Consider the following 144,179-nt stretch of genomic DNA (forward strand, 5'->3'; position numbering starts at 1 on the left):
GCAGTCTCTGGCAAACTGGCCAGGTTCATGGCAGTTGAAGCATCGGAGTTTGCCTTTGTTGAAACCCACCTTCTTTTCAGCATTCATTCCCCAATTATTTTTGTCTGTCTTCTTGGAGAACTGTTTATCCCTGAACACCGCCATAGCAATTTTCCATGTGATGTCCATCTCCTCAACATCTTCGGGATGAATTTGATCCAAATCAGCGAAAGATAGTTGAGGAGGTAGCTCTCCAGCCACGAAGGCATTGTAGCAGTTGACAAGACCGGTAGCAAGAGCCAAGTTTTCTTCATTTTCTTTGGGTGCAGGAGCTAGAACTGATGCTTTTGAAGAGGAAGCAACTTGTGGATAAGATACTGAAGGTTGAACACTTTGCATGGATGGAGTGGTATATGATGATGGTTGAGGAGCAACAAAAGGTTGAACTTGTGGGGTAGCAAACATTTGACCTTGTGGTTGTGAAATAGTGAAAGCTTGACTTTGAGGAGTGGTAAAGGATGATAAAGTATTGTTTGTAGAAATTCTGAGATTTGTAGTTGAGTATGAATTCACATGATTTATCTCTCTCTGTCTGTCATCAAGATCACATGCTTTGATGATGGCCATGGTTTCAGCCAGACTAAGTCGGTTAAGATATTTTGTTTTCTTGATGACAACAACATTCATATCCCATGCCTTTGGAAGAGAATTAAATAGTTTCTTGTTGATTTCAAATCTTTGCACTGAGATCCCAGCCGAACTCATTTCTGTGGTCAATGTGATGAATCGTTGAAGTTGAGCTTCCAGGGTTTCTCCAAGAATGTGGTTGAACATATTGAACTTTTGTCTCAGCATATCCTGGCGACTTTGTTTCATGTCCTCATTGCCTTCATAAACCTCGATTAGTGCCTCCCATAGAGCTTTTGCATAAGTATACTCTCAGAAACCCTGATCAATCTTTGGTGAAAGAGCCATAGTGAGTGTGTCAAGTGCTTTCTCTTGTTGTTCAACTTTTTCAAAGTCTGCTTCAGTGTAATTATCAATATCTTTGTCAATGACATCTCCATTTTTGAGTGTTGTGGTGATCTGGACTGGTCCTTTCAGAATACTTCTCTAAATCTTGAAGTCCTTCATTTTGATATATTTTTCCATCCGATATTTCCATTCCGGGAAACCTTCAGTAGATAACAGACGAGGAATACGTGTGGTTGTTCCCATTATGGAATCCAGTTCATGATGAATTGTTGAGTTTTGTGAATCCATTTTTTTTAATTTTCTTGATTAAATGAAAGGAACTTGAAATCAAAGAGTTAGAGCAATATAAGTGTTTACGGCCGGAATCTGTTTACGGCTATACACTCAATTCACGGTCAACTGTTTACAGTCAAACAATACTTTATGGTCCAAGATGTGTTTACGGTCAACACTTGATGAATGGTTCACGGTCAAACAATCGATTACAGTCAAGAAAATGTTTACAGTTCTTGAATATGAATGGTTTACGGTTGAATCACGTGTTTACGGTCGTACTCCCTTCAATACAGCTAACCGTAAACTCCCTAAGTTTGATCAAAACGAGTTTTTTTGATCAGATTTCGATTTCATTAGCCTTGAAAACACGATCAGATGCAAAAACAGGCTTGAACATCGAAGAAAACAAAAACTCCTTCAACCGCAAACGTGACTTGAATTTGTTTTGACACTGGATCTGCTCTGATACCAATTGTAAAGTCCCAATCTAATGATCCAAACTAGTGATCAAAACAGTAAGCAATCAATAAGAACAAGAATGGAGTAGAAGAAGAAGATTATCAAGCAATGCACACGTCTATGACCGTAAACACCTCTAAATATGTCTACAGACTCTGACACACTCTGACACTATTTATAGGAACGGACTGGCCGTGAACAGGGTTCACGGCTGAACACGCGTTCACGGCCGTAAACCCGTTCACGACCGTGAATACCAACACAACCGTAAACAACACCAAAATATACAATACAAGACCAAGACTCTATTAAGACTTATACAAATAGTTGCCTAGCCCAAACCACTTAAGTTGTGACCTATCAATCTGGACCCCTCTAAAATCAAGGCAATTGAGAACTGGAAAGCGCCAAGGATACCGACGGAAATCCGCCAGTTCTTAGGCCTTGTTGGCTACTACAGGAGGTTAATACAAAAATTTTCCAAGATCGCAAAGCCACTCACTACCTTGACTCAGAAAGGAGTGACCTTCAACTGGGAAAATAAACAATAAACGTCCTTCCAAACACTAAAACATGCTTTATGTAGTGCCCCGATCTTGTCTCTTCCAGAAGGAACAGAGGACTTTGTGGTTTATTGCGATGCGTCCAAGAAAGGTCTAGGTTGTGTGCTCATGCAACGAGGAAAGGTTGTTGCTTACGCCTGAAGACAACTTAAGACCCACGAGGTCAACTACACCACATATGACCTCGAATTGGGAGCAATAGTGTTTTCCCTGAAGATCTGGAGACACTACCTTTATGGTACAAAGTGTACGATCTTCACTAACCATAAGAGTCTCCAGCACATTCTCAATCAGAAGGAACTCAACATGAGGCAACGACGATGGGTAGAACTACTAAATGACTACAAATGCGAAATTCGTTATCATTCGGGAAAAGCCAACGTAGTAGCGGATGCCCTAAGTCGAAAAGAATACACGGGTCGTCGAGTAAAATCTCTGACCATAACAATCTATTCGCACCTGTCCGCGCAGATCAATGTGGCGCATCTTAAGTCTTTGAGACCTGAGAATGTCGCCAGTGAAGCCTTGCGAGGAATGGATAAAAACCTTGAGGTCAAGAGTGACGGGGCTTATTATCTCCTGAATCGAATTTGGACACCGAAATTTGGTGGGCACAGAGACGTTATCATCAGCGAGGCTCACAAGACCAAACACTCCATTCATCCCGAGTCTGATAAGATGTATCTAGACCTCAAGAAACTCTATTGGTGGCCAAACATGAAGGCAGAAATCGCTACCTATGTGGGTAAGTGCTTGACTTGTGCCAAAGTTAATGTAGAATACAAGAAGCCCTCAGGTTTACTACAGCAACCGGATATACCCGAGTGGAAGTGGGAGCAGATAACCATGGACTTCATAACTAAATTTCCCATGACAACTGGTGGACTCGACACCATATGGGTGATTGTCAATAGGTTAACCAAATCCGCGCACTTCATGCCAATAAAAGAGACAGACAAGATAGAAAAACTAACAAGGACGTACATCAAGGAGATTGTACGAGTGCATGGTGTGCCAATATCCATTGTCTCGGATAGAGACAACAGGTTTGCCTTGCGATTCTGGAAAAGGCTACAAAAGTCTTTGGGAACCCGGATTGACATGCGTACAACCTGTCATCAACAAACCGATGGGCAGAGTGAAAGAAATATTCAAACATTAATAGATATGTTGAGAGCTTGTTTGATCGAATTCGATAAATCTTGGGATACCCACTTACCCCTCATCGAGTTCTCATACAACAATAGTTATCACACTAGCATTAAAGTTGCTCCATTTGAAGCCTTCTATGGGCGCAAGTGCAGATCACCTCTGTGCTGGGCTGAGGTGGGTGAGACTCAGATAGTAAGAGGGCAAGTACCTAACATCACTATCACCGGCCCAAAGATCATACAAGAAACAACGGAGAAGATCGTTCAAATTTGTGAACGACTAAAAACATCTCGGGACCGAAAAAAGTGTTATGCGGATAAAAGATGAAAACCCTTGGAGTTCCAGGTTGGTGACCACGTTCTATTGAAGGTCTCACCCTGGAAGGGAATGATACGTTTTGTAAAACATGGGAAACTGAATCCAAGGTATATCGGGCCAATCGAGATCCTCGCCAGGATCGGCCCGGTGGCTTACAGACTTCAACTACTACAGGAACTTAGTAACGTGCACCCCACCTTCCACGTGTCCAACTTGAAGATATGTATGTCCGATGAGACTCTTGTCATTCCACTTGGCGAAATTGAAGTGAACGAGAGTCTCTACTTCATCGAGAAACTTGTAGAAATCATGGACAGGGAAGTCAAGAGAAGAAAGCAAAGCCACATACCCATAGTGAAGGTCTGTTGGAATGCCAAGCGAGGACCTGAATTTACTTGGAAACGCGAGGATCGGATGAAACAAAAATACCCACATCTTTTCCCCAACCCTTGAGTACCCACTCAAAATACTAATTTCGGGACGATTCTAACAGGGGGATGATGTGACAACTTTCGATTTTGGGTCAACCAAAGTCAACAAAGTCAACGAGTCAACCAAGTCAACTCTACTTGTATTATGAATTTAGGGTAAATGTTGCGTTTCCTAATGTTCCTAAAGTACAACTTACAATTTTAATACAAAGTATCACTCGGGATTGCCAACTGTAAAATAAAAACCCTAATTTGGGTTAGTAACGTAACAACTTGATAATTCAGCTATATATTATTTGGGAATAAATAATATTCGTAAAACAAAGGTAGTGGAGTTCATAAACCTAACACTATGTGGTAAATTCATGACAAAGGCTACAAACAAAACTTTTTGGTGAATTCGTCACCAAATACGACGGAGTCTATACCCGTCTAAACGGCAAAGTTTAACGAAACAAACTTGAAAATACGACCTAACTATTCATATAGCGTATTATTAATTTATCACAATATTTGTTATAATAATTTATATTTTTCTAATTCAAATTAATTATTTATACATACTTAATACCTTACTTTCTATCAAAAACCCACCATTTTTTTTATAAAACCCCAACTTTTTATAAAAATGGCTAGTTTTTATATAAAAATGACTAGCTTTGACTTTTAGGGGTTATAGAACCCAAATATGACACCATGGTCCCCTCTTCCCCCAAGAAGTCCCATCCCCCACTCTTACCCATGCATGCCCACCATTACCATCCCTCATAACTCCCCCCACCCACCCCACCCACTCTCTTTGCCCTTTCCTTCAAATTCACAGCCAAAAAGGGTCTTTTCCCTTTCTCATTTTCTTCATTTCAAACTTCTTCTCCAAGTTTAAGCTCTCAACCTTCAACCCTAATTTCTTCTAAGTTGATTCTTGAACTTTTAGTAAGTACTTTCTTCATCTCCTAGTGATTCTACACACATCTATGCTAGTTTCAATCCATTTACATACATATCATGGGTTACTATTCATAGGATCTTCAAATCTTCAAAGTGTTCTTCAAGTGTTCTTGACTTGAATCTTTCCATCTACAACTTTCTTTCATCAAGAAAACACCCATAAGGTGAGTTCATACCCCTACATTTTTGAGTTTTCTTAGTTTTTGGGGGAGAATACAAGTAAAATACTAGTAAACAAGTATAATATAGAAGTTGTTATAAATACTTGCTTATATGTTGTGTAAAAGTGCTAAATACATGAAATAATGTTATTATCAAACTTTATGAAATTTTATATGCAAAAGTTTGTTTAGAATACAAAAATGTGAAAAACAAGTATAAACATGCTAGATGTTCTTATGAGAAAGTCATAAGCTCAAAACCATAAAAACTAGGGTTTTTATGAACACAATATGGATGATCTAGCAAAAATGGTTATAACCAAGTTATTACACCATTTTTGTGAGATCAAAACCAAAATGTGTTATTTTAGATACATGTCTTGAAACTAGTCAAAAATACCAAGTTTTTAGTTTTACAAAAAGAAAACTCCAAAAATCAATTATTTTATGTAAACATGGGTTTTCTAGCAAAAAAGGTCATAACTAGGTTATAGAACCATTTTTGCGGGTTTTGACCAAAAATATGTTTTTTAAAACATATAAAGTTAACTTGACCTAAAAATCACAAAAAGGTAAAAATAAGTTTTACGTAACAATATTTTCGTTATTTGCCATTTGTGACGTTAAAATTCAAAAACTACAAAAATGGACATTTTAGTACTAAAAACCCACTTATTTGTGTTAGATGTAAGATACTTGTTATTTAGGAATATCTAAGTATACTAACCCCTATATATATATATATATATATATATATATATATATATATATATATATATATATATATATATATATATATATATATATATATATATATATATAGGGGTATGAAAACCAAATATTATAATAACTATATAAGTATAGTTTATGAACCTTTAACACTTTTGTAACATGTTGAGCAAAGTGTAATATTATATAAAATACATATACAATTATTTTATACTATTTTATTATCATGGAAAAGTGATAATTACACATACAAAAGTTTTCATTTCAAAAAATTACGTAAACTCGTAGAATCAATTTTGTGAGACAAAGTCTTCACCGTACCTATCAGGGTACCTGCAAAAGTCTTGTATTATAACCAGAGTCTCACGTAAGAGAGCGTGATACTTGTGTATAGATCTATACGAGACTGACAATCCTGCACCCTAGCTGTTAGCTACAGTTAGAACGGCAGGTCTCGGGTGACAAATGTCATAAGATATTGACGCCTGAAGAACGTCGCGACAGACCATCTATGTCATTAGTATGGTTATAAAAACTCACATTGGGAAACAACGATACATTTAGTTTACGGGAAACATTCAAACGGTTTTATATAAATTAAAACTGCATATTACTCTTTTAAGTATGGAAAATACTTGTACATTTCGGTTTTAGGGTTCTAAGACTACAACTAGTTTTTAAGGAAAATATTGGATTTTTTCTGGAACGAACACTATCATTTTACAAGGAAAGGCTTACAATTCATCATATAAACTCTTATGAACTCACCAACTTAATTGTTGAAACTTTTTCAAACCACTTGTATTCTCAGTTAATCACTAAAACATGTAACAAAAGCCTTTAAGGATGGGACGCTAAGGCGTCAGACAAATCTTTTTACTATCATTTTGTAATTGATCTTGAAACATGTAACTCTTACAAGAATGTAACATTTTCAATTATATTTATGATGGTTGTGTTGCTTTGGTTACTATTATGCATTTTGTTATGATACAATACAAAAAAAGTCATCCACCCCCGGACGTTTCCGCCAACCTGGTTTGGGGGTGTGACATCTTGGAATCGATTTCATCATCTCGTATTTTAAGATTTGGTGTTGCAGGTGTGTTGTCTCCTTCTTCTCTAAATGTTGATGTTGGATTTAGTCGTAAAAAGGAGTTATGCTAGGTCTCGCTGGAAAGGAAGAGATGTTGGTTGTCGGGGTGGGTGAAAAAGAGGGAGAAAACTAGAGAAAGGGAAGGGGGGGGGTGTTGGAGATATTTTTTCTTCTTTTTAATTTAAAAGTGATAAACAAATAAAAAAATTTTAAAAAAATTGTTAAGGGCATAATAGTCTTTTTATGTCAGAAAGGACAGATTGTGCAATTTTAAACAAACGAGGAACACTCCAAGTTAATTTTGAAAATAATGAGTAAACGTGTTTTTTGGCACCTGCACGAGGGACAAATAGTGTAATTTACCCTATATAAGAAGGAGAATCACGCTAAAGACAATAATTTTGATGAAAAATTCGATTTTACCGTGTTAATTTTTCTTACAATTACGATATTATGTTTTCACAAAGTTTCAATTTTGACACTATATTTTCTAATTTGTTTCAATGTTAACCACTTGATCGGTCAACCCAATTACCAACTAACATAGTATGGTGGCATATCATTTTTTGATGATGAGGTGCTGGCATAACATTGATATGACAAATTTAAGTGGCATTATTTTCTAAGTGTCACAATTGAAAATAAAAATAAAACATAGTGTCTCGCTTCAGTCGTCCCTCTTTTTAGGTGTGACATATTTTCTTTTTACTAAATGTTTATTGACAATTGTAATAAACTGATATGATGATTGTTTAATATTTTCGGTTGTTGTTTGTTGGTTTCGACGGTTTAACAGATTCAAGCCTACAATATTGGTTGCGGCTATTTGGAATCGTGAAATCGATGCCATAGAATCCGAAATTAACGTAATTTGCTTTTCCCCTTTTCTTTTTCTTGATTGATCGAATTTTCTTTTTAATTTATTTAAATGGTTGCTTCATAGAAGTAATTTACTTATTTGGGGTAAACGAGTCTTCCCTCTTTTGCTTAGCTTATGACTTTCGTTTCAAATTATTAGTTGCGTTTAAGTATGTGTATATTTACAGGCCCTCATGAGGAAGAACAATGAGACAGTGGGCCTGAAAGATGAAGCCGTTTGATGATTCACAAGTATTAAAGTGTTTTTTAAAGTTTCTCTTATCCAAATCTAAATTGTTAGTAAATAGCCTAATGGTATTTTTTAAAAATCTAAATATCCATGGAACTGTTTGTTTTCAAAAATTATAGTAATTTGCTCAAGGGTTCAATGTTTCTCATGAGAAGTGACACTGGCTAAGTGTGTGGTTTGATTTGAAAGCATGCCTCTTCAACTTGTACTTTGTGATGATCATGGTAATTTGATTATCAATGAAGTGATTATTATAACACTAGCCGTTTACCCGCGCCAAGCGACGGGTGCGAATAATTTGTTTTAAAACTAATTTGTAGAAACAATTAATTATTTTACGCAAATAGTTAAAACATCTAAACAATTATCAATAAGAATCATGGTAGCATAAACGAAATCAATAATAATTAAAAATGAAAATTTGAGATTATTTATAAATGTTCATGAACATAAGATTGATTGTGTTTATACACCACATTTGATGTATAAACTTCTCTATCGTTGAATTGTTTGTCAGACTTCACTAATACTTTTGTATCGACACTCGCAAATCAACATACGACAATATTTTCGACCGGTGATTAATTCATTCCGGTAAATAGTTATTTGCGGCTATCAGATCAAACCATAAAAACCACTAAGTATTTAACCAAGTTCCAAAATATTGATAATTAAATAAATATAATTTATAAATCTTTTTTATTCTAATAAAAGTTTTTCATTAATTTTTAATATTTTATAAGGTTTGAAGATTTTTTAGTGACAAATATTACACATGTCATCATTTAATTTGGTAGGAGGATTTGTAGGAACAAAAGTAGGAGGATATTTAATTTCTCATAATTATATTACCATATCATTTTTATCTCGTCAACTGTTATTTATTTGCATTTAATTAGTATTGCTTGTGGATTAATAAACATTAGTTAAAAATTTTAATTTGGTTTTGTTTATTTAAATTTTAGATTTTGCTTTAGTCTTTAGGCTATGTGGATAAATTATGTAAAATAATTATTTTTTAATTATAAATTAAAGTTTACAATATAAACTTCGATTAAATTACCTTCTTTTTATATATTTCCATGAAATGTAAACAAAATTACTTTAGTTTTGGGTAATTAAAACCTCATAGTACCAATCCATATTATTTTAGAGTTTTATAAGGTTGCTATTAATTATGTTTCTTTTCATGAAATTAACTTATTCACCCTAATTCAATTTTAAAAGTCGGGTGTTTACTTAATCTCGTTGAAACTTTTAAACAAAAGTCACCACGTAGACTCTTTCATTATAAAACTCTTTAACTTGGTATGCAAAAATACATCAAACATAAATCCAAAGGTTACATACTCTCTTGGTAGAAATATTATATGATCCAAGCTTTACGGTGTTAATAATAATCATCTGAAAATTTTGAATAAAAAGTATTCAATAAGTGATCTAATATAAATCCTATTCCACAAAAAATAAGTTTACTTTCAAATCTTCCACAATTAAGCTCTAGCATCACATACATCGTGCTGTATTTTCCAGACAGCCAAAAATTCATCAATTTCACCTCTGATGTTAGGAACACTTTTAATTGTTTTTACAAAGGCTTGGCCAATCAAATTTTGCTCCACTTCATTTGCCCTCCCAATAATATATATTAATCCTAAAGTCAATACATTGTTTTTGTCAAAGTAATTAGTTGTTGGGTAAACACATCTCTATGGGAAGTACATAAAAAAAAGTAAATACAAACCATGCTTGTACACGAATCATATTATCACAATATGAAGAATCAAACAAATGAGGTTATAAAAACTCCACAACTGCAATTTCAAGGACCATTGGAAAAGCCATTGGTAGATTGTGACAGAAGTGCAGAAAAATAAACCTTATATAGCAAAATCAACAACTCGAGGATTCATCAAACATGTTGTGGCAGAAATCAAAAAAAGAAAAAGTGAGGACTCTAAAAAGCAATTTCAAGGGCTATTCGCAAAGTCATTGGTAGAGAGTGTGTATGTTGGGGGGTTGATGTTGTTTCCTTGATCTGTGTCTTTTTGGTAAGTTAAGTAGTTGCATGTGAGTTCATTAAGCTATATCTTGTAGATCCGCGACAACCAGAGTGTAGATTCAAAGTAGAATGTCCTAATTGGATAGATTTTATTCAATGTACAAAATATTAATAAGATAAATGATCACATACCTCATCAGATAAATGATTACATACCTCATCAGGTGTCTTAACTAATCACAATTTTCTAAAATTTTCATCGGGAAGATTTAAAAGACAATGATGCTTCATTATATATGTGGTTGTTGCAATGTATTTTGATTTATTTGTGTATTACACTGTACTTCCAATTTTTTTCTTAATAAGCCTTTGTACATCAATAATCTACCCAATATAAATATAGCATTGTACTTTCATTTTTCCTTGTATGTCATTTCTATAATTGGTAAATGTTTCAAGTACAAAGTTGTAATAGATATTACAGAATGTAGGATGGAACATTGAAAGCATATTGTTATTTCCAAAACGAAATGGAAGTACGATGCTATAGTACACATATAACGGAAAGTAAGATGTTATAAATGAAATACACATAAATGAAAAGTTAATTTCTTTTTTCGAGTAAATTACATTTTGGTCCTCGATTTTTACAATTTTGGTCCCAAAACGTTTTGTACAATTTTTCTAAGCTAATAGCCTAGTTGTTAAGACTTTTAAAACGACCATTTTGCCCTTGGATAGTGGGAAAAGTACACTACAAAAAGTAAATTTGTAAATAGCTCTTGTCCTTTGATTTTGTTATAAACTTTCAAAAAAGAAGAGCACATCTGTGATTTATAAATTTTTATTCAAGGACATGCAAAAATTACAAAGTTAGTCCTTGTCGTTATTGTTTTTTAGTTTTGGTCCAAGGGCAAACTGGTCATTATCAAATTTTGACAGCTAGACTATTAATTTCAACCCTTAATGTCAAACTAAATCAACACTTGAAAAATTATAAAGATAACTATGGTGGAATAGACAAATACCACCAACTATATCAGATGTGAGGGTTAATCAACTGTTAACCATGTCATTTTGATAGAGGTTCATCACCTGATCAGGTGTGCCAGATTTAACATTATTATAAATTAATACTCACGCTCACAAAAATTTGTTTCCCTACAAAACCAAGACACAAAATTAAGCTTTCAGTCGTTCCATTTATCCCTTGTTGTAAACATGTTTACTGGAATATTATTTTAGGAGACAAAGAGGAAGAGAAAGAGAGACAAATAGCAATACGTTTCTGGTATAACATTCTTGGAGTGCCTTGCCTTTTCACAAATTGCCTATATTACAGAGCACATAATAGTAAGAAATGAAATCCCTTTTATGATCAATTTTATACTTTTGATCAATCAATTGATTTCATGATTTTTACTCAAATGAGAGATCTGTCTGCAGCAAAAAAAACCCAAAAATACAAAATGCATTAACACTAAACTGCAAGGATTAAAATCTAATTGCATACAAACATATTTTGTATATTTAGCTAAAAAAGAAAATTTCGATCAACTGTAACAACTAAGAAGTTTCAATTTAGCCTAATCATGAAAACTATGTAAAGTGATAAGATAAGAAAATGAATATGTTGTTGAGTATTGTGTTACCTATATGAGGGAAAATTGGACTCGTGGGCTAGAATCTACGTGAAGTGGTCATGATTGCTCGTCATATATCACCTCGAATATTTAAGTTAATAAGCAATTATTGGTCAAAAGGATACAACTAAGTGGGATGATAGTAAGAAAAATCTTATAACTTGGTTCACGGGATATGTTTGGAGCATCTCATTAAACCCCAACAACCAAAAAATATGGAGATAATGAAATAAACACATTATTTGGTACCTCAAAGACAAAGTGAAAATCCTAATAGAAAAACACAACTTACCAGATCATCAAGATGACGCTTGTAGGGTTCGTGGTGGTGTGTGTATTCATCTGGAGAGAAACAAAATATATTTCTAGGGTTCCTGCTGTGTATTCATCAAGAGAAGGAAACATAAACATGCGTGTGCATAGATCGATGGATATTACAATTAAAAAGGATTCCTTTTTAAAGTGGTCAACTTATCCATCGATCCTAGGCACTAAACTGAAGCAGAAAATCAAAACGTGGGCATGAAATAAATTAAACCGAAAATCCAAAACGAAACAAACACTCAAAATTTGGTTTACCTGAAAAATAAAGCAATAGAACCTGTTATGTGACTTTCATCGATTCTATGGCGACGATAGACAGAGAAAGAAATGGTGAGTGATGGTGGTGGGTTTATCAGACGATGGAAGGTAGTCTGTTTGGCTGTTGGCAAAGCAGGAGGTACCCATCTAGACAAACAAAAAGTATAAAAGTATTGCATATTATTAAAAAAAGTTATGATTTTTATCCATAAAAAAAACAGAAAAAGTAATTAAAGATGATGTGTGTAGATGAATAACATATGTTACCTCCCACTACCAGTTATCATGATGAAAGGTTCAGTTCGCCACCTATGTAAAGTATCACCCTGCATTTGAGAAACCAAAAGTTACTCTTTCATTCAACATAATTTTTCTTTCAAATTCTAGAAACAAACATGGCACATGGCAAAACAAGTAATTAAGGAAAGTATGTGTACCTGAGCAAAGGAAAAGAGCCTCCAAACATACAAAATTTGAATTCGTCATTTGCTGGTCAACCCTGGAAGTCAAAATCGTAACATATTCCTTACCTGTGAAAGAATGAAATCGGGATTGATTTGAGCAGGTGTTCCTGCGAGTCAACCAGAAAAAAAGTCAAAATTGGTGTATTAGACCTGAATTGGTTTGATGGAAAAAAAATCAAAATTTTTAGTAATCTGGAATGGAATTGTTGCTTTGTTTGACCCCAATTTGAGTTTGTAGTTAACGAAGAACATGTGAAAGAAAGTAGAAGAAGAAATCAAGAAATAATCGAATCTGATAACCTCATATTTTGAGTGACGAATACAGTCAAACAAAAAAATTAAACACCAAAACCTAGCAATCGACCTTCGTTAACCAGAACCCGACAAAGAAACAGACAAAAAAAATTGGAAAAACCACTAACCGAAACCAAACTAAGACGAATTGCAGAAGAAATCGATGTAGGTTTCTGCCTGGGAGTGAGAAATCGATTACGATTCATGGTGTAGAGTCGGTGACTGTTGTGGTGACGCTTTCTTCTCGGTGAAGATGATGGCGGACGAAATATGCGATACGTAAAACTTTTCATGAAAGCAGGAAGAACAGATAGGTAGAAGATGTAATGGTGGTTGGGTGCGTTTAGGAAGAACTGATTTAGGGTTTTAGTGAGTAATTGGATCAGGTCTTCGGTGGGAGACGTTGGTGGAGATCTCTGCATCTTTGGTGGAGACAGTGAGAATTGGTTTGATGGCGGCTGTGTTTAGGAGATTAGGGTAAGGTCCTCGTGCAGTGAAATTTGTATCCCGTGTAATGTAATACGTATATGAGTTATTATATGTTTAATATTATTGTACCTGATGTAACACATGTTGTACCTCTTAATTTTCAAAAAATGGACAATATCTTTAATAATATAGTAAAGATAATGTGCTGTATGGCGCGAATGAAGGTAGTTTACCTTTTTAAAATTCTATTAAATTAACTTTCCATTGTTTTTGCTTTTCATGGTCACATGAAAATACTAAATATTAACTCTTTGGCAAACACTGTTTATGATTATGAGGATGATAGCCGTTTTTTTGGTTGATGAAAAATCATCATGGATCTATGTTATAGGATCAACAATAAAAAAGTATTTACAATTTATTAAAAAAAACATATGAATTATGTTTTCTAAAAGCAACTAATAATAAATCTATTGACTTTGAGGTCAAACTTTCACACTTCAAATGGGTAGTTTTAGTTATTAGAAAAGCAATATTCCTTTGTATTTGACATTGAATTCTAATACAACCACCATTGTTCATTTTTTTTCTCCATCTTATTGGAATTACATTTATTTGGTATTTAATAGGCCTGATAGTTTGTTACAAGTTTTTTGTAGGTACATATTTCAGTGTTTCAACACAATTACAGAAGACGACCCAAAACCATACGATCATCAAGGTAAAAGAAAGATCAAACAATGGAAGTTTTCTTTTTCCTTTTTTTATCGTTCATTCTTCTGTTTATATTCATTCCCAGATTTCAGATTTTGTAGATACCAAACGGATCAAATTCTTTTTGTTTGTACGCTTTTGTATACTAATGTAATTCAAATTCTTGATTACGGTCCTTGAACCAAACCAGTTTTCGTGAACTATTCCACCTAATTTAAGGACCTAGATCCGAATGTGTCACGGATACTGCTGAAAGACGTAATTTACCTTCATATGAAGATAATCAGGGGTCTTTAGATGAGGCTATTTCTCGAGATTCCAAATCAAACGTGATTCATATGAAAAGATTTGTTACAAATCTTTATTGTCTGGATCAATTTTTATTGGAATTTGGCTGGTCGCTTTGGGTTTTGTTTTGAGTGGTATTGCCGAGCAATTAATCTTGATGAACCTCAGGAAAATTCTTAGTATGCCAAATGTAATTGAAAAATAGCTCAACTACTCTTATTATCCTAATACCCTTACAATTCTTTGTCATTATATTTTTTTGATCAGGGTGATAGTAATAACAGCTGCAAGAAGAAAAAGTTGAGACAAATAATATTTACCCCCAAAATGAAATTGAACAACTATGTTGGCTTTTCTAAGAAGTGGACGGGGACGGTCAGCCGTGGCCACTAGGGGTGAGCAAAAACCGAACCGATAAAAGAAAAACCGTAAAAACCGCAATAAACCGCCATCGAAAATTGAAACCGACCCAAAAACCGATGGTGCGGATTTTATTTTTTTGAAAAATCGAATTTATTGGTGCGGTGCGTTTTTTATCTAAAAACCGGACCACGAAAACCGAGCCGCACCGCAAGCTTATTAACAATAAAATAAATCACTTATTTATATTATACAATTATACATATTATTTAAAAAACTAATAAATTATAATTTATACATATATTATATATTGAACTTGAAACTAATTAATAATTAGATATTAGGTTTAATATGTGAGTTTGTCACTTTGTGTTTGTGACTTACTGATTATGTGTAAAGTGTAAACACTATATGGGCTACAACTTGTAAGCTTGTAACTTCTAAGCACAAATTGAATAAAAAAATGAGCTTGTGAATATTAGTTGCATATGAAGTGATCAAGTAAACAACATAAAAAAACTCAAAATTACAGCTTCTAAATGTGAGAAACGAAATGACACCATGTCATACAATCATAAATCTTCACATGAACACTACGGTAAAAAAAAAAACATACCGGTGAGCATAAAAAACCGCACCATATGTTTGACTCGGTTTAAAACCGACACCGAACCGGTACAAACCGAAACCGCACTCAAAAACCGCAAAACTGAACCATTGAAAAACCGCACCCAACGGTTTCTAGAATTCAAAAACCACATCTTGCGGTTTGCGGTTCGGTTTGACCCTAAAACCGCACCAAACCGCACCATGCTCACCTCTAGTGGCCACTGGCCACTACTCAGTTATTTATTATTTGTTAATAAAATAACTTCAGCAATATAAATAAAAACTGTGATTATTTGTTAAATTACTTCACTTTAATTTTTATTTTTATTTATTTATTTATTTTTAAATCCAATGAAAGTTTTGGCCACATAATTAGTTTTATAAGTATTTTTATGGTAATATAAAAGGCTAGGAATCTGTATTTATTGTTATAACATACATATTGATTTATATAAAGGATATATTATATCATACAATATGAACCTGATTCTTCATTTCTTTTCACCTTTGGCTAGAAGATTGCTTATATATATCTTTCCGGAAGAATAATCTTTTTGCATAAATGCACATTCTTGATTTTTTTAATACATGAAGTGGGTTTAATCTCCTATTTTTGCAATTTTATTGAAGTTGTAGCAAGCACCAAGGGCATTATCGGGATTTGCCTTTCCTAAGGACGAACTCCATGATCTAATTTCTGAACTGTGGGAGGAGATGGGGTGGCAAGGGAAAGATCCTTCAATTGATTTTCGATAAATGATATTTCATGCCGTTCCTTGCGAGCTTCCATTGATAATATGTTTTTTTACGACCTGGAATTTTCGATAATATGTTTTTTTAAGACCTGGTGGATAGATCAGCATTGCTCCACGAGGTTAAGAGGATGTGCCATTCTATTTCTTTGTGGGTGAATTTCTTGTACGGGTAAGCAGCGAGACTTTATATCGGAGACCAACATACATGGTCTGCCACTGGGGTGCAGCAAGGTGACCCCTTGGGCCCTCTTCTTTTTGCCCTCGTTTTGCACCCGCTTGTGCACACGATTAGAGACAATTGTAAGCTCATTCTCCATGCTTGGTATCTAAATGATGAGACTGTCATTGGGGATTCAGAGCAGGTGGCCAAAGTGTTGAACATTATTCGGCTGAATGGTCCAGGCTTAGGTCTTGAGGTGAACATCAAGAAAAAAGAGATTTTTTGGCCCTCCTGTGATGGTAGGAAGCTTCATGCCGATTGATTCCCAACGGATATAGGGAGACCTTCTTTGGGGGTGAAGCTCCTTGGGTGGGCTGTTAGCAGAGATGCAGGGTTTATTAGCGGGCTGGCCATGAAGAGAGCGGTCAATGCTGTTGATTTGATGGGTCTTCTACGACAACTATGTGACCCGCAGAGTGAGCTCCTTTTGCTTCGATCATGTATGGGCATTGCAAAACTTTTCTTTGGTTTAAGGACATGCCAGCCGGTGCACATAGAAGAGGCAGCTTCGTTATTTGACAAAAGATTGTGCAACTCTATCGAGTATATGGTGGTAAGTGGAGGCCCCTTCTTTGGAGACATTCAGTGGTGTTTGGCATCCTTACCTATTTGTTTCGGTGGTTTGGGTTTGTACTCGGCATACGAGGTTTCCTCCTACGCATTTGTAGCCTCGAGGGCCCAATCTTGGGCATTACATGACCACATCTTACGTGATAGTGGCATATATGGTATGGACTCTGATTACCTATGTGCTATGACTCGTCTTCTCAATACGATTCCGGGATTCGACTGTAGCGGTTTCACTAATAAGGACACCGCCCCCCTAAATCCCAAAAAGCATTGGCGTGTGCCCTTTTAGGCAAAATCGTCAAAGATATGGAAGTCGACTTCGTCATGACTGTTAGATAGAAAGCATTTTTTGAGTGTCTTCGGGCACCTCATGCTCATGATTTTCTACTAACTATCCCTATTGAGGGCCTTGGCCAACATATGTCTCCTGTGGAGTACCGAACTATCATTCGTTACCGCCTCATGATTCCTTTATTCCCGATTGACGAGATATGCCCAGTTTGCCGTAAGGCATGTTTGGATACCTTTGGGGACATGCGGTTCATTGTAGAGAGCTCCCTGGTTTCAAGTACAGACATGATGTGGTTAGGGATGTTCTCTTTGATGCTTGTCGGTGTGCTGGTATTTCTGCGAAAAAAGAAGCGCAATGAACTTTTTCACGGACCTGCAGGATGGAAAATCCACACTTAGACCGGCTGACATTTTGGTCTTTGGATGGGTAGGAGGGAAGCACGCATGTGTGGATCTTAGTGTGGTCTCTCCTTTCTTCGGTTTGAGGAGCGGGGGTTTCATAGCAGGGCATGCCGCTTTGAAAGCCGCTACGTGCAAAGTGGCCAAGCACGAGAATGCATGTATAGAAAATCAACATGTGTTTGTAGCTTTTGCATTTGATATATTTGGTTTTCTCGCACCAGTGACGGTGGAGGTCCTCAACAGAGTCCAACGGGTCATGCATTCTAATGTTATATCTCCTAGATCCAAAAATGTTGTTTTTAAAAGAATTAGTTTTGCCATCCAGAAAGGGCAAGCGGTGCAGCTTGTTGCCCGTTTGCCTTCCATTGATATGTATTGACCTATATTACTCCATTTATGTTTAATGTTAACGAATATCATTTGTAGATGTAAATAAATATAAGGGTGGACTTTACATAAAGTGCTTACCTGTTTTTAGTTAGAAATTCAGGAAAAAAGGAATTTTGTTTATTATTATTTTGGTTTAAGTTCTTATGGCTAATTTTTCTGCAAGTTCTAACCTTCTAATAGACAATGAAGGAAATTTGAAGCTAGCAGATTTTGGCCTTGCCCGTTCATTTTCAAATGATCACAGTGGGAATCTTAAAAATCGTGTCATCACTTTATGGTATAGGTATCTATGTCATCACTCACTCTCTCTCTCTCTCTCTCTCTCTCTCTCTTACACTCACACACACCAAAATATTTTGGTTTCTAACTAGTTGGTTGTCCACTCACCCTTTGTTTTCTTATAGTGCAAAAAATAGCAACGTACTTAATCTCTATGCTCTAATGTTTACCGATAATAACAACTTAGTTAGAATTTTCAATCGGTTTGTTGATGGAAAACCTCACATATTGTATCTTCTATTTATGGCTTCAATAAACTATGTATTGGGACTTTTTTGTTGTAGGACACTCTAAATATTATGAAGATTCAAGTTTTCAAACCATTGGTTATGGACAACTTTTCTCACTGTAGGTTATCTGTTGAATAACGAATCAATCACAATTTCATATTGTGTGCAATTATTTTCTAATCGAACACCTTCCATCCCACGCAATGTGTGGGATACTTTTCTAGTTATTGTTAAAAAAAAAACTCTCCTCCAAAAGTTTCACCAATGCATTGTAATCCCATGGATACACCAAATAATGGTATATCAGGTCCAAGTTTCAATATTGTTTGTAATAATATTCCTGAATCTTGTGGTGCACCTTTAAAAACTTGAATTTATAATATTTAATATTATGAACTTAAATACTTTAAAAAATATACATAGTTGTGAGGTTACCTACTCCAGGAGATATAAGAATTCCTCTAGGAATTTTCCTATATAAAAAAATATTGCTTAAACAATAAAAAAAGTAAAATTAAAACAAAAAAATAAAATCAAATCGAATGAGAATAATCACTACTTTTTGAGTTCAGCAATAGTAAGTTCATCATTTCTGTAAATTTCAAAGTTGAATCCAAGTTCACCAATATACTATAAATTAATAAGAGACATTAACATAACAAATAAGGGAATTTTTCTATATATCTCTCGGATTCTCCAATGTACCCTTTTTTTTTTGTCTTTTTCCTTATATGTTTGTCTTTTCTTTGTTTTTTATATTTTTTGTTTATTTGTCTTTGTTTTTTGTTGTTTTTGTTATTATTACATAATATTAATCAAATTAAAATCTTTCTTTTTTTTTCTTTTTCCTTTTAAATTGTTTGGACACTACATTTTTTATCGAATTAAAAAAATGATTTTTTTAACGACATTAAATGAATGATCTTAATGCTACCTTTTTTTTATTTAGGAGTTTCATCATATGGATCAATGTCAACTACAAATTAAATTTATTTTGTAATTAATAGAGAATTAGAGATGATTACAAATATTAAAACAAAATTATGAATTTAAAATTTTACCCTTAAAAAATGAACAATTTCTAAAGATTATCACTACAACATTATTATTAAACATACAATGTCATTATTAAAAAAAGATTAAACTTTAAAAAAATTAAAATTTTACATTCGATTGAGCGTGATACAACGTAAGCATACAATGTTATTATTAAACAAATTAAAAATTACATTTACTAATTATTTGATACATTAACTCTTTCAGGACGATGATTATTGCATGGTCTATATGGTGGAACGTAAGCATTCAATTGAGCATGATACAATGTTTGCCATCCAGTAGAGCATGTTGATTTGTGCATATTCCATATCCAATAAACATTAGCCATTAGATGACCCTCTTGTAAATCAACCTTATCATAATGAAAACCGTTAAGGAGGGCGATATTTATAATTGGTTGATTTGGGGAATCTTGTGGACCACTCCAAAGTGGGAAAGACGTTGAAGATTCGAGCTTGTTTAAGAAATGAACAATAACACCATACTTATTAGCAATTAGAATACCACTGTCACGCATAATCATCCAATATTTTCGAATACCGGGTGTTCCATAGAAATTCAACGACTTACTAATGGTATTTATGGCATTTGCAAAAAACCACTTTGTAATCATCAATGTGAATCAATAACTCTCCTTATAAGTCCGTCCAAATTTGATGCCAATAGTCTTCACTATAACCAAGAGCAACATATACTGCCCGAAATCCACAATGTCCATTTCGTTCTATATTTTGTATGTTTGACACATATGTTTGAAATTCACTTGAAATATCATCCATAAGTGCATGGTCGAAGTATGGTCTTTGATATGTTGGTTCCTAGTTGAACATTGAAGATTCTCCAAATGAATGCATATTGTGCCTCTTCGGTTCCAGTTGTTGGTTTAAATCAAACATAATAGACCCAAAATAATGTAGTGCATACGTAGAAAAACTACGTCTACGAGGATCTTGACTTGGCAGAACTGGAGGTTTTTCTTGTGATGGTTTTGTACTCGCACGTGGACGTCCACATGTATTTGTACGAACAACAGGCTCAGAAGCCATAGTAGGTGATGACTTCCATATATTCATCACTTTTTAAAGATAATTAGACTTCACATTGTTTGACTGATTATTGTAGCTTTTCTTTAAAAGGTCCGCTTCACCATCAAAAGTCGATTCATCATATCGAGTGACTGGCACGACTTTCTCTACTTCAAGTCTCCTAAAAAAACCAATTGACTCCAAGGGTATTTTTTGTCTCATATTGTAATAAACTAAAATTTCATGGGCACAAGCAAACCCATAAGTACGACGTAGTTTACACCCACAGTTGGCATCAGTTATATTTTGAAAATTTGGTCGATCTAATCCGTGGAACAATTTTTTTGTAAAACATGTTGTGAAACTTTACATAATAAGCTTTTGAAAATGCCTATGGTGTGGAAATGCTTCTCTTGGATTCTGCTTTTTTCAAGGGTTCCTTTCTTGGCTGTGTATTGTGATTCAACTGTCTTGTCAATATACTCAAAAAATCTGTGCAACTTGGAGTGATTTGAATCCAAGTAGTTTTTAAATCTAGCATGTTGACTCTCGACTCTAGTATTCATGTGGTTGCCGAAGTGTAAAACTCTATTTGTTCATAAAGATACAATAATTTCCTTGTATTTATCCAACCAAGTTTGATTGAGATAATCGAAAGGAACTGGAAAATAAAAAAAATTAATCGATGAGGAAATATGGAATAATTCATAATGATATACAATGTAATTATTCATAATGATATAAACTTTGTTTGTCCATAATGATATAAACTTTAATTATTCATATAAATAACTAATAATTCATAAACTAAATATGTAACAAAGTAATTCATAAAGTAAGCATACAATTCATAAACCGAAAAAATAATTGAAAGCATCTCGTGTGATTGATATATATATATATATATATATATATATATATATATATATATATATATATATATATATATATATATATATATATATATATATATATATATATACTTGGACAGTCTTCCAATAATGATTGCAGTTGAGCATAGTTTTCTAAATATGATCTCGGTGTTGATGACTCAAGTAGATTCACCAATAATTTCTTATATGATCCCCAAATACCCTTAGACTTTAAAGTTTGTTTGTAGTGTTTCTTTATACATTTAAACATGTATCCCTTGCTAGAAAGGTAACAAAGGCTCGTCCCTTAAAGCGGTTCTTATCTCTAAAGATGGATTATATGTTTTTATTTTAAGGGCGTTGTCGTGAATTTCTGCCTAAGATGTTCATTCTTTTTCCTTTTTAGGATAGTTCATCCCAAGTTCATTTTAGTCTTGTCTTACTTGACAACAAGTAAGGTTCAAGCTTGGGGTGATTTGATAGCTTCATTTTATTACTTCTTTTCATAGTTTATTTTTAGTTAAAACTCTCCTATTTTAGTTAATCTTCATGCATATTTTCTCTTTTTGTTATTTTTCTTCTTTATCAGGTGCGTTCCTGTCTTTTGAGCTTAATTGCAGGATTTACCGAAGACTATTCGTCAATAGAGGTATGGAAGGAGTGCGGGACTTTTGGAGGCTTGCGATTTGCTTGTGGACTTGAAGTGGTGCGATTGGGCTTGGTGTCAACATAAACAAGAAATCGAGTTGGACTTAATTTTTGGACGAGAATGATGACGAGACGATGAGGATTCGAGCTATGGAAGATTAAAGGAGCATTGGAGCATCTTTGAAGGCTTTGGAAGGCATAATTGGGCTCTTAAGAATTTATGCATATGGGTTGAAACATTAATGAGAAGATTGGGTTGGTGTGCTAATTAAATGGACCAAGGGACCCATTCAGCGAGACCCACGCGGTCCGCGTGGATCCACAAACGGTCCGCGTGGATCGTGCTGTGAAGGATCCGAGTTTTTGACATGAATTTATACTTTAGGAAGGTTGGTGGGGTGCTTTTGGCCAGCTTTTGGATCCAAAAATTGGCCCCTTTCTACTTTAGGAACGTTGGTGGGGTGCTTTTGTCCAGATTTTGGATCCAGTAATTTTCTTTCATCTTTGCAAGTTGAATCATGTTTGGTACCTCTAAACTATCTTGTATTTCTTTTATTTTGGCCATGCTTGGCTAGACTTATATTTTGGTTGATTAGGGTTTAGCCCATGGATGATTGGTTGTTTTGAAGACTTATGTTATCTTGTGTTTGAAGTTTATGGAAATGTTTTCTAGTCAAACATCTTCTTGTGTTTATTTATCCTTGAACATGAGCTTCGATGAAGTTGACTAATTTCTTGGTTAAGTAATGGACCCTCAAATTAGTAAGCAACAAATGGTTTCTATGTTTGTTTTCATTTCATTTAAACCATGGAAATGTTTCCTCCATAATGATAATGTAAGCATTTGATTATCTTTTAGACTTGGTAACTCTTAGAACTTAAAGCTAAATGATTTTCACAAGATTATATGCTTCATTGATTTTGTGACTTTAATTAAGGGAATGTGTTAAGAGCTCCTCCAACCATTTTAATAACAATGAAGAGTTGAGGTAATTTGTGCTTATGAATTGCTATAGCCAAGATAAATTAATTCAGAAGTGTTGTTCCATTTAGTCTAATGATAAGTCAACTATGTCATCCATGTGGTGTACCCGAAAATCAACCAACTTTACTTCATTGAATTTGATCAAATCATCTACTTGTTTACTTGTCATATTTACATTCTACCTTAGTTTTAATTTTCTCAAGCAATCAAAAATATTTAATACCCCCCCCCCCCATTTTACTTTTACTCTTGTTTTATAAGTACTTGAACAAGTGATTTACATAGAGATTTAAATTCAACCAATCCCCATGGATACGATCCCTTTACCACTATACACTATTTTAGTGTGTAAAATTTAGTGTATTTATTTTGTTGACCTCGACAACCACCAAATTTTGGCGCCGTTGTCGGGGATTGGTTTATTTTTAATCAATTTGTTTCTCTATGCGCAGATCTCAACATACATGTGCTTTGATTTATAACCCGGAAATTGAAAAAGAAGCAAGGCGTTTAGCGAAGGAAAACGAACAGAACGTGGTCAAACTTCGAATCCTCACAGGGACCCAGAGGTTAAAACCGCTTCCTCTAGTGACACCGAACCCAATTCTAGCCCCGACCCTCACCAAAAAATTCCTGAAACACAACAAAATCTACCCATCATAGAACCAATTGCAATGGGGGACGGCGGAGAAGCTCCCGAAAGAACCTTGAGGCAAATGATGGAAACCGATGTTACCTAAACTCCAACCGGTGTCAATTACCCTGTTTTGGAAGGAGGTTCAGAATTGAAGTCAAGTTTAGTTCATCACCTTCCAACTTTTCATGGATTGGAGAATGAAGACCCTCATAAGCACTTGAAGATGTTCCATATTATTTGCACTAGTATGAAGCCACAAGGGTCAACCGATGACCAAATCAAATTAAGGGCATTCCCCTTTTCATTGGCCGATAGAGCAAAGGATTGGTTATTCTATCTTCCACCGGGGTCAATCAACTCATGGACCAACACGACAAGAGATTTTCTTGACAAGTTCTATCCCGCTTCAAGAGTCTCAAGTCTTAGAAATGAGATTTGTTGAATCCGCCAAAGTTAAAATGAGACTTTCCATGATTATTAGGAGAGGTTCAACAACTTATGCTATAGTTGTCCACAACATCAAATTCCAGAACAACTCCTCATTCAACACTTCTATGAGGGGTTATTACCAATGGAGAGAAGACTAGTTGATGCCTCAAGCAGTGGATATGTATTTAACAAAACTCCACAACAAACAACACAACTCTTCAACACCATAGCCGCAAATTCACAACACTTTGGCTCGCGCCAAGACATGAAGAGAGACACACAACACAAAGTCAATGAAGTGGGGACATCGAACCTAGAGTCTCAAATCAAAGATTTAACATCCATTGTTCAAAAGTTAGCCATGGGACAAACTCCACAAGTGATGGTTTGTGGCATATATGCAACAATGGGACATCCTATGGATATGTGCCCCATTCTCCAAGAAGATGCGGAACACGTGAATGCCCCAGGAGAATTCCAACATTACCACAACAAGCCATCTGGTAACCAAAATGCTTACAATTCAAGTTGGAAGCCAAATCCCAATATGAGGTACAACCCAAGACCATTGCCTTAAAATGCATTGGTTAGACCTTCCTACCCACCACAACAACCTCATTACCAACACCCACAACCTCACTATTAAGCCAAACCACACCCTCCACATCACCAACAACCTTCTAAATCCCAACCAAGTAGCTCTGGGATGTCTCTTGAAGACATTGTTAAATCTCTAGCCATGAGTACCCAACAATTCCAAAAAGAAACAAGGACAAGTATCTCCAACCTTAAAGCACAAATGGGAGATATATTTACATCTATAAGCAAGTTGGAGTCCCGTGGCGAACTACCTTCTGAAACCGAAAAGAACCCAAATGTCAATGTAGTGACTTTGAGAAGTGGTAAACAAACCAGAGAGAATAGTTCCAAGAAAAAGTCAAAGGGAGAGGAGGAAGAAATTGAGATCACTCCCATTAAGGATCTTATTGTCAAAACTTCCACACAAGCCGGAGTTCCAAAGAAGACTATTCCTCTAGTGACACCAATAGCCACTCAAACACCATTCCCCTCCGGACTCGCAACTTCAAAGAAGAATATGGAGGAGAAAGAGATTGTGACAACCGTCAAATTTCGGTCAAGTCAAAGTCAAACAAAGTCAACAAGTCAAACCGGTCAACTCCAATAACCCTTGTATGTTAGGGTTTACGTTATGTAATCACTATACAATTCGCTATTTTAATGAGAAATCATCATTTGGAAAGTTCATGTGTTTGATTTTCCTTAGCCTTAACAGTGCTAAACAACGAACCAAAACGATAAAACATTATTGCACACTCATTGGGAGTGTGTACGACACTAAAACACGGTTTAACGGGGTTTACGAACCTTGCGTTATGAAGCCGGACACTCAAATTAATCACAAACGAAACCTCTCTAAATCGTTTTCACTCTATCTCTTTCTATTTGAAATCTCTCCCAAATCTCTCTCAAAAGTTCCCATAACTTTTTGGAATCATTGGGTCATCCCGACCCTTAACCGGGTCAAAAACCACTTGAAACGGGGTAAAAACGGGTAAAATAGCCTTAAGGACCCAAAACGGAAACTTCAGGACCGAAGCCTCTCATCCGAGGCCTCGGATCCGAAGCCTCTCATCAGGACCGAAGCTGAAGCCTCTCAGGAGACCGAATCCGAAGCCATCAGACAGCAGCCTCGCATGCGAGGGTCCGAAGTCTCGGCCCCCATCCGAGAGGTCTCGCAGACGGCCCCTTTTTATCGGTTTTTCGACTACGACTTCGTTTTAACTCCGTTTTTCATTATTTTAACGTGGGATTTTCACCCAAAACTTTATTTTATAAACTAAGGCCCCAAAATATATAAATCTCCAGGGTTTTTATAAAAATATATTAAAAGAATTAGTGGTTGAACTAATTATTGAGGGAATATTTCCTTTTCCTTAATTTATGGCAAAAGCAAACCACCACCACCTCACTCTATGATTAGCCACTCTTTCCCACTACCCCTTGTCACCTTAGTGGACCTTTACACCCAATCTCCAGCTCTTCCCACGTTCTAAGAGCTGGAGAATTGGTCATCTCTCCTCATTCTCATTAACTTCTTTCATTCTACACTTAGCAACCAAAGAACACTCTCCAAAATTCTCTCATCTTTTCTCTCAACTTCAAGAACTTCAAGGCTTTCTCCAGGGATTTCTTTCTTCAATTAGTAAGTATCTTCATCATTCATATAATTATTACACTCCATTCTACTCAAATCATTGATATCTTACACAAATTCCATCTTATTTGGTGTTAGATTCTCGAATCATCAAGACATCTTCTTAGTGTTCTTGGGTTGAACACTTCCTCTCTCTTACTTTCATCTACTGAAACCACATAGGGTGAGTTCATACCCCTACATTTACATGTTTTTCTTAAGTTTTAAGGGGGGAATACAAGTAAAATCATCAAGAACACAATTAAACTTTTTCTATCAGATTACATCAGAAAAGATGAACTTCGATCACGGACTGTTTTGGTCAACTTAAATATTTTAGTTTTCAAAACTGTTCCAGGTGCAAGTAGTTCAAACTCTTAGCTTTAAAATGGCTACTTGCACATCTTCATATGATTTTTCTACAATTTATGGTGATTTTTACAAAACTGCCTATCATTTCAGAGGCAAACCCGGACCAGTCTGTGATTATGAACATTTTCACCTCTGTTAGAAATCACTAAAAATCATGATAAAATTTACGAACAAACTAGACTCATATTCCAAACTCTCAGAATTTGCGGATTTGGATTTGGAGCTTTGATGATTTTTCTATAAATTTTCTAAGAACAGTAACAGAAACTGTATTCAACAAAAAGCTGCTGTCAATTTCATTTCACCTTGTAACATGTTGAGCAAGGTGTATATCTTTTTGTGATTATATGTTATTTCAATATATGACATTTTATCTTAATATTTAGACACACATCAGTTTACAAATGGATTTGGACATATAAAATATAAAGAATAACAAGTGATTATAATCAAAGTACAACCGATACATTCAAACATTTAATAAACTATTTTGAATATAGTTTGCATACATTACAACGTACTACCCTTGGTTGATAAACTATAATAGGTATAGTTTATGATACATTACATAATACATACATTTAAAAAGGGTACATTTATACAAATGATATTTTCATTAAGCAAGGTACGGCCATACGGTACCAAGTTTTCATAACACGTAATTCCGTTAATGACTTTATGAAACATTACATAACACATACATTTAAAAAGGGTACATTTATACAAATGATATTTTCATTAAGCAAGGTACGGCCATACGGTACCAAGTTTTCATAACACGTAATTCCGTTAATGACTTTATGAAACATTACATAACACATACATTTAAAAAGGGTACATTTATACAAAGGATATTTTCATTAAGCAAGGTACGGCCATACGGTACCAAGTTTTCATTACACTACACGTAAATTCGTTAATGACTTTGTGAGACATTTACTTCAAATTACCATTAAGTCCTGTATTGTAACCAGAGTCTCCTTGAGGGAGAGCGTGATAGTTGTGTATAGATCTATATTGGGTTTGACAAACCCACACCTAAACTGCATGCAACAGTTAGACCGATAGGTCTGGGGTGACAAATGTCATAACATTTCCGACGCCTGAAGAACGTCGTTTCAGGCCAACTAGGTCATAGCATGGTTATAATAACTCACATGTGGTATTAACAAACATAGAATTTACGGGGATTTCACAAAAATCAAACGAGTTTATGTCGATTTAAACTTGCATTGTTTTACTATAAGGAACGAACACTACTTGTACATTTCGGTCTTTGGGTTTTAAGACTACATTTACACATTAAGGAAAATATTGGATTTTCTGGAACGAACACTACTTTTACAAGAAAAGGTTATAATAAACTCACACAAAGTATTAATGAATATTGGAATTTACGGGAACTTCATTAAAATTAAATGAGTTTACGTCGATTTAAACTTACATTATTTATTATAAGTAAGAAAAGTTACTTGTACATTTCGGTCTGTGGATTTAAGACTACATATACATTTTAAGGAAAATATTGGATTTTTCTAAAACAAATACCACTTTTACAAACGAAAGGCTTTTAATAATACCAAACAAAAGCTTATGAACTCACCAACCTTTGTGTTGACACTTTTTCAAACAACTTGTATTCTCAGGAAATCATTAAACAGGTAATCAAGTGCTTTTGAGGATGGGACGCTAAGGCGTCTACTATTTCATATTTTGTCAACATATTGTAATTGATTCGTAAACATGTAATTCATACAATGATGTAACTTTTTCAATTATATATATGTTGGTTGTGTTTGCTTCAATTACTATTACAATTGTTGTTATGATAATATACATGAAGTCCTCCACCCCCGGACATTTCCGCCATCCTTGGTTTGGGGGTGTGACAGATTAGTATCAGAGCACAGTTTATAGTGAATTAAGTATATCAAACCACATAAGATATACAAACTATAAACACAATTGGGACTAATAGTCTCTGATTTGTGCATTTTTCAAATAAATATACTTTTAGAAAATGAATGGTTTCTTATTAAAAGTATAAATACATGCATACATGCTCACATACTGTCATAACTAGAAGAACATAAAGTAAAAGAAGAGGAGTTGTACATTATGGGTATGCCTTGGTATATGTAAATCAAGTCTGGGAAGGATATAGCCTGATCAACTATATCTGTCCGAGGAGTGACTTGCATATACTGGGGGATAGTCATAATGGGCAACAAATCTAACAACCTAACTACACCCTACAGGGAATACTTTAAGAATCGAATCTAAACACCTAAAAATACTATAGGAGTATTTGGTGATACTATAACCAACTTATGTGAAAACTAAAGACCTCTATTAGTAGGCCTATGATAACTGAGTGCATACGCCAAGGTTATACATAATTAAAGATATTATAGACTCAAAATCTATGACTATTGCTCTACTTCCTGTTCCTTGTTTGGTTGTGGACTTAGAGTAGAGTCATTTATTCGAAAGTCTATTCTATCTCAAATTATGTATAACTGATATGCACTACGTGATTATAGACGTAATTAATAAGGATCACCCCTATAAGTAATTATAGTATTAGGCGTCTATTAATTATCTCTTCTATCCCTATTTTCGCACGAGCAACATGATGTGTAAAATTTTAACGCCCGTACAAAACCTACTTCTACCCACTACCATAACTCCGTCTCCAAGACGTTAACAGAAACACCAAGAATAGTTCACTAAAGTGCGAAATTATACATGTGTATATAAATGATAAGGATATTTACTAAAAGGTTTATCAATGAAATAGGCATGTATTTTATTTCATTGAATCTCACTACTTTGTATTACAAACAATTTACAACTGGTAACTCTAAGATTCTTTAGGTGTACCTCGAAGTTATGTGTAATTAAGAAATGATTGACCTAGAAATGGTGAGTCCGCCTTAGGACCTGTTCCTTGTTTGGTTGTGGACTTAGGGTAGACTCATTAGGATCAACAGTCTAATAAAATTTTAATTACACATAACTGGGGGCATGTCAAGTGAATCTTAGGAGTGGATCAGACATGGAACAAATCACAAGATTATAATCAAGTTATTCCTACTAAATTCATAAGTCTATTTATATAGACCTCTGGTATAGAGTCGTCGGTGTAGTCGTGTCGGCAATCTAGAATATGGCTAAATACATAATACAAACTATAATACCCAAATTATACAAAATTTTCTACATTAAAAATCAATAGACAAATACATAAAATGAAACTAAAAAGGGTATCAAACTATCAAGAGAAAAACACATACAATGTAGATTAAAATCCACTAATTATAACAAAATGGCTAAGGATTGTTAAGTCCTCTCTTCTTATAAATAGCTTTGAAGCAAGCTTGCCTAAGCTTCTTTGTTCTTTCTGTCAATTCCATACCTGGCAATTTCTCCATCATCTTCTTGTGCCCTTCTAACGTCTCCATCTCCTCCTTTAATCCCAACTCCTAAATTTTTTTTTAAGGTAGATGCAATATATTTTTCATGTGAGTTCACAAAATTTACAATGAGTTAAGTTTATATAAATATAAATCAGGAGATCGTAGTAAATCAATTGATTTGATGTGGCATATGCCTAGGACCTATGTTTAGTTATAAAGAAACTAACAATTAAAATTTTAGAAAATACCAAAAGCACTTTGGTTAACAAGTGCATGAGTAATGTATAGAAGGTTATTATCATAATTTACCTTGGCATTTTCAATGAGGGATTGAAGGCTCTTAAGTTTTCTATGAGGCCATCTGTTTATGTTTAGCTCCCTGCATCTTTTCTTCAACACTGTTAAACTTATCCCTAGTTCCTTTGCTGCCATGATTATCGGCATCTCAAAGTACTTCTCTATCTCTTCAAACTGCAGTGGTCTCAATCTCTTTGCCACCTTCCGGCCACCGTGATCAGTGGTGGCAGCACTAGAACTACATGTAGCCTCACCACCGGATTTACAGTCTTCACTGAAACTAACCAATGGTAAATTACCATCCTCCCAACAATCCCATAAGCTTATATCTTCAAGGGGATCAAGATCGTGAAACTCATTTCTAGAAATGATGTTTTGATCTTTGTTAAGTACTGTGGAAACGTTCTGATCGAGCACTTCATGCAATTTTTCCGACAACTCGTAATCATGATGGTTGAGCATGTCACCACTGCAAAAATCCAAAAAAACTCAAGATAATCAAATCCAACACGATGAAAGACTCTTTTTGATCACTACAAATCCAAACCATGTTTTGATCAATGTCGACAAAATCACTTTTCTGTGCGTAAGATGGTGTAATGAGTGACGTTTATATATACCTGAAAAGATCTTGATGATCAAAGTACTGAAACCAATTGAGGTCATCTATGGGGTTTTGATGATCTGCAGGTGGATCCATTTGTGAGGGAGAAGTTAAAAGTCGCGGTAAGAATGTGATGATTTATATAAGTAAAGTGGGAGAAGTAATTAATAGCAAATTGTTGGGAATGCAACAAAACAAGTTAAGCACTTCTGAAAAAATTGATAAATGATTTCGGTAACACTCGCAGAATATAAACTAATGAAAATTACAAATGAAATGGAATATATATAGTCTATGATGTTATGGTTATTGTGTATCTAACATGAAGAACTATGGATCATAAGCCCACATATATAAGAATGAATGATTTACACAATCAATCCCCATATATTTAATTAGTGTCTTTTGATCACAAAATTAATTACAAATTAATTCTTGATCAATACTAATTAAATAATATGATTTCATATTAATATATTAGAACTTATAATATATTAATAAATCATAAATATCCTTTTCTCACAAAAGTCTATCCAAATCGTTCCGATTCCATGAAACCCAAATGGACCATGCCAAGTCGGGTCGAATACATACCAATAATAGGTATGGGCTTAGACATCTAATCCAACAACTTGTTCAACCACCATAATTGGAATTGAAGGTACTACCTCAACGCTTGAAGTATGCGAACTTAGGAAAGAACGAGACTCTTCCGGTTATCATTTCAACTCACTTAACCGATTTTGAAGAAGAGCAACTCCTCAAGGTGTTTAAGGAACATAAAGAAGCAATAGGTTGGACGATTGCAAATATAAAAGGATTGAGTCCCTCCACTTGTATGATGGAGGATGAATGAAAGCCAAGCCGAGATGCACAAAGAAGTTTAAATCCGCCTATGATGGAAGTTGTGAAGAAAGAAATATTGAAGCTTCTTGATGCGGGAATGATTTATCCAATCTCGGATACTAAGTGGGTGATCCTGGTACAAGTGGTACCGAAGAAGAGGGGAATCACGGTGGTCGAGAACAACAAAGGTATGATGGTCCCCACCCGTGTGCAAAACGGGTGGAGAGTATGTATTGACTACCACAAACTCAATGCAAGCATAAGAAAAGATCATTTTCCATTAAATTTCATTGACCAAATGTTAGAAAGGTTGTCTGGGAAATCTTATTATTGTTTTCTAAACGGGTATTCCAGTTTTCACCAAATCCCGGTGGCACCGGAAGACGAAGAAAAGACAACCTTCACATGTCCATTTGGCACTTTTGCATATCGGAGAATGCCATTTGGATTGTGTAACGCCCTGACCACTTTCCAACGTTTTATGGTTAGTATCTTCTCGAAATATGTTGAAAACATAATTGAAGTTTTTATAGATGACTTTACGGTATATGGAAACTCGTTACAACAATGTTTGACCAATCTCATCATAATTTTGAAAAGATGCATTGAAACGAATTTGGTTCTAAATTTTGATAAATGTCATTTTATGGTGAGTCAAGGTCTTATTTTGGGTCACATTGTGTCAAAGAAAGGAATCGAGGTAGATAAGGCTAAAATTGATGTTATTCAAAGCTTACCTTACCCGACTTGTGTTCGGGAAGTTCGTTCTTTTTTAGTTCATGCAGGGTTCTACCGAAGATTCATCAAGGACTTTTCAAATATAACAAGACCAATGTGCCAACTCTTGCAAAAGGATGTTGATTTCGAGTTTAATGAGGCGTGCAAAGAAGGTTTTGACAAGCTCAAAGAGTTGCTTACATCCGCTCCTATCATGCAAGCACCAAATTGGGATCTCCCCTTTGAGATCATATGTGATGCAAGCAACTATGATATAGGCTCCGTTTTGGGTTAAAAGAATGTAAGATCCTCCAATGTGATCTACTATGCATCTAGGAAACTAGACAACGCTCAAAGAAACTACTCTACTATGGAGAAAGAGCTATTGGCCATAGTGCTCGCTTTTGAGAAGTTTAGGCAAAATCTACTTGGTACCAAAGTTAATGTGTATTCGGATCATGCAGCCCTAAAGTACTTGATGCCGGAGAAAGATGCAAAGCCAAGACTCATCCGTTGGATCCTACTATTGCAAGAATTTGATTTGGAAATTTGGGACAAGAGTGGATGCGAAAACATTGTTGCCGATCATCTAAGCCGAATCACTTCAAATAAGACTCCTTTCTCGTTGCGGGACGAGTTTCCAGATGAGCATCTCTTTTCCCTTACTCAATCTATTCCTTGGTATGCCGATATCGTTAACTTTTTGGTCACGAAAGGTATCTCGACACTTTTACACGTGCTGAAAAAGATAAATTAAAAAGTGATGCAAAATATTACGTGTGGGATGAACCTTATGTTGGATAAGGTGTCTAATTCCGTAACTATATTTGGTATGTACTTGATCCGACCCGACATGGTCCATTTGGGTTGCACTTCACCGAAACAATTTATATGGATAATCTTTTGAGGATAGTATATTTATGATTTATTAATATATTATAAGTTATAATATATTAATATGAAACCATATTATTTAATTAGTGTTTATCAAGAATTAATTTAGTGATCAAAAAGAACTAATTAAATATGGACTCATATATATATATATATATATATATATATATATATATATATATATATATATATATATATATATATATATATATATATATATATATATATATATATATATATATATATATATATATATATATATATATATATATATATATAATGGGCCAAGTTCATTTAGGTTGGGCTAAGCTTGCATGGATAGTCCATGGAGTTTTTAACCCATGGATCATAAAGAATTGAAAGGTCATGGGTATTAGGGTTTACATGGATGTAACCCTAATCCTCCATACTATATAAAGAGGTCTTTGGCACATGAAATGACACTAGTGTGTGAGTACAAAGGGTGGACCGATTTCTACTTGGTGCATACTATTATCTCAAGTCTTCCAAAGGTGTTTTGGTGATTTAGGACTCCACTTGAGGCATCCACGTTATTGGTGCTAGGCTCTCAAGACTCCAAGCAATCAACCACAAGAAAAATGTATGTTATTCTACTAAAGTTTTTATATTACAAGTACCCTATAACATGCTAGTTAGGTTGAGAACCTTGGAAATCAAATTTACATGTATAATAGAGAAAACATAGATCCAAGGTTTCTAGGGTTACATGTACACCATAGGAGTGTTAGAATGCTCAAAATCCATCAGTGGTATCAGAGCCTAGGCTTGTTTTCATTATACTTGATGCAAACTGCTTGAAAAATCGAAATTTCTGCTCACTGTTCAGTGAACTCGCCGACTCCATGGGGGGACTCGACGAGTCCATGTGTTAATTCATCCTACTCGTCGAGTAGGTTCTTGCACTCGACGAGTAAGAGACCCTGTGTGTATTTTTTCGAGTTTTGCTGCTGGAAATGGACTAGAATCATTACCCTAAACTGTTTTGGACTTATAAAACCTATTTTTGATGTGGTAATGATTATGCTAATCCATTTACAATGGTTATTATCAAAATTTCAAGTTTTATATGTGTTTATATGATTCTTTAAATTGTTGATATGAATGTTCATACTTATGAGTTTTAGTAGATCCTAGGAATTATTTGCAAATTGTTTGATGATGTAATTCTTGATCTAAATGTTATTGATGGAGTCCATAACTTGTCCTCAAGTTATGGATTACCAAAAGTCACTTATTTAAAGAGTCATTAAAGAACCATAGGTTACATAAAATGAAGAGTCTTCATTTTAATAGACCATTAAACTCATAAATTATGAAGTTGAAGAGTCTTGAATAGTTTCAAAACTTGCCCTCAAGTCTTGGAATTTGTAAAGTCTCACACACACTATAATTCCAAACCCTAGAGTTTTAAAAGTTAAAATTCAACCCTTATACTTTATAGTATTATAATTTAATATATATATATATATATATATATATATATATATATATATATATATATATAAGATCAAGTCAGTCTTACCGTTAGTAGGCCTCATTCACAAAGCCGGTCTATAAGGGGGGTATAAGGTTGTTTCCTATAAAATGGCAGCTTAATGGGTGTCCACTCTCACCCACCGCTTCCTTGACTGGTGGAGGGTCGTTAGCCAAAAGGGTAGGGCAAGGACTATAAATATCATTAAAAGTATAATGATAAATACAAAGTAACTAAACCTTTTATAAATTCCCAATTTTAGTTACTTTAGGAAAATGTGAAATTGGTGCTATCCCATGAAATTACACTTTGTACCTTACCAAGTCGTTGGTGGAGCGTGTGTGGGTAACTGGCACACTAACATGGACTAGTAAGAGTGGAAAAGGGTGACTTAATGTTTATCATAGATCGGTGGAGCGTGTGTGGGTAACCGGCACATCGATTAGGTGATAAAGATTAAGGGTACCAAGTTAATTTGCATGGTTATTCACACCTTGTTTGTGATCCTCGGCTTCCCAGTCACAAACTTGAGAGGGCACAATCGAGATTTAAACATGCCATTGAGAAGTTCAATGAATCTCAAAAGATCTAGGAGTTTCAATCCAATTAAAACCTAATAATTTATTTCATTTTTCATGGTGGAAATTGGTGAATCGTCATTCACCTACCTTCAAATATTTCATAGTTTAGATTACGACATCCCTTTTCCAAGTTATGAAGTATTGTGTTGGGTCCTAGCCTTAATATTACATTTGGGTGTCTTATTAAGGATTCTATATCTAATCTAAATTTGTTTTTCTTCTTTTCAGTTGTCTTCCAACAATGCTGCTTCTGGCTCAAACCCTACCGACTCCTTCTCTCTCATGAACCTTTGTGGGAGAGTCATATTTGATGGTTCAAACTTTAATGATTGGATCAAGAACATCAGGATGGTCATACGTTACGAGGACAAGGAATATGTCCTCGACAAGTAGCTGAAGGAAATTAATGAGTCTACTGCTACTCCACAGGAGATCGCTGACTTTAGGGAACATGAGAAAGATGCCACCAAGGTGGCATGTATCATGTTGGCCACAATGAAAGTTGAACTCCAGAAGTCCTATGAGGACTTTTACCCTTTTGAGATGCACATGGACCTGATGGACCGCTACCATTAGAGTGCTCGTCAAGAGTGGTACGAAATCATCTCTTCCATGATAACAACCCAAATGAAGGATGGTGAACCCATCACGGGCCACATGCAGAAAATGCAAAGGTTTGTGGACCGTTTGCTGAAGTTGAATGTGAACTTCCCCGAGGAGTTGGCTATTGATATCATATTGCACTCCTTACCTACTTCTTATGATCAATTCCAAATGACCTATCACATGAACAAGGAGGAGGTCACACTTAGCAAAATTCAAGGGCTTTTGAAGACCGCTGAAACTGGTCTTAAAGGCAAATCGGTTGTTACCACTCCTACTCTTACCGTTGCCCCTGTTCTGGCAATCGGGCGAAGTAGAGGGAAGGAGAGGAAGACCCCTTCGAAGGGTACCAAGGGAAAGTATCTTGATGGCTCCTCTTCAAGTGGACCCAAAGGTGGTTCTGTCACTCCTTCTTCCAACCTAAAGGAAGCTGAATGCTTCTATTGTTATGATAAGGGCACTGGAAACGAAACTACCCCAAGTACCAGCAAGATGTTAAGGATGGGAAGGTCAAACCTACCCATGCATGTATTTACACTATATTGTCTAAGAGATCAACACATACTACTTCTTGGGTTCTTGATATAGGTTGCGGTATTCATATATGTTCTGATTTGTAGGGCCTAAGAAGAAGTGAGGATGTGGAGCACGCGAAAATAAACTTGATCATGGGGAATAGGAAAGCTTCACCTGTCACCAAGATTGGAGTTTATTCTTTGTTGCTAAGTAGTGGGTTAGTTTTAGATTTGAATAAGTGTTGTTACTCATCTGAAATGGCGAGAAATATTATTTCTTTTCATGGTTTGTACAAACAAGGGTTTACTTTTTCATTTAATAATGAATGTGGTGGTATTAATGCTTTTTATAATAATGTTCTTTATTTTAAAGCATTACCTTGTGATGGTGTATATGAAACTGTGTCGGTTGTAGACAATTTAGGAAATAATGTGTTGTATATCGATTGTTCCACTAGTTTGGATAAGGCATCCTTGTGGCACTGTCGTATTAGACATGTCAAAAAGAAGCGCATAGGCCAACTCCAAAAGGCTGGAGTCTTGGAGTGATTTGACTTAAAGTCGGATGATAGTTGCGAGTCTTGTTTGCTTGGAAAAATGACAAAGTCACCCTTCACTGGTACTTGTGCTAGGGGTGAAGGTTTGTTGGACCTCATACACACAGATGTGTGTGGACCCTTCAGAACCGCCACAAGGGATGCTAACCGCTTCTATGTGACTTTTACTGATGATTACAGTAGATATGGTTATGTCTACTTAATTAAGCATAAGTCAGAAACCTTTAAAAAGTTCAAAGAGTTTAAACAGGAAGTGGAGAATCAACTGGGCAGGAACATTAAGATGCTCCGATCCGATCGAGGAAGAGAGTATCTTAGTACAGAGTTCCTTGACTATGTTAAGGAATGTGGATTTGTTTCACAATTGACACCTCCCAGAACACCACAGCTTAATGGTGTGGCTGAGAGGCGAAATCGAACCTTGTTGGACATGCTTCGTTCCATGATGAGTCGAGCTTCGTTACCAATATCATTTTGGGGTATGCCTTAGAGACTGCCGCCCATATCCTTAATCTAGTCCCTACCAAGAAGGTTGCCAAAAAACCTCACGAGATGTGGACTGGGAAAGTTCCCAATTTAGACCACATCAAGATTTGGGGTTGCGAAGCTTTCGTGAGACGAGAGACTTAGGACAAGCTCGAACCTCGTAGTGAGCAGTGTATTTTCATCGGTTACCCACAGAAATCCTTTGGTTACCTCTTCTACAGACCCAATGGAGAAAATTGGTGGAGGCCAAATTAGTGGATGGTGATAATTGCTAGTGGTGTGAAGACCCACTCATAAAATGGCAGACAAATTGGAGAAGGAGTGGCAATCAATACTTGTTGTTTTTTTTTTTAATTCTCCACCATTGCTTTTGTCCATTGGAATTATTTGAGTTCCTATAAATGCAGAAGGTATCGAGCAAACATAAAAACACAACATAGAGTGCAGAGTGTGTTCATCACAATTGTAATCTTCTCATAATACTAAAATCTCTAGTTGCAGCCCGTGGATGTAGGATTTGCACCGAATCCGAACCACGTAAAATCCTTGTGTTCTTCTTGCTTTATTTTGTGAGTTTGTGAGTGTGTATCAGAGTGTTTTTCCGCTGCGTGTACCCGGTCCGATTCCTAACAACTGGTATCAGAGACTGGTTAGCGAGGTTTTGGAGGGTACGATCGTTTTTCTGTCACACACGAGTGTACCTTATTTTTTTTGTTTGCTGTAATGGCTGAAGGCAAGGTTATAATCGAAAGGTTCAATGGTTCTGATTTTAGCTGGTGGAAAATGCAATTAGAAGCATTGCTATGTCAGAAAGACTTGGACGTGGTACTCGGAGACAAACCGGAGAAATTGGAAAAAGATGCTGAAGATGCGTGGAACTCAAAGGACAAGAAAGCCAAGGCGGTTATTACATTGTCGTTGACGAAGAGTGTTGCTTTCAACATCATGAATGAAACCACGACGCGTGGTATGATGGAGGCTCTGTCAAATATGTATCAGAAACCATCGGCGGCTAACAAGGTGTTCTTGATGAAGGAGCTGTTCACTACAAGGATGAATGAGGAAGGCTCAGTTACGGTTCACATTAACAATCTAAATTCAATTCTATCCAGATTATCATCTGTGGGAATTAAATTTGATAATGAGACTCAAGCTTCGCTGCTACTAGCTTCTCTACCTGATAGCTGGTCCGGAACAGTTACTGCTGTTACGAGTTCCGTGGGGACCAGTGGTATGACTTTTGAAGGGGTTAGAGATTTGGTTCTAGGCGAGGATATCAGACGCAAGAATCAAGGTGGATCTTCCTCTTCTGATTTATTAAATGTCGGAAGAGGTAGAGGGAATAGCAGGAATAGTGGGAGCGGTGGGAGTCGGTGAAAAAGTTCTTCTAGAACTTTGAAGAATGTGAAATGCTGGAACTGTCAAGAAGTGGGACATGTTAAGAGTCAATGTCCAAAGAAAGAATTGAACATTGCTGATGCTGAGAATTTTTCTGGGGATGATGCATTGTTACTCAGTATGGAAAGTTCTGTAGACTCTTGGGTCATGGATTCAGGGGCTTCGTTTCACGCCATGGACAACGGGGAAACGATGGTGAATCTAAAAGAAGGAGATTTTGGGAAGGTACGGTTGGCAAATAACGAGATGCTTCAAGTAACGGGCATAGGAGATATTGATCTGGTTACTTCATTGGGAACTACATGGAACCTGAAGAATGTCAGGGTGATTCCGGAGCTGAAAAAGAAATTGATTTCTGTTGGTCAGCTGGATAAACAAGGACTGGAAGTAAGGTTTGGTGGTGGTAAATAGAGGGTGGTCAATGGTAATTCGGTGATTGCTCATGGTATGAAGTGTGGGTCATTGTATATGGTTGAGGTACCTGCTGAGGGAAGTATGACCGTCCCGATTAAGCATGACAAAATCTGGTTCGCTAAATCTGGTGCTAAGAGAGTTCATTTTGCAAACATGAACTCTGGAGCCAAAGAGATGTTAGCTGAACGAGTTCGAAAGTCTAAACCATTCAGGGAATTTGGTGACAGTAGGAGCACGGGACGTGTTTCAGGTAAAGTTACAAAGAGCCGTTGGGTTTTGAAGACTAAGATTGAAAAATTCTCTCCTGTTGGATTTTTGCTATGTTTGGAGAGTGTTAGTGGTCCTCGGTGTATCTCTGGATCTGGTGGAGTGTCCAAACCGGTTGAGACAGAGGATGAGTCGGTGGTGGGATTAGCCACGACTGAGTTGGAGCTAGTGGGAACTTCAACTGGCCCTTCTAGATGATGATGAGGGGCGGCTGCAATTAGAGAAATTGGACTAAGTTTAGCTTGTTCTTGGGAACTGGAGGCTTGGAAGACTTGGTTGTTTTAAGATTACTGGAGAATTGTTGGGTTATTTTCTCCAAGTGGGAGATTGTTGGTTGGTGGAGAAAATTGGTGGAGGCCAAATTAGTGGATGGTGATAATTGCTAGTGGTGTGAAGACCCACTCATAAAATGGCAGACAAATTGGAGAAGGAGTGGCAATCAATACTTGTTGTTTTTTTTTTTTAATTCTCCACCATTGCTTTTGTCCATTGGAATTATTTGAGTTCCTATAAATGCAGAAGGTATCGAGCAAACAAAAAAACACAACATAGAGTGCAGAGTGTGTTCATCACAATTGTAATCTTCTCATAATACTAAAATCTCTAGTTGCAGCCCGTGGATGTAGGATTTGCACCGAATCCGAACCACGTAAAATCCTTGTGTTCTTCTTGCTTTATTTTGTGAGTTTGTGAGTGTGTATCAGAGTGTGTTTCCGCTGCGTGTACCCGGTCCGATTCCTAACAGCTCGAACCTCGTAGTGAGCGGTGTATTTTCATCGGTTACCCACATAAATCCTTTGGTTACCTCTTCTACAGACCCAATGAGAATGTGGTGTTTGTGGCAAGGAGAGGGGTCTTTCGAGAAAGAGAATTTATAAGCCAAGGAAACAGTGGGAGGCAAATTGACCTTGAAGAGCTTTAAGAGTCAAGTGGTGAAGGAGCCTCTAACCCTAGCAATCAACCTGAGGAGGAAACTCCTATTGAACCAAATGACGAGTCTGTACCTCTGAGACGTTCCACTAGAGTTAGGAATGCACCTGAGCATTATTATGGTTTCCATATTACTGCGGAAGGAGATACATATATATCAGTGATAGTACACAGGTAAATTTGGATGAACCTAACAACTATAGGGAAGCCATGGCAGGCCTCGAGTTTGCTAAATGGAAAGAGGCTATGGACAGCGAGATACAGTCCATGTATGACAATCAAGTTTGGAACTTGGTTGACAATGTACCGGGCCGTAAGACGGTCGGGTGCAAGTGGATCTTCAAGAAGAACACCGACATGGATGGAAAAGTGCACACCTATAAGGCGCGACTGGTTGCGAAGGGTTTCACTCAAACTCAGGGACTTGACTATGATGAAACCTTCTCACCAGTAGCAAAGAGTAAGTCTATTAGGATTATGCTAGCCATCGCTGCATTTCATGATTATGAAATATGGAAAATGGATGTCAAAACCGCTTTCCTTAATGGAAAGTTGGCTGAGGATGTTTACATGAGTTAGCCTGAGGGTTTTGTTAGTGCAGAGTACCCTGATAGAGTGTGCAAGCTTGAGAAATCCATTTATGGATTGAAACAAGCATCTCGCAGCTGGAATCTTTGTTTTGATGAGAAAGTTAAAGAGTTTGGTTTTTCAAGAAGAGAAGATGAGTCATGTGTATATGTTAGAGCTAGTGGGAGTATAGTTAGCTTTTTGGTACTGTATGTGGATGACATACTAGTCATGGGAAATGACATCCCAACTTTGTAGGAGGTTAAGTCCTGGCTTGGGAAGTGATTCGCTATGAAGGACCTTGGAGAAGCTGCCTATATCCTAGGGATAAGGATATTGAGAGAAAGGAGTAAAAGACTAATTGGACTTAGTCAAATCACCTATGTGGACAAAGTGTTGAAAAAGTTTAACATGCATAATTCCAAGAAAGGTGACTTACCGATCCAGCATAATGCCAAACTCAGCAAGGCTCAGAGCCCGAGTACATAGGCTGAGATAGCTGAGATGAGTCGACTACCATATGCTTCCGTTATTGGCTCGATCATGTATGCTATGAATTGTACCCTCCCTGATGTGGCCTTTTCTTTGAGCATGGTCAACATATATCAGGGGAATTCTGGCAAGGCTCTCTGCACTGCGGTGAAGAACATTCTCAAGTACCTGCGGAGGACTCTATAGGGTTCCAAACCTTTCTTCAACATAGGTACCCTTGGTGGGAGTGATGACTTGAGAGTAGTGGGGTATAGTGACGCTTGCTTTCAGACTGATAGGGATAATTTCCGCTCTCAGTCGGGCTGGGTCTTTACCATGAATGGAGGAGCAATTACTTGGAAAAGTTCCAAGTAGGAGACAGTAGCTGATTCGACTTGTGAATCAGATTACATAGCAGCGAGTGAAGTGGTGTAGGAGGCAATATGGTTGAGGAACTTCATCAGAGACGTTGGAGTTCTACCAGCTATAAACGAGCCCATGGAGATTTTCTATGACAGCAATAGTGCGGTTGCCTTAGCGAAGGAACCGAGAGATCATGGCATATCCAGACACATTGACAGAATATATCACTTCATAAGACACAACAGATCCCCTCACGAAGGGACTGACTAGGGTTAGGCATTTGCAGCATGCGAGGCGTATCGGGATGAAGGACGATATTAGTTTTACAGATTAGATAGCTATTTCTGAAACTTGTAAAACGTAATTGACATTTGATGATTAAATAAAAGTTGTTGTTTATTTATAAGTAAGGTGTTGCTATCTTGTGTCAATCGTTTACTATTGTTTCAACTTTGCATGTTTTGACTTCTAGAAAAATTACTTTATTCAAACTCTCCACGGTCAGTCATATGTTGGAAGTAAGTATGAATCAAGACTGTCATGAATTTGGCTTGTAGATGTCCAAGGTGTTAGACATAGCAAAGAGTTGCTACAACATTCATGAGTGCTCATAAGTTCTGAGTATTGGATTAAACCCACGCTCACTTGTATCACTTCATGGAATTTATCTCAAGTGATCGTGAGACGGTAATATCATATAAGTCTTCAAACCTAGAGATATGAGTTGTTGCCTATGAGTTGCTTATGCATTGATTGTACGAAAACGCATCCGTAACTTGATGTTGTAAAACATGCCTTTGTGTATGATTCAACAAGTAGTAGAACAAGCATATGAGTCGAAGTTTAACTGTTCCTTTTAGTCCTTAGAGGATTAAAAGCGAGATCTGGGCCCCTCGATGATTTTTTTTTTTACCTCTGTACCGGGCCCGGTCAGAACCAAATTGATGTGTTCAGTTTAGTTCTATGTCAAACAAATCGGAAATCGGGAAACAAACTGCTGGACAATAAGTATGACATTGTTCCATGTATTTGTCCGGCTGATATCTAGAACAGACGATTATATGATCACTTATCTAAAATGACACTTCATAGTTCAACAGAGTTTTAAGAGCTACGATTGCTGGTCGGTTCCTGAATTCATACTTGCAGATATAGTTATCAGACTTATCCAAGTGGGAGACTGTTGGATAAGGTGTCTAAGTCCGTAACTATATTTCGTATGTACTTGACCCGACCCGGCATGGTCCATTTGGGTTGCACTTCACCGAAACAATTTATATGGATAATCTTTTGAGAATAGTATATTGATGATTTATTAATATATTATAAGTTATAATATATTAATATGAAATCATATTATTTAATTAGTATTGATCAAGAATTAATTTAGTGATCAAAAGGAACTAATTAAATATGGACTCTTATATATATATATATATATATATATATATATATATATATATATATATATATATATATATATATATATATATATATATATATATATATATATATATAATGGGCCAAGTTCATTTAGGTTGGGCTAAGCTTGCATGGATTTTCCATGGATCCTATGGAAATGAAAGTTCATGGGTATTAGGGTTTACATGGATGTAACCCTAATCCTCCATACTATATGAAGAGGTCTTTGGCACATGAAATGGCACTAGTGTGTGAGTATAAAGGGTGGACCGATTTCTACTTGGTGCATACTATTCTGTCAAGTCTTCCAAAGGTGTTTTGGTGATTTGTGACTCCACTTGAGGCATCCACATTATTGGTGCTTCGCTCTGAACACTCCAAGCAATCAACCACAAGAAAAAGGTATGTTATTCTACTAAAGTTTTTATATTACAAGTACCCCATAACATGCTAGTTAGGTTGAGAACCTTGGAAATCAAATTTGCATATATAATAGAGAAAACATAGATCTAAGGTTTCTAGGTTGCATGTACACCATAGGAGTTTTAGAATGCTCAAAATCCATCACCTTATTTGTGGAAACATTGTCCCGATCAAATTATTTAGCGATGTGTACCCGAACAAGAACATCAATCTATTTTGCAATTTTGTCATGATTTGCTTGTGGGGGACACTTCGGACCTAACCGAACATTGAGAAAGGTGCTTGAGTGTGGACTATTTTGGCCAACCATGTCACGCGATTGTTATTTGTTTTGTAAAAGTTGCGAACGGTGCCAAAGGACGGGAAAATTTTCACAAAAGAACCAAATACCACAAAATCCAATCCTTGTTTGTGAAGTTTTTGACGTATGGGGGATTCATTTTATGGGCCCATTTCCCATGTCATTTGGCAACGTTTACATTTTGCTCGTGGTTGACTATGTCTTAAAGTAGGTTGAGACCAAGGCCACAAGATCGGATGATGCCAGAACGGTTCTCGATTTTTTAAAATCTATTATCTTTGTGAGATTTGGTGTGCCTAGGGCTTTGATTAGTGATAGAGGGATGCATTTTTGCAACAAGATGATGGAGGTTTTATTGAGGAAGTTGACCCACCGCGTCTCTACCGCTTACCACCCTCAAACGAATGGTCAAGCGAAGGTTTTGAATCGAGAAGTGAAGTCTATCCTTGAGAAGACGGTGAACCCTACAAGAAAGGATTGGAGTTTAAGGCTTGATGATGCCTTGTGGGCCTACCAGACCGCTTACAAAACCCCGATAGGCATGTCTCCATTGAGGTTGGTCTTTGGAAAACCATGTCATCTTCCTGTAGAATTGGAGAACCATGCATTTTGGGCAGTCAAGCAATGCAACTTCAACATTGATGAAGCTGGAAGACATAGGAAGCTTCAAATTCAAGAGTTAGAAGAATTGAGGAATGACTCTTATGAGAATACAAGAATATACAAGGAGAAAACCAAGGCGTTCCATGACAAGTCCATCAACCGAAAACATTTCAAGTCGGGACACAGAGTCTTACTTTACCATTCCCGTTTGAAGTTATTTCCCGGAAAATTGAGGTCAAGATCGATAGGTCCATTCATTGTGCTAAAAGTCTTTTAACACGAAGCAGTTGAAATCCAAAGTGAAGAAACGGGGCAAATCTTCAAAGTCAATGGCCATCGTTTGAAACCTTTATATGAAGGTTTTAATGCAAATGTCCTAAATGTCATCCAATTGGATGTCCCGATATACTGAAATCAAGAGAGAAGGACGTCTCGCCAAAGACGTTAAATGTTTTAGCTAAAATCCTTTTGCATTTCAAATTTCTTCTTCCTTTTTTTTCAGTGAATGAGAGTTTAATTTTGAGGCCCCGGTGTTCATTTTGGTCAAGCATGAAGGTTGGGGATTTTTCACGGGTTCACAAATGGTCCGCGTGTACTCGAAGGTTTGTCCGCGTGGACCACAAATGGTCCATCTGTACCCGCCCAGGTCGTCCGCGTCATCTTTGTTTGGGACCTTTACAGAGCTTGTCACGTGGTCTGCGTGTACCTGATGCCTCATCCGCATGAGCCACAAACGGTCTGTGTGCACTCCTCCAAAATGACCGCGTCATTCTTCGAAATTGGAACCTTTACAGAACTTTCTACGCGGACCACGTGTACTCAAAAGCTCGTCCTCGTGGGTAAAAAATGGACTGCGTATACTGGCAAAAAACGTCCGCATCAACCTTGAAATTAAGGACCGTTTTAGAACACTTCACGCGGTCCTCGTGTACTCCAGAAAACGACCGCGTGAGGCGTTGAACTCCGTTGACTTGAATATTGAATACGTTTGACCGCAACTTTCACCCTCTAAACCCTATCAGCCGTCCCTTCTTCCCCTATTCTTCTTCTTCTTCTCTCTCCAACCTCCATTGAATCACCTTCCACCTTCAACACAAAAACTCGATTTCCCGTCAAACCACCAGCCGGAATCACATGAAATTAGCGGCCTTCTCTTCCATTTTTCAAGCTCTAAATTTCCCACCTAAATTTTTCCCCGATCCACCCCCGGAATCGAGACCTCCGACCACCACACTTTCTCCGGAAAACTCAAATTTTCGGCCACCTCCGACCACCTATCAATATTCCGAGACCATCTTTTGGTCTAGGCTACAAACCCCACTAAAAATATTTCTCAAATATCGCCGGAAAATTTCACCGGAATTTCAAGCCGTTGTCGGACTTCTCGGGTTTTCGCAGTAAATTACTTCTCATGGGGTATTGAGCAAAGCTTCAAGCTTGGGGTCGAGTATTGCAAGATTTTCAAATCTCGAACTTTCGCGCGCAATTTTCGACTTTCAAAATTCGTGGTCGCCAATGGGTACATTCCTTCCTTGACTTTAACTAATTCGTATGCATGTATTAGAACGACAATTTAGATGGTATTGCATCAAATGAGTCTAGGAAACATATCTTGCATTGATTGTTGACCCTTTTTATAAGTCCATAGGGAGTCGATTGGTGAATTAAATTGCAATATTATTTGTTGGAATTGTTGGTCCGCGTGGTTGTAAATTTGCTTATAGGTTGGTCATGTCCACGTCAAGAAAGCGCTCGGCTGCCACCCGAGGCAAAGCTCTCGCTAGAGCTCAAAACGAGGAACCAAACATTCCAAGGTTCCGGGACTTAAAGGCGACTGAAAACTATAGAAAGAGTTTACCTAGGAAAGTTGCTTCAACCCAATTTGTGGATGAGCGTGTTCTAACAAACATGTATCACATCTGTCGTAGGAGCAGAGGCGGTTTTAAATGGTATTGTCCTCAAGAGGTCGGATATATTATTCTTCCCGACCCTCGAGTCTCCAACTTCACTTTCCACGATCGGACTTGGTGGAGACTCGAGAGGACCATCACTGAGACATTTAATGAGGATGCGCTCCATGCTCAAGACGATGACGGGATGCATATGGATGACGAGTCCGACGATGAGCCCACCCATGGTCCACAACAAACCCAACCACAGGCACCTCCCCGATATTACCCACTCCCCCCAATTTTGCCGAACGTTTCGAGGCTCTTTGTGTCTCCAACCAAATCATGTCACAGCAGATGCATCATATATGGGGATGGAACCAATCATAAAACCACTTTGAGAACGTACCACTTCCTCCTCCGTATCCATACCCTCCTCCCACTCATCCTTATCCGCCTCCACCTTACCCTTACCCTTACCCTTAATACCCGTATCCTCCTCCCGACCCCCCGGTTTAGGTACTTTCGCCTCGCCCCAAGCATTGAGGACAATGCTTATATATAAGCTTAGAGTGGGGTATTTCCTTTTCTTTTTGCTTACTCATGCGTTTTAGTTTAGGTTGCATAACATTTTAGCCTTAATTTGCATTCATTTTTTTATTTTATAAAATTCCAAAAAGATTTCATTTTCTTCTTTTTCACTTTTTATTTTTGCATGACATTTAGCTTAGGGCATTATCATTCACGCATTTTTGTTATCTCTTTATTCTCATCCCCGAGCATCTTTACTTGAAAGACTCGAAACACCTTAAATACAATTGTTTTGGAAACTCACATAACAAATAAAAATCGATCTTAGGGACTATCAGTTGTTCTATATACGTGGGGAGAGAGTGCAAGTTGTGACAACCCAAAATTTCTATCTTGTACAACCGTTCAATTCAATGAAAGTCAGACTTGTTTTTGGCTATCTTTTAGCCCTGTTAAAGGTCTGTTTGGGTGTTTTAAGCCTAGTACCTTAAACGTTAAAGTGTTAGGATGTATCGTATAGAGTTCAGTGTGCAGCATACAAGCCGGAAACTCCACCATAAGGAGTTTACGATCGTAAAATAGAGTTTACGACCGTAAACACCTCCTTGGCCGTGAACTCTTCCCTTCACATGAGATATTCCTTCATTTTTCACCTTTTTCTCACACTTCCATCTCAAGAACTCGATTTTCTCTCAAGTATCATCAAGAACTTTCATCTTGATCTTCAATCTTTTAAGTAATCTTTCCATTTTCGAGTTGATATTCTTCTATATGTAGTGAAGATTCATGTTTTCATCCATGGAATCATTCTTTTTGGTTAGATCTTCAAGTATTCACACTTTCACCAAGAACACTCACTAGTTCTTGGACCGTGAACCCCCTCCCAAGCTTCAAAAACGTGAGTATATCTTCTATCTCCTAGTTAGGCTTGTTAAACTCTTGATTCTAGCCTTAGATCATCATAAATTACATAAGCATCAAGAGTTTACGACCGTAAACCCTTGCATGGCCGTAAACTCTTGTGTTGATGGATGTTTTGGCCCTTAAACTCCCTTATATTCGAGGCTAGAATCGAAAGCACTTGTTGAATGCTTGATAGGACCATAAAACACCTCGTTTGCAAGTCCTCCCATGAGTGTACGGCCGTAAACCCCTTGACCGTACACTCTAGGGTCGTATACTCCCTTAGGCCATAAACACAATTGTCGTAAACTCCATTGTGTGGCCGTGAACCCCCTTAGATGCAATCCTTTGTAATTAAAACACTTCAATCCAAGTGTTTCCTAGTCCCTAAGGTGGTTTCCTTGAATGATTAGTTGTATATACACTAATTATATCCATATATGTATCATTATATGCTTATTAGGATCCGTTTGTGCTCGAGGCTTCACTTGACACTTAGCATCCTAAATCGATCTTTCATTCGTATCACTCACTATAGGTGAGTTCATACCCTTTGACTTATATTTTTAAATGATTTTAAATGCTTTTATGGGGGGGGGGGGAATACAAGTAGAACTATTAGAGTTATTATATCAATCACATGTGATTAATAACTATCAAACAAGTGGATTTTCTTATACTTCAAACTGTTTTATCAAACAAACTCTTCAAAACATTTTATAGACTGACATCAAGTCATCGATAACCATTCAAATGGTTAAAACCCTTTTTATATGCTAAACTCTTTATTAAACTCTTTTAAACTTATATATTGTCAAAAATCATGTCTATATATATAGTTATATAAGTAAGGTTGAAAGGGCTTAGGACTGATAACTCACTTTATTTCCTGTTCCTTGTTTGGTTGTGGACTTAGGGTATCCGGTTGTTTGTCCGAGTGTCGTTTGAATCTTAGTTATATATTATGTATATGTGTATAGATATAAAGTTCTTACATCATTTCAGCACCTTTGGGTAGCAAAGGTGTACAAACATACTCAGTCACTCAAACAACATTGCTAGTAAACTATAATAGGTATAGTTTAGAGGATTACTACTCACTATTTCTAGTACATTGAAACATACAAGAGTCAGTTCATACATGAGTCAGTTCAAACTTACTATTATGAGAAACAGAAAGAACATACTATTATGAGAAACAAAAAGAACATACTATGATGAGAAACAAAGAGAACATATACTACACTATACAAAGAGAACATACTATACACTAGAACAGAGAGAACATACAATGTACTAGAACATACTATACAAACACTAGAATACTATAACATTAATGTGAGCCACTACTTCATGGCATGGCAATCTACTGCTGTGTCACGTTTTGTAACCAGAGTCTCCTGGAGGGAGAGCGTGAATTTGTGTATAGATCTATACGGGACTGACCGTCCTACACCTTGCTGCTAGCTACAGTGGGAACTGTAGGTCTACGGGTGACGAATGTCATACCATTTCGACGTCTTTGATCGTCGTGTTTTACTAGTCAATCAAGTATGCTTACAATCATATCACATTTTACCTTAATTAACAAACTGGTTTAAGGTAGTTAGCTATGACATCCCCTAATTTCTCGGCCAGAAAAGACCGATTTAATTTATGCTTTTAAAATAAAATCAGAGAAATCCTTTTAAAAGATGTTGCGGAATTGGTCCCCAAAACAAAACATGATAGAAGTTTATCAAAACCTTTACGTCCCCGGGGCTTTGGGGGAAGTTGGAATGAAAGAAATATTGAAAGAGGGGTTAAAAATGACAAGTTTCCAAATTATCCCCGGGAGGTCTCGTTTTCCTCACTTTACGTCCCTAAACACATATCACAAGGTACCTAGCCTAAGTAATATCATTAGGATAGACACTACTGCTAAGGGGACTCCTTAGCCATACATGTCCTAAAGGCAACCATGAGGGGGATGGAGTACGCCAATGAACATTTAGTTCACCAACACCTACAAGTTGCGAACCTGCTAGTGTTCCACTGGACCTTCTAGAAAGGTCTGTGGTCATCATCTATACTCCGCTAGACGACAACAATAACAACAACAACAACATCGAGGCCTCTCACCATTTTAACACACAATGACTATTTCGTCTACCCATGTTCTACCCAACATATTTGTAGATAAAATACATATACAGTTTAAAACTTGTATAAAACATCTATTCAACAGTCACCTCAAATAAACACTTAATATAATTACACATAGCACATATTTTATAGAAAATACTTCATATCTAGGTGTAAGATGAAAGTGACTACACACTCACCTGATTTAATGATAATCGGGCAGCACTTCGTTTCCTAAAACGATCGTTTCTAATAAATTCGGTAGTTTTATTGAGAAACCGGGCTCTGCGAGGGTCGGGCTTCAAAACCGAAAAGATAAATTTCTCGGGCTTCTCGGGCACTTCGGGACGTGTTTCGGATGTTTGGTATGATACCGGGGCTTTGGGGGAAGTTGGAATGAAAGAAATATTGAAAGAGGGGTTAAAAATGACAAGTTTCCAAATTATCCTCGGGAGGTCTCGCACCCTTCTATTTATAGGGGCGAGGCTTCTGATCGGATGGCTGAGAGGCTTCCAGGTGGCAGCAGATCCGAAGAGGAGTCACATGGCTCGCACGTGCGAGGGGTGAGCTACTGACCTCTGATTGGACCGAAGTCTAGGTCCGAGGTTCGGATCCGAAGCAAGAGGGAAGGGAGATAGGTGGTGCGAAGGTCGGACACGCAGCAGGTGGTGCGAGGCTCGGACGATGCTGCACACGCATCACTCCTCGGATGCGCCACATCTTCGGATGACTCAACAAATTTCGGACACGTGGCACGCATGGAGCGAAGGTGACGTGGCCAAAGCATGACTATGCGAACTTTCTCGATTTTTGTGCAAAAACTTCTAAAATCCATAACTTTTGCATACGAGCTCCGTTTTTGACGTTCTTTACATGCACACGTAGGTAAAATTACGCTCTACAACTTTCGTTTAGACTTCTTTGGCTAATTTTGAATTTAATTTTTATATTATTATTTTTAACAGACCGGGACATGAAATCCGTTAAAAATTCATAACTTCTTCATCCGACGTCCGTTTTCGTCTGTCTTTTTACCGTTGTACTACTATTGATGAGACCTTCGATTCTCGTTTAGGTTGTGTCGGCTAAAAATCACTCGATCTAAAATTCGAGTTTTTAGCTGTCTACTACTAAGCTGAAACTTAGAAAAATCATAACTTCCTCATACGAAGTCAGATTTGGGCGTTCTTTTTATGCACACTCTCGGTTTAACGAACACTACGAATTTCATTTAGATCACTAAGGCTAAAAAGTAGTTTATCAAAAACTCACTTTTTACGACATTCGACATCGTGCCGGTTTTGTCGCGAAACTTCGACAGGTCATAGCTTCTTCGTTATAACTCGGATTTCAGTATTCTTTATATACCCGTAATCCTTGTCACGACCACTACAACTTTCTTAATAGATAACGGCTTTATCTAATATTTATTTTCGACGCTCATTTTTATTCTTAATTAATTAAATCCTAGTAATTAAGCATAAACCACATAATTCACATAATTCCTTTTCATTTCTTCAAAATGAGTTACAAAGGTTAACCTAGACTATCACATAATTATTAATGCCTAGCCTAGAAACACGGGCATTACAATTCTCTCCCCCTTAGGATGATTCCGTCCCCGGAATCACACATCAATAAACAACTGTGTCACACCCCCAAACCAAGGATGGCGGAAACGTCCAGGGGTGGAGGACTTCATGTATAGTATCATAACAACAATTGTAATAGTAATTCAAGCAAACACAACCAACATATATATAATTGAAAAAGTTACATCATTGTATGAATTACATGTTTACGAATCAATTACAATATGTTGACAAAATATGAAATAGTAGACGCCTTAGCGTCCCATCCTCAAAAGCACTTGGTTACCTGTTTACTGATTTCCTGAGAATACAAGTTGTTTGAAAAAGTGTCAACACAAAGGTTGGTGAGTTCATAAGCTTTTGTTTGGTATTATTAAAAGCCTTTCGTTTGTAAAAGTAGTATTTGTTTGTAGAAAATGCAATATTTTCCTTAAAATGTATATGTAGTCTTAAATTCAAAGACCGAAATGTATAAGTAACTTTTCTTACTTATAATAAATAATGTAAGTTTAAATCGACATAAACTCGTTTAATTTTTAATGAAGTTCCCGTAAATTCCAATATTTATTAATACTTTGTGTGAGTTTATCATAACCATGCTATGACCAAGGTTGCCTAAAACGACGTTCTTCGGACGTCGGAAATGTTATGACATTTGTCACCCCAGACCTATCGGTCTAACTGTTGCATGCAGTTTAGGTGTGGGTTTGTCAAACCCAATATAGATCTATACACAAGTATCACGCTCTCCCTCGAGGAGACTCTGGTTATAATACAGGACTTATTTGTAAATTGAATCGAATGTCTCACAGAAGTCATTAACGAATTTACGTGTAGTGTAATGAAAACTTGGTACCGTATGGCCGTACCTTGCTTAATGAAAATCTTCTTTGTATAAATGTACCCTTTTTAAATGTATGTGTTATGTAATGTATCATAAACTATACCTATTATAGTTTATCAACCAAGGGTAGTACGTAGTAATGTATGCAAACTATATTCAAAATAGTTTATTAAATGTTTGAAGATATCGGTTGTACTTTGATTATAATCACTTGTTATTCTTTATATTCAATATGTCCAAATCCATTTGTAAACTGATGTGTGTCTATATATTAAGACAAAATGACATATATTGCAATAACATATAATCACATAAAGATATACACCTTGCTCAACATGTTACAAGGTGAAATGAAATTGACAGCAGCTTTTTGTTGAATACAGTTTCTGTTGCTGTTCTTAGAAAATTTATAGAAACATTATCAAAGCTCCAAATCCAAATACGCAAATTTTGAGAGTTTGGAATATGAGTCTAGTTTGTTCATAAATTTTATAATGATTTTTAGTGATCTCTAACAGAGGTGAAAATGTTCATAATCACAGACTGGTCCGGGTTTGCCTCTGAAATGATAGGCAGTTTTGTAAAAATCACCATAAATTGTAGAAAAATCATATGGAGATGTGCAAGTAGTCATTTTAAAGCTACGAGTTTGAACTACGTGCACCTGGAACAGTTTTGAAAAGTAAAATATTTAAGTTGACCAAAACAGTCCGTGATCGAAGTCCATCTTTTCTGATGTAATCTGTTAGAAAAAGTTTAATTGTGTTCTTGATGATTTTACTTGTATTCCCCCCTTAAAACTTAATAAAAACATGTAAATGTAGGGGTATGAACTCACCCTATGTGGTTTCAGTAGATGAAAGTGAGAGAGAGGAAGTGTTCAACCCAAGAACACTAAGAAGATGTCTTGATGATTCGAGAATCTAACATCGAATAAGATGGAATTTGTGTAAGATATCAATGATTTGAGTAGAATGGAGTGTAATAATTATATGAATGATGAAGATACTTACTAATTGAAGAAAGAAATCCCTGAAGAAAGCCTTGAAGTTCTTGAAGTTGAGAGAAAAAATGAGAGAATTTTGGAGAGTGTCCTTTGGTTGCTAAGTGTAGAATGAAAGAACTTTATGGAGAATGAGGAGAGAGGATCAATCCTCCAGCTCTTAGAACGTGGGAAGAGCTGGAGATTGGGTGTAAAGGTCCACTAAGGTGACAAGGAGTAGTGGGAAAGAGTGGCTAATCATAGAGTGAGGTGGTGGTGGTTTGCTTTTGCCATAAATTAAGGAAAAGCAAATATTCCCTCAATAATTAGTTCAACCACTAATTCTTTTAATATATTTTTATAAAAACCCTGGAGATTTATATATTTTGGGGCCTTAGTTTATAAAATAAAGTTTTGGGTGAAAATCCCACGTTAAAATAATGAAAAACGGAGTTAAAACGAAGTCGTAGTCGAAAAACCGGTAAAAAGGGGCCGTCTGCGAGACCTCTCGGATGGGGGCCGAGACTTCGGACCCTCGCATGCGAGGCTGCTGTCTCATGGCTTTGGATTCGGTCTCCTGAGAGGCTTCAGCTTCGGTCCTGATGAGAGGCTTCGGATCCGAGGCCTCGGATGAGAGGCTTCGGTCCTGAAGTTTCCGTTTTGGGTCCTTAAGGGTATTTTACCCGTTTTTACCCCGTTTCAAGTGGTTTTTGACCCGGTTAAGGGTCGGGATGACCCGAATGATTCTAAAAAGTTATGGGAACTTTTAAGAGAGATTTGGGAGAGATTTGGGAGAGATTTCAAATAGAAAGAGATAGAGTGAAAACGATTTAGAGAGGTTTCGTTTGTGATTAATTTGAGTGTCCGGCTTCATAACGCAAGGTTCGTAAACCCCGTTAAACCGTGTTTTAGTGTCGTACACACTCCCGATGAGTGTGCAATAATGTTTTATCGTTTTAGTTCGTTGTTTAGCACTGTTAAGGCTAAGGAAAATCAAACACATGAACTTTCCAAATGATGATTTCTCATTAAAATAGCGAATTGTATAGTGATTACATAACGTAAACCCTAACATACAAGGGTTATTGGAGTTGACCGGTTTGACTTGTTGACTTTGTTTGACTTTGACTTGACCGAAATTTGACGGTTGTCACATCATCCCCCCGTTAGAAGGAATTTCGTCCCGAAATTTTCATTTTGACTGGGATTTCAAGAGTTTGGGAAGAGATGTGGATACTTTCCTTTCATTTGATCTTCGCGTTCCCAGGTGAACTCAGGCCCTCGTTTAGCGTTCCAACAGACCTTCACGATGGGACTACGAGTTTGCTTTGTTCTTTTGATCTCTCGATCCATGATTTCTACCGGTTCTTCCACGAAGTGGAGATTTTCGTTAACTTTGATTTCGTCGAGTGGTATTACGAGTGTCTCATCAGACAAACACTTCTTTAGGTTCGACACGTGAAATGTGGGATGTACTTTGTCGAGTTCCTGAGGTAATCGAAGTTTGTATGCTACTGGCCCAATCCTAGCAAGGATTTCGAATGGCCTGATGTACCTTGTATTTAGTTTCCCGCGTTTGCCGAATCGTATCATTCCTTTCCAAGGGGAAACTTTTAGTAGTACACGATCACCCACCTGGAATTCCAAGGGTTTGCGTCGTTTGTCTGCGTAACTCTTTTGCCGATCGCGAGACGCTTTCAGTCTTTCTCGAATTTGAACGATCTTTTCTGTGGTTTCCCTTCTGATTTCAGGGCCAGTGAGGGTGCTATTAGAGACTTGCCCTCTAGCTAGCTGTGTATCCCCCACCTCAGCCCAACACAGGGGTGATCTGCATTTGCGACCGTAAAGAGCTTCGAATGGAGCGACTTTGATGCTAGTATGATAGCTGTTATTGTAGGAGAATTCGATAAGCGGTAGATGGGTATCCCATGCTTTACCGAAGTCTATCACACAAGCTCTTAACATGTCTTCCAACGTTTGAATGGTTCGTTCGCTCTGTCCGTCGGTTTGTGGGTGGTAGGCCGTACTCATGTCAAGCCTAGTTCCCAATGATTTTTGTAGAGACTGCCAAAACCGTGAGGTGAATCTACTATCTCTATCGGAGATAATGGATATCGGCACACCATGGAGTCGTACAATCTCTTTGATGTACGTTCTAGTCAGCTTCTCCATCTTGTCGGTTTCTTTTATCGGTAGGAAGTGTGCTGATTTGGTCAATCTGTCTACGATTACCCATATGGTGTCAAGCCCGCCCGATGTCTTAGGCAGCTTGGTTATGAAGTCCATGGTTATTCGTTCCCACTTCCACTCAGGTATATCCGGCTGTTGTAATAGCCCGGATGGTTTCTGGTATTCGATTTTGACCTTGGCGCAAGTCAGACACTTGCTCACATAGGTAGCAATCTCAGCTTTCATGTTCGGCCACCAGTATAATTTCTTGAGGTCCAGATACATCTTATCTGACCCAGGATAGATGGAGTATCGAGTCTTGTGTGCTTCATTCATGACGATGTCTCGGAGTCCACCGAACTTCGGTGTCCAGATTCGATTCATGAGATAACGTACTCCATCATCCTTGACTTCTAAGTTTTTATCCATTCCCCTTAACGTCTCTCCTGCCACCTTTTCTGGTTTCAAAGCTTCTAGTTGAGCTTCCTTGATTTGTATGGTCGTGTGGGAATGGATCGTCATTGTTAAGGATTTTACTCGGCGGCCCGAGTACTCCTTCCTGCTTAAAGCATCAGCCACTACATTGGCCTTGCCCGGATGATAACTAATTTCGCACTCGTAGTCATTCAACAACTCTACCCATCTCCTCTGTCGCATGTTGAGCTCTTTCTGATTGAGGATATGCTGAAGACTTTTGTGATCAGTGAAGATAGTGCATTTCGTGCCGTAGAGGTAGTGTCTCCAGATCTTCAAAGCGAATACCACTGCTCCTAATTCCAGGTCGTGCGTAGTATAATTAACCTCGTGCGTCTTAAGCTGTCTTGATGCATACGCGATAACCTTCCCTCTCTGCATGAGCACACATCCGAGGCCTTGATTCGAAGCATCACAGTACACTACGAAGTCTTCGGTTCCCTCTGGGAGAGACAAGATCGGTGCGCTGCATAGGGCTTGTTTTAACGTTTGGAAAGCAGTTTCTTATTTATTTTCCCACTTGAATATCACACCTTTCTGCGTCAAGGTGGTGAGTGGTTTCGCAATCTTGGAGAAGTTTTGTATAAATCTTCGGTAGTAGCCAGCAAGCCCAAGGAATTGTCGAATTTCGGTTGGCGTCTTGGGTGCTGACCAATTCTCGATTGCCTTGATCTTGGAGGGATCCACATGTATGCCTTTCTCACTTACCACGTGGCCAAGGAAATCCACTTCTCTAATCCAGAATTCACACTTAGAGAACTTAGCATAAAGCTTCTCCGCTCTTAGTGTCTCTAGCACTTGGCGTAGATGTAGGCGATGCTCTTCTTCGCTTCGCGAGTAGATCAAGATATCGTCGATGAATATGATTACAAACTTGTCTAGGTAGGGTCGACACACTCTATTCATTAGGTCCATGAATACCGCAGGTGCGTTTGTTAAACCGAAGGACATCACCACAAACTCGTAGTGCCCATAGCGAGTTCTGAATGCAGTTTTGGGAATATCTTCTTCTTGAACTCGTAGCTGATGGTAACCTGACCTTAGGTCGATCTTTGAGAAGAAATTTGCTCCTTGGAGTTGGTCGAAAAGGTCGTCGATTCGAGGTAGAGGATATCGGTTCTTGATGGTGAGTTTGTTTAGTTCCCGATAGTCGATGCACATGCGAAAGGATCCGTCCTTCTTCTTTACAAAAAGGACTGGTGCTCCCCAAGGTGAGAAGCTTGGTCTGATGAACCCTTTGCTCAAAAGCTCGTTCAACTGACTGGACAACTCTTGCATTTCTGTTGGTGCGAGGCGGTATGGAGCTCTGGCTATGGGGGTAGCTCCGGGTATTAAGTCAATTCTGAAATCGACTTGTCGTGCGAGTGGTACACCAGGAAGATCTTCTGGGAACACATCCGGGAAGTTACACACTTCGGGGATGTCTTTGATGTCTTTCACGTCTTGTTTCTTGTCTACTACGTGGGCCAAGAAGGCGTGGTACTCCTTCCGGAGATACTTTTGGGCTTTAATGCATGAGATGATTTGTAAATTCGCACTAGGTTTGTCACCATAGATGAGAAGGGTTTCGTCATTTGGTAGATTGAGGCGAACGGCCCTTTCGTAACATAGAATGTCGGCACGGTGAGGAACTAACCAATCCATCCCGATGATTACGTCGAAGCTTTTTATGGTGACCGGCATCAGGTCAATTTTAAATGTATGGTTGTCTAGAGTGAGAGTACACTCTGAGTATATATTGCTAGTGCGTTCTACTTTCCCATTTGCCATTTCTACTACATAAGTATCCTTTAGTGATTGGGGATTTTGTTCAAGTAATTGCTTATATTGGTGGCTCACGAAACTCCTCTCCGCTCCACTATCGAATAGTACGCATGCATAAGAGTTATTGAGGAGAAACGTACCGGTAACCACCACGGGATCCTCAACTGCTTCCCCATGTCCTATTGCCAGGATTCTTCCTACTCCACCAGCATTAGGGTCTTGTGCTTTGGGGCAGTTTCTTTTGAAGTGACCTGCGTCTCCACAGTTGTAGCAGGTTCGGGTTGCCCCCATACTGGCGACTTGGTTGATTGGTCGAGCCGGCGCTTTACAGAAACGAGCAGTGTGCCCTTTCCTGTCGCAGTTGTTACAGTACATCTCCCTACAAGTACCATTGTGGTGAAAGTTGCACTTGTTGCACTTGGGTAGGGTTCCAGCATATGGCTTCGGTGGTGCAGTAGTGGCAGCATTAGTGGCAGCATGGACAACAACAGTTTGTTGCTTCTTAGCGGGGTCCTGTGCTGGTTGGCTCTTCTTTTGGTTCCAGAACTTCCTTTTGTTGTTTCCCCCTTTTGATTGATCAGTGGTGGTGGTTGTAGTATTATGACCGGCTCGGTGGTCAACAAGTTGTTGTGCCAGCTCCCTGGCACTGTCAAAAGTAGTTGGCCTTGAAGCCAGGACACTACTTTGCACTTGAGGAGACAGTCCCCAAAGGTATCGCTCCACCTTTTTCTCCTCCGGAGTAACCATTGTTGGGCAGAGGAGAGCCAATTCATTGAATCGGGTGGTGTAGGTTTCAAGGTCGGAGCCCGTCATCCTGAGGTTCCAAAGTTCTTGTTCCAGCTTTTGAATCTCACCTCTCGGGCAGTACTCCTTCATCATCAAGGTTTTTAGTTCTGCCCAGGTTATGGAGCTAGCCACTTCGAGAGTAAGTGAATTAATCCGGTAGTTCCAACAAGTAAGGGCCCGGCCGGTGAAAGTGAAGGCTGCGAACTTAACTTTGCTCGCTTCGGGGCAAGAGCACACCTGAAAGACTACTTCGGTCTTTTCAAACCATTGCATTAAAGTGATGACTCCCCCGCTCCCATTGAAGTTGTCGGGTTTGCCATTGGTGAAGTCTTTGTAGGTGCACTCTCTTGTGCGCACCCATCTGTCGCCCTGGTTAGAGGGTGTAACACCTGGTCCAGATCCACCATTTCCATTAGAGACAATTTGGGACACAGCTTCCACTACTGCTGCTGCTATTGCAGCTTGGAGTATTGCTGGATCAAATTGTGGAAGTGGCGGCAGAGGTGTTGGTGATGGTGGTGGAGGTGTCGGTGATGGTGATGGTGGTGGAGGTGTTGGTAGTGGTGGTGGAAGTGTCGGTGATGGTGGTGGAGGTGTTGGTAGTGGTGGTGGAGGTGGTGCTGCACTGCTAGATGGTCTAGTCTCCTTCCTTGGCGGCATGGTTCTGTCATAAGTTGTAAACCAATGTACTTTTAGTACAAGTATATTTATAGGAAGAGAAATCTTTTATACATAAAGTATATTATTACGTTGTTTTCCGATATGTTTACGATACATACGATTTTATACTTTTAATTGACCCAATACCTTGGGCTATGAGGTAAAATGAAAGTCTAAAATATTTTATTTGAGTTTCCTTGTTTCCAAGTATATGACCATTTGTAAGAGTTTCCCATATGCTAATTTAGTCGGGACATAATTAATATATTTATTATAGTAACACAAAATACTCCTATAGTATTTGTAAATATTTAGTTTTGAGTTCTTAAAGTATCCTTTGTAGTGTGATATTAGGTTGTTAGATTTGTTGCCCATCCTGACCATCCCCCGGTATATGCAAGTCAATTCTCGGACAGATATAGTTGATCAGGCTATATCCTTCCCAGAATTAATCCACATATACTAAGGCATACTCAAAATGTTCAACTCTTCTTCTTTTGCTTTATGTTTTCTCTAGTCATGATATCATGCGAGCATGTAATGTATGTATGTATACTTTAATCAAGAAAATCATTTATTTTCTAAAAGTATATTTATTTGAAAAATGCACAAATCAGAGACTATTAGTCCCAATTGTGTTTATAGTTTGTATATCTTATGTGGTTTGATATACTTAATTCACTATAAACTGTGATCTGATACCAATCTGTCACACCCCCAAACCAAGGATGGCGGAAACGTCCAGGGGTGGAGGACTTCATGTATAGTATCATAACAACAATTGTAATAGTAATTCAAGCAAACACAACCAACATATATATAATTGAAAAAGTTACATCATTGTATGAATTACATGTTTACGAATCAATTACAATATGTTGACAAAATATGAAATAGTAGACGCCTTAGCGTCCCATCCTCAAAAGCACTTGGTTACCTGTTTACTGATTTCCTGAGAATACAAGTTGTTTGCAAAAGTGTCAACACAAAGGTTGGTGAGTTCATAAGCTTTTGTTTGGTATTATTAAAAGCCTTTCGTTTGTAAAAGTAGTATTTGTTTGTAGAAAATGCAATATTTTCCTTAAAATGTATATGTAGTCTTAAATTCAAAGACCGAAATGTATAAGTAACTTTTCTTACTTATAATAAATAATGTAAGTTTAAATCGACATAAACTCGTTTAATTTTTAATGAAGTTCCCGTAAATTCCAATATTTATTAATACTTTGTGTGAGTTTATCATAACCATGCTATGACCAAGGTTGCCTAAAACGACGTTCTTCGGACGTCGGAAATGTTATGACATTTGTCACCCCAGACCTATCGGTCTAACTGTTGCATGCAGTTTAGGTGTGGGTTTGTCAAACCCAATATAGATCTATACACAAGTATCACGCTCTCCCTCGAGGAGACTCTGGTTATAATACAGGACTTATTTGTAAATTGAATCGAATGTCTCACAGAAGTCATTAACGAATTTACGTGTAGTGTAATGAAAACTTGGTACCGTATGGCCGTACCTTGCTTAATGAAAATCTTCTTTGTATAAATGTACCCTTTTTAAATGTATGTGTTATGTAATGTATCATAAACTATACCTATTATAGTTTATCAACCAAGGGTAGTACGTAGTAATGTATGCAAACTATATTCAAAATAGTTTATTAAATGTTTGAATATATCGGTTGTACTTTGATTATAATCACTTGTTATTCTTTATATTCAATATGTCCAAATCCATTTGTAAACTGATGTGTGTCTATATATTAAGACAAAATGACATATATTGCAATAACATATAATCACATAAAGATATACACCTTGCTCAACATGTTACAAGGTGAAATGAAATTGACAGCAGCTTTTTGTTGAATACAGTTTCTGTTGCTGTTCTTAGAAAATTTATAGAAAAATTATCAAAGCTCCAAATCTAAATCCGCAAATTTTGAGAGTTTGGAATATGAGTCTAGTTTGTTCGTAAATTTTATCATGATTTTTAGTGATCTCTAACAGAGGTGAAAATGTTCATAATCACAGACTGGTCCGGGTTTGCCTCTGAAATGATAGGCAGTTTTGTAAAAATCACCATAAATTGTAGAAAAATCATATGGAGATGTGTAAGTAGTCATTTTAAAGCTACGAGTTTGAACTACGTGCACCTGGAACAGTTTTGAAAACTAAAATATTTAAGTTGACCAAAACAGTCCGTGATCGAAGTCCATCTTTTCTGATGTAATCTGTTAGAAAATGTTTAATTGTGTTCTTGATGATTTTACTTGTATCCCCCCCTTAAAACTTAAGAAAAACATGTAAATGTAGGGGTATGAACTCACCCTATGTGGTTTCAGTAGATGAAAGTGAGAGAGAGGAAGTGTTCAACCCAAGAACACTAAGAAGATGTCTTGATGATTCGAGAATCTAACATCGAATAAGATGGAATTTGTGTAAGATATCAATGATTTGAGTAGAATGGAGTGTAATAATTATATGAATGATGAAGATACTTACTAATTGAAGAAAGAAATCCCTGAAGAAAGCCTTGAAGTTCTTGAAGTTGAGAGAAAAAATGAGAGAATTTTGGAGAGTGTCCTTTGGTTGCTAAGTGTAGAATGAAAGAACTTTATGGAGAATGAGGAGAGAGGATCAATCCTCCAGCTCTTAGAACGTGGGAAGAGCTGGAGATTGGGTGTAAAGGTCCACTAAGGTGACAAGGAGTAGTGGGAAAGAGTGGCTAATCATAGAGTGAGGTGGTGGTGGTTTGCTTTTGCCATAAATTAAGGAAAAGCAAATATTTCCTCAATAATTAGTTCAACCACTAATTCTTTTAATATATTTTTATAAAAACCCTGGAGATTTATATATTTTGGGGCCTTAGTTTATAAAATAAAGTTTTGGGTGAAAATACCACGTTAAAATAATGAAAAACGGAGTTAAAACGAAGTCATAGTCGAAAAACCGGTAAAAAGGGGCCGTCTGCGAGACCTCTCGGATGGGGGCCGAGACTTCGGACCCTCGCATGCGAGGCTGCTGTCTGATGGCTTCGGATTCGGTCTCCTGAGAGGCTTCAGCTTCGGTCCTGATGAGAGGCTTTGGATCCGAGGCCTCGGATGAGAGGCTTTGGTCCTGAAGTTTCCATTTTGGGTCCTTAAGGCTATTTTACCCGTTTTTACCCCGTTTCAAGCGGTTTTTGACCCGGTTAAGGGTCGGGATGACCCGAATGATTCCAAAAAGTTATGGGAACTTTTAAGAGAGATTTGGGAGAGATTTCAAATAGAAAGAGATAGAGTGAAAACGATTTAGAGAGGTTTCGTTTGTGATTAATTTGAGTGTCCGGCTTCATAACGCAAGGTTCGTAAACCCCGTTAAACCGTGTTTTAGTGTCGTACACACTCCCGATGAGTGTGCAATAATGTTTTATCGTTTTAGTTCGTTGTTTAGCACTGTTAAGGCTAAGGAAAATCAAACACATGAACTTTCCAAATGATGATTTCTCATTAAAATAGCGAATTGTATAGTGATTACATAACGTAAACCCTAACATATAAGGGTTATTGGAGTTGACCGGTTTGACTTGTTGACTTTGTTTGACTTTGACTTGACCGAAATTTGACGGTTGTCACAAACTGCGGCTAGCGACTCATCATGTCACTCTCCATTTCCCAGGTGAGATTTGGCCCATTCGTATGTTTCCAACGCACAAGCACTAAAGCGACCATCTTGCGTCGCAACTTTTTAGTCTGACGGTCAACGATTGCCTCAGGTTCTTCAATCAACCTCTTGTTTTCATCCAACCTTATTTCAGAATAGGGAATTATGTCGGGCACATCTCCCGTGAACTTTCTCAAATAACACACATGAAAGGTGTTATGAATACCCTCCAGTTCTTCCGATAATTGTAGCTTGTAAGCTTGATTCCCGATCCTCTGAAGAACTTTAAACGGTCCAATAAACCTTGGACTCAATTTTCCCCTTTTACCAAATCTCCAACTTCGAAGGATATCGGTTATATTTTCTTGTCAGCATAACTCTTTTGTCGATCTTGAGCTGCTAACATCCTTTCCCTAATCACATTCAACTTTTCAGCAGTATGATGGACTATTTCAGGTCCTATAAACTACTTTTCCCCAGCTTCCAGCCAACATGACGGCGTTCGACACTTCTCTCCATACAAAGCGTGATAAGGTGCCATCTTGATGCTCGAGTGGAAACTATTATTATAGAAAAATTCTACTAGAGGTAAGTGTTTATCCCAGTTACCTTGGAATTCTAGGGTACTTGCTCTCAGCATATCCTCCAATGTTTGAATTGTTCGTTCGCTTTGACCATCAGTTTGCGGATGGTAAGCTGTACTCAAACATAACTTGGTACCCAATTCCTATTGTAGACTTCTCCAAAACCTTGAGGTAAAACGGCTGTCACGATCGGATACAATCGTTAACGGAACACCGCGAAGCCTCACAATTTCCTTCACGTAAGAATTCACAAGTTTATCCATAGACCATTTCTCGTTGGCTGCTATGAAATGCGCACTCTTAGTGAAGCGATCAACGACCACCCAAATCATGTCGTGAACGTTCCTTGTTCTGGGCAGTTTAGTCACAAAATCCATAGTAATGTCTTCCCATTTACCCATGGGTACAGGTAAAGGTTCTAAACTCCCATACGGTTTATGATGTTGTGCCTTAACCCTAGCACAAGTTACACACTTGGCCACATACTTAGCAACATCGAGCTTCATCGTCGGCCACCAGTAATAGGGTTTTAGATCCCTATACATTTTCGTACTACCGGGATGAATCAAGTACATGATCTTGTGAGCGTCTTCCATCAGAATATCTTTTACTCCTCCCGTCTTAGGTACCCAAATCCTATCTTTGAATACCTTCAGTCATTGACCGTTTGTATCAAACACCAACGTTTTACCCAAACGTTCCTCCTTTCGGTCATTTTTCTCTAAAGCTTCCTCTAGAGCTTTCTTTATACTTTCCACAATTGTAGAGACAACTTCAATTCTCAACGCTCTTGGCCTTTTCTTTTCAAGATTTACCTTCCGACTGAGAGCATCAGCAACAACGTTTGCTTTACCAGGGTGGTAAAGTATCTCACAGGCGTAGTCCTTGAGTAATTCTAGCCAGCGCCGTTGCCTCATGTTCAATTCCTTCTGATTAAAGAGATATTGAAGACTCTTATGATCAGTGAAAAGTTTGCATTTCGTACCATAAAGATAATGCCTCCATATCTTTAAGGCGAATACTACCGCTGCCAACTTCAGATCATGAGTGGGGTAGTTCTTTTCATGCTCTTTCAATTGCCTCGATGCATACGCTATCACTTTATCCCTTTGGGTCAGAACATAACCTAACCCAACTCCAGAGGCATCACTATAAACTACGAAGTCATCAACTCCTTCAGGTAACGAAAGAATCGGTGCTTCACACAATCTCTTATTTAACTTCTCAAAGGCTTCCTTATGCTTCTCACTCCAAGTATAAGTAGCTCCTTTGTGGGTCAAAGCTGTTAATGGAGTAGCAATCGAAGAAAAGCCTTGGATAAATCTTCGATAATATCCGGCTAATCCTAAAAAGCTTCGAATCTCCGTAGGACTTTTTGGTTGTTCCCACTTCATTACAGCTTCAATCTTTGCTGGGTCAACCATAGTCCTTCTTGGTTAACCACATGACCTAAAAATTGGACTTCTTGAATCCAAAATTTACATTTGGAGAACTTTGCATACAGCTTCACCTTTTTCAGAACTTCTAGCACTTCACGCAGATGCTTGTCATGCTCCTGCTTGCTTTTCGAATAAATCAAGATATCATCTATAAATACTATCACGGATTTATCAAGGTATGGTTTACAAACCATGTTCATCAAATCCATGAAAGCTGCTGGAGCATTGGTTAGTCCGAACGACATAACCAAAAATTCATAGTGTCCATATCTCGTTCTGAACGCAGTCTTTTCGATATCCTGCTCCCTCACCTTTAGTTGATGGTATCCTGACCTAAGATCGATCTTCGAAAAATAGTTCGAACCTTGCAACTGATCGAACAGGTCACCGATCCTCGGCAACGGGTACTTGTTCTTTATTGTTGCTTTATTCAGTTCTCTGTAATCGATGCACATTCTCATGCTCCCGTCTTTGTTCTTTACAAATAATACCGGGGCTCCCTAGGGTGATGAACTAGGTTGAATAAAATCTTTGTCCAATAACTCCTGAAGTTGTGTCATAAGTTCTTTCATCTCTTTTGGTGCTAATCGATACGGTGATTTTGCTATCGGCGTCGTTCCTGGTAACAAGTTGATACGAAATTCTACTTGTCGATTAGGGGGCAATCCGGGAAGATCTTCGAGAAAGACTTCCGGATAGTCACACACCACCGGAATATTCTGCACCTCCTTCTTTTCCTTCTTAGCATCGATCACGAATGGTAGATATGATGTACATCCCTTGGCCAAACACTTTCTAGCTTTCATTAGGGAAATCATTCCAGAGTTTACTCTGCGTTTGTCTCCATACACCATAAACGACTCTTTCCCTGGCGGGTTTACTTTTACTATCTTCTTCCTACACAATATTTCGGCATCATTGGCGCTAAGCCAATCCATTCCTAAAACTATGTCGAATCCATTAAACTCGTTACGCAATAATTCCTCGTGGAACTTATTCCCATTCAAGTCAATGAAGATGTTTTTCATACGATGGCTAACAGGTACAAACTTGCCACTAGCAATCTCGACTAATAAAGCATTAACTAGTCTATCTACAGGCAAAGCTAGTTTTCTACAAAATTAATGTGAAATAAAGGAGTAATTGGCTCCAGAATCAAACAAAATTTGGGCAGGCAATTCGTTTACGAGGAAGGTACCTGAAGCGACATCGGCTTCTTCTTTCGCAGCTTCAAGTGTCATCTGAAATGCTCTCGCCTTCGGCTTTGGTGGAAGATTGGGCTTTGCTGCATCCTTCTTCTTCGGGCAATCGCTCAAAATATGCCCTTCTTCATGGCACCCAAAACAGACGTTCTTATCGAAGGTGCATTCATTGGCATAATTCCCTGGCTTTCCACATTTGTAACAAGTGATTTCCATGCTGCATTTCCCAACATGTTTCTTCTTACACTTGTCACACCACTTGGCTTCGGCTCCTCCTCCAAATTTTCTCGAACCAGTCTTCGAGAACTTGTTCTTTTTATTGGAACCTGAAGTTCCTTCAAACTTTCTCTTTTCGCCAACTTCAACCTTGCTGGCGGCTCTCCCCTTAATCATATCTTCAACAGACTTGGCAGCCCAGATAGCTGCCTCCAAAGTAAGTGCCTGACGTACTGGCACCGCATACTCCCATGGAAGTTCCTTTGCGTACCTGTCAAATTTTGCCAGCTCATCTGGGACAATACGCAAAGCAAAATCCATTTTGTCTGTGAAGTTATTTGTATATTCATCAACGGTCATACTTCCTTTCTTCAACGTCAGAAATTGGTTTTCTAGCTCAAGCACGTTTTGGGCCGAGCAGTACTTGCGCTTGAAGTGCACCAAGAACTCTGCCCAAGTCAGTTGCAGTGGCTCGTTAGGGATTAAGGTTTTCCCCAGAGTGTTCCACCAACGAGCAACACTACCCCTGAACTGACGCACTGCAAATATGGTTTGTAACTTGACTTGGCAACCAAAAGTCATGAAAGCCAATTCCATTTCCGAGATCCAATCCATTACTCCGACATGATCTTCTTTTCCAGTGAAGGTCGATGGCTTGCAAGTCATAAAGTCCTTATACTTGCACCAATTTCTCTCCACTCTATCCTCGTGGTTATTTCTCCCAACCACAAGCGGTTCACTATGACCAACAGATCTACAGTTGTTTCCTTCTTCAGATCGATCGTCATTTAATTCATGTTGTTCAACAGGAACTGAAGGTTCATCCCTATTGTTCAACAACATTTGCCTCAATTCCTTCATTTGTTTAGCCATCATGGTCTGAATCATAGCTCGTACTCCAGCCATGGTGATGGGTTCTGGTGTAGCTCCTACTATAGGTACCTGTTCCACCACTTGGGGTTGAGGTTGTTGGTTTCTGTTTGCATTTCCCGCTCCACTTCGAGTTCTTGCCATTACTATATATATACTGAATAAGGCGAATTTAGGTCTTTATCCTTGATAGATATTTCAATTCCCTTATCACTCCAAAACGTTTACATGTTAGTTCTAATCTCGTAATCATATGCTTAGAATCCTAAACACATAAGGTTCCCAGATCTGGTCGGCAACAGACCATAGATCCGAACAAATAATGGCATATATGGCAAACATATAACATTTAGCACATAAAAGCATTTTAGGCATCTTTCCTAAAATAAACTAGTGCTCGTGTCTAAAATATTATAGACACTCATCTCACAATCATCACTTAGAATTCTAAGTTTAAGTCTAAAAATCCTACAATTTCTTAGTTCGCTTAAACTAATGCTCTGATACCAACTGTGACATCCCCTAATTTCTCGGCCAGAAAAGACCGATTTAATTTATTCTTTTAAAATAAAATCAGAGAAATCCTTTTAAAAGATGTTGTGTAATTGGTCCCCAAAACAAAACATGATAGAAGTTTATCAAAACCTTTCTTTAAGAAATATATAATTTCCTTTTATATCAAAACCTCGGGATATCTTGTTCCGATACAGATCAAAAGCATAAACAAGACATTATAAGCCTTACAACAGTTATTTACAACTACTGGCCTATAATCCAAAAATCTCTCATCTTCATCCGACTATGCTCGGGGTCCACTACCTGTAACATAAAAAGCTGAGTGGGTCAGGCTTGGGAGCCTGGTGAGCATATAGGGTTTTCAACCCACAATAATAATAAACTTATTAAGTTCACCAATCAACAATAACCCTGATTACCCATTCCCGTTATCCTCACTTTACGTCCCTAAACACCTATCACAAGGGACCTAGCCTAAGGAATATCATCGGGATGGACACTACTCCTAAGGCGACTCCTCAGCCATACATGTCCTAAAGGAAACCATGAGGGGGATGGAGTACGCCAATGAACATTTAGTTCACCAACACCATGAGGGGGATGGAGTACGCCAATAACACTACTGCTAGTGTTCCACTGAACATTTCGTTTGTAATTTTACCATTGTACTACTATTGACGAGACCTTCGATTCTCGTTTAGGTTGTGTCGGCTAAAAATCACTCGATCTAAAATTCGAGTTTTTAGCTGTCTACTACTAAGCTGAAACTTAGAAAAATCATAACTTCCTCATACGAAGTCAGATTTGGGCGTTCTTTTTATGCACACTCTCAGTTTAACGAACACTATGACTTTCGTTTAGATCACTAAGGCTAAAAAGTAGTTTATAAAAACTCAATTTTTACGACATTCGGCACCGTGGCGGTTTTGTCGCGAAACTTCTACAGGTCATAACTTCTTCGTTATAACTCGGATTTCGGTATTCTTTATATATCCGTAATCCTTGTCACGACCACTACGACTTTTTTAATAGATATCGGCTTTATCTAATATTTATTTTCGACGCTCATTTTTATTCTTAATTAATTAAATCCTAGTAATTAAGCATAAAACACATAATTCACATAATTCCTTTTCATTTGTTCAAAATGAGTTACAAAGGTTAACCTAGACTATCACATCAATATTAATACCTAGCCTAGAAACACGGGCGTTACATTAGCACATTGGTAGTTACTTATATATAATACTACAGTACATCTTAAATTTCCCATTGCATTCACATTGTGATCTTCTCACATAATCGGTAATGTAAACTATATTTGGTAATGATAGTCACACTTGGGAAAGATACATGCTTTTACAAACAAACAACATACAGAACATTCGGGCCTTGGTAGAAGGCTACTTTTAGTAGAAAATATAGGATTTTCTAGGAGATACAAATATTTACTACAAACACATACAAACATTTACTACAAACACTTACAAACATTTACATCAAACATTTACAAACATTTTCATACAAACAATGACACTAAAATACTCATGAACTCACCAGCTTTAATGCTGATCTATGCTTTCAAAATAACTTGTATTCTCAGGTCACCAGTAGATAGGTACCGATGACCAGGTTTTGAGAAGACGGAGCTTTCAAGACTCGTCTTTATTTTGATTATTCATTTTTGGTGTCTTATAAACTACAAAACACAATTTTATTAAAATCATAGTATTAATGCAATGGATGATGTTGTTGCTTGTTTACTATTATGCATTGTTGTGATACTGTACATGACGTCCTCCGCCCCCGAACGTTTCCGCCGTTCCGGTTTTGGGGTGTGACACAAGTAGTTATGCATATGAATCAACTCATGACAAGTGTGGCATAAGTAGGGGGACAACTTAGCTTCGTGCCAACTAGTTCGTCACTTGCATGTTCGTTACAAGTCACAATCAAACCCCAAAGAAAGGAATAAAAACTAGATTTTGATATTTTGAGATCCATAGTGTCTAACTGTTACATTACACATCATATCTCATCACTTTATGATTAAGACACATGTTTCCCACTTGAACTCAAATTAGCCTTAGTGTAGTTGTGCTTAGCTTTTGCACTTAGTTTCTTTAGATTCGCTCATTTGGGCTCTTGTTTGGGTTAGATTTAGATATCACTTATAGTTTGTATAAAGTTATGCTTTGTATTTTTATTTAATGCTATATTTGTAAAACTCTTATGGTAAACCCAAAAAAAGTGAGCCAAAAAAAAAGAGATGACTACCCCATTTTCTAGTTTTGTTTTTTGATTTGTAAATCAAAACCAAGTTGTTTTAAAATGTCGTTCGAAAAACTTTGCACTAATTTTCGACAAATTTTAGTAGAAGTCTAGTATTTAGTATGTGTTATGTGAAGTTTCATATGTATTTATTTTTGTTTGGAGAAGTCAAGTATTGATCTTTTATGAAGTTTGAACTTTATTTTTGTTGATTTTAGTCTTTAGAAGTTAAAAAATAATAATAATAAATAAATAAATAAAATTGTTTTGAAAAGTCGGATGTTATCGCAATCATAAAATGTGAATATACTTAAATATTTTTAGTGTTTCCTTCATTGTGTTTTTATAGATTTTTTTTGTTAGTAGCTCAAGTATTTGTAATTGTGTCTTTGGGGTTTTGTTGTCCAAAAAAAAAGGTCGGGCCACGGAGTTGCATCCATTTTTTCATTTGTTAGATGTTTAGACCCTTTTGGATTTTAGTTCATGTAATTTGTTTATAGTTTGATGTTTTTCTAGTTTAGATTTCATCTTTTGTTGGCAACTACAATGGCGCCCTTTACTCATCGCGTGCTTGATTCTTCGCTCTACATCGATCTTATTTTGGTGGAAGCACATACTCTTCTAGATGATTGTAGTTTGCCAACCTTTGTACATAGCTCGTTCCTTGCCATTTTTGGCCCGAGTTATCTTCTTCTAGGTTTTATTTCTTGGCATGGAGTTGAAGTTGTGAGGAGTGAGGAACATTCTAACCGAGGGACACTTTCTTATGGCTTGTTGGCTAGATCGGACCACGAAACAATGTCACATAAACCATAATAATGAAGTATGCGTGCTCATTTTGTATCTCGATCAACATGTATCCCTTGCTAGAAAGGTAACAAAGGCTCATCCATTAAAGTGGTTCTTATCTCTAAAAATGGATTATATGTTTTTATTTTAACGGCGTTGTCGTGAACTTCTGCCTAAGATGTTCATTCTTTTTCCTTTTTAGGATAGTTCATCCCAAGTTCATTTTAGTATTGTCGTACTTGACGACAAGTAAGGTTCAAGCTTGGGGTTATTTGATAGCTTCATTTTATTACTTCTTTTCATAGTTTATTTTTAGTTAAAACCATCTCCTTTTGTCTAATCTTCAATTCTTCATGATATTTTCTCTTTTTGTTATTTTTCTCCTTTATCGAGTGCCTTCCAGTCTTTTGAGCTTAATTGCAGGATTTACCGAAGACTATTCGTCAATGGTGGTATGGAAGGAATGCATGACTTTTGGAGGATTGTGATTTGCTTGTGGACTTGAAGTGGTGCGATTGGGCTTGGTGTCAACATAAACAAGAAATCGAGTTGGACTTAATTTTTAGACGAGAATGATGACGAGACGACGAGGATTCGAGCTATGGAAGATTAAAGGAGCATTGGAGCATCTTTGAAGGCTATGGAAGGCATAATTGGGCTCTTAAGAGTTTGTGCATATGGGCTGAAAAATTAATGAGAAGATTGGGCTGGTGTGCTAATTTAATGGGCCAAGGGACCCATTCAGTGAGACCCACGCGATCCGTGTGGATCCACAAACGGTCCGCACGGATCGTGTTGTGAAGGATCCGAGTTTTTGACATGAATCTCTACTTTAGGAAGGTTGGTGGGGTGCTTTTGGCCAGCTTTTGGATCCGGAAATTGGCCCCTTTTTACTGAAGATTTTGAATAGAACTCAAGGGATTTCAAAAAAAAAAGAACAACTCCTTTTTGCTCTCAAGAGGATTTGGAAGAATTTGAATATTTTGAAGATTGGAGTAATTTTCTTTCATCTTTTCATGTTGAATCATGTTTGGTATCTCTAAACTATCTTGAATTTCTTTTATTTTGGCCATGTTTGGCTAGACTTATATTTTGGTTGATTAGGGTTTAGCCCATGGATGATTGGTTGTTTTGAAGACTTATGCTATCTTGTGTTTGAAGTTTGTGGAAATGTTTTCTAGTCAAACATCTTCTTGTGTTTATTTATCCTTGATCATGTGCTTTGATGAATGAATGCTTATTTTTGTTAACTAATTTCTTGGTTAAGTTATGGACCCTCAAATTAGTAAGCAACAAATGGTTTCTATGTTTGTTTTCATTTCATTTAAGATACATTGGACCATTCGAGATCCTCGCAAGGATCTGTCCCGTAGCTTACAAAATCCGTTTACCCCAAGAGCTTAGCAACATTCATCCCCTCTTCCACGTGTCAAATCTTAAAAAGTGTCTATCCGACGAGACTCTTGTAATTCCACTCGATGAAATCGAGATCAATAAGAGTCTTAACTTCGTGGAAGAGCCAGTCGAAATCATGGATAGGGAAGTCAAACGAACGAAACAAAGTCGCATCCCGATAGTGAAGGTTCGATGGAATGCCAAGCGGGGACCCGAATTCACTTGGGAGCGAGAAGACCAGATGCAACAGAAGTATCCACATTTCTTTCCCTAGTCCATTATTGTATTCATTTTAGAAAGAATTTCGGGAAGAAATTCCCTCTAACGGGGGGATGATGTTACAACCCGACACTTTCTAGTCAACAAAAGTCAATTTACGTTAAATAAAACTTCGAATTTTATTTATTCTGTTAAGTCCTTGGGGGTTGGAAAAAATCTAAAATATATATATTTAGAGATTATTTAATTTTTCGGAACCAAAAACACTCGAAAGCTCAAGCTGCCTTCGAAAATTCAGCAAAACTCGTCCAACCAAGTGTTTACGGCCGTAAACCCTTGGGCCGAGAATCCATCTCCGACCGCAAACCCAACCGATATAAAGGTTTTTCCCAGAGATATTCCAAAATTTTCATCTTTTTCACCCAAAAACGCTCTCAAAGTACTCTCAAGAACCTCCCAAGCACATTCAAATCATCAAGATCAAACCTTCAAATCTTCAAGTTTTTCACCAAGAACACCAAGAACACCAAGAACAACCTTTATATCTTCAAAGGCTGCAAACCCGTTCACAGCCGCAAACAGCCTTGAGCCGTGAACCTTGGCTGTAAACTTTCTTTTTCCACTTCAAACAAGTCTCGGTAACATTCCTAACCCAAAAGAAAGTGTTTTATCGAGCTCGTACACATAATCATTAGGACACCATTAATTCCACGTACTCCAACTCGAGGGTCATCTTTCCGGTTTTGCTATCGAGCTCGTACACATAATCAACAGTGAGTTCATACCCATACACTTTTACTGTTTTTAATGTTTTCAGGGGGAATACAAGCAAAACACAAAGGAATTTTGTGTCCATACGTAAAGGATTTCAACAAAATTAAAAACTTATGCAATTGATACAACCAAGAGATCATTACATTTTATAAAATATTTAGATATTTTATCCGTTTTGTAACATGCTGAGCATGAGGGAAGTTTTCAACATACAACCATAATTGCAAAGTTTTCAGTACAATAGATGAACCGAATACAAAACATACATGCAAACTATAATAGGTATAATTTGGGATTCAACATACGATTTTATCAAGTCCATAGCTTATACAATAACAAACATATAAACTATGATAGATATAGTTTATGACATACAATACTATTTTACGAGAACAAGAGTACAATACTAAATAATTATTTAAGTATAATTATTTTTACTGTACAAGTATACATACAGTTTCAAGTACAAGAGAACACTACAACACTACACGTAAACTAGTTAATACAGGGTTGTGAGGCACTACTTGAATTGTACCCTTCGGGGTGCGGAACTAAATCCTAACAAAGTATAAACAAAGTCTCCTGGAGGCAGAGCATGACATTTGTGAATAGATCTATTCGGAACTGACAATCCCACACCTGAACTGCTAGCTACAGTTAGGCAGGCATGCCTGGGGTGACAAATGTCATAACATCCGATGCCTGAAGAACGTCGTAGAGGTCACTAGGTCATATCAAGCATGGTTATAGCAAACTCACAATAGTATAAACTAACCATTTGTTTACGGGATTTCAATTCTTCAAATAGTTTTATTTATATTAATAGAACTATCATACATTACAACTGGAGGATTCCACGGGATACAAATACATGGTTTTATTTTATGTAATAAAACTACTACATATACTGGTGGCAGCCAGGGTTTTCATACAAAGGTTTTCATACAACATACTATACATACTGGTGGTAGCCAAGGTTTTCATACAGAACATACTATACATACTGGTGGTAGCCAGGGTTTTCATATAGAACATACTATACATACTGGTGGTAGCCAGGGTTTTCATACAGAACATACTATACATACTGGTGGTAGCCAGGGTTTTCATACAAAATATACTATACATACTGGTGGTAGCCATGGTTTTCATACAGAACATACTATACATACTGGTGATAGCCAGGGTTTTCATACAGAACATACTATACATACTGGTGATAGCCAGGGTTTTCATTCAAATATTTTCGTACAGAACACAACATACAACACAACTGGTGGTAACCAAGCATACAGACTAACATTTTCATATACAATTACAGAATACAATAGCAAACATTTTCATTACTAAAGAAAATATTGGATTTTCTTGAGAACATGCAAACATTTTACAGATTCACAGACAAGTTTTCATTACAAAAACATACTTATGAACTAACCAGCATTAATGCTGATACTCTTCAAAACCGCTTGTATTCTCAGGGAACCGGTAGACAGGTACACCTGCAGGCTTTTGAGAAGACGGAGCTTATAGTGTCACGTGTTTTATGTCGCACCCCCAAACCAGAACGGCGGAAACGTTTCGGGGCAAAGGACGTCATGTACAGTATCATAACAATACATAATAGTAAAACAAGCAACAACATCATCCATTGCATTAATAATATAATTTTAATACAAGTGTGTTCTGTATAGTTTATAAGACACCAAAATATGAATCAAAATAAAAGACGAGTCTTGAACATGCTCCGTCTTCTCAAAACCTAGTCATCGGTACCTGTCTACTAGTGACCTGAGAATACAAGTTATTTTAAAAGCGTAGATCAGCATTAAAGTTGGTGAGTTCATAAGTATTTAATGTCATTGTTTGTATAAGTTTGAATGAAATGTTTGTAAATGTTTGATGTAAAAGTTTGTAAGTGTTGTGTGTAAATGTTTGAATACTTCCTAGAAAATCCTATATTTTCTACTAAAGTAGCCTTCTACCAAGACTCGACTGTTTTGTAAGTTTGTTCTTTTGTAAAAGTGATTGTTTTCCTAAGTATGACTATCCTTACCAAAGTATAGTTTACATTACCGTTTATGTGAGAAGATCACAATATAAATGTAATGGGAAAATGACCATATACAGTAGTATTTTATATAAGTAACTACAGATGTACTAACAACCTTAAATCTGTTTGTTTAATTAAGGTAAAATGTGATGAGATTATAACCATACTTGATTGACTAGTAAGACACGACGTTCGAGACGCCGAAATGGTATGACATTCGTCACCCATAGACCTACAGGTCCCACTGTAGCTAGCAGCAAGGTGTAGGATGGTCAATCCCGTATAGATCTATACACAAATTCACGCTCTCCCTCTAGGAGACTCTGGTTACAAAACGTGACACAACAATATATTGCCGCACCATGAAGTAGTGGCTCAAATAAATGTTATCTTGTTATTAGTGTAGTATGTTTTCTCTGTTTCTAGTATATAGTATGTTCTCTCTGTTCTAGTGTATAGTAGGTTCTCTCTGTTTCTCATTATAGTATGTTTGAACTGACTCATGTATGAACTGACTCTTGTATGTTTCATTATTCTAGAAATAGTAAGTAGTGACTTCCTAAACTATACCTATTATAGTTTACTAGTAAAGTTGTTTGAATGACTGATTATGTTTGAACACCTTTGCTACCCAAAGGTATTGAACTGAAAGAAAGAACATTTATATCTATATACATATACATAATATATAACTAAGATTCAAATGACATTCAGACAAACAACCGATTACCCTAAGTCCACAACCAAACAAGGAACAGGAAATAAGGCGAGTTATCAGTCCTAAGCCCTTTCAACCTTATTTATATAACTATATCCATATAGACATGATTCTGAAAATATATAAGTTTAAAAGAGTTTAATAAAGAATTTAACATATAAAAGAGTTTTAACCATTTGAATGGCTATAGATGACTTGATGTCAGTTTATAAAAAGGTTTTTGAAACAATTTGATAACACAGTTTTGAAGAATAAGAAATCTACTTGATTAGTAGTTATTAATCACATGTGATTGATATAATAACTATAATGTTTTCTACTTGTATTCTCCCCCATAAAAGCATTTAAAGTCATTTAAAAGATAAGTTAGGGGTAAGAACTCACCTGTAGTGAGTGATATGAATGTAAGTTCGATATAGGATGATAAGTGTTAAGTGAAGCCTCGAGCACAAACAGATCCTATTAAGCATATAATGATACATATATGTATATAATTACTGTATATCCAACTAATCATGCAAGGAAACCACCTTAGGGACTAGGAAACACTTAGATTGAAGTGTTACAATCACATGTGATTGCATAAAAGGGGGGTAGAAGGCCACACAAGAGTGTGTACGGCCAAGGTGTGTACGACCATTGTGTGTACGACCACACGGGTGTACGGTCATGGTGTGTACGGGCGTACACTCATGGAAGAAGTATGCAAAAAGGGTGTTTACAGTTCTATCTAGCATCCATTAAGTGTTCATGATCCTATGTTGTGACATGGGGTGAGGTTGAGGCCATATCATGCACTAAACAAGGGTTTACGGCCACATGAGGTGTTTACGGCCGTACACCCTTGATATTAATGTATTAGATGATGATTTAAGGCTAGAAATCAAGTGATTCACAAGCCTAACTAGAAGATAGGGGAGAAACTCACCCTTTAGAAGGTTCCTAAGGAGTTCACGACCCAAGAACAAGTAGGTGTTCTTGGTGAAAGTGTTGAATACTTGAAGATCTACCCAAAAAGACGAATTTTATGGATGAAATCAAAGGGTGATTCTAGATCAAGAGGGATAACAACTAACAAATGGAAGGAATGCTTACATTTTTTGAAGATCAAGGCGAAATGCTTGATGATAGTTGAGAGAGAATTGAATTTTCTTGACTTGGAAGTGTAAGAAATGGATAGAAATGAAGGAATAACTCATATATAGGCATGCGTTCACGGCCACCATGGGTGTACGGCCATGTGTACAACCGTACACTCCTCTTGAAGGAGTGTTTGGCCCAAATGTAACCCTTTGAACTTAAGTTAACTCATGCCTAAAACCCAACCTTGAATGCACTAGGCTTAGAACACTCAAACAGACCCTAAACAATGCTAAAAGATAGCAGAAACGATTCTGACTTTGATTGTATTAAATGGTTGTACAAGATAGAAATTTTGGGTTGTCGCATCATCCCCTCGTTAGAGAGAATTTTTTCCCGAAATTAGAGTTTAAGCAATTACAAATATCTAAGTAAAAAGATGAGGATATTTCATTTTCATTTGATCCTCGCACTCCCAAGTGAATTCAAGTCCTCGCTTAGCATTCCAGCGAACCTTCACTATCGGGATATGGCTTTGCTTCGTTTGCTTGTCCTCTCGGTTCATGTTCTCTATTGGTTCTTCCACGAAGTTGAGGTTATCGTTGATCTCGATCTCGTCGAGTGGGATTACAAGAGTCTCGTCGGACAGACACTTTTTCAAGTTCGAGACGTGGAAAGTAGAATGTACGTTACTAAGTTCGCGAGGTAGTTGGAGTTTGTAAGCTACAGGGCCGATTCTAGCGATAATCTCAAAAGGCCCTACGTATCTTGGATTTAGCTTTCCACGCTTTCCGATGCATATCAAGCCCTTCCAGGGTGAGACATTCAATAGAACACGGTCTCCCACCTGGAATTCCAAAGGTTTCCTTCTCTTGTCTGCGTAGCTTTTTTATCAGTCTCTAGAGGCTTTCAATCCCGAATGATTTCCCTTGTCAGTCTCTTTGATAGGCAGGAAGTGTGCGGACTTTGTTAACCTGTCTACGATCACCCATATGGTATCGAGACCATTTGATGTCTTGGGCAACTTGGTTATGAAGTCGATTGTGATCCGATCCCACTTCCATTCAGGTATCTCCGGTTGCTGAAGTAAACCTGAGGGTTTCTGGTATTCGACCTTAACCTTGGCGTAAGTAAGGCACTTGCTCACGAAGGTAGCAATCTCTGCTTTCATGTTAGGCCACCAATATAACTTTTTAAGATCCAGATACATCTTATCTGAACCTGGGTGGACGGAATATCGAGTGTTGTGCGCTTCGGTCATGACCAAGTGTCACACCTCCGAACCAGACGGCGGAAACGTCTGAGGGCTCGCGTGACTTAAATTGAATATCATCACAATGATCATACATGAAACACAACATAAACTTCACCATGCATTATTACATAACGATTGACATTGTTTACATCCAGTACATTGTTTAAATATTACATATCCATAACATCAATTGTTTGAGAGTTTTCAAAACATAACGTCTTAACATACTTGATATTACCCTGCAGCTTACCTGTTACCTGAGAATACAAGTTATTTTGAAAAACGTCAACATATGAAATGTTGGTGAGTTCATAAGCAGGGTTGTGATAAAAAGTGATTTGTGTAGTTTTTAAAACCCAGAAAATCCGACATTTTCTGAAAAGACGATTGTTTACCAAAGTGTGAAGATCCATAAGTTGGTGCATGAATGATTTCAAAACGTGTATAAATGGGAAGTTTTGCATTGTAGTTATATAAAAAATATACAAGCAAGTGATGTTGATTTCCTCGAAAAACCCGATGTTTTCCGATAACATAAAATATAATTGTTTTCAAATCGTTATACCTCCACACGAGTGCTTTTGATTACTTTTCCTTGATTACTCGGATAGTATTGGATTTATTTAATTACGTGAGTCGTTATAACCATGCATAATATTGACTAGTTCGTCTGTCTTGGCATCCTAAAGTACGTCGGAATTGATCTTAAGATTTTGTCACCCTAGACTGGCCGAGTCTAACTATAGCGAACAGCTGAGGTGTGGGGGAGTCACCCCCGTATAGATCTATACACAAACTCTCGCTCTCCTTCCAGGAGACTTTGATTATAACTACAGACTACGAACGACCCTCAGAGGTGTCGCCCGTTATTACTCACTTAATCCAAACGAAATTGATTACTGTTGATTAACGACCTGTAATTGTTTACTAAAATTGAAGGTAAGCTTAACAAACGAGGATAAGAGGATTATAAGGTCCTGCTAATTACGTGTGTTATTTAAGGCTGTTGGTTATACGAAGGACGCATTGGCCCATTTCATATTTGATTAAATTTGGACCTTACTAGTGATGCTAATGGACCACCAAGGCCCAATAGCATATATATGCCATTGAGGGTCCCTTAAACATGTAATTGGGTCACCAGAGGCCCAATATATATTTATCATTAGTGTTAGGCCCAAAAGTCATGTCAATGGGCCACGAAGGCCCAATAAGCATGATTAGGATCTTTCAAGCCCAACTATTTGGATATTTACTTGTTTTAGGTATAGTATAATTGTTGGAAAGTTTGATTGAACGATTGTTATCTTCGTATCGGCACGAGGCCGGTCGGTTGTTTATAACGATATTTGGATTTATACGTATATTCATCTTTCTATTTTCATGAGTTGTAGTTTGGTATTTTTTTTTGACTCAAATATCTTAAAAACAAAACAATTGGTTCAAAATGTTGGTTTGACCTTTTCAGCCCTTCTTTAATAAAAATAACAATTTTAGTCCCTTATCTTGAAAAAGAAACATTGTAGGCCCTTAAACCATTTTCTTGACATTTTTTACCCATAGACTTGTTTAAATGGTGATTTTAGTTCAAAATTTACTCTTTGGCAGTTTCAGCCCTTCCAGTAAGGAATTTTTCAGTTAAAACCCAAACTTTTCGCAACTTTTACAATTTTGGCCCAAAATCCAAAAAGTTTACATTTTTTATCCTTGTTTGGAAAATAAATCATTTTAACCCCTGAATTGGTTTTGTTTACCCTTTTTATCCCCTGTTTTGAGGAGTTTATCATTTCAGTCCCTTGAAAATTGTGTTTTTCGCAATTTTGGGCTCAATGGGCCGAAAAGCCCAAAAATTGGCCCATTAAGCTACAAATTACATCTCTAGTCCTTTGAAGAGCATAATATTCATAACAACATTTATTTTAACTGTTTTGACTCTTTTGATCCTTAAGAAAAACCATGAATGGCAATTTTAACCCAACTTTTGTTTATTTGACGAAGTAAGCCCAAAAATTGGTTTTATGTTGCAGAATGTTGATTATAATCTTAGAGGGTAATTTTCTTGACTTGTTTAGTGTAATATATCTTAGATCATGTTTGTTTTCCTTCTTGTGCCATAGATCTCGAGATTTCTTTCGTTTTTGTTTACATATTTAACACATAAACACATAAAATCACATGAAATCATACATAACATACACCTACACATAGATCTACACATTTTACTTGTATTCTCCCCCATAAAACTTGTGAAAACCGAAAAGAGAGGGGTATGAACTCACCTTGAGTTTGTGGGTTTGGTTTTGAAGTGAAATGGAATAGTTTTATGTAATTTTCGGCTTTAGCAAGCCCTCCTTGGATAAATCTCGAACTTATGGAGGTTTTCTAAGAGTATGATCATAGAATGCTTAGAATGAATGATCTTAGCATGGAAAGGAAGTTTTACAACTTAGAGGTGTAAGGACTTACCAATAATTGATGATTTTTGATGATGAAACTCTTCTTGAAAATGTTCAAATTCTCGAAAATTTGAGAGAAGATGTAAGAGTGTTCTTGTGAGTGTTTGAGAGAATTTGGAAGAGTGTGGGTGTGTGTGATGTGTTCTCGGCCGAAGACAAGGGGAAGAAGAGGGAAGAGAGAGATAAGGATGTGATGGATGCTTGGGAACATGAGATGGTTGCATGGAGGTATGTGTTATTGCTTGGAAGTCCATGGTGTAATAAGGAGGTGGCTAACCCTCCTTATTTCATGAATTTCTATTTTTTTTTTGTTTTCTTCTTGGGCCGAGAAAGAGGGAAGAAAGAAAAGAATTTGGGCCTTTTGTGCTTAAGTCCATATTATGGGCCCATTTTGATGATTTTCAGCCCAATTGGTCTTTGGAGATGGTTTACGGTCCATAATAAATCAAAGTATGAGTTTTATGGCCCTGTGGGGTTAATTAAATTTGTTATGACCCAATTAGGGTATTTTATTTCATTCTAGGCCCATTATGGCCCAAATTGTTAAAATAAATGGAAGTGGGTCCAATTAGAGCCCATTTAAGAGTTTTAAGCCCAAAATAGTCAAATTGGAAGCTTATTGGTCCATTAGGCCCAATAAGAAAATTCTAGTCCAAAATGGACTTGAACCGGGATTTTTAGGGTTTCCAACTTTTGTTGACTATTTGAAAGTTTGTATAGGGTATTTGATGGAATTTTCTTGTTATTGAATAAACACCATACATGTTTTATAGTTTTAGCCACAATGTCATTCTTTGTTAAGTGTTTTACAAGGTATCAGAATTCCTGGTTGTGACATCATCCCCCCGTTAGAGGGAATTTCGTCCCGAAATTCTTTTTAAAGCTAGTTTCGAGAATGTGAGAATAGATGAGGGTACTTCTGCTTCATTTGGTCTTCGCGTTCCCATGTGAATTCTGGTCCACGTTTCGCGTTCCACCGAACTTTCTCAATCGGAATGCGACTTTGCTTAGTACGTTTCACTTCCCTGTCCATGATTTCGACTGGTTCTTCAACGAACATGAGATTCTCGTTGATTTCGATTTCTTCTAATGGAATGACGAGAGTTTCGTCGGATAAGCACTTATTTAAATTGGAAACATGGAACACGAGGTGTACACTGCTGAGCTCAGCGGCTAGCTGCAGTCTATAAGCCACTGGACCTATTCGGGTAAGAATCTCGAAGGGTCCAATGTATCGAGGATTTTGTTTTCCCCGCTTCCCAAAACGAATCACCCCTTTCCAGGGAGAGACCTTTAATAACACCCTATCTCCGACTCTAAATTCCAAGGGCTTTCGCCGCTTATCGGCGTAGCTCTTTTGTCTGTCTCGTGATGATTGCAGTCGGGCCCTGATCTGAATTATCTTCTCGGTCGTTTCGCGTATGATTTCTGGTCCCGTTAATGCATTGTCTGATGTTTGTCCTTTTGCTAACTGAGTGTCTCCTACCTCAGCCCAACACAACGGTGATCTACATTTACGCCCGTACAATGCCTCGAAAGGAGCGACTTTGATGCTTGAGTGATAACTGTTATTGTACGAGAATTCGACTAAAGGCAAGTGGGTATCCCACGATTTTCCAAAGTCTATCACACATGCGCGAAGCATATCTTCTAGCGTTTGAATGGTTCGCTCGCTTTGCCCATCCGTTTATGGGTGGTAGGCAGTGCTCATGTCAAGTTGTGTTCCCATAGCTTTCTGAAGAATTGCCAAAAGCGTGAAGTAAACCTACTATCTCTATCTGAGATGATAGATATGGGCACTCCGTGGAGTCTCACGATTTCCTTGATATAGATCCTCGTCAGACGTTCCATCTTGTATGATTCTTTTATTGGCAGGAAATGAGCGGATTTTGTCAACCTATCAACTATTACCCATATGGCATCCAAACCATCAGTCGTCTTGGGTAGTTTGGTCACAAAGTCCATAATAATCCTTTCCCATTTCCATTCAGGAATTACTGGTTGCTGTAGTAATCCCGTGGGCTTTTGATATTCCACCTTTACTTTAGCACATGTGAGGCACTTGCTAACGTAAGTGGCAATTTCTGCCTTCATGTTAGGCCACCAATAATGTTGCTTGATATCCAAGTACATTTTATCCGAACCCGGATGGATGGAGTATCGTGTCTTGTGGGCTTCATTCATGACTACTTCTCTGAATCCCCCAAGTTTAGGGATCCAAATGCGGTTCATGAAGTAATATGCTCCGTCCTCCTTCACTTCGAAATTCTTTTCCTGTAGCACCTGGTTCCTGGTATGTATTTTATTTAAGTATTTTCCATTTTTGACCTTGGACTCGGCGAGTTGAAGGACCAACTCGCCGAGTAGAAGCGGGATGAGATGTGGGATTTAAGTGATGGACTCGTCGAGTCGGGTCCCGGACTCGACGAGTAGGCTCTGTATGGATAAAACCCTAATATGAGGGTTTGCACCCTATTTAAACAACCTTATACAGCCTCCATCGCCCCTTTATGCTCCCAGAAACCCTCTATAGCAAACCCTAGGTGTTTTGGTGCAAGAGTTAAAGCTTTTGAGTGATTTTTGGTGGTTTTGTTCACAAGGAAGAAGGAAGAGCATAGAAGGATCAAGAGGAGACTGAAGGATTCGAGTTTGGTTCATCATTTGCAGTCTTTGAAAGGTATAAAGTCTGTATCTTGCTCTTTCATTTGATAGATCCCTTTTTGGGAAGATTTAGGGCTTTTATAAGCCATTTTGGTAACCAACCATGATATCAAACATGGTTGGAGGTCAAGACTTCGGACCTAGCACTTGGGAAGAGCCATAAGGCAGATTTGGGTTGCTTTTGCACCCAAGAAAGGTCCCATGCATCATAAGAGCTCATTTTATGTCCTTTTGAGTTCAAAGTCCCATGCATGCACGTAAAGTTTGTAACTTTACGTGCTAGAACGATTGAAGGAGCTTAGATCTACCTTTTGGTCAAGTGTTGTACATCAGAATTCGAGGATTTAGGGTATGGATGTCATCGACTCGGCGAGTCCGTTCTTGGGACTCGACGAGTCCAAGGCTTTGAGTCCCATATCTGGTGAGGGTCAAAAGGAGTCAGTTGGGTGTTAGAAGGGTTGTAGCAGGACAGAAAGAGTGACCCAACGCATTGGACTTAATTTTAGGCCTGGAGTTCATGAGACTCGACGAGTGCTAGAACAAACTCGGCGAGTCCAAGGCAATCTACTTATATTTGAAGATGAACTCGACGAGTTGTTCATACAACTCGGCGAGTCAAGGTCAGGACTTGTTCATCAGTTGAAGGTGAACTCGGCGACTGTTCATCCGACTCGGCGGGTCGGATGAAGGTTCATTGATGTCCGTAAGGAGGGGAACTCGTCGAGTCGTTGCCAAACTCGACGAGTTGAGTCGTGGATAAGGACGAGTAAAGGGAAGGGACTCGACGAGTTAACGACCCAACTCGGCGAGTCGGGTCAACTGGAAGTTGACTTTGTCTTGGACTTGGTTGGGGGTAAAATGGTCATTTTACCCTAAGAATAGATATCAGTCTCTAACTGAGTGTTTTGTGGGGATTGTAGCCGAAGGATTTCCGGAGCAGCAGCGGACGGAGGTTTCCCGCACAGATTATCAGCAGCTACTTGTACGAGGTGAGTTACCTTCCAGTAGGGGTGGGTCTAAGGCCACAATGCCGCCCCACCAAAGAGGAGTATTTAGAAGATGATTGTCTTTGTGATAATTATCTTGGTCTGGTTACATGCTTTGGTCATGAGTTTTATTTGTATGATATGTTACGTGTGTAATAGGGATTAGCTTCCCTGACAGCGGTCCTTAGGAACGAAGGGTAGGTCAGTACCCGGATATGCCTGACTGTATGTTTATATCTTGTTGTTGTATGCTAGTGGTAGGGGGTGGAATAGTCCCCAGCTACCGGTTGAAAGATAACGATGACAGTTACCGGTTGAAAGATACCGATGATGATTACCGGTTGAAAGATACCGACGATGATTACCGGTTGGAAGATACTGATGTTATTGTATGGTATGTGGTATGATGGGGGAACTCACTAAGCTTTGTGCTTACGGTTTCAGTTTTGGTTTCAGGTACCTCTTCGTCTAAGGGGAAGGAGCCGACGGCGTAGCATCGCATCACACACACACATGATTTTCGCATGGAGTTTTCTGGGATTGTACTATGATATGTTATTATTTTATGACTTGGGTTTCAGACATGATACATTGTTTCATGAGATGATGTGTTTTCACAGTATTTTCTTATGAATGTTTTTATGAGTCAGTTAATTAAAAAAAAATTTGGACTTGAAAATTGGGATGTTATATTTCCATTCTACGTAGCGCTTCGCTTGTTTTGTTTTCTGCCTTCATGGCATCCAACTGGGCTGCTCTGATTTGCGAAGTCAGGTGGGATTGGATGGTTATGGAGAGAGTCTTCAAACGACGATTCGAGTAATCCTTTCGACTCAAGGTATCAGCTACCACGTTAGCCTTACCTGGGTGGTACTTGATTTCGCACTCGTAATCGTTTAGCAGCTCAACCCATCTTCATTGCCTCATGTTTAACTCCTTTTGATTTAAAATGTGTTGGAGACTCTTGTGGTCGGTGAAATTGGTGCACTTGGTACCATAAAGGTAGTGCCTCCAAATCTTCAGGGCGAAGACCACAGCTCCTAATTCCAGATCATGGGTGGTACAATTCACCTCATGTGTCTTTAGTTGCCGAGACGCATAAGCTATCACCTTTCCACGCTGCATGAGTACACAGCCTAAACCCTGATTCGATGCATCATAGTAAACTACAAAGTCTTCTGTTCCTTCCGGTAGTGATAGTACCGGTGCACTGCATAGAACTTGCTTTAGAGTTCGGAATGCAGCTTCTTGCTTATCCGTCCATTCAAAGGGTACGCTCTTTTGCGTAAGCAAGGTAAGTGGCTTGGCTGTTTTGGAGAAGTTCTGAATGAACCTCCTGTAGTAGCCTGCGAGACCTAAGAATTGACGAATTTCGGTGGGTGTTGTTGGGATCGCCCATCCTTCAACGGCTTTGACCTTAGAGGGATCCACATGTATCCCTTCCTGACTAACAACATGACCCAAAAAGTTCACACTACGAAGCTAGAACTCACACTTAGAGAGTTTTGCGTATAACTTTTCGGTTCGCAGGGTTTCAAGGATTTGTCGGAGATGTCGGCCGTGTTCCTCTTCATTTCGAGAATAGATTAGGATATCGTCGATGAAAACGATGACAAAGTTGTCGAGGAATGGTCGGCAGATTCGATTCATTAGGTCCATGAACGCGGCAGGGGCATTTGTTAGACCGAAGGGCATTACGACAAATTCATAATGTCCATAACGAGTTCGGAAGGCGGTTTTGGGGATATCCTCCTCCCGGAGTTTGAGTTGATGGTATCCGGATCGCAGATCTATCTTAGAGAAGTAACTTGCTCCATGGAGTTGGTCAAATAGATCGTCGATTCTCGGAAGTGGATAGCGATTTTTGATAGTGAGCTTGTTAAGTTCCCTGTAGTCAATACACATCCTAAAGGTACCGTCTTTCTTCTTAACAAAGAGAACCGGAGCTCCCCAAGGTGAGAAACTGGGTCGGATGAATCCTTTGTCCAAAAGTTCACTGAGTTGACTGGACAACTCTTGCATTTCCGCAGGAGCCAATCTGTAGGGCGATTTGGCGATGGGTGTAGCTCCTGGCGCGAGGTCAATTCGGAACTCGACTTGTATTTATGGGGGTATCCCCGGAAGATCTTCCGGAAAGACATCCGGGAAGTCGCAAGCCACAGGGATGTTTCGAATATTGATCTCTTCTTTGGACTCATCCACTATATGAGCTAGAAACGTCAAGTCCTTCTTTCGTAGATACTTCTGTGCCTTAATGCACGAGATAAGACGAAGGTTCGTGCTGGGTTTGTCTCCGTATATAATTAGGGTTTCATGATTTGGGAGGTGAAGGCGAACGGCCTTCTCGTGACACATAATTTCAGCATGGTGGGGGCTTAACCAGTCCATGCCGATAATCACATCAAAACTCCTAATGGATACAGACATTAAGTTTATTTGAAAGACGTGATGGTTCAAGGTCAGGGTACATCCGATGTAGATTTCCCCAGTGGATTCTGTTTTCCCATTAGCCATTTCCACCGTAAAGGTTTCATTAAGCTTCTGGGGTTGTTGTTTTAACAAGTGTTTGAATTTATTACTCACAAAGCTTCGTTCTGCCCCGCTATCAAATAAGATGCATGCATAAGTGCAGTTTAGGAGAAACGTACCGGTAAAAAAACAGGGATCCTGGACCGCTTCTCCCTGTCCCATGGTCAGCACTCTTCCTCCTCCTCCATTTCCAGGGTTGTTGATGTTGGGGAAGTTTCGACGGATATGCCCAGTCTTTCCACATCCATAGCAGGTGGGTTTTGATCATGCATTATTGCCGCTGTTGTTGGTGTTGTTGTTGTTGTTGCGGCTGTTATTGTTGTTGTTATTTCCTTGGTGCTAGTTCTGGGGAGGATAGGTCCTGCAATATTTTTCCGTGTGACCCTTCCGATTGCAACTGGTACAATGCATCTCCCTGCATTCGCCATTATGATGGAGACTGCACTTGTTGCACTTTGGGAGATTCCCGAAATACTGTCTAGGGGCACTTGGATTAGCTGAGGCTGGAGCATGTGGTGTGGAGGATACTTGGGTGGTTGCAGCATTGACTGTCACTGTTTGTTGCTTCTTTGACGACTCTGAGCCTTGTCGCCCCTTTCTCTTGTTGTTCTTTCCCTTCTTGTTGTCACTCTCCTTCTTGCCTTCAGTTTCCACTGGCTTCTTGCCCTTCTTGTTGTTGTGGTCGTACAGTTTCTTGGCCAACCTCTTGGCACTGTCGAAGGTTACAGGATTTGCAGCTATCACATATCCTTGAATTGGGGAGGTTAATCCCCAGATGAATCGTTCGATTTTCTTTCCCTCTGAAGTAATCATGCCAGGGCACAATAGTGACAGTTCGCTAAACCTTGATATGTATGCATCTATGTCAGAGTTTCGGACGGTAAGATTCCATAACTCTTGCTCCATTTTCTGAATTTCGCCTCGCGGGCAGTACTCAGCCATCAGCATTTCTTTCAACTCTGCCCACGGCATAACGTTGGCTACGGGGAGAGTCATGGCCTCTACATGTCCATTCCACCAGGTGAGAGCCTGGTCAACAAATGTGCATGCGGCGAACTTCACTTTCGCTTCTTCGGGGCATTCACATATCTCAAATACTGATTCCACCTTCTCAATCCATCTCTTTAGGGTTATCATTCCACCCGTGCCATTAAAAGTTCGTGGCTTGGCATTGGTGAAATCATTATAAGAGCATGTCTTGGTAGGTCCTTGATTTGTTCCGTTATTCGAACTTCCAGCCCCTTGTCCATTGCCTCCACCATTGTTCCCTTGGTGGATCTTTTCGAACTTCCAGCCCCTTGTCCATTGCGCCATGGCTACAGTGACCGCAGTAGATACAGCTGCTTGGAATGCAGCTGAGTTGACTTCGGGTGGGGTTGGTCCTGGGTTTCCCCGGGTTGGTCGTTGAGGCATCTTTCTGTCATGGAACGGAAAGATGTTGAGTGCCTATGATTTTTTGTGAGATTGTGGTCCTATAAACTAGGTGTACTGCATGAACTTAAGTGGTTTCACAATTTAGCATACAATCATGGGTACATAACACATAGCAGATCACAACATCACAATAAAACACATAAAATTTTCCATTAATTTTATCCGCACTTTGATACATGAAAATTTGCTCGTAAGAGCATACATAAGTGGTGCAAGTTCGGCAGCGTAACGGCTCTATGAGTAGTGTAATCACTTAAACATAGAGTCGATGGTACATAGCATAGATTATATAAGCATAATACTAAAGATAGATATGGCTAGCACTAGTCATGGTGGGATGCGCCAGGGGGTGGTGCTGAGGAAGTGGACGTTCCCTGAAGGCGAGCCACCTGTCGTTCTGCGTCTCGGAGGCGAGTCTCCCATCTCACCTGCCTCACGTGCAACTCTCGGATAACCTCTCGCGTCTCTTGTTCTGCACACTCGACTCTAGTCTGCATCTGGTGCATCTGATCAGCGGTGCTCTGAGCTAGGTCGCCAGTATTCCGCAATCGTCTCACCATGACCAGAAGTGCGCGATCAGCTGGTCCTCCCTCCCTCAGGTCGTAGAACTCGCGTGTCATGCCAAACGGAGGTCCCTGTCCCTGCTGTCTGCTCGACCTCCAAAGATCGATACCCCAGGGGGGTGTAAATTGTACTAATATAAATGTACTAATATTATTCCTAAGATGTTTTAATTTTTATGTAAATTGAATTGATGTTCTTTTCTTGGTAACAAAGGGGTATGTTTTTAGGTTTACCGTCCATCGAGGTTTTTACCGGGGCATGTAATAGTTATACTTCGGAGAAAATGTAGTTGATCAGGCTACATTCACCCCTTAATACAACTAGGAACTGTCCCGACTTAACCAAGATGTCAGTATTATCTTATTTGATTTGGTATTATGTTCTTTTTCCTATATCGCACAAGTAAAGATGTTTTATCGTTGTGTTTTATTTGTTTTGTTCAGAGTTGTTTTAGTCCCTCTTTGGTTTATAGTTGCATATCAATGTGTGGTTAGATATGCCAGTTCACTATAAATAGAGCTCTGATACCAACCTGTCACACCCCCGAACCAGACGGCGGAAACGTCCGAGGGCTGGCGTGACTTAAATTGAATATCATCAGAATGATCATACATGAAACACAACATAAACTTCACCATGCATTAATACATAACGATTGACATTGTTCAAATCCAGTACATTGTTTAAATATTACATATCCATAGCATCAATTGTTTGAGAGTTTTCAAAACATAACGTCTTAACATACTTGATATTACCCTGCAGCTTACCTGTTACCTGAGAATACAAGTTATTTTGAAAAACGTCAACATATGAAATGTTGGTGAGTTCATAAGCAGGGTTGTGATAAAAATGATTTGTGTAGTTTTTAAAACCCAAAAAATCCGACATTTTCTGAAATACGATTGTTTACCAAAGTGTGAAGATCCATAAGTTGGTGCATGAATGATTTCAAAACGTGTATAAATGGGAAGTTTTGCATTGTAGTTATATAAAAAATATACAAGCGAGTGATGTTGATTTCCTCGAAAAACCCGATGTTTTCCGATAACATAAAATATAATTGTTTTCAAATCGTTATACCGCCACACGAGTGCTTTTGATTACTTTTCCTTGATTACTCGGATAGTATTGGATTTATTTAATTACGTGAGTCGTTATAACCATGCATAATATTGACTAGTTCGTCTGTCTTGGCATCCTAAAGTACGCCGGAATTGATCTTAAGATTTTGTCACCCTAGACTGGCCGAGTCTAACTGTTGCGAACAGCTGAGGTGTGGGGAGTCACCCCCGTATAGATCTATACACAAACTCTCGCTCTCCTTCCAGGAGACTTTGATTATAACTACAGACTACGAATGACCCTCAGAGGTGTCGGCCGTTATTAGTCACTTAATCCAAATGAAATTGATTACTGTTGATTAACGACCTGTATTTGTTTACTTGAATTGAAGGTAAGCCTAACAAACGAGGAGAAGAGGATTACAAGGTCCTGCTAATTACGTGTGTTATTTAAGGCTGTTGGTTATACGAAGGACGCATTGGCCCATTTCATATTTGATTAAATTTGGACCTTACTAGCAATGCTAATGGACCACCAAGGCCCAATAGCATATATATGTCATTGAGGGTCCCTTAAACATGTAATTGGGTCACCGGAGGCCCAATATACATTTATCATTAGTGTTAGGCCCAAAAGTCATGTCAATGGGCCACAAAGGCCCAATAAGCATGATTAGGATCTTTCAAGCCCAACTATTTGGATATTTACTTGTTTTAGGTATAGTATAATTGTTGGAAAGTTTGATTGAACGATTATTATCTTCGTATCGGCACGAGGCCGGTCGGTTGTTTATAACGATATTTGGATTTATACGCATATTCATCTTTCTATTTTCATGAGTTGTAGTTTGGTTTTTTTTTTTGACTCAAATATCTTAAAAACAAAATAATTGGTTCAAAATGTTGGTTTGACCTTTTCAGCCCTTCTTTAATAAAAATAACAATTTTAGTCCCTTATCTTGAAAAAGAAACATTGTAGGCCCTTAAACCATTTTCTTGACATTTTTGACCCATAGACTTGTTTAAATGGTGATTTTAGTTCAAAATTTACTCTTTGGCAGTTTCAGCCCTTCCAGTAAGGAATTTTTCAGTTAAAACCCAAACTTTTCGCAACTTTTACAATTTTGGCCCAAAATCCAAAAAGTTTACATTTTTTATCCTTGTTTGGAAAATAAATCATTTTAACCCCTGAATTGGTTTTGTTTACCCTTTTTATCCCCTGTTTTGAGGAGTTTATCATTTCAGTCCCTTGAAAATTGTGTTTTTCGCAATTTTGGGCTCAATGGGCCGAAAAGCCCAAAAATTGGCCCATTAAGCTACAAATTACATTTCTAGTCCTTTGAAGAGCATAATATTCATAACAACCATTATTTTAACTGTTTTGACTCTTTTGATCCTTAAGAAAAACCGTGAATGGCAATTTTAACCCAATTTTTGTTTATTTGACGAAGTAAGCCAAAAAATTGGTTTTATGTTGCAAAATGTTGATTATAATCTTAGAGGGTAATTTTCTTGACTTGTTTAGTGTAATATATCTTAGATCATGTTTGTTTTCCTTCTTGTGCCATAGATCTCGAGATTTCTTTCCTTTTTGTCTACATATTTAACACATAACACATAAAATCACATGAAATCATACATAACATACACCTACACATAGATCTACACATTTTACTTGTATTCTCCCCCATAAAACTTGTGAAAACCGAAAAGAGAGGGGTATGAACTCACCTTGAGTTTGTGGGTTCGGTTTTGAAGGGAAATGGAATAGTTTGATGTTATTTTCGGCTTTAGCAAGCCCTCCTTCGATAGATCTCGAACTTATGGAGGTTTTCTAAGAGTATGATCACAAAATGCTTAGAATGAATGATCTTAGCATTGAAAGGAAGTTATACAACTTAGAGGTGTAAGGACTTACCAAGAATTAATGATTTTTGATGATTAAACTCTTCTTGAAGATGTTCAAATTCTCGAAAATTTAAGAGAAGATGTAAGAGTGTTCTTGTGAGTGTTTAAGAGAATTTGGAAGAGTGTGGGTGTGTGTGATGTGTTCTCGGCCGAAGACAAGGGGAAGAAGAGGGAAGAGAGAGATAAGGATGTGATGGATGCTTGGGAACATGAGATGGTTGCATGGAGGTATGTGTTGTTGCTTGGAAGTCCATGGTGTAATAAGGAGGTGGCTAACCCTCCTTATTTCATGAATTTCTATTTTTTTTTTCTTCTTGGGCCTAGAAAGAGGGAAGAAAGAAAAGAATTTGGGCCTTTTGTGCTTAAGTCCATATTATGGGCCCATTTTGATGATTTACGGCCCAATTGGTCTTTGGAGATGGTTCACGGTCCATAATAAATCAAAGTATGAGTTTTATGGCCCTTTGGGGTTAATTAAATTTGTTATGGCCCAATTAGGGTATTTTATTTCATTCTAGGCCCATTATGGCCCAAAATGTTAAAATAAATGAAAGTAGGTCCAATTAGAGCCCATTTAAGAGTTCTAAGCCCAAAATAGTCAAATTGGAAGCTTATTGGTCCATTAGGCCCAATAAGAAAATTCTAGTCCAAAATGGACTTGAACCGGGATTTTTAGGGTTTCCAACTTTTGTTGACTATTTGAAAGTTTGTATAGGGTATTTGATGGAATTTTGTTGTTATTGAATAAACACCATACATGTTTTATAGTTTTAGCCACAATGTCATTCTTTGTTAAGTGTTTTACAAGGTATCAGAATTCCTGGTTGTGACACCAAGTCTCTGAGACCACCGTGTTTCGGTGTCCAGATCCGATCCATGAGATATAAGGCTCCGCCACCCTTGACTTCCAAGTTTTTATCCATCCCTCTCTGGGATTCACCCGCCACATTTTCAGGTTTCAAGGCTTCAAGTTGAGCCTGCTTAATTTGTGTGGACAAGTGTGAATGGATAGTCATAGTCAAAGATTTGACTCTACGACCAGAGTATTCTTTCCGAATTAGGGCGTCAGCTACTACGTTGGCCTTACCAGGATGATAAATAATTTCGCACTCGTAGTCACTGAGTAGCTCGACCCACCGTCGTTGTCTCTTGTTGAGCTCCTTCTGGTTGAATATATGTTGAAGGCTGTTGTGATCTGTAAAGATAGTGCTTTTTGTACCATACAGGTAGTGTCTCCAGATCTTCAGAGCAAACATCACTGCTCCTAACTCAATATCATGTGTGGTGTAGTTGACTTCGTGTGTCTTTTGCTGCCGTGAGGCATAGGCGATGACCTTACCTCGTTGCATCAGAACACAGTCGAGCCCTTGGTTGAATGCATCGCAATAAACCACGAAGTCTTCTATCCCTTCGGGGAGGGCTAGTATCGGTGCGCTGCATTAGGCTCGCTTTATCGTTTGAAACGCCTTCTCTTTCTTCTCTTCCCAGTCAAAGGCCACGCCCTTCTGGGTCAATGTTGTAAGCGGTTTCGCAATCCGAGAGAAGTTCTGAATGAACCTGCGATAGTAGCCAGCGAGGCCTAAAAATTGACGAATTTCTGTAGGCGTCTTCGGTGCTGACCAGTTCTCAATGGCTTTGATTTTGGAAGGGTCCACGTGAATTCCCTCTTCACTAACAACGTGACCCAAGAACTCGACTCTTCGAATCCAAAATTGGCATTTAGAGAACTTCGCATAAAGCTTATCTGATCGCAGTGTTTCCAAGACCTGACGTAGATGTTGATTATGCTCCTCCTTACTACGAGAGTTGATAAGTATGTCATCGATGAATACAGTGACAAACTGATCCAAGTAAGGACGGCACACCCTATTCATTAAGTCCATGAATACTGCGGGCGCATTGGTCAATCCGAATGGAATCAATACAAATTCATAGTGTCCATAACGAGTTCAGAAAGCTGTCTTCGGAACATCCTCCTCTAACACTCGTAACTGGTGATACCCGGATCTCAGATCTATCTTTGAAAAATAATTCGCCCCTTGAAGTTGGTCGAACAAATCGTCTATGCAAGGCAGAGGGTAACAATTTTTTACGGTAAGCTTGTTCAACTCTCTATAGTCGATGCACATACGTAACGATCATTTTTTCTTCTTGACGAACAAGACCGGCGCTCCCAAGGGTGAGAAGCTTGGTCTAATGAAACCCTTGTTGAGCAATTCTTTATGTTGACTGGATAGTTCCTGCATCTCAGCTAGTGCTAGACGATAGGGCGATTTTCCTACTGGGGTAACCCCTGGAACTAAGTCGATTCTGAACTCGACTTGACATTGCGGAGGTAATCCTGGTAGTTCTTCTGGAAAGATGTCGGGAAAACCGCGTACTACTGGGATGTTCTTTATGCCCTTCGTCTCTTGGCTCACATCAACAACATGAGCAAGGAATGCGCGACATTCCTTTCGTAAGTACTTTTGGGCTTCTATACTCGAGATAATACGAAGGTTCGTGCTGCGTTTGTCGCCGTAGATAATTAGGGTTTCGCTAGACGGTAGATTAAGGCGAACGGCCTTCTCGTAACACATGATGTCGGCACGATGAGAACTCAACCAATCCACGCCGATTATGACGTCGAAACTTTTAATTGAGACCAACATGAGGTCGATTGGAAATGAATGGCTATCTAGAGTTAGGGTACATCCTATGTATATGTAGCTAGTGCTCTCTGTCTTTCCGTTAGCCATTTATATAGTGAACGATTCTTTAAGTGCACATGATTTTTGTTTAAGCAAGTGAGCAAATTTCTGGTTAACGAAACTCCTCTCCGCTCCACTATCAAACAGTATGCATGCATATGAGTTATCGAGGAAAAACGTGCCAGTGACCACTGTAGGGTTGGCAACTGCTTCCTCGTGGCCTATAGCCAAAACTCTTCCCACTCCGCCGGCATTCCCTGCCTTCGGACAGTTCCTTTTGTAGTGGCCCACTTTGCCACATCCGTAGCAAGCCTGGCCCACATCAGCGTCGGGGACTTGGGTGGTTGGCCTTGATGAAGACTTGCAGAAACGGGCAGTGTGCCCCTTTCTGTTCCAGTCAGCGCACTGCATTTCCCGGAAGGGTCCGTTATGGTGGAAGTTGCATTTGTTGCACTTAGGCAAGCTTCCAGCATACTGCTTCATCGGTGCAGTAGCAGTAGGTGTTATCGCAGCATGAACAGCCATGACATGCTGCTTTTTGGCAACGTTCTCCACAACATTCTTCTTATTGTTGTCCCAGAACTTCCGCTTGTTGTCAGTAGCCTTGGATGGTTCTAAGACGGCTAGGGTTGTTGTTGTTGTCGGGGTACAAACTCCATGATCAATGAGCCGCTGTGCTAACTGCTTGGCACTGTCGAAGGTAGTGGGGTTTGAAGCTAATACATTCCCCTGAAATGGAGGCACCAGCACCCATATATACCTCTCAATATTCTTTCCCTTAGTAGGGACCATGCCTGGACATAGTGCCATTAGGTCGCTGAATCTGGCAGTATAGACCACTATGTCGGAGGCCTTCATGGTTAGGCTCCAAAGTTCCTATTTAAGTTTCTGAACTTCGCCCCTCGGGAAGTATTCCTCGATCATGAGCTCCTTAAGGGCTTCCCAGCCCATAACATTTGCCACTATTAGAGTTAGTGACTTGACATGGCTATTCCACCATGTCAGGGCTCGGTCCGCGAAGGTGCAGGCAGCAAATTTTTCTTTGCTCACTTCCGGACAGGAGCAGATCTCAAATATCGACTTCGTTTTCTCAAACCATTGCAAGAGGGCAATGATTCTGCCAGTCTCATTGAAGGTCCTGGGTTTGCAGCTGGTGATGTCCTTATACGAGCACTCTCTAGAGCGCACTGGAGCATCACCTTGAGTGGAATGAACAGTTGTTCCACTCCCGTTAGTTCCACTAGCACTAAACTGAGCTAGGACTGCCGTAACAGCCACATTCACCGCAACTTGGATAGTTGTATTGTGGAGGAGGTGGTGGTGGTTGTTGATTCGGAGTTATCAGAGTAGTGCGTCTCGCTGATCGACATGGAGGCAACTTGTAGTTATAAGTTTAAAAAGATGAAGATATTGGTAAGCATTCAATAAAGTGTATGATCAAAGTGAATCATGGACTAACTCTCCATAGCCCAACAGAACAAATGAAAGTATGATTGAAATAGAGACCTAGCAATAGAAAGATGAAAGCATTTGGATAAAGATTTCCCATGAGATTAGATATCTGTCAACAATACTGGTATTGAAGATGTAACAAGTTTGGGAAAATGACCTTGAAGTAGGTCTTACATCAAAGCAGGATAAGAAAATTTTGAAAGCATAAAGATCTAATCGACTGAAAGTTCAAGGTCTTAAGATAAACAGGAAATTACAGGGAAAATTGCAACTTAGAGCATAGATAAGAAGGCTATTCCTTTAACCAAAAGAAAGGATGAGCAGAGCATCTCCTACTGGCGACGGGCACCCCTCGGGTTAACCCTTAAATCATCCAACTGATGCTTCATATCAAGAAGGCGTCGCTCATACACTTGCTGGCGTACGCAGAGTTCTATGACTTCAGCTCGAGTCACAGCTAGTTCTTGCAGTAGAGACTCATTGTCTCTCGCAGCTCTCTCACGAGCATCTTCCAGACGATAAATGCCGACAGTATTGAATCCCACATTGGCATCAACCTGTATGACTCGGTTGATGGCTGTCCTACCCTGCTCTTCATTACGAGCAACCCTGCGGACCAGAATAGGCAAGACTCTGTCCGCTGAGCCTCCCTCGCTCAGGTTGTAGAAGCTTTTGTCTCCGTTGTATGGCATGGGCTGACCCTGTTCTTGACTCCATGTTCCCAAGTTTTCCGCCCACATAGACGTCAGGCCTTGAAAAGCCGGACGAGGGTTAGGATTTGGGATTGGAGCTACCAGAGGTAGATCATTGACTTCTGGCTCGAAGTCAGAATCCTCCGGCAAGTTCTATGCGAAGTCATCATCCAATGGAATTGCATGTTCCTCTTCTAGCTCATCATCGATCCATCCACTGTTACCTTGGTTGGGGAAGTACGGGTCACCGTGGGGATGGAATCCAGACATGTTATCTACGCGAGAATGGTGGTCAAAGAAATAATTAATAGGCGTACTAATTAAGATAATTATAAGATGATCCTTACCAGTTACTCCAGCATTTGTGTAGTGCATACTAGTCATATGTAACCAAAATAGGATAGACCTTCGAATAAGTGATCCTAACTCTAAGTCCACAACCAAACAAGGAACAAGAAGTAAAGCAAAGATCACAGATTCTAAGCCTATGACGCCTTAGTCACATATAACCTTAGCGTATCCACTCAGCAACTATTGACATACTAATAAAGATCTTTTTAGTTTGCACATAAGTAATTATAGTAACACAAAATACTCCTATAGTATTTTAAGTTTATGTTATGTTCTAATGTTTTCATTGTAGTAGTGTTGGTAAGTTTTTAGACTTGCTGTAACACCACAACCATTCCTAGGCACATGCTAATCACTTCTCGGAAAGATATAGTTGATCAGGCTATATCACTCCCAGATCTAATTATATGTCCCCAAGCCTACTTGTACTGTCCAACAATCGCAATACTTTTGTTCTGTCCTAGTGACTGTGATTTTAGTATGAATTCAGGTATGTATACATTGGTTAAATATTTTATTATTTAACAGTATAACTCTTGGTCAGAGTATTTTAATCCCGTTGTGTTTAGAGTTATATATCTTTTATGGTTGATATACTCAATTCACTATAAACAATGCTCTGATACCAATCTGTCGCACCCCCAAACAAGAACGGCGGAAACGTTCGGGGGCGGAGGACGTCATGTACAGTATCATCACAATGCATAATAGTAAAACAAGCAACAACATCATCCATTGCATTAATAATATAATTTTAATACAAGGGTGTTCTGTATAGTTTGTAAGACACCAAAATATGAATCAAAATAAAAGACGATTCTTGAACATGCTCCTTCTTCTCAAAACCTGGTCATCGGTACCTGTCTACTGGTGACCTGAGAATACAAGTTATTTTAAAAGCGTAGATCAGCATTAAAGCTGGTTAGTTCATAAGTATTTAATGTCATTGTTTGTATAAGTTTGAATGAAATGTTTGTAAATGTTTGATGTAAAAGTTTGTAAGTGTTGTTTGTAAATGTTTGAATACTTCCTAGAAAATCCTATATTTTCTACTAAAGTAGCCTTCTACGAAGACGCGACTGTTTTGTAAGTTTGTTCTTTTGTAAAAGTGATTGTTTTTCCCAAGTATGACTATCCTTACCAAAGTATAGTTTACATTACCGTTTATGTGAGAAGATCACAATATAAATGTAATGGGAAAATGACGATGCACAGTAGTATTGTATATAAGTAACTACAGATGTACTAATTACCTTAAATCTGTTTGTTTAATTAAGGTAAAATGTGATGAGATTATAACCATACTTGATTGACTAGTAAGACACAACGTTCGAGACGCCGAAATGGTATGACATTCGTCACCCGTAGACCTGCAGGTCCCACTGTAGCTAGCAACAAGGTGTAGGACGGTCAATCCTATATAGATCTATACACAAATTTACGCTCTCCCTCCAGGAGACTCTGGTTACAAAACGTGACACGACAGTATATTGCCGCGCCATGAAGTAGTGGCTCACATAAATGTTATCTTGTTATTAGTGTAGTATGTTTTCTCTGTTTCTAGTATATCGTATGTTCTCTCTGTTCTAGTGTATAGTAGGTTCTCTCTGTTTCTCACTATAGTATGTTTGAACTGACTCATGTATGAACTGACTATTGTATCTTTCATTGTTCTAGAAATAGTAAGTAGTGACTTCCTAAACTATACCTATTATAGTTTACTAGTAAAGTTGTTTGAATGACTGATTATGTTTGAACACCTTTGCTACCCAAAGGTATTGAACTAAAAGAAAGAACTTTTATATCTATATACATATACATAATATATAACTAAGATTCAAACGACATTCGGACAAACAACCGAATACCCAAAGTCCACAACCAAACAAGGAACAGGAAATAAGGCGAGTTATCAGTCCTAAGCCCTTTCAACCTTATTTATATAACTATATCCATATAGACATGATTCTGAAAATATATAAGTTTAAAAGAGTTTAATAAAGAATTTAACATATAAAAGAGTTTTAACCATTCGAATGGCTATAGATGACTTGATGTCAGTTTATAAAAAGGTTTTTGAAACAGTTTGATAACATAGTTTTGAAGAATAAGAAATCTACTTGATTGGTAGTTATTAATCACATGTGATTGATATAATAACTATAATGTTTTCTACTTGTATTCTCCCCCATAAAAGCATTTAAATTCATTTAAAAGATAAGTTAGGGTATGAACTCACCTGTAGTGAGTGATACGAATGTAAGTTCGATATAGGATGCTAAGTGTCAAGTGAAGCCTTGAGCACAAACGGATCCTATTAAGCATATAATGATACATATATGTTTATAATTAGTGTATATACAACTAATCATGCAAGGAAACCACCTTAGGGACTAGGATACACTTAGATTGAATTGTTACAATCACATATGATTGAATAAAAGGGGGGTATAAGGCCACACAAGAGTGTGTACGGCCAAGGTGTGTACGGCCATTGTGTGTACGACCACATGGATGTACGGTCATGGTGTTTACGGCCGTACACTCATGGAAGAAACATGCAAAAAGGGTTTTTTTACAGTCCTATCTATCAGCCATTAAGTGTTCATGATCCTATGTTGGGACATGAGGTGAGTTTGAGGCCATATCAGGCACTAAACAAGGGTTTACGGCCACATGAGGTGTGTACGGCCGTACACCCTTGGTCTTCATGCATTAGATGATGATTTAAGGCTAGAAATCAAGTGATTCACAAGCCTAAATAGAAGATAGCGGAGAAACTCACCCTTTAGAGGGTTCCTAAGGAGTTCACGGCCGAAGAATAAGTAGGTGTTCTTGGTGTTCTTGGTGAAAGTGTTGAATACTTGAAGATCTACCCAAAAAGACGAATTCCATGGATGTAATCAAAGGGTGGTACTAGATAATGAGGGATAACAACTAACACATGGAAGGAATGCTTACATTTTTTGAAGATCAAGGCGAAATTCTTGATGATAGTTGAGAGAGAATTGACTTTTATTGACTTGGAAGTGTAAGAAATGGATAGAAATGAAGGCATAACTCATATATGGGCATGAGTTCACAGCCACCATGGGTGTACGGCCGTACACCCATGTGTACGGCCATACACTCCTCTTGAAGGAGTGTTTGGCCCAAATGTAACCCTTTGAACTTAAGTTAACTTATGACTAAACCCAAACCTGGAATGCACTAGGCTTAGAACACTCAAACAGATCCTAAACAATGCTAAAAGATAGCAGAAAGGGGTCTGGCTTTGATTGTATTGAATGGTTCTACAAGATAGAAATTTCGGGTTGTCACATTTTATACTTTTGGTTATACATTTTGTTGTATACATACTATGTATCGAACAAACGTAAATACTTTATATATATTCAAGGTAATGGTTGTGTTTGCTTTTATTACTATGATGCAATTATTGTGATACTGTACATGACGTCCTCCACCCCCAAACGTTTCCGCCGTTCCAGTTTGGGGGTATGACAGATTGGTATAAGAGGATTTTTTATAGTGAACTAAGTATATCAAACCTTACATGATATAAAACTATAAACACTAAGGGGCCGAAGCGCTCTGAACTAAAAGTATACTTTTAAAATATAAGTATTTTAAAAGAAGTATACAAGTATACATACATACCAGAACCAGTATCACAAGAAGAACAAAACAAAAGTATTTATATGTTGGACACTGCTGTTAAACCTGGGCAATTATGTAATCATATCTGGGATAAATATAGCCTGATCAACTATATTTATTTGAGATACGACCAACATGTGTTCGGGAGTGATGGTGGTGTTGCAGCAAGTCTAAAACATACCAAACTCTATACAAAAAGGGAACAACAGAACAGAACACACAACCTAAAAATACTATAGGAGTATTTTATCCAGAGCCAAAGTAATCGTACAGTTTTCATTCCAAGTGTTTCCATTCATTCCCTAGCAATTGCTTACTTGCATTAAGTAGACTTCCTCTGTAAATCGCTTGATAGAACACTATAACTGTCAGGATAAGATATACACTGTTCAATTTCCCCTGACTTCTGACAACTATAGAGGACTTATCTTCGTTTTTCTCAAATTATTTTAGAGAAAGATGCCTCCGAAGAAGAAGTCCAACCGAAAGAACAACAATCCTCCACTGCTGCTACCTCCTCAGTTCGACCCTGTTGTGTACCAAGCAACAGTTACAGCCACCGTGGCTGCTACCATGTCGCAGATAAATTCTAGTGGCACTAGCGGATCGGGTAGTGGTACTCATCCCCTCAATGTCGATGGCGGCCAGGGACACCCGAAGGAGTGTTCCTACAAAGACTTCATGAACGCGAAGCGCAAATCCTTTGACTGCAATGGAGGAGTCATTTCCCTAACTCATTGGTTTGAGCAAATCGAATCAATTTTCGAGATCTGTGCATGCCCCGAGGAAAGCAAGGTGAAGTTTTCCGCCTGCAGCTTCACCGACAGAGCACAAACTTGGTGGAATAGCCGAGTCAAATCCCTAACTCTGCAGGTAGCCAATGCCATGAGTTGGGAAATGCAAATGCAAATGCTGGAGCAGGAACTTTGGAAACTGAAGATGAAGGGTTCCGACATTGCTGCGTACACTGCTAGGTTCAGCGACCTGGCTCTTCTGTGTCCCGGGATGGTCACCCCAGAAAGCAAGAAAGTCGAGAGGTACATATGGGGATTGACACCCCCAACTCAAGGGAATGTTTTGGCTGCTAAACCTCTCACATTCGATAGCACCAAGTGTCTGGCGCAAACCTTGATTGATCATGGGGATAGTCATGAACCCGTAGCAACCGCTCCAGAACCACCTAAAGAAAGTGGTGGTAAGAAAAAGTTCTGGAACAAGCGCAAGGGCCAGTCTTCACAAGAGCCCTCCAAGAAGCAACAGATAGTGGCAGTCCATGCTAATACCATTCCTACTGCTCAAGAACCTGCCAGTAGATGCTGGAACTCTCCCAAGGTGCGATAAATGCAACTTTCATCATCACGGACCCTGCCGTGATATGCAATGCAACAACTGTGGAAAAAAGGGGCACACAACTAGTTTTTACAAGACTACAGCACAACCAGCCAACCAAAACCCCGGAGCTGGAATACGCCAAGCTTGCTATGGGTGTGGAGAAACAGGGCATTACAAGAGGAATTTCCCGAAAGCAACGACTGCTGGCAACACGGGGAAAGTGCTAGCAATGGGCCAGGAGGAGGCATTCGCTGATCCCACCGTAGTTACGGGTACGTTCCTCTCGACAACTCTTATGCATGTATTCTCTTTGATAGTGGTGCGGAGAGAAGTTGTAACACTAGTCAAAATAGGTCAATAAGAATCACATGTGATTATGCCAATCATGTAATGTGATTTTGTTAAACTAGTAATGTGATAAACTTACTATAAATTCTCATACAAGTGTGAACTTTCATACATAATTTATGATACAACTCAAAGTATACGTCCATACGATTCCAAAAATATAGAGAACGTCTAAATCTGACTTCGCGTGAAGAAGTTATGATAAACTGTAACACTATAAATCTCTATAAGAAGAGGAATTTAAAATAGACTTAGTATTAGCTATTGGAGTCTAAAAGAGAGTTGTATTACTCGTAAATACCTACGCGTGGATATAAAGAACCTCAAAAACAGAGTTCGTATGCGAAAGTTATGACCTTCCGAAGATATAGCTGTCAAAAACCCTAATCCGACCGAGCTCATGACGTGAGCATAGAAACTCCCGACGTGAGGAGTCAAATTGCCACATTTCGGATCTAGAAGGTGCATGACGAGGCTACGATGGGATAAGTTCTAATCTCATGACGTGAGCAATGATATCTCACGACGTGAAGAGTCATATGGCCACCTTCCGAAGCTAGGGACGCAAATGGCAAGTGTACGAGGTGAGTAGGCTTGGCTCACGACGTGAGTTTTATAAACTCACGACGTGAGAGTCCAAAAACTTGCCATAAATAGCAGGTTCGACCTCAGCCAAGCTCACACCTAAACTTCTTTACCTTCTCTCATTTGCTGAAGGAATATCGCTTCCTGAGCCCGACGATCTCGTACCGCTGACCGTTTCTGCTTAGATTACATAAAATCATGCTACTAGGGTGAGTTTCAGGGTCCCACTTTTTAATGTCTTTGGGGGAAATGCATGCTAAATATTGAATACAAGTTAGTACTATATTGATATGACAGTATGTTCGTTAATCGGGATATAATTATTTTGTATCTATACAACTATCGTAAACTTGTTAGCATGTTATTGTTATAGCAGTATACTAATGTAGATCTTGAGTTTTACTTAGGATTCTATATATATTTTGTATGCGATATAGTTCCAGAGTTATACTTGGAAGTTCTATATGCTAATTGATAAGTATGTTGTCATTGTTGGTTTTATGTCAAGATAAAACCAGGTATGTTATATGTTGTTATTGTTGGTTTTATGTGAAGATAAAACCAGGTATGTTATATGTTGTTATTTGGTTTTATGTCAAGATAAAACCTGGTTTTTCCTCAAGTTATAGTTGTTGTACTGCCTAAAGTATTATGAACTTAGGAGTAATGTTTAAAAGCATAGTCTTGTAACTTAGGGTTTTAAACACGAAAATGCTTTTGTTCTTAGAGCTATAGGAAGCCGAAAAAGTCTACATGAGTTATTGTATTCATCAACTAAGATTGGGGATCTTAGTGAAAGTCCTCTGACCTGTATCCGTTAATCCCGTGTGAGCGTGACAACCCCACCCGTGGTTGTTAGGTACAACCAATATTTGGCGGGTGACGGACTTTCCTAATTTACTACCTTCCGACGTCGATGAAGCGTGCGGAAACTACCACAAGGCGTGATCCTTGTAACTACCACAAGGCGTGATCCTTTTAACTACCACAAGGTGTGATCCTTGTAACTACCACAAGGTGTGATCCTTCTAACTATAACCACAGGTATAAAACTAAGTCATACAACCGCGGTTACAAACTCATGGTAGCACAACTTTAGAAGCATTATACTTTGTCGATATATAACTATGAATGTTAAGTATAAGTTTACCAAAGACTTATACTCTAAGTACAAGAAACTGGTAGGCATACTACTTGTATATTAAGTAGACAACTACACATATCCTACATACTCGTATAGAACTGAAATATGATTTATATGTAGTAACCTTCGTTTGTATGTAATTACAAACATTTATATTTATAAGATATGAGACTTATAGGTATACAAACTTATTTGGTAAGTAAACCATTATACCTAGGATATAAATATTATATGTTAGAAACAAGTATGAGTTAAAATGATACTTTCAAAACTATATTTATTTGGTAAGTAAACTATTATACCTAATATATATTCTAAATGTTGGAGAATCAAAATGACACTTTCAAACTATGTTCTATACATTCGAAACTCGGAAAAGTACTATTTCTACTCAGAGTCAAAACCTGTGAACTCACCAACTTTATGTTCACGTGTTTTCAAAACACATGTGTTTTCAGGAACTTGATAAGTTGGAATAATATAACTTTCTATTATTAATAAAGGTACGTAGTTTACATTAATTCTTTTGTACTGTTCAATATCATTTGATAACTATGATACAAGGAATGACGTTACATCACCCGGTGTTTCCGCCGACGACCGGGGTGTGACAGATTGGTATCAGAGTTATTAACTATAGTGAACTAGTACTTTCTTAGGAAAGCACGACTATAGTTTAGGGCTTACTCTACTAGGTTAGGTATATCACTTAACCTACAATAAAAAGTACTATTAATCATTTACTGAAGGACTACTTACGGGAGCGGTGACAGGATAGACACGTCGCTTGGGTTGTTGGATTTCAGAACGGCTATATGCTAAAATGATCCTGCCCACCGACTGTCCTGACTGGCTGGTGCCTTATCAGCTAGACCTAAAGTAACAAATAATAATTAATAATATCCGTGAATACAACAAACACAAAGATATAGAGTTATGTATGAACTCAGTCCCACGATGAGAACACATGTATAAACAAAAAATATAGAAAACCCAAACCCTCGATAACTATACAACACAATGTGTTAGGTCAAACTCCTTAGTCGAGTTTTATTATACATGGGCCAAACCACAACTAAACGTAGACTGATCACCTATGTTTAATTATGGTTAGACCGAGGATTCTAGAAGATTAAAGAAAGATCTCAGATCAGGATACCATCAACTCAGAGTACAAGAAGACGATGCTCCAAAAAAGCATTTAGGACTTGGTATGGTCATTAAGAGTTCCTAGTTATGATTTTGGATTGACCAACTCCCCAACAATGTTCAAGGACCTCATGAATAGTGTTTGCAAACCGTACTTGGATAAATTCGTGATAGTAGTTATCGATGATATATTGATATATTCACGAACCAAGGAAGAACACGGTCAACACTTGCAAATAATCTTGGAACTACTGAGAAAAGAAAAGTTGTACGACAAATTCTCCAAATGTGAGTTTTGGATTAGAGAAGTACAATTTTTAGAACATGTAGTTAGTAACAAAGGGATTCATGTCCAACCCTCCAAGATTGAAGTAATTAAGAATTGGGAAGCACCAAAGACGCCAACAGAAGTGCGTCAATTCTTAGGACTTGCAGGCTATTACCGTAGATTCATAGAGAATTTCTTTAAGGTAGACAAGCCGCTTAGAACACTAACATAGAAAGATATGAAGTTCAACACGGAAGAAAAACAAGAAGTTTCTTTCCAAAAACTAAAACAAATGTTGTGTAGTACACCAATCCAATCCCTTCTAGATGGGACAGAAGATTTCGTCGTATACTGCGACGCATCAAATCAAGGATTGGGATGTGTGTTGATGCAAAGAGGAAAAGTTATCCCCTACGCATCACGACAACTTAAGGTACATGAGAATAATTACACTACCCATGACCTTGAATTGGGAGCTGTAGTTTTTGCACTAAGAAGTTGGAGACACACAATTGGCCAGAGAACATATAGGTGATACCTTATGTGCCAAGCCAGAAATAATCCACGTGACAATATCAAAAGATCGTGCAAATTAAGGATCGATTAAAGGCAGCACGTGATCGTCAGAATAACTATGCTGACGTAAGACGTAAGCCTTTGGAATTCCAAGTTCGAGATAGAGTAATGTAAAAGGTCTCTCCTTGGAAAGCCGTAATTCGATTCGGGAAACGGGGTAAACTAAACCCACAATGTCTATCCGATGACACTCTTGTTGTACCTCTCGACGAGATACAAGTCAATACCAAACTCAACTTTGTAGAAGAAATTGTCGAAATCATGGATCGATACGCCAAACGATTAAAACAAAGCCGTATTCCCATAGTGAAAGTTTGATGGAACTCTTTACGAGGACCTGAATTTACTTGGGAATGTGAAGATTAGATGAAACAAAAATACCCCCAACTATTTAACAAAACCTCATCCACAAGATAAATTTCGAGACGAAATTATTCTAACGGGGGGAGAATGTAACACCAGTCAAAATAGGTCAATAAGAATCACATGTGATTATTCCAATCATGTAATGTGATTTTGTTAAACTAGTAATGTGATAAACTTACTATAAATTCTCATACAAGTGTGAACTTTCATACATAATTTACGATACAACTCAAAGTATACGTCCGTACGAATCCAAAAATATAGAGAACGTCTAAATCTGACTTCGCGTGAAGAAGTTATGATAAACCCTAACACAATAAATCTCTATAATAAGAGGAATTTAAAATAGACTTATAGTTAGCTATTGGAGTCTAAAAGAGAGTTGTAGTACTCGTAAATACCTACGCGTGGATATAAAGAACGTCAAAAACATAGTTCGTATGCGAAAGTTACAACCTTCGAAAGATACAGCTGTCAGAAACCCTAATACGACTGAGCTCACGGTGTGTGCATAGAAACTCACGACGTGAGGAGCCAAATTGCCACATTTCGGATCAAGACGGTGCGTGACGAGGCTACGAAGGGATAAGTTCTAAGCTCACGACGTGAGCAATGATATCTCACGACGTGAAGAGTCATATGGCGACCTTCCGAAGCTAGGGACGCAAATGGCAAGTCTACAAGGTGAGCAGGCTTGGCTCACGACGTGAGTTTTATAAACTCACGACGTGAGAGTCCAAAAAATTGCTATAAATAGCAGGTTCGACCTCAGCCAATCTCACACCTAAACTTATTTCCTTTCTCTCATTTGCTGAAGGCATATCGCTTCCTGAGCCCGACGATCTCGTACCGCTGACCGTTTCTGCTTAGATTACATAAAATCACGCTACTAGGGTGAGTTTCACGGTCCCACTTTTTAATGTTTTCGGGGGAAAATGCATGCTAAATATTTAATACAAGTTAATACTATATTTATATGATAGTATGTTCGTTAATTGGGATATAATTATTTTGTATCTATACAACAATCATAAACTTGTTAGCATGTTATTGTTATAGTAGTATACTAGTGTAGATCTTGAGTTATACTTAGGATTCTATATATATTTTTTGTGCGATATAGTTCCAGAGTTATACTAGGAAGTTCTATATGCTAATTGATAAGTATGTTGTTATTGTTGGTTTTATGTCAAGATAACACCAGGTATGTTATATGTTGTTATTGTTGGTTTTATGTCAAGATAAAACCAGGTATGTTATATGTTGTTATTTGGTTTTATGTCAAGATAAACCATGGTTTTTCCTCAAGTTATAGCTGTTGTATTGCCTAAAGTATTATGAACTTAGGAGTAATGTTTAAAAAGCAAAGTCTAGTAACTTAGGGTTTTAAACATGAAAATGCTTTTGTTGTTAGAGCCATAGGAAGCCGACAAAGTCTACATGAGTTATTGTATTCATCAACTAAGATTGTGGATCTTAGTGAAAGTCCTCTGACCAGTATCCGTTAATCCCGTGTGAGCGTGACAACCCCACCCGTGGTTGTTAGCTACAATCAATATTTTGCGGGTGACGAACGTTCCTAATTTACTACCTTCCGACGTCGATGAAGCGTGCGGAAACTACCACAAGGTGTGATACTTGTAACTACCACAAGGCGTGATCCTTGTAACTACCACATGGTGTGATCCTTGTAACTACCACAAGTTGTGATCCTTGAAACTACGACAAGGTGTGATCCTTGTAACAATAACCACAGGTATAAAACTAAGTCATACAACCGCGGTTACAGACTCATGGTAGCACAACTTTAGAAGCATTTTACATTGTCGATATATAAGTATGAATGTTAAGTATAAGTTTCCCAAAGACTTATACTCTAAGTACAAGAAACTGGTAGGCGTACTACTTGTATATTAAGTAGACAACTATGCATATCCTACATACTCGTATAGAATTGAAATAAGATTTATACATAGTAACCTTCGTTTGTATGGAATTATAAACATTTATATTTATAACATATGAGACTTATAGGTATACAAACTTATTTGGTAAGTAAACCATTATACCTAGGATATATATACTATATGTTATAAACAAGTATGAGTTAAAATAATACTTTCAAAACTATATTTATTTGGTAAGTAAACTATTATACCTAATATATATATATACTAAATGTTGGAGAGTCAAAATGACATTTTGAAACTATGTTCTATACTTTCGAAACTCGGAAAAAGTACTATTTCTACTCAGGGTCAAAACCTGTGAACTCACCAACTTTATGTTGACGTATTTTCAAAACGCATGTGTTTTCAGGAACTTGATAAGATGGAATAATATAACTTTCTATTATCAGTAAAGGTACGTAGTTTGGAATAATTCTTTTGTACTGTTCAATATATATTTGATAACTATGATACAAGGAATGACGTTACATCGCGCGGTGTTTCCGTCGACGGCCGGGGTGTGACAAAAGTTTTGTCTGTCGTGCATTTAAACACTTACTTAAACACAAATCCCAACATTTAACCAAAACATTCTCCGTCGAGATGGCTAACGGAAAGAGAGAGAGTACTAACTTCGTATTTGTAGGATGCACCCTTACTCTAAACGATTATTCGTTTCCGATCGACCTTATGCCGATCTCCATAAAAAGCTTTGATGTTATCATCGGCATGGATTGGTTGTGCCCCAATCGTGCTGATATTCTTTGTTACGAAAAAGCCATTAGCCTCAATCTGCCATCTGGCGAAGCCCTCGTCATTTATGGCGATAAACCCAACACGAACCTTCGTATCATTTCGTGCATTAATGCCCAAAAATATCTGCGAAAAGAGTGTCATGCATTCCTAGCCCATGTTGTCAACGAAAAGCAAGAAGTTAAATACCTCAATAGCATCCCTGAAGTATGTAACTTTCCCGACATATTCCCCGAGGATCTTCCAGGAGTTCCTCCCAAACGCCAAGTCGAGTTCCGAATCAACTTAATTCTCGGATCTACCCCCGTAGCCAAATCCCCGTATCGGCTAGCTCCAGCGGAAATGCAGGAATTGTCCAGCCAACTTAACGAACTGCTCAGCAAGGGATTCATTAGACCAAGCTTCTCACCCTGGGGAACACCAGTCTTGTTCGTTAAGAAGAAGGATGGATCTTTCCGGATGTGCATAGACTATCGTGAGCTCAACAAACTCACTATCAAGAACCGCTACCCTCTACCCAGAATCGAAGACCTCTTCAATCAACTTCAAGGAGCTAGCTAATTTTCAAAGATAGACCTGAGATCAGGGTACCATCAATTACGAGTCCAGGAGAGTGATGTTCCGAAAACAGCTTTCCGAACTCGATATGGTCACTACGAGTTTGTAGTGATGCCCTTTGTTCTAACCAATGCACCCGTTGTATTCATGGACCTGATGAATAGGGTGTGCCGCCAATTTCTAGACAAGTTCGTGATAGTATTCATAGACGACATACTTATCTATTCACAAAGCAAGGAAGAACACAGTCAACACTTAAGAAAAGTTCTAGAAACACTGAGAGCAGAAAAGCTTTACGCGAAATTCTCGAAGTGCGAGTTTTGGATTAGGAAGGTAACTTTCTTGGGTCACGTGGTTAGCGAAGAAGGCATACATGTGGACCCCTCCAAAATTAGGGCAATAGATAATTGGTCAGCACCGAAGACGCCCACATAAATTCGTCAATTCTTGGGTTTTGTTGGCTACTATTGCAGATTCATCCAAAACATCCACAAGATTGCTAAGCCTATTGCCGCCCTGACTCAGAAAGGTGTGCGTTCCAGACTCTGAAGCAAGCCCTATGCAGCGCACCTATCTTGTCACTTCCTGAAGGGACAGAAGACTTTGTAGTTTGTTGAGTTACATCCAATCAGGGGCTAGGTTGTGTACTTATGCAGCGAGGAAACGTTATTTCCTATGCCTCGAGACAGCTAAAGACACACAAAGTCTATTATACTACTCGCGATCTTAAGTTGGGAGCAGTGGTCTTCGCGTTGAAAATCTGGAGACATTACCTGTATGGTACCAAGTGCACTATCTTCACCGACCATAAAAGCCTACAACATATATTTGACCAAAAGGAGCTTAATATGAGGCAACGGAGATGGGTAGAGCTACTCAATGATTACGAGTACGAAATTTGCTATCATCCGGGCAAAGCCAATGTAGTAGCGGACGCCCTTAGCCGGAAGGAATACTCATGTCGTAAGGTGAAGGCACTAACCATGACAATCCATTCGCATCTGGCCACACAGATCAAAGAGGCTCAGCTAGAAGCCTTGAAGCCAGATAATGTGGCAGATGAAGTCTTGAGAGGAATGGAGAAGAACTTCAAAATCATGGGTGACGGGGTTCGTTATTTCATGGACCGGATTTGGACACCAAGGTTCGGTGGTTACAAAGAGGCGGTCATGAATGAAGCCCACAAAACTCGATATTCCGTTCACGCAGGTTCAGATAAGATGTATCTTGATCTCAAGAAACTATATTGGTGGCCAAACATGAAAGCAGAGATTGCTACCTACGTGGGCAAGTGCCTAACTTGTGCCAAAGTCAAGGTTGAATACCAAAAGTCCTCAGGTTTACTTCAACAGCCAGAAATACCTGAGTGGAAGTGGGAGCGGATTACAATGGATTTCATTACCAAGTTACCGAAGACATCGGGTGGTCATGACACCATTAGGGTAATCATCGATAGATTAACCAAATCTGCCCACTTCCTGCCAATCAAGGAAACATACAAAATGGAGAGACTAACTAGAACCTACATTCAAGAGATAGTACGACTGCACGGTATGCCTGCATCCATTATCTTGGACAGAGATAGCAGATTCACCTTGCGGTTTTGGCAGTCACTGCAAAAGGGTTTTGGAACTAAGCTGGACATGAGTATTGCTTATCATCCTCAAACAGATGGCCAGAGTGAGAACCATTTCAACCCTAGAAGACATGCTGAGAGCATGTGTCATCGACTTTGGCAATTCATGGGACACCCATTTGCCCCTGCTCTAGTTTTCCTACAACAACAGCTATCACACTAGTATTAAGGTTGCTCCATTCGAAGCCCTCTATGGCTGTAAGTGCAGATCCCCTCTGTGCTGGGCTGAGGTGGGTGACACACAACTAGCTAGAGGTCAAGTCCCTGATAGAACTCTTAGTGGCCCTGAAATCATCCGAGAAACCACAGAAAAGATCATGCAAATCCGAGAACGATTAAAGGCCTCTAGAGATAGACAAAAGAGTTACGCCGACAAAAGACGAAAATCCTTGGAGTTCCAGATTGGTGACCGCGTTCTATTGAAGGTCTCACCCTAGAAGGGCATGATACGCTTCGGAAAGCGTGGAAAGCTGAATCCATGATACATTTGACCATTCGAGATCCTCGCAAAGATCGGTCCCGTAGCTTACAAACTCCGGTTACCCCAAGAGCTTAGCAAAATTTATCCCGTCTTCCACATGTCAAATCTTAAAAAGTGTCTATCCGACGAGACTCTTGTCATTCCAATCGATGAAATTGAGATCAACAAGAGTCTTAACTTCGTGGAAGAGCCAGTCGAAATCATGGATAGGGAAGTCAAACGAACGAAACAAAGTCGCATCCCGATAGTGAAGGTTCGCTGGAATGCCAGTTTGAAAAATTGTCTCAACATATTAATATAAAAAACTATAAAGAAAAAAACAAACCTGACCAGTTTAAAAATTTTCGAGATGATTCAATCGTTGTAGATGTATTGATTTAGACAAAGATATGAGATATGAAATTTTCGAATGATTTCAGTCAATAGATCGATCGTATTATATATACGTAATAATAGAAGAAAACAAAACATCAAATCAGTTTCTTTATTATTAAAGATAAAGTTAAAGTTAAAGTTAAAGAAACATCAAATCAAATCCAATTAATTATTTGATTTGTTACCATAAGTTTGTAATCAATTTAATTTTTGACCAGACTAATTAAAATTATTTAATATATATTATACATATATAAAAAATAGGCAATAACTCAAACGTTCAAGTACTCATGTGTGTGTGTAGGAATCAAAAAACAAAACACAAAGAAAAGACAATAAAAAGGGGGTGCGTAGAATCAACTTGAAGAAAATAAATTTTCTTTTATTAAATTATTATAATTATTATAAATTGAATTAAATAATAATAATAAAAGACAAAAAAAGGTTAAAGACAACTAAAAGTCAAAAAAGGGGGTGTGTGGAGGAATTTCAAAAATAAGAGGGGTGCATAAAACAACACCCAACAAATAATCATATGTTATGAATGAATACATGAGTTGACTTGAGAAAAATGAGTGAATTTTATACAAAATGAAAGAAAGGGGAGAACCTAACAAAGGATATAAGTGAAGCTGTCATAATTTTCAATCACAATTACAATATTTTTGGGAAAGACACCTCCTAATGATGCTTTCTCAGAATGACATGACATATTTTTGTGAATTCCATGAATATTAACATCATTACAGGAAGTCACTTCTGCGAAGGTTTATTGAGATATTGAGGTTTATAAGGGAGCAATGAAAATCTTAGACATTAAATGGAAGAGCTTTGAGGCAGTATAAAAGGCACCATTTTTATTATCTTCTCAATTTTTCTGATTACATTTTCAAAAATCTACCTATATGTACTACTATAATTTCATTTTCTTCTCATTCCATAGAGCTTATTTCGAATGATTCAATCGTATACTTATTTTTGTGAGTGTAGTATTATTTATGTATTATGTATAATGTTTAGTTAGCCCATTCAAGACCCTTATTATACATGGCCTTCAGATTGATTAATGAATTTATGCTTTCATGGTGAAATATCTCAATTACATGGTATCAGAGATTCCCATCTGATTTCTCTCCTCTTCTATATCCCTAGTCGTTCCTTCGGTCTTCTTCTTCTCCATCGAGTTTCTTTCTCCTCAAGTCACCATGACCAGGGTCGGCCCTAGGGTAAGGCAACCTGGGCGACCGCCGGGCCTCGTCTAATCTCGGGGCCCCCAAAAGTTACGATCTCTCTCGCTCTCTCTCTCTCTCTCTCTCTCTATATATATATATATATATATATATATATATATATATATATATATATATATATATATATATATATATATATATATATATGTCACACCCCAAAACCGGAACGGCGGAAACGTTCGGGGGTGGAGGACGTCATGTACAGTATCACAACAATGCATAGTAGTAAACAAGCAACAACATCATCCATTGTATTAATAATATAATTTAATACAAGTGTGTTCTGTCAAGTTAAATAGACACCAAAAATATGAATCAAAATAAAAGATGAGTCTTGAACAAGCTCCATCTTCTGAAAAACTGGCACCGGTACCTGTCTACTGGTGAACTGAGAATACAAGTTATTTTGAAAGAGTTTATCAGCTTTAAAGCTGGTGAGATCATAAGTATATTAGTGTCTGTGTTTGTATGAAAGTGTTTGTAAGTATGTAATGTATAAGTTTGTAATTGTTTGTAAATTGTTTGAACTCTCCTAGAAAACCCTATGTTTCCTACTAACAGTAGCCTTCTACCAAGGCATCTAGTGGTCGTGTGTGTGTCTCTTGTAAGAGTATGTATTTTCCCAAATCTGACTATCATTAACCAAAAATATAGTTTTTACATTACTGTTTATTGTGTGAAGATCACAAAGTGACTGCAATGGGAAAATGAAATAGTACTGTAATGTTGTATTAAGTAACTACTGCTGTACTAACTACCTTAAGCCAATTGTTATTTAAAGTACCATGTGATCGGCCTGTACCATGCTACCGAATATAAACACGACAATGTAAGACGTTAGAAGAAATGACGTTGGCACCCGTAGACTTGCAAGTCCCACTGTAGTGAGCAGCAAGGTGTAGGATAGTAAATCCAGTATAGATCTATACACAAACTCAACGCTCTCCATTTAAGGAGATTCTGGATACAAAACGGGCCATGACAGGTGATGCCATGCCCCGTTACGTGGCTCACATAACTGTATTAGTGCACTGGTGAATGTATTGTATATACTAGCTGTATTGTATGTTCTCTCTCTGTCTAGTATGTATGTATGTTCTATCTGTATGGTATTGTTTGTTTCTCATCATAGTATTCTCTATCTGTATGTTATGTTCTCTCTGTATGGTATTGTTTGTTTCTCATCATAGTATTCTCTATATGTATGTTATGTTCTCTCTGTATGGTATTGACTCATGTATGAACTGACTCTTTGTATGTTTCACTGTTCTAGTAAAAGTATTAGTATCTTCCTAAACTATACCTATTATAGCTTACTAGTAATGTTGTTTGAATGTATGAACATGTTTGTATACCTTTGCTACCCAAAGGTATTGAATAGAAAGAAGTAACCTTTTATATCTATATACATATGCATGATATATGACTAGGATTCAAACGACCTTCGGACAAACAACCGATACCCTAAGTCCACAACCAAACAAGGAACAGGAGGTAAGGTGAGCTATCAGTCCTAAGTCCTTTAAATCCTACTTATATAACTATATCTATATAGATACACATTTAACAGAATATAAGTTTAAAAGAGTTTAATAAAAGTATTTGAAATGTAAAAGAGTTTAATAAAACAGTTTGAAGTAGTTTGTTTGATAACACAGTTTGAAAAGTAAGAAATCCACTTGTTTGGTAGTTATTAATCACATGTGATTAATATAATAACTATAATAGTTCAACTTGTATTCCCCCCCACAAAAGCATTTAAAAACATTTAAAAGGTTAATTAAGGGGTATGAACTCACCTGTAGTGAGTGGTTTGGATGAACGGATGGTATAGGATGCTAAGTGTCAAGTGAAGACTTGAACACACACAAGGATCCTAGTTAACATATAATAACACATATATGTATCCAATTAGTCATTTAACAACTAATTAATCAAGTTAAGACACCTTAGGACATGAAAAACACATTAATTCAAGTGTTATAAGTACTAAGGGTTGCATCTAAGCGTTGTAGGGCCTTGCATTTGAGTTTAAGGTCCAAGGATAAACTCTTTTGGGACCAACTCCCTTGGAGTTTACGGTCGTAAACCCATGAGTTTACGACCGTAAACCCATGGTACTTCTACCATTTTGTGTTTTGAAGCTTTATAAGTCATAAAGAAGCATCCTACTTCAAGTCTAAGCTTTAGGAAGTGATTGTGGCACCATTTCACCCCTTTGTGGAGTTTACGGCCCATGGACCATTTCTCCATGAGTTTATGGCCGTAAACTCTAATGGTTCTTGGTTTTTTTGATGTTTAAGGTCCTAAGCACTTCAAGGATGGGATCAAGACTAGTATCCAAGGCTTGGTAAGTGACTAGGGCACACAATGGCCCTTTTATTAGGGTTTACGGTCCAAGAACATGTTTGGACCGTAAACACCTTTGATCTTGTGTTTCTTTGTGTTTTCTAGTTGATTAAGAAGTGTAACAAGCCTTATAACACACTAGGGTAAGAGTACTTACAAAAGAGGAGCTTGAAAGGGTGTTAAAAGTCCAAGAACATTAGTGTGTGTTCTTGGTGTTCTTGGTGAAACTAAGAACACTTGAAGATCTACACAAATGGAATGATTTCACGGATGGAATCATGTAAGATCACTAGATTAAGTAATATATCAAATAATCAGGGCACGGAACACTTACCAAGTTGAAGATCAAGGAGGAAAATCGGATGATACTTGAGAGGATTTGAGTTCTAGTTCTTGAAAATGGTAAAAAAGTGTATAAAATGACTAAGTGTCATATTTATACTCCTTAGAGTTTACGGCCGTAAACACCATGTTTAGGCCATAAACTCCAAACTCTTTGGAGTTTTGAGACTTTATTGTTGCACAATAAACCCTAGGGTATCCTCTCTCCTGTTATCTCTTGAAGTACTAAGCTTTAAAACACTCAAACTGACTCCAAAAAGCTTAACAGTTAGCAGAAACAGTTCTGACTTCTATTGAAGTGAATGGTTGTACAGAATAGAAATTTCGGGTTGTCACATCATCCCCCCGTTAGAAGGAATTTCGTCCCGAAATTAGAGTTTAAGCAAATAAGTAGTTACAAATAACTAAGTAAAAAGACGAGGATATTTCAGTTTTATCTGATCCTCTCGCTCCCAAGTGAATTCAGGTCCTCGCTTGGCGTTCCAGCGAACCTTCACTATCGGGATACGGCTTTGTTTCGTTTGCTTGACCTCCAGGTCCATGATCTCCACAGCTTCTTCCACGAAGTTGAGGCTCTCGTTGATCTCGATCTCGTCGAGTGGGATTACAAGAGTCTCGTCGGACAGACACTTTTTCAAGTTCGAGACGTAGAAGGTAGAATGTACATTACTGAGTTCGCGGGGTAAGTTAAGTTTGTAAGCTATAGGGCCGATTCTAGCGAGAATCTCGAAAGGCCCTATGTATCTCGGATTTAGCTTTCCACGCTTTCCGAAGCGTATTAAGCCCTTCCAAAGTGAGACCTTCAATAGAACACGGTCTCCCACCTGGAATTCCAACAGTTTCCTTCGTTTACCTGCGTAGCTTTTCTGTCGGTCTCTAGAGGATTTCAATCGTTCACGAATCTGAACGATCTTCTCTGTCGTTTCCCGAATGATCTCCGGACTCGTGAGAATGCTGTCAGGAACTCGTCCTTTAGCTAACTGGGTGTCACCTACCTCAGCCCAGCACAGAGGGGATCTGCACTTTCGGCCATAGAGGGCCTCGAATGGAGCAGCCTTTATGCTCGTGTGATAACTGTTGTTTTAGGAAATTTCGACAAGGGGTAAATGAGTATCCCATGCTTTCCGAAAGTCGATCACACAGGCGCGCAACATATCTTCCAAGGTTTGGATAGTCCTCTCACTTTGTCCGTCGGTCTGTGGATAGTAGGCTGTACTCATGTCCAGCCTAGTTCCTAGGGAACTTTGTAGCGACTGCCAGAACCTCGAAGTGAATCTACTATCTCTGTCTGAGATAATGGATATGGGAACACCGTGCAGTCGTATAATCTCCCGTATGTAAGTTCTTGTAGGCTTCTCCATCTTGTATGTTTCTTTGATAGGCACGAAGTGTGCGGACTTGGTCAATCTATCGACGATGACCCATATGGTATCAAGTCCACCCGTTGTCTTGGGAAACTTGGTTATGATGTCCATAGTGATCCGCTCCCACTTCCATTCCGGTATCTCCGGTTGCTGTAGTAGACCTGAGGGTTTCTGGTATTCGACCTTGACCTTGGCGCAAGTAAGGCGTTTACTTACGAAGGTAGCAATCTCTGCTTTCATGTTAGGCCTCATTCATGACCAAGTCTCTGAAACCACCGTGTTTCGGGGTCCAGATCGGATCCATGAGATAATAAGCTCTGCCACCCTTGACTTCCAAGTTCTTATCCATCCCTCTCAGGGATTCACCCGCCACATTTTCAGGTTTAAAAGCGTCGAGCTGAGCCTCCTTAATTTGTGTGGACAAGTGTGAATGGATAGTCATAGTCAATGATTTAACTTTACGACCAGAGTATTCTTTCCGACTTAGGGCGTCAGCTACTACGTTGGCCTTGCCAGGATGATAGCGAATTTCGCATTCGTAATCACTGAGTAGCTCGACCCACCGTCGTTGTCTCATGTTGAGCTCCTTCTGGTCGAATATATGTTGTAGGCCTTTGTGGTCTGTAAGATAGTGCTTATTGTTCTATACAGATAGTGTCTCTAGATCTTCAGAGCAAACACAACTGCTCCTAGCTCAAGATCGTGGGTGGTGTAGTTGATCTCATGTGTCTTCAGCTGTCTCGAGGCGTAGGCGATGACCTTACCTCGCTGCATCAGAACACATCCGAGCCCTTGATTAGACGCATCACAATAGACAACGAAGTCTTTTATCCCTTCGGGGAGGGATAGTATTGGTGCGGTGCACAAGGATCGCTTGAGCGTTTGGAACGCTCTCTCCTGCTTCTCTTCCCAGTCAAAGGCCACGCCCTTCTGGGTCAGTGTTGTAAGAGGTTTCGCGATGCGGGAGAAGTTCTGAATGAACCTGCGATAGTAGCCCGTGAGGCCTAGAAATTGACGAATTTCTGTAGGCGTCTTCGGTGCTGACCAGCTCTCAATGGCTTTGATTTTGAAAGGGTCCACGTGTATTCCCTCTTCGCTAACCACGTGCCCTAAGAATTCGACTCTTCGGATCCAAAATTCGCATTTCGAGAACTTCGCATAGAGCTTCTCCGTACGCATTGTTTCTTAGACTAGTCGCAGATGTTGACTATGCTCCTCCTTACTACGAGAGTAGATAAGTATGTCATCGATGAAGACGATGACGAACTAATCCAACTAAGGACGACACACCCTATTCATTAAATCCATGAATACGGTGGGCGCGTTTGTTAATCCGAACAGCATCACTACGAATTCGTAGTGCCCATAACGAGTTCGGAAGGCTGTCTTCGGAACATCCTCCCCTAACAATCGTAGTTGGTGATATCCGGATCTTAAGTCGATTTTTGAAAAGAAGTTCACCCCCTGAAGTTGGTCAAATAAATCGTCTATACGAGGCAGAGGATAACGATTTTTGACGGTCAGTTTGTTGAGCTCCCTGTAGTCGATGCACATACGGAACGATCTGTCTTTCTTCTTGACGAACAAGACTGGATCTCCCCAAGTTGAGAAGCTTGGTCTTATAAAGCCCTTGCTGAGCAGTTCATTAAGTTGAAAGGACAGTTCTTGCATCTCTGTAGGTGCTAGACGATAGGGCGATTTGGCTACGGGGGTAGCTCCTGGAACTAAGTCGATTCTGAACTCGACTTGACGTTGCGGAGGTAATCCTGGGAGTTCTTCTGGAAAGATGTCGGGAAAGTCGCATACTACTGGAATGTTCTGGATGTCTTTCGTTTCTTGGCTCACATCGACCACATGAGCAAGGAATGTGCGACATTCCTTTCGCAAGAATTTCTGAGCTTGAATGCTCGAGATGATATGAAGGTTCGTGCCGAGTTTGTCGCCATAAACTACTAGAGTTTCGCCAGACGGCAGATTAAGGCGAACTGCCTTTTCGTAACACATGATGTCGGCACGATGAAGACTCAACCAATCCATGCTGATAATGACGTCGAAACTTTTAATTGAGACCGGCATGAGGTCGATCGAAAATGAATGGCTATCTAGTATTAGGGTACACCCTATGTATATACTGCTAGTGCTCTCTGTCTTTCCATTAGCCATTTCTACAGTGAACGGTTCTTTAAGTGCTCGTGATTTTTGCTTAAGTAAATGAGCAAATTTTTGGTTCACGAAACTCCTCTCCGCTCCACTATCAGACAGTATGCATGCATAAGAGTTATCGAGGAGAAACGTACCAGTGACCACTGTGGGGTCGGCAACCGCTTCCTCGTGGCCTATGGCCAGAACCCTTCCCACTCCATCGGCATTCCCTGCCTTCGGGCAGTTCCTCTTGAAGTGGCCCACCTCGCCACAATTGTAGCAAGCTTGGCCCACACCTGCGCCGGGGATTTGGTTGAGTGGCCTCGCCGGTGCCTTGCAGAAACGGGCAGTGTGCCCCTTCCTGTTGCAGTTTGAACATTGCATTTCCCGGCAGGCTCCTGTGTGGTGGAAGTTGCATTTGTTGCACTTAGGCAAACTTCCAGCGTACTGCTTTGCCGGAGCAGCAGCGGCAGGTGCTATCGCAGCATGAACTCCCACGACCTGCTGCTTTTTGGCAGTCTTTTTCTTCTTCTTGTCATCCCAGAACTTCCGCTTGAAATCAGCGGTTTTGGAAGGTTTTGAGATGGCCAGGGTTGTTGTTGCGGCCGGGGTACGAACCCCATGGTCTATAAGCCGCTGTGCCAATCGCTTGGCACTATCAAATGTAGTGGGGTTTGAAGCCAAAACATTTCCCTGGAATGGAGGCACCAGCCCCCATATGTATCTTTCTATCTTCTTTCCCTCTGTATGAACCATGTTGGGACAGAGGGCCACCAGCTCACAGAACCTGGCGGTGTAGGAGACTATGTCAGAGCCCTTCATGGTTAGGCTCCACAGTTCCTCCTCCAGTTTTTGGATTTCGCCCCTCGGGCAGTACTCTTCGATCATTAGCTCTCTCAGAGCTTCCCAGCCCATAGCATTAACTACCACTAGAGATAGTGACTTGACATGGCTATTCCACCATGGCAGGGCTTTTTCCTCAAAGGTGCAAGCAGCGAACTTGACCTTGCTCCCTTCTGGACAGGAGCAGATTTTGAAAACCGATTCGGTCTTCTCGAACCATTGCGAGAGGGCAATGACTCCGCCAGTCCCTCTAAAGGACTTGGGCTTGCAGTTAGTGAAGTTTTTGTAGGAGCACTCTCTCAAGCACACAGAAGCTTCACCATGAGTAGATTGAACATGGGTTCCTCCTCCAGTGGAACCAGAAGAATGATATTGAGCCATGGCTGTAGCCACAGCCGCAGCTACAGCAGCATTCAGAGCTGTCGTATCGATTTGAGGAGCAGGTGGTGTTACAGTTGATGGAGGATCGCGTCTTGTTGATCGACGTGGAAGCATCTTTTAACTATAAGTTTAGAAAGATGAAGATATTGATTAGAATTTAACAGGAAAATTGATGAGAATGACTCATGGACTAACTCTCCATAGCCCAACAGCAAAATTGAATAGTATGATTGATTGTAGATGATAGCATTTGGATAATAATTTCCATGAGGTTAGATATCTGTCAATGATATTGGAATTACAAATGTAATAAGTTCGGGAAAAATGACCTAGAAGTAGGCTTTACATCAACCAAGATGGGAAAATTTTGACAGAACTACGACCTAATCAAGACCTAACAGGTCTAAGATTTACAAAGATAGGAAATTAGACTAGAGTTTTTACATAAACTATGTTATATCCAAAAGAGAAGTCGATGAGACTCTATCGGCGACGAGAACTACTAGAGTGACTTCTTGACTCCAACAGAAGACGTTCTATGTCCCTCACGCGCCTATTAGATCTTGCTTGCTGAGCTCGAAGTTCCCTGACTTCAGCTTGGGTTTCAGCAAGTTCCCTCTGCAGAGCTGCATTGCGGACCTGAGTCCTTTCATTAGCAGACTCTAGCTGGCGAATGCGGACTGTGTTAACGTCAGAGTTGGCGTCAATCTCCACGATTCGGTCGATAGTTGCTCGACTCTGTTCGGTGTTCCGAGAGATCCTACGAACCATGATGGGTAGGACCCGGTCAGCTGAACCTCCCTCGGTGAGGTTGTAGAAGCTTCTGTCTCCATTGTAGGGAATGGGTTGACCCTGTTTCCGACTCCATCTGTTCAAGTTTGTGGCCCACAGAGGTGTGGGTCCTTGAAATGTTGGACGAGGGTTTGGGTTTGGGTCTTGAGCAGCTGGGGGTAGGTTGTTGACTTCTGGCTCTGAGTCAGAACCATCAGAAAAACCCTCAGCATAGTGATCATCCAAAGGGATGGAATGATCACCCTCTGGCTCCTCTCCGAGCCATCCATCATTGCCGTGGTTGGGATAGTACGGGTCTCCGGGAAGATGGAATCCAGCCATGATATCTAAGCGAGAAAAGGGGGTATAAGAAATAACTAGATAGACGCACTAACTAGATAATTATAAGATGATCTTTATCAGTTACTTCAACATTTGCGTAGTGCATCCCAGTCATATGTAACCAAGACAGGATAGACCTTCAAATAAGTGACCCTAACTCTAAGCCCACAACCAAACAAGGAACAAGAAGTAAAGCAAAGATCACAGATTCTAAGTCTATGACATCCTAGTTACATATAACCTTAGTGTATCCATTCTGCAACTATTGACATACTAATAAAGACCTTTTTAGTTCTCAGATAAGTAATTATAGTAACACAAAATACTCCTACAGTATTTTAAATTTATGTTTTGTTCTATTGTTTTCATTGTAGTAGTGTTGGTAAGTTTTTAGACTTGTTGCAACCTCACAACCACACTTAGGCACATGCTAGTCAATCCTCGGATAATATAGTTAATCATGCTATATCTTCCCAGATTTGACTATATGTCTCTAAGTCTACTTGTGCAACCCAACAATCGTAATAATTTCGTACTGTCCTAGTGACACTGATTTTAGTATGAATGCAGGTATGTATACTTGGTTAAATATTTTATTATTTAAAAGTATAAACTCTTTATCAGAGTATTTTTAAATCCCGTTGTGTTTATAGTTCGTATATCTTTTATGGGTTGATACACTCGATTCACTATAAACAAAGATCTGATACCAATCTGTCACACCCCAAAACCGGAACGACGGAAACGTTCGGGGGTGGAGGACGTCATGCACAGTATCACAACAATGCATAGTAGTAAACAAGCAACAACATCATCCATTGCATTAATAATATAATTTAATACAAGTGTGTTCTGTCAAGTTAAATAAACACCAAAAATATGAATCAAAATAAAAGATGAGTCTTGAACAAGCTCCATCTTCTCAAAAACTGGCACCGGTACCTGTCTACTGGTGACCTGAGAATACAAGTTATTTTGAAAGAGTTTATCAGCTTTAAAGCTGGTGAGATCATCAGTATATTAGTGTCTGTGTTTGTATGAAAGTGTTTGTAAGTATGTAATGTATAAGTTTGTAATTGTTTGTAAATTGTTTGAACTCTCCTAGAAAACCCTAGGTTTCCTACTAACGGTAGCCTTCTACCAAGGCAACTAGTGGTCGTGTGTGTGTCTCTTGTAAGAGTATGTATTTTCCCAAATCTGACTATCATTAACCAAAAATATAGTTTTTACATTACTGTTTATTGTGTGAAGATCACAAAGTGAATGCAATGGGAAAATGAAATAATACTGTAGTGTTGTATTAAGTAACTGCTGCTGTACTAACTACCTTAAACCAATTGTTATTTAAAGTACCATGTGATCGGCCTGTACCATACTACCGACTATAAACACGACGATGTAAGACGTCGGAAGAAATGACGTTTGGCACCCGTAGACTTGCAAGTCCCACTATAGCGAGCAGCAAGGTGTAGGATAGTCAATCCAGTATAGATCTATACACAAACTCAACGCTCTCCATTTAAGGAGATTCTGGATACAAAACGGGCCATGACAGGTGATGCCATCCCCCGTTACGTGGCTCACATAACTGTATTAGTGCACTGGTGAATGTATTGTATGTACTAGTTGTATTGTATGTTCTCTCTCTTTCTAGTATGTATGTATGTTCTCTCTGTATGGTATTGTTTGTTTCTCATCATAGTATTCTCTATCTGTATGTTATGTTCTCTCTCTGTCTAGTATGTATGTATGTTCTCTCTGTATGGTATTGTTTGTTTCTCATCATAGTATTCTCTATCTGTATGTTATGTTCTCTCTGTATGGTATTGTTTGTTTCTCATCATAGTATTCTCTATCTGTATGTTATGTTCTCTCTGTATGGTATTGACTCATGTATGAACTGACTCTTTGTATGTTTCACTGTTCTAGTAATAGTATTAGTATCTTCCTAAACTATACCTATTATAGCTTACTACTAATGTTTGTTTGATAACACAATTTGAAAAGTAAGAAATCCACTTGTTTGGTAGTTATTAATCACATGTGATTGATATAATAACTATAATAGTTCAACTTGTATTCCCCCCTCCCCATAAAAGCATTTAAAAACATTTAAAAGGTTAATTAAGGGGGTATGAACTCACCTGTAGTGAGTAACTCGAATGAGAGATCGATATAGGATTGTTGGGTGTCAATTGGAGTTTTGAGCACAAACGAATCCTATCTAACGTATAATTACACATATATGAATACATTCAATGTATATAACCACCCAAAAGTGATAGGGACACGCCTTAGGGACATATAAACACTTAGAATTAAGTGTTACCCACACTTATGGTTGTATATAAGGGGTATATGGCAATACAAGGGAGTGTATGGTCAAAATGCACAATATTTGTGTGTGTGCGGCCAGGGTGTGCGGCCGTACACTCACTATGAAGTGTGCCAAAACGTGTTTCCAAGCCATAAGGATGTTCTAGGGAAGGTGTTTTGACCATTGGCTAGTTGGAATGGCAGTTTATTGCCATATTGGACCCTTAAAAGTGTGTGTGCGGCCACACTTGGTGTGTGCGGTCGTACACATGGTGTCTGCGGTCGCACACATGGTGTGTGCGGCCGTACACCCATGAAGATCATATGAAATGGCGTTTTTCATGCATAAATTCAAGGGTCTTTAGCTTATAACAAGCTATTGCAAGTGTATATCCGATTTAGAGGCTTAAAAGTGTAGTTAAAAACCCCAAAAGTAGTGTGTGTTCTTGGTGTTCTTGGTGATCTAACACCAAATAGGTGTTTTTATGGATCAAATCAAGGGAAAAAGGCTAGTTAGGGTCAAGTATTAGCTAATCAAAGAAGGAATCACTCACTTGATTGAAGATTGAAGTGAAACTTTGGATGATACTTGAGAGAAAACGAGTTCTAGCTTTGAAGAAGTGGAAAAAGTGTTCAAAATGACTAAGTGTTCTATATAGGTGGGAGTGTGCGGCTGGGATGGGTGTGTGGTCGCACACTCGGTTTTGCGGCCGCACACACCTTGTGTTGGTGTGTTTGGCTCATTTGCAAGGTGTTACACTCACAAAACTCATCCCACGACTCATACCCTGATTATACTAGGTTTTAAACACTCTAATTGACTTTAAACAGTGCTAGAAAATAGCAAAAACGAGTCTGACCTTCCTTGATTTGAATAAGTGTATAAGATAAAAATTTCGGATTATCACAATATATATAGATGCACATAAGAAATAAACGTATTCTTAGTTGAGATGGTTAAGGCGCTGATGGGGTTGAACTTCCCAAAAGTAGTCGCAAGTTCGAAGTTTGTAATCATGCCTTATTTTTAAGGAATGAGTTACATTTATTATTTACAATTTTGATAATTTTTTTTATCTCTCTCTTAATTAGTCGGCACAGGCTTCTTGAAAACCTCCCGGTTCTCTCTTCCCAAAGTGTCTCTTTAGTTCTCAAAAAGTGTAAATAATAATGAGAATGTGAAGTTCTTTTTGATAACCAATGTCAATCGCCTTCTATTTCTGATTATCAATGTATAGCCGAAGCTAGATTTTTTATAATCAAATTAAACAATTTCTGAAATTTTATTTTTTAACCTAACCCTAATTGATGTTTGAATAATCAGATTAAAGAGTTTCTAAGTTTTGATTTCTCATTTCAATTTCTGAAGTTATTTCTCAATTTTTGATTTATGAATGCTCTGATTTCTCATTACCTTAATATGTATAACTGTTGCTAATCCAACATTTTTTTGAACAACTTGTTAATCCAACAGCTTATTCGAATGTCTACATGATGTAACCAAAACTTTTGATTCTAATTTTCAATCTGGATTATGTGGCTATGATGTGATCCTAGTTCTTAACTTCTTCAAGAATTGAAATATTTTGTGTAAATGAGTATTTATAAGTTTTGTTCTGCTTTTTTAATGATTTTGTTCTTTCGAATATGTTACTTCATTAATTGTTTTTCATCAATATTGTAACTTTTCATCAATAATTGTTTTTCAATAACTCTCTTGTTAAGCGTGGACTACAGAATCTTACAATATTAGTTTTTTAATGTAATGGATTTAGCATACTTATAGGTTTAGATCAGACCAGTAGCTTTGTGTGGAAGATCCATTTGATGATCAAACTGAAAGTTCCTATCAGGAGATGTGTTGTTATGGAAAGGTTTTCTCCGATAATAAGGGAGTGTTTGGATAAATATGTTTTCAGCTTATTAGCTTATTGCTTATTAGCTTATTGCGATGGGAATAAGCAGTTTTTTAAAAAGTGTTTGGATTAGCTTATTTAGCTTATTCCTACCACAATAAGCAATAAGCAATAAGCATTCCCCCCTTGCTTATTAAAACCAGCTTATTTAGCTTATTCCTACCACAATAAGCTGATTTTTTAAGCTTCCTATCCAAACACTTCAACTCAGCTTATTGTGGTGAGAATACGCAATAAGCAATAAGCAGCCACTTTTTTCCCTATCCAAACACCCCTTAAGATTGGTGATGCTCACATCTCCTCGTTCTACATCATATAAGTAGTGTTATGTTGTTTCCCAAAAATCCTTTTTGAAATTTTTGCCCCTGTTTTAAAAGTTTTGTATACCTGGTTGGTTTTTCTTTAGGCTACATTAGTTTGTTTGTACTATGTACTCGAGCTCATGCTGGTTTATTTGGTTTTACTTATTTTCCTATACCATTAAAAAAGTTTGGCATTATAAATATCCACATTAGAGATATATGAAGGCATATAGAATGTTTTATTTATCAAAAGTCATATGGAAGGTATTTTATTTAATCAATAAAAAGTTTTATTGTTGGTCTCATTTGTATTTTGGTAAATGTTACTGAAACACAATGAACTAGTAGTTATAGTTATTTGATTTTTCATTTAATAAGGGGCCTCATTTTTTCCATCGCCTTGGCCCCCAAACTAGCTTGGAACGGCCCTGACCACGACTGGTTCATCTTCTACACTAAATTGCAGACAAACCCTCTACCACAATCAACATCAAGAACGTTGTTTCCCTTGTTCTTGACCTTGATCGAATGAAAAATGATATATGGCGGGAATTGTTTGAAACTCATTGCATTGGATATGCTCTCGCTGATCATCTCAACCTTTGACTGATAATTCTCCGGCGCCCACTGAAGAATAGACTCGTTTTGATTCTATTGTTAAATCATGGATCTATAACACTTTATCTCAATCTCTCCTCCACATGACTCTAAATAAGAAAACTTCAGCCTTCGGTGTTTGGCAAAACCTTGAGCAACTGTTTCGTGAAAATAAAGACTCCAACTATATCCAAATTGATAACAAAATACGGAACATCCCAATCGGTGACGCGTCTATCACCGACTACTACAATCGCGTCAAGTCACTCGCAGACCTCCTCGATAACCTTGACAACCTGGTACCAGAAAAAAAAAACTTATTGTGTATACTCTCAACGGTTTGTCTCCGAAGTTTCATTACATCACCGCCACTACCCGTCCTCGATCTCCCCTTCCATCATTCATGGAAACTCGTTTCTTACTTCTTGTCGAAGAACAACAAATGATCCAAAATCAAAAGAAACATGCATCCATAATGGAATCGTGGCCTCCTAATTAAATTCAATTACCATTTGACTAATTAAACAAAAATGTGGCTAAAGAAAATAGGCTAATAGGATCTTATCAGGGAGGCATAAACGGTGGCAGGTTTCATGGTGGTCAACATCAACAGCAGTCGTCGGTACCCCATGGGTGGGGGTTCGACTGGCATACTCTTTCGTCTCCACAACAATAGCAGTCGGGCCTGCGTCCAACTCCTCTGTCTGGAGCCCAACAACACACAAGTGCCCATCAACATCCTTCGACTGGACTGACACTAAACGGGCTGCAACAGTACCCATTTTTTGCCCACCTTCCAGCTCCGAACCTTCTCAGTAAGCTTAGATCATCCCATCTCCAGCCCAACAATCATCATGGATCAATTCTCTTGCATCTCACATTGCTCAACAAGCCACTGCCATTCTACAAGGTTTTCACACCACAAGTATGAATGATCCGGGAAAGGGATGATGGTTTATTGACACTGGTGCTACGTCACACCTCCATTCGGATGCATGTATGCTTCCTAGAATTTATGATAAAAGCAATTTTTCTTCATCTGTTTTAGTTGGGGATGGGTCTTCGATACATGTAAGTACTGTCGGTCACTCCACCATTCCTTATCCCAATCCTTATCGTACATTGGTCTTGAAAAACGTTTTGATGACACCTCAAATCATTAAAAATCTTCTTTTTTTTCATTGTTTTACTCGTGAAAATAAATGCTCCATTGAATTTGACCAATTTGATTTTTCTGTGAAGGATTCTCGAACCAAACAAATTCGGATGCGATGTGACAACACTGGTGACTTATATCCTGTCACAACATCGAGACTTCCTCAAGCTTTTATTACCACCACTCCGCTTGTTTGGCATCAAATGCTTGGTCATCTTGGTCATCATATCTTCAAGCATTTAGTTGACAGTCGTTGTATTTCATGTTCTTAAAATAAAATCTCAATTATTTGTGAACCTTGTCATTTGGGAAAACATGTTAAATTTCCATTTAGTTTATCTAATTCTGCTTCGCAATCTCCTTTTCATATTATTCACTCAGATGTTTGGACTTCTTCGGTCATAAGTTGTAGCGGTATTAAATAGTATGTCATATTTATTGACAACTTCTCTCACTTTGTTTTGATTTACCCTTTACGTGGAAAATCAGATGTATTTTCCAAATTCCTTCACTTTTAAAAACCACTTCAACACCGATATTAAGTATTTTCAATGTGATAACGGAGGTGAATTTGATAATTATCAATTTCACAGTCTTTGTGAGCAAACGGTATTAAAATGCATTTCTCATGCCCTCACACTTCCCAATAAAATGGTAAATCAGAACGTATGTTACGCACTATTAATAACATCGTTTATACCATTCTTTTTCATGCTCTTCTTCATCCCATATATTGGGTTGAAGCTTTAAATATGGCATAACATCTTCTTAACATTCTTCCGTTTACAGCTCTAAAAAATGATACCCCATTAAATAAACTTTACAATAAAATTCGCACCTATACTCATCTTCGTGTATTTGCTTTCATATGCTTTCCTAACATCGTTTCTCCTCATAAACTTTCTCCGAGATTAACACCATGCGTTTTTATTGGATATCCTTCCAACTACAAGGGGTATCGATACCTTGACCTTCACACTAAGAAAATCATTATCTCTCGTCATGTTATCTTTGATGAAACCGTTTTCCCATTCAGTTCTATGTCACATACTTACGCTTCCTCCTATTCTTGTCTTAAACATATTGCTCCCATTCCTCCTCCTCCCACTCCTCATACTGAACCTCCTACACTTGACTCACCTATTGTTGATGGCTCTTCTATCTCTGACCTTACTACCGAGGATGGTATTCCTCTAGAAACCACCTCTCCTACTAGCAACATTCCTCCAGACGTCAACTCCACCCCTCCTCCTCGTGTCTCCACTTCTACTTCAACCTCTTAGTCTCTCAACACCCTATGCTTACTCGTTTAAAAAAGTCATTACAAAACCTATTAACAAACTAAATCCTCACGTTGATTCCTATTCTCTCCTTCCTCGGTCTTACTTACAAGCTTTTCAAGATCCCAAATGGCTAAAAGCGATGTAAGAGGAATACTTTGCTCTTACCACAAACAACAGTTGGGATCTTGTGTCACATCCTACTACAACTAATTTTGTTAATTGTATATAGCTGTTTAAAAAGAAACTTATTGCGAATGGCTCTTTGTCTCGTTATATTGCTTGTCTTGTTGCTAACCGAGACACTCAGAGACCAGGTATCGAATGTGACGAGACTTTCAGTCTGGTGGTTAAACCTACTACCATTCATACCAATTTGAATATTGTACTCACTCACTGGTGGCCTATCAGACAACTGGATGTTAAAAACGTGTTTCTTCATGGGCGTCTTCAGGAAACGTTTTATATGCATCAACCTCCAGATTTTTGGGTTTTCGGAACCCATCCATACCAAATTAGGTGTGTCATCATAAGAGATCTCTTTTTGGTTTAAAACAGTCTCCAAGGGCGTGGTTTCGTCGCTTTACTATATATATTATTCACATTGGTTTTGTTAATAACAGGTGTGATTATTTGTTATTTATTTACATACATGGCACTCATATTGCCTACTTGCTTTTATACGTGGACGATATTACCCTCACAAGCACATCATCTCAGCTTCTGATACACATTATTTAAGTTCTTGGGTCCGATTTCTCCATGTTAGACCTTGGTGAGCTTCATTATTTTTTGGGTATTTCAGCTACCAGAGTATCAGCATAAAGCTGGTGAGTTCATAAGCGTTTAGTTCTGGTAAAAGAAATGTTTCTTTGAGCATTTGAAAAGTGTTTCCCAAGAAAATCCTGTATTTTCTTATGAAAGATGTTTGATTAACCATTAGTTGTATGTTAAACAGTTCGTTTATGAAAGGTTGTGTTCTCCCAGGAAAATCCTATATTTTCCTTAAAAGTTGATAGTTGTTTATATGTTCTTGTCTGAGGTGTACAAGTATCTACCATACTTGTATCGTTAGATGTAGTTTTCTTGAAAAACCATGTTTGCTCTCTGTGAGGTGTATTAGTCTTATTACATAAATAAAACAAATAAATAAGTGGTGAACTAAATCCTGAGGGTATTATCAATACCCTCTATTAATCAAATCGGTTATTACTTTGAGGTTAGTTCACTTGTTTCATTATTACAAGGGTAAGTTCTGTTTTCTAGGTTGCGAGTGTCATAACCGTACTTACACTTGATATGGAATGTAACGGGGCCAGTATCTTTCATGACTTTGTCACCCGTAGACCTGAAGGTCCCACTGTAGCTAGCAGCGAGGTGCGGGATAGTCAGTCCCGTATAGATCTATACACAACAGTCACGCTCTCCTTATAAGAGATTCTGGTTACAAGTGCTAGTCCTACACTCTCGAATTCGGAGGGAGTGTTACCAAGGACGTGTCTCCAACTTTAGTCTAACAATTTGTATATAAGGGTAATATATTTTGTTTACGGTTTGTATGAATCCTTTATAAAATAACCCATTTATTGACGAGGTTCACAAGTTCATCGCTTTAGTTTTGAAAACTGTTTCTACGAGTTGATTTCTTAATCGTTTGGTAAAACTGTTTTCTGTGTTAAAAGCATATTGAACATATAATTATTTTATACAAAATAATATACTTTGAGCACAAATTTCCATGTACTTTTGCTTGTATTCCCCCCCCCCCTGAAAACATGAAAAACTCAGAAAAAGCGTAGGGGTATGAACTCACAGTTTGACATGGGATTCGAGTGTAAGTTGCTAGGAATTGCTGAGTATCAAATAAAGCCTCGGGCACAAACGGATCCAATTTAGCATGCAGAAGTACATATATGCATTAGGTGGGGGCATAACACTAGTTGTTATGGAAAGGACCACCTTAGGGACTAGGAAACACTTAAAACTAAGTGTTAGAATCACATGTGATTGAAGAGGGGAGTTTGCAGCCGTAATCAGGAGTGTACGGTCAAGGGTTTGCGGCCCAACAGGGTTTATGGCCCATATGTTTACGGCCCAAGTGTTTGCGGTCCATGGTTTTACGGCCCATGGGTTTTTGGCCGTAAACACTTGGCGAAAGGTGCGATTTTCGGTGTTTCAAGGTCCTTTCTAGCCTTCTGGAAGTGTTCTAAGCCTTCTGTCCAGTTCGAGGAAGAGTTTAATGGTCAATAATCGACCAAAAATGGAGTTAACGGCCATTGAAGGGTGTACGGCCGTAAACCCCTGGGTTCATGTGTTTCAGGTCGATTTTTAGGCGAAAATCGATGGTTTCTAGTAGATATCAAGTAGAGATGGTAGTTACTTACTGTTAAGAAGCTTGGAATGAGGTTTTTAGCCACCAAGAACTAGTGTGTGTTCTTGGTGTTCTTGGTGAGAGAGAAAATCTAGAAAAAGATGAGTTTTAATGAGATAGGAACATGGATTCATCACTAGAAAAGGATTTGTAACAACATCCAAGGTGGAAAAACACTCACATCTTGAAGATCTTGGAGAGAATTCGATGGTAGAGAGAGAGTAGAGAGAGAAAACTCATGAGATGTGTAAAGTAAGAACTGAAGGCCACTCATCCCTTATATAGGGGTGAGTTTAAGGCCATGGGGTGGGGTGGGAAGTTTACGGTCGTAAACAGGGTTTACGGTTGTAAACTAAGTTTACGGCCGTAAACTCCTCTCGAATGGGTGTTTGGCCCGGATGCTATGCTTTGACTTAGAAACCTCGTTTTCGAATCCAAAACTCTATTTAACTGAGCTTAGAATATTCCGTTAGACCAAAAATAATACTAACGTGAACGGAAATAAATCCGAATTGATTTATTTAAAGCGTAAAGTCCTTCCCAAACTAAAAAATTTGACGGAATTAACTAAAAACCCAAATTTTATAAACGGAAACTGGGTAAGGATAACGAAAAAAGTTTCGGGTTGTCACATCATCCCCCCATTAGAGGGAATTTCGTCCTGAAATTCGAACATAGAATACAAATCATGGAATAGAAACGAGATGTGGATGCTTCTGTTTCATCTGATCTTCGCGCTCCCAAGTGAATTCAGGTCCACGCTTGGCATTCCAGCGAACCTTCACTATCGGGATGCGACTTTGTTTTGTTCGTTTGATCTCTCTATCCATGATTTCGACTGGTTCTTCTACGAAGTACAGGTTCTCGTTGACCTCAATCTCGTCGAGAGGAATCGTAAGGGTTTTGTCGGATATGCATTTCTTAAGATTTGAAACGTGAAAGTCAGGATGAATGTTGCTAAGTTCTTGCGGTAAACGAAGTTTGTAGGCTACGGGACCGATCCTAGCAAGGATCTCGAAGGTTCCTATGTATCTTGGATTTATCTTTCCACGCTTTCCAAAGCGTATCATGCCTTTCCAGGGTGAGACTTTTAGCAGGACACCGTCTCCAACCTGGAACTCCAAGGGTTTTCGTCGTTTATCGGCGTAGCTCTTTTGTCTATCTCGTGAGGCTTTGAGTCGTTCCCGGATTTGTACGATCTTTTCTGTGGTTTCGCGGATGATTTATGGGCCAGTGAGAGTGCTGTCATGGATTTGCCCCTTGGCTAGCTGCGTGTCGCCCACCTCAGCCCAGCACAGAGGGGATCTACACTTGCGGTCATAGAGGGCTTCGAAAGGCGCAACCTTGATGCTGGTATGGTAGCTGTTTTTGTAGGAAAACTCGACTAAGGGCAAATGGGTGTCCCACAACTCACCGAAGTCAATAACACATGCTCTCAACATGTCTTCCAAGGTCTGGATGGTTCTCTCACTCTGCCCATCTGTCTGAGGGTGGTAAGTTGTACTCATATCCAGCTTAGTTCCAAGAGCCTTGTGCAGTGACTGCCAGAACCTCGAAGTGAACCTGCTATCTCGATCGGAGAGAATGGACACAGGCACACCATGCAGTCGAACTATCTCTCGGATGTAGAGTCGCGTGAGTCTCTCCATTTTGAAGTTTTCCTTGATCGGCAGGAAGTGGGCGGATTTAGTCAGCCGGTCGACAATTACCCAAATGGCGTCGTGCCCACTCGGAGACTTGGGTAATTTGGTGATAAAATCCATAGTAATTCTCTCCCACTTCCACTCAGGTATCTCCGGTTGGTGGAGTAGACCTGAGGGTTTCTGATATTCGACCTTCACATTCGCGCAAGTCAGGCACTTGCCCACGAACGTAGCGATCTCTGCTTTCATGTTTGGCCACCAATACAGTTTCTTGAGATCGAGGTACATCTTGTCCGAACCTGGATGAACGGAGTATCTTGTCTTGTGAGCTTCATTCATTACAGCCTCTCTGTAACCACCGAGCTTTGGGGTCCAGATCCGGTCCATGAAATAATAGACTCCATCTCCTTTGATCTCTAGGTTCTTTTCCATTCCTCTCAAGCCTTCACCCGGCATGTTCTCTGGTTTTAAGGCTTCCAGTTGAGCCTCCTTGATTTGCGCGGATAAATAGGAATGGATAGTCATGGTCAGTGCCTTCACTCTACGACCTGAGTACTCCTTCCGGCTGAGAGCATCTGCCACCACATTGGCCTTGCTGGGATGGTAGCGAATTTCGCACTCGTAATCGCTGAGTAACTCAACCCATCGCCGTTGTCTCATGTTCAGCTCCTTCTGGTCAAAAATATGCTGTAGGCTTTTATGGTCAGTGAAGATAGTGCACTTGGTTCGGTAGAGATAATGTCTCCATATCTTCAGTGCGAAGACCACTACTCCCAACTCCAGGTTGTGCGTTGTGTAGTTGACTTCGTGTGCTTTCAACTGTCTTGAGGCATAAGCAATGACTTTTCCCCGTTGCATGATCACACAGCCTAGGCCCTGATTGGATGCATCACAGTAGACAACGAAGTCCTCCGTCCCTTCGGGCAAGGACAAGATAGGTGCGCTGCATAGGGCCTTCTTCAACGTTTGGAACGTAGTGTCTTGCTTTTCACTCCAACAAAAGGGTACGCCTTTCTGAGTCAGACTGGTTAAGGGTTTGGCAATTCTGGAAAAATTATGAATAAATCTGCGATACTAGCCAGCGAGACCCAAGAATTTATGGATATCTGTGGGCGTCTTCGGTGCTGACCAATTCTCTATCGCTTTGATTTTGGAGGGGTCCACGTGTATGCCTTCCTCGCTTACCACATGACCTAGGAAGGTTACTTTTCGAATCTAGAATTCGCACTTGGAGAATTTCGCGTACAGCTTCTCCGTCCTTAGGGTTTCCAGCACCGATCTCAAGTGCTGTCGATGATCTTCCTCACTTCTAGAATAGACAAGTATATCGTCGATGAACACGATTACGAACTTGTCCGGGAAAGAACAGCACACCCGATTCATAAGGTCCATGAATACCGTCGGTGCGTTGGTTAGACCGAAGGGCATCACTACAAATTCGTAGTGACCATACCGACTCCGAAATGCTGTCGTAGGAACATCACTCTCATGGACTCGCAGCTGATGGTACCCTGATCTTAGGTCTATTTTGGAAAAGTAACTGGCTCCTTGAAGTTGATCGAAGAGGTCGTCGATTCGAGGAAGAGGGTAACGGTTTTTGACTGTGAGTTTGTTCAGCTCTCGATAATCAATGCACATCCGAAAGGATCCATCCTTCTTTTTCACAAATAAGATCGGGGCTCCCCAGGGTGAGGAACTCGGTCTGATGAATCCTTTGTTTATCAGCTCATTGAGCTGAATGGATAACTCCTGCATTTCTGCCGGCGCTAATCGGTATGGGGATTTAGCTACGGGGGTAGCTCTGGGGACTAAGTCGATGCGAAACTCGACTTGGCGCTTGGGAGGGATTCCCGGGAGATCTTCGGGAAAAACATCGGGAAAGTTACAGACTTCGGGGATGCTCTCGAAGTCTTTAAGTTCCTGCTTCTTGTTAATGACATAGGCTAGGAATGCATGGCACTCCTTTCGCAGAAGTTTTTGGGCTTTGATGTACGAAACGATACAGAGGTTTGAACTGAGTTTATCACCGTAAATCATGAGAGTTTCACCAGAGGAAAGATTGAGACGGATAGCTTTTTCGTAACAAAGGATATCAGCATGATTGGGGCTCAACCAATCCATGCCGATGATGACATCAAAGTTTTTTATGGAAACTGGCATAAGGTCGATAGGAAAAGAATGATCGTTTAAGGTAAGGGTACAGCCTACGTATATATCATTAGTGCTCTCTTTCTCACCGTTAGCCATCTCGACGGTAAATGTTTCGGTTAGTGGTTGAGGTTTATGTTTGAGAAGATGTTTGAATGCATGACTAACAAAACTTCTCTCCGCACCAGAATCGAAAAGAATGCATGCATAAGAGTTGTCGAGGAGGAACGTACCCGAAACAACGGTGGGATCTGCAACTACGTCTTCTTGACCCATCGTTAGCACTCTCCCCGTGCCACCAGTGGTTGTTGCCTTGGGGCAGTTTCTCTTATAGTTCCCGACTTCTCCACAACCATAACAGGCTTGACCGACGCCTGCTCCAGATGCCTGATTGGTTTGGTTGGACTGGTGTCTTGCAAATTCGAGCTGTGTGCCCCTTTTTGCCACAGTTAGTGTATGACATTTCACGACATGGACCGGGATTATGATGGTAACTGCACTTGTCGCACCGAGGAAGGGTACCAGCATACCTACTGGTAGGTGCTTGAGTGGCAGGAGCAGCGGCAGGAGTAGTAGCAGCGTGGACTGCCACCGTTTGCTGTTTCTTTGAGGGCTCCTGCGAAGGCTGGCCCTTTCGCTGCTTCGAAAATTTCCTTTTCTCACCGCTCACCTTTGCTGGTTCAGGAGCGGCCGTTACATTATCAAGATCAACTCCGTGATCTATGAGAGTTTGCGCCAGACACTTAGCGCTGTCAAAGGTGTTTGGCGTAGCAGCCAAGACATTTCCTTTGGTGGGTTGTGTCAGTCCCCAAATGTATCTCTCTATCTTCTTTCTTTCCGGGGTGACCATTCCCGGGCAAAGAAGTGTTAGGTCTTCAAACCTTGAAGTGTAGGCGGCAATGTCGGAACTTTTCATCTTCAAGTTCCATAGCTCATGCTCTAGTTTCTGCATCTCGCCCCGTGGGCAGTACTCAGCCAGCATGAGTTCTTTTAAATTTTCCCAACCCATAGCATTCTCCACTGGCAGGGTTGGGGATTTAATCCGACCATTCCGCCAGGTCAGTGCTCTGTTGGCGAAAGTGCAAGCGGCAAATTTTACTTTGTTGGCTTCAGAATAGGAACAGATTTCGAAAATGGACTCGATTTTCTCGAGCCTTTGTGTAAGGGCATTAACACCTCCTTTGTCGTTGAAAGATGTGGGTTTTACGTTCATAAAGTCCTTATAAGAGCACTCCTTTTGGTGTCCCTGACCACCTTCATGATCTTGGGGATGAGTACCACCTCCCTGCCCGCCAGACCCGCCAGGATTAATCTGTGACATAGCGGCAGCCATAGCAGCAGTAACAGCTGCCTGGAACATAGCGGGATCGAACTGAGGGGGTGGTGGTGGTGGAGTGTCGTCATTTCTTCTGATGGGTCTTTTTCGGGGAGGCATCTTGTTCTAAAATAATCAAGAGGAATAGGATGGTAAGTCCTCTGGAATCGAATCAAGAGATATAAAGCAAGATGTATCTCAATATGATGGCTAGAGTGTTCTACTAAGCAATAAACAAGGAAAACCTACCAATGCAAATAAGTTATCGCTAAAAGGAATGAGTAGCAACACTAGGAGGTGAATTTCTGCAATGAATTTGTTCTATCGGCGTCTTGTTGTATGGACACTTGGTAAGTTTTAGGCCTGTTGCAATACCACAGTCACTCCCAATCACATGTTGCTCATGTCTCGAATAAATATAGTTGATCAGGCTATATTGACCCTAGACATGATTACATAACTGCCCAAGTTTAACCGCAGTGTTCAACATCCAAATACTTTTGTTTTGTTCTACTCATGATATTGTTTCTGGTACGTAGGTATACTTGTATACTTTTTGTAAAAATACTTATATTTTAAAAGTATACTTTTAGTTCAGAGCACTTCAGCCCCTTTGTGTTTATAGTTGTATACCATGTAAGGTTCGGTATACTTAGTTCACTATAAACAATAGCTCTGATACCAATCTGTCACACCCCCGAACCGTCAGAGATAACGGCGGAAACGTCCGGGGGCGGGTGTGACGTCATGCATAGTATCACAACAATCATATCATAGCAATCACAGTAAACACAACCATTACATTATAATATGAATATTTACATTGTTTTGAAAACATAGTTTGTTCATATCAGTATATAACAAAAGTAAAAGACGTGATTTCAAAATGCTCTGTCTTCTCCAAAAGTTGGCAAGAGTACCTGTCTATTGTTGCCCTGAGAATACATGCAGTTTGAAAGAGTATCAGCATAAAGCTGGTGAGTTCATAAGCGTTTAGTTCTGGTAAAAGAAATGTTTCTTTGAGCATTTGAAAAGTGTTTCCCAAGAAAATCCTGTATTTTCTTATGAAAGATGTTTGATTAACCATTAGTTGTATGTTAAACAGTTTGTTTATGAAAGGTTGTGTTCTCCCAGGAAAATCATATATTTTCCTTAAAAGTTGATAGTTGGTTATATGTTCTTGTCTGAGGTGTACAAGTATCTACCATACTTGTATCGTTAGATGTAGTTTTCTTGAAAAATCATGTTTGCTCTCTGTGAGGTGTATTAGTCTTATTACATAAATAAAACAAATAAATAAGTGGTAAACTAAATCCTGAGGGTATTATCAATACCCTCTAGTAATCAAATCGGTTATTACTTTGAGGTTAGTTCACTTGTTTCATTATTATAAGGGTAACTTCTGTTATCTAGGTTGCGAGTGTCATAACCGTACTTAGACTTGATATGGCACGTAACGGGGCCAGTATCTTTTATGACTTTGTCACCCGAAGACCTGACGGTCCCACTGTAGCTAGCAGCGAGGTGCGGGATAGTCAGTCCCGTATAGATCTATACACAACAGTCACGCTCTCCCTACAAGAGATTCTGTAACACCCAGAATCAGGAGGATCAGGAAAGGAAAGAAAAGCTCTAAGTCAAAGGAGTCAACTCGTCGAGTCCAAGGAGGAACTCGAGGAGTCGGAGCGTGACCCGTGTCGCGGACTAAGTGACCGACTCGGCGAGTCGAGGAGACTGACTCGGCGAGTCTGGTCTGGGTTGGGAAACCCTAATTTCAGGACTTGGCACCCTATTTAAGCATCTCATTCCCATTTCTAGGGCTTCATTTACAGCCCCCACTGTCCAGATCGAAACCCTAGTGTCCCCCATGAAAGTGTGAGCTATTATTGTGTTCTTGAGTGATTTGAAGTCTAGAAGAAGAAGAAGAAGGAGTTGGAAGAGCTAAGGAGTGATTGTAGATCCAGAAGGAGTCCCTCTTCCTCATCACTTTCTGGTAATCAAGCTCTTACCTTGATCTATGGTTTCTTAGATCTCTTCATGTCCCTTTTATGAGACTTTTGGGACCATTTCCAAGGCCAACCCGAGTATTGAGCCTTTGAGGATGAATGGAGAATAGATCAGAGCATCTTTGAGCCTTAGGAACTCTGAGGAAGAAGCTTTTCTCAGCTATGGTTCCCTTTCATGGCTTAGACCTCCATTATAGCTTGGATTTTGTGTTCTAGCCTCATAACCCTTGCATGCACATAAAGTCAGCAACTTTACGTACAATGCTAGCGTAAGGAGTCCAGATCTATGAGTTGGACGTGTTGGAATAGACTGAAAGAGTCAGAATAGAGTTGTCACAAGGAGGACTCGGCGAGTCATTTCATGGACTCAGCGAGTCGGGTCGCAAAACCCAAACCCTTCCGTTTATGAGTCGAATCAGTGAATGGGGTTAGAAAAAGACTCAGCCAGTCTGTGTCCGTGATGGACATGAAGATCATGGTACTCGACGAGTTCAAGGAGGAACTCGGCGAGTCCAAGGCAATCTTCTTAGCTGATGAGGATGGACTCGGCGAGTTGTAGAACAACTCGGCGAGTCGGTTGAAGATAGTCCTGAAGTGTTAGATGAAGGAGAACTCATCGAGCTCTCGCTAGACTCGACGAGTGGAGGCGGGGTTGTTTGGGATTTGAGGAGCATGGACTCGGCGAGTTGGTGGAACAACTCGGCGAGTCGAGTCAACTGGAAGGTTGACTTTGACCAGAACCTTGACCAGAGTTGACTTAGTTGACCTCTGGAGGACAGTTTAGGCTAATATCTATTATTTGGTGTTGGTAGCTCGGTGAGCTAGGAGAGCGGCGCTTCTGAGAATAGTCGATTAGCAGCCAGAGGATTATCAGCAGAGTTCAGCAGTACAGGTGAGTTTCCTTCCAGTAGGAACGGGTCTACGGCCACAATGCCGGCCCGTTTAGTTAGCAGTAGTTCCGGACTTCGGTCCGATGCAGTAGCTCAGTGTGCTTGATGTCTTTGTGATTCAATCATGTCTATGTGTTATGTGTTACGGACTTCGGCCCGATGCAGTATGCAGTATATGTGTTTATGCTAGTAGTTATGATTATGCTATGCTATGTTCAGTTAGTCCGGACTTCGGTCCGATGCAGGGGGCAAGGCCCCAGTTAGTCCGGACTTCAGTCCGATGCAGGGGGCAAGGCCCTAGTTAGTCCGGACTTCGGTCTGATGCAGGGGGCAAGGCCCCAGTTAGTCTGGACTTCGGTCCGATGCAGGGGCAAGGCCGCAGTTAGTCCGGACTTCGGTCCGATGGAGAGGGCAAGGCCCCAGTTAGTCCGGACTTCGGTCTGATGCAGTGGGCAAGGCCTAGTATGTGTTTTTTATGTTATTGTATGGTATGTGGTAGTTTGGGGGAGCTCACTAAGCTTCGTGCTTACGGTTTTCAGTTTTGGTTTCAGGTACTCAGTTTTCAAAAGAGGAGCTCGGGAAGGTTGCAGTGCACACACCATTTGTTCAGCCTGGGATGTTCATACTCTGATATACTTGATAGTTGTTATAATATTTTGGGATACATTGCTTATGATTTTTATATGAGGATTATCGACTATGGTTTTTATTATTAAATTAAACAAAATTTTCAGACTGTGTTTTTGGGATGTTACAAGTTGGTATCAGAGCCTTGGTTTGAGGGATTCGGGCACACTTTCGGGTGTGTCTGAACTCAAACTAAGGAAGTGGTATAAAGTTTTCAAGAGAAAAACCATGTTTACAAAAGGATTTTGAGAAAAGAAAACAATTTTTAGAAACAGTATAAAGAAAAGAGTTTTAGAAAAAGCGAAAAGAATTTTGAAAAGAGAAAAGGGTGTGGTGCATGCAATTAGCCGAGCTCAAGTAAGTACTCCCAAATTACCCATACAAGTTTATATTATGATTATCAGTTTCAGTAGAACAACATGCTAGAATAGGACTAAGGATCAGGGAGGATGCCTTATGTGCCTGCTATATGTGTTTCAGCTTTATGAGAATTCCATGCTAGTATTGAGTAGACAGCAGTAGGATAGCCTATTTAGGTTATGCCTGATAGTATGAGCTTAGCATTGTATGCTAGTACAGTTTCTTGTTATAAGGATAGAATTGCTTGAGTAGTTTCCTGTGTCTGAATGCTGCTTGCTTTGTGCTTTGTGGGACTCTGAGTGATGGGAGTTTAATAATCTCAGAGTGCTGGATTTGGCCCTATTGTGCAGCTCTCATTTGAGTCTAACCGTTGTAGGGATGAGTCTTTTACTCGAAGGATTATCTGAGCCTCGTCACATGTGATGGTATTCAGGTGATGACTAATTGGCATTACAAGGAGGCCTTCAGCAGCTGAGGACTGACTTGCGTAGAGTCAGACATTTGTCTGGGGCAAGCCTAGGATGAGAGTAGCAGGGATCAGTAGCAGTAGAAGGGGCTTGGTTGAGTTAAGGTAACTCTTGAGGAAAGTACGGATAAATGTGGAAGGTAGTATGGGCTCGTACTACTGAAAGAAGAGGATACGTACTCGATTCAAGAGGGGCCAAGACGAAACCAGGGAAATTGTAGAGTGTGTGTGAGATCCCTCAGCAGCAATGAGAATTCTTACAGTTATTGCGATATGTTTTCAGCATGGTGGCGTTGCGCGAGATACCAGTTGGCAGTTCAGGTGCCGGGGAGGGATCTGGCTCAGGCTCTAGAGTCAGACAGCTTAATGATCAGATGAGAGATGTCATTTCCACAGAGATTATGCGCAACATCATTGATCAGACTCATGTGATATTCGGTTCGGTTAGGGAGGCCATCGTGGAGCTTTTGGATAGTTGTCTTGAGGCCTTTAGGGCCGGGATAGTTTCAGGGCAGTTTGGGGCTTGTCTAGAGCCCGACTCTTATGGATCCCAGGGATCCATTAGGGAGGGGGATCCCATTTTTAGCTCTTGCCATCAGGGGTCGGGAGTGAGTGGGGCACCCTGTCCCCAGGATAGTTCTCTGCGTGATTGGGTTGTTGCGGAGGTACCACGAGTCGTTCGCGAGGAGCTACCCGACATCATCGAGAGGGTCACTGATAGGTTGACCGAGAAGCTCCAGGATCAGACAGCGGTTGTTCAGACGATTGATGGGGATCATGGGGTAACGCATGAGCGAGAGATTAACCGGGAGTCAGAAAGGAAGAGGAAACCGGATGAGGTTTAGTGGCCTACAGGTTTGGGCAAAAGAACCAAAGGGCTGAGTTCGAGATCGAGAGACTTCCAGGGTCGCAACCGATGCGGTAAGTGTGGCAGGATGCACGGGGGTGCGTGTAGGAGTAGTAGAGGTGGTGATCCTGACTGTTTCAAGTGCGGCCGGACTGGTCATTTTAGCAGAGATTGTACTGCTACCATCGCCCAGGGACTTGACCCAATATGTTTCCATTGCAGTCGAAGGGGCCACAAGAAGGCCCACTTTCCGAGTTTGTGTTCAGCAGGGCAGGTGACAACTCCTGCTCCTGTGACTTCGAGAACTGCCAGCAGACGTCAGGGTCGGGCAAGGGCGCCCACGGCTCGGAGCAGATCATTTCGGTTGATTTCAACAAGGATTCGAGCAGCACGGGAGGTTGGAGGTATGTATCTTTTACCTTCCTCTCAATTATTATTTATGATGTTGTTGTTATGTTACTGCACCGATTTAGTAGGTACATATATTGGAATATTATATTACCTACTTGTGAGTGAGTCATATGCCATCTGCATATATTGGATTTGGAATGAGAGCTGGAGGACGTCCCCTGTAGAGCAGGTTACTTCGGATGCAGTAACTGTAGCAAGTATGAGTAAGACTCGGTAGTATCTCACTACCTTTGGGAAAGTGTAGTTCGGGTATAGATCGGTTATATTCCAGCACGAGGAGCACCTGAGGGAGGTGCTAGAGACTTTGAGAAGGGTGAGACTTTTTGCAAGGTACTCCAAATGTGAGTTCTGGTTGAGCGAGGTGCAATTTCTTGGGTACCTTGTCAATAAGAAGGGTATTCTAGTCATTCCGGCTAAGGTAGAGGCCGTGATGCAGTGGGAGTTTCCGAGGTCTCCAATTGAGATTCGGAGCTTCCTGGGTCTAGCAGGTTGTCACCGGCGATGTATTCAGATTCTTGAAGTGGTGTGATCTTTTGGGTTGGTTAGTAGTGACACACTAGCAATGGCAAACATGGTTTTCAGCAGATTGGGCATAGAATGGTAAGAAGGATTGAGGATCCTTCCAGCATCGTGTGCTGTAAGACGATAGTAGAATCAAAGTGGGGGAGTATCATCCAAGGATTCAGATGTAGGAGCAGTTTTGAAACTGGGATAAGTTTCACTTCCTTATCAGAAAGGAAGACAGCCTAGGCAGCTGTGTGGTTTGAGGATAGTGTTAGAGTGTTGTAATTCTGCGGGTGTAGCCGTAGAATTCACTAGCAGTCAGATAGTGTTAGAGTGTTGTAAGTCTGCGGGTGTAGCCGTAGCATTCACTAGCAGTCATATAGTGTTAGAGTGT

At 39.0% G+C, this 144,179-nt stretch overlaps 1 long non-coding RNA gene and 1 pseudogene across 1 annotated transcript; one reads left to right on the forward strand and one right to left on the reverse strand.

The window, feature by feature from the left end:
• Window positions 1-4,978: 4,978 nt before the first annotated feature.
• LOC145162844 (uncharacterized) lies at window positions 4,979-8,402 on the forward strand. The gene is made up of 4 exons (XR_013739373.1): window positions 4,979-5,086; window positions 5,177-5,265; window positions 7,884-7,953; window positions 8,134-8,402. It is a non-coding gene; the product is annotated as an uncharacterized LOC145162844 (long non-coding RNA).
• Window positions 8,403-18,947: 10,545 nt separating this feature from the next.
• Window positions 18,948-113,701, reverse strand: LOC145164433 (uncharacterized; annotated as a pseudogene).
• Between the last annotated feature and the right edge of the window lie 30,478 nt (window positions 113,702-144,179).

This window comes from Lactuca virosa, chromosome 3 (genome assembly GCF_052849685.1).
Source record: "Lactuca virosa cultivar CGN04683 chromosome 3, Lactuca_virosa_CGN04683_v6, whole genome shotgun sequence".
Classification (NCBI taxonomy): Eukaryota; Viridiplantae; Streptophyta; class Magnoliopsida; order Asterales; family Asteraceae; genus Lactuca; species Lactuca virosa.